Raw genomic sequence first — 144,179 nt, forward strand, 5'->3', positions numbered from 1 at the left:
CAGGATTAATTCCTTGAATGCATGAGCGCTGAGAGGCAGCTCGAGCTAAAGCCGGGGTAATAATAATAATAAGAACGCGCCTCGGAATAGAATATTTCTAGATAGATGGTGCTATATAAATGCCTATTATTATTATTATTATTATATCAAAATATCAAAAAAAATATTCTTAACAAAATATTGTGAACTTGTTTCATTAGAAAAATCTTCAGTATGTTGTTTATAAGACGATCTAAAGAAATATGCAAGACGTGTTATTTACATCTTATCAATTCAATTTCATCTAAGTCAGCAGACTTCTGCGGTTCGAATAATTTTGACTGAGGCAGTGACCTGTAACCCCGAGTAAATCATTTGCTTATTTCTGTGTTTCAACTTTTATTGTGATCAAGTTTCATTCTCATGAATGTTCTCATATTTATTCAGACTTTTGGATTGACATTTAGATTTATTTATTTTTTAAATTTCCAGTCATATAATACAAACAAAATAACATAACATTAAAAAATCAAATACATCACAAAGCCTGTCAGTCATAATAAATCATAAATATATAGAGAAGGAAAAAAAGAAAAGAAGTGACTTGGTCAACGATACGTAAGAAAAGAGGATGAAGGGGCTTAAAAAGAATGCTTGTGTGAAGGGCTAGTCCTTTGACTTAGTTCCAAAACGTATGCATTTCAAAAGTCTTTATTTCATTTTTAGCAATGCAGCAATTTTTATGTGTAATTTGATGTTGATATTATATGTAAAATCATTCTGATATTATCCATTATTACTTGATTTTGAGGTATCATGCAGGCTTGTAGCAGGATACTTCCAAGTTGGTTTGTTAGTATTTATTTCCATATAAAAAATACAATATATACATGCTCAATTTAACGTAACATACAGATCATATGGAGGATGGTCTATTTCAACAGTATAATAAAATACCACCAAAGTCTATCATGAGATTTCATATTACATAGATTACGAATCGGTGGTACTAAACTGTGTTATGAAAAACAATCAAAATCTGTGTAATGTATACATGCGACTCATCTTCTAGATGATGCAGAGCCCTTGGAAGTTTATAGCAGATGATGATGATGATGAACTTTATCGTTGGGACTTGGCGCAATTGAATTGTAAGATCAAGCCAAAATTTGACACCTTGTAATGTACTGTAACTACACCTTTGGGACTCAGCCTATTTAACTATAAAATTAGATCAAATTGCAAAACTTCTTTTGCTTGATTAGCTGTTATTCAGAGTGAGATAATTATTTCTCTTCATAAAGCCAGAGAAGGAGTATGAAGAACAGCAAACTTTGGTGTAGTTTGGTTGACAAGGACATTTTTTTGTTGAATACTACAAAAAGTGTTTTATTCTGCTCAATACATTATATTTTACTGACTGGCTCTCATTAAATGTGGCACCAGACCACATGAAAACAATTCATCTTTTATTTTGGTAAAGCTAGAATGGGATTCAGATTTTAATCACTACCCAACTTTTCCATCTTTTGAACCCAAAGGCCTGTATTCTGTGGTTTAACATAGTTCATATGGTATAACTATGGATAGCCAAAAGTGACATAAATCTCTAATGGTAGAGGCTCAGTGAATCAGCTCATTTACTCTCAAATCACTATTAACTGTCTGGGAAGGACAAATATGATACTTGCAATTGCCTTCACTTTTAAAGAATTAGTAAAGAGCAAATTGAGCATAAGATTAAGAACCATAATTTTTGTTTTAAATGTTTGGCTTCTCATAATTTTAGCACAGAGAGAGACCGTAGTCTACGTTAAACCAGACTTAATATGGGCCAAAGTATTGATTGATTGATTTATTCATTCATTCAATCAATCAATCATTCTTTCATTCATCCATCCATTCATCAATCCATCAAATTATTCACCCATTTATTTATGTATTTATTTAGTTTTCATTTTATCATTTTTTCTAGGGAGGAAAGGCAGACAGGTGTTGAAGAAAGTTTTTTTTTGTGTTTTCATGGGAAACATTGATAGCTCACTGTGGTCAATAGTTACTGTATCATGTATGGTCCACCAGTTGAGTATGTGGGTGAGGGTGTGTGAGTATGTTTGTGTGTGTATGTGTGGGGGCAGACTTTGACTCAATGGAATCCAAAATACATTAAAAGTTGAATTAAACCTATTTTAACTGGGGGTATTAATGGTATACCCAATGGAATTAACCAAATTCCAAAGAGAGAATCAATCTTATTGGAAAGAGAGTAACAGTTTTTAAAAACAATTTTCATCAAACTTGGTTATAAAAATGGAGTTATTGAAGTTTGACAATCTCCCAACACTTTCTGTAGGGACCCTCAAATTTGTTCAACTTGCTTCAAAATTGCTGATTTGTGGATAATTCTCCATATGTTTTGTACCCAATACATGATGTGACAAACACTACATTTAAAAGTGGAATATTGATATTACCTCGCCATTTCAATCTCATTTCACTTTAAATAACTAAGTATGCCCACTTCCATGTCTGCCTTGAGCATCATTCAGACATACATGTATTGAAAAGTCATATTTAAACTACTAATTATAGATTAAGCAAATTTGCCTCATATTGCAATTAGGGCAACGTTGATTGTTGATCTTGCTATTCGAGCAAGCTCTTCATTGTTCAGAATTCAACCATCCTTAATTGCAGGCAGAGCATGCACAATGTTGCATTTGTGACTTAAGTTGGCGATTCATTTGGGTTATGCCAATCAAGGGAGCATTTTCAAAGCTCTGACAAATCAGCACTTTGGTAGATCATAATGCTTTGACAAGTTGATCAATGCTCTGAGCCTCTGATATCACATCACGGCATGTATGTTGTGCAAGTTTTTGTAACGCAGCTGTTATAGTATTTTGTCATTAGCTGGTGTCTGGGCCCCGTCTTACGAAGAGTTGCGATTGATCCAATCAAATCAAATCCAATCAATCACAATAAGGAAAGCCAGTAAAGTCAACCTAAAATGCATGTTTGTTTAAAAACAAATCTTGATATGAATGTATATCCATAAATTCATTGATTTCTTGACAATTTGGGGGTGTTCTCCTCTGTTTACAAAGGACATTTTACAAATTTCCTGGAGAAAAAATTATTACATTGATGGATTTCCATAGTTACCATTGATTGGATCAAACGTAACTCTTTGTAAGATGTGGCCCTGGTCTATCAGCAGAAGTGAATGAGAGAGAGAGAGAAAGATTGAAATTTACATTCAGTCAAATCTTAAAGGACAGGGAGGGTAATTTTGATCATGTCAAATGAACCTGGGCCATGTCTTACAAAGAGTTGCGATCGATCCAATCCACCACAACTAAGGAAAGCTAGCAACGCCAATATCTACAATGCATTTTAAAAGTGTTCTATAGATGTGTTGTATATACTTGTATTCATTGTTGTCTTGCCAATTCAGTGTGGCCCACATCGTTTAACAAAATACACGGTACAACTGTCCTGTAGGAAAAATGGTGACATTGATAGATTTTGATATATAGTTGAGGAAAATTGGATCAATTACAACTCTTTATAAGACAGGACCTTAGTTTCCCTCAGTATGTGTTTGATCAGCACCCTTGAACATCAAAAAATCTAAAATTTATGAGAAAATATCATGATTATTGAGGTACGTCATGAGCCTTAGTCATCCAGTTCCAGACGTATATTAGAAAATCTTTGACAATTATCTTCGGATGACAGTCTACATCATGATATATCATTATGCTACATGTATATCACATTGGTTATTCATTAATGACATTATGTGTTGCATATTAAAAAAACCCACTTGAAAAGTTTTCCAAGATTACATTTAAAGAGATGATATGAAACAGAAATAAATGCTCAAAAACTATCTATTAGGTGAGAATAAGGTTTAGTGAAAACTGGCCATTTTGTTATTAGTGTCAAAAAGTATCTTTACACCTGTATAATTTTAATTCAATGAAGAAACAAACACGACCATGTCATAGATGTAGCATGGTAATAGGGAGTTTTCATAACAGCAATGGGGATGGATTCAAGAACGCAACTGGAAATGCCATCAAATGACAAAGGACAGCTTGGAGGTCCTTGTCGAAAATTGGTGAACCAGAACAGCAGTTTTGTCTTAAGTTTAAGAGCTAACGAAAAATTCCAGGGCCCCGTCTTACAAAGAGTTACGATTGATCCGATCAATTGTAACTGGAAATCCAACAATGTCAATTTTTTTCTTAGAGATTTGCTTGATGTCCTTTGTAAACAAAAAGAAGCATAATGAATTGCCAAGAAAACAGATAATTGTATGGATGCATGTATATGTACATCATTTCTAGTAATTTTTTAAAACAAACATGTATTTTAGATGTTGACGTTGCTGGCCGTCCATGGTTGCGATAAATCAGATCGATCGCAACTCTTTTTTAAGACGGGCCCCTGATATGTCCTTTGGCCATAGTCTAGGACGAAACTGCTGTTTTGGTTCCCCAATTTTCGACGTAGACTTCTTGCTTGTGGTTTGTTTAAAGAACATTTGACATACAACTTTTGTGTTCTTAAATACGTCGAGCGTCGTGTATGGAAGTGAGAAATTCCTACTGAAGGTCAGTTTCACGTTGCCGAATTTAGAGATAGCAGGAAAGATTCATCTCTTGATTGCATTTGAATTTCACAAGACTAACATCTGCCTTCATGATCAGTAATCGTCATAAATTGCTCATATTTTGAAGTCTGAAATTAAGGAAAGTTGTTGAATTTGATTTTCTAAAACTTTCACCTTTAAATTGTCCCATCCCCCTTTTTTCGTTATTGAAGTACATGTATTATGTCTTTCATCTGATAAATGGTTGGCCAACTCTCGGTCAACTTGATGTAAATCGGTATATTATAAATGTGATGTAATGATATCAACGCCTCCATCTGCGGAGCATTTCTGAAACGGTACGACGGAATAACGGTTTCATCAGGAGGTATATCAACACGTTCCAGAAACTGTTACTGATGGTCAGTACGAGAATAAGGTTTCTAGCGATACAAGGGATTCGAATTCCAGTCAAGGCGCTTACGATGCTTGAAGAGACCGCAGCACCCCACGTGATATAAAATGCACCCGTCACGGCAAGAACTGTCCTGACGTCTTTGTTTCTATACGAAACTGTTTCATCGCTCATTGATTGATTTGGTTCTTGATGGGGGTGCTTCCGAATGACTTGAGTCGCTATCAGCCGCCGGTGTCTTCTGGCGACGCGCATCATCGCAATATTGCAAAATGCCGTCACAATTGCTGACGTAACAATCGGTATGAAATATACGATGTGGATCGGATTCGATGCTATGTCTGCCGACGCAAAAATGACGTCATCGATTCCAGTCAGTGCCTTGTGGAGCAAACTTGAAGAGGAAGTTATCGTTCCTATGAGGATTCCGGATACTAGAAGTAACTTCATCCGACCGTGTGTCATTATCGCATTGTATCGCAATGGTCTTGTGACGGCGATATATCGATCGATACTAATACAGGAAAGGATCATGACCGATTGATTGAAGAGCGTGGAGCAGACAGACACTCCGATGATATCGAAAGAACGCAGCGTGGTAATAGGTATCCCTGAAAACCTGATTGAATGGAAAGTACAACAAAATAAACCGACAGAGAAGTCAACGATCGCTACGACTTGGAAACTGATCCGCGTATTCTCGCTGAAGCATTGCTTTGTGAACTTGAGAGCAAGAAGGTTTATGATGTTAGATATTGTTGTTACGATGCCACATAAGACAAAGAAAGAAGATGTTAAAAGAGATGGCGTACACGAGTCATCAGAAACATTCAAGGTACAGCTTAAACAGGACTGGGTCGTAAGTGCCATATCTCTCCGATCATCATAATCTCTGATCAGGAAAGCAAAGTTTTGTCTTAAAATTCCCCCAACTGGACGATCTGGGGGAGGGTTTCAGGATTTGTCGGACCAATTGTCCGACAAGCTTGGTTTATCCAGCAGTTACCATAGTAACAATCCTGATCAGCCAATCATATTTATAGGAAGTTGTCGGACGAATGTTGATGAAACACTCCCCTGTTGGCCTCTATATTTTAAAAAATAATGTTCTTGGTTAAAATCTTGTAAAGTCAGGCGCGGTATATTAAAACAATTTTGGGCGGGCTTCACCGTTGCAGATGTCAAAATAGTAGAAAGTAGATTCGATTGCTGTTTCCCCTTATAAGTGGCGATCCATTCCGAGAAAGATCTCCTCAAGAATCGTAGGGGTTCAGTCCCATTTGGAGGAGATAGTGCTTATTTCGAATTGACAAATTCACATCCCGAGTAAGATCCCTTTAAAAATCGTAGAACTTCATTCATACATGTAGATAAATGAATTTGTAGAAGATTGAGTTTGTTTCGAATTCACTAAGACATTTGCATTTAGCGGAAAAGAACTCGTCACTTTCAATTGTTACCAGAATTGCTGTCATTTCATTCGTTTCGTTATCATGGGTTTTAAAGGTGCTATCCTTGAAATATTTCAAAGTCTCCTATGAGTAAACTACAACTGTTTTCTCCTGTTCATTAATTCTTTTTGTAGGCCTGTTATGTTGAAGCATGTAGTCATCCAGAACAACCACAACTGAACTGAGCTTCAACTGAATATTTGTATTCACCATGTTCACGAGTGTTATGAACTGAGAACGAAAATGATAGCTGTTAATACTGGGAGTTCGTACGTGTGAGGGCGTGTGTTTGTTTTCGCAAGTGGGGGGGGGGGGGGAGCAAGAGGTGTGTGTGTACCCACAGGAGCAATTTTATGTAGTTCGTCATCTTCACCTTTGAATATTCACAGACAGACCTCTAGGAATTCGGTTTGATAAGTATATGTAATCATTTCCCTGATAAGGAAGGGTGGAGATACGAATTTGCATTTATAGATCTATGGGACGTTTCACAAAGAGTTAGCTTTGCCATTACTTTAATTACCATGGCAACAGGATTCAGCGACCAATCACACTCAAGGTTTCCATGGTAGTCACTAAATGGCTAAGGTACAGTGAAAAAGCTACCGAGGTATGCTTTTGTGAATGCAGGCCCTCGATCGTGATGTATGGGCAGATAAACAGATCCACCGTAAGTGTTTTTCATTTGACGTATTCGAACAAACCAAGGATAGATGGGAACACCCCCTGAGTCAAACAAGAACATGAACGCAAATATGAACAAAACGGTAGGGCCTATATTCGTCGAATTATGATCTGGGAAGAGGGGGCAAATTGTTTGCATTTGTTCACGCTCACACTCTATTCTCTTGCAGTATACAAACTGTGAGATGTTAGGGAAATTGATTAACGCGAATTGGTGTTTTTTATAAACATTTTAGAGGCAATCGCTGGAATATTTAGATGAGACCCATACACGGAACGAACAAGTTTTATTTTGATGCATTCACTTTAGACTCTCAAATTGAAGACAAAACTTTGAAAATATTGTATCCTACAGGCACAGTTCCTCGTTCTATTTTATTATTTTCTACGTAAGAAAGTGTTGAAGTTGAACTTGTGTGCGCGCTAGAGTGCGTGTGTGTGAGGGTGTGTGTTTGTGCGCGCGTGTGCACTCTTTCTAGACAAATGCTTATTGAATTATAACAATAATAAAAAAGGTGAGCATTGATTTGGAGGTTACATTATATCCTTAAGAATTGTTAATAAAATATTTTTGCGTTCATAAAGTTCTATAAACATGTACATATATGTACTTAATGATGCGTGAGGGCCTCTCGTGATCCCTTTAAATACATATTTTAATGCTACCCTTCAAGTTTCAGAAATTGTGAATTTCCTTGATTGAAAAAGGGTCGAATTTCCGTTAATGAGGCAAGAATCCCCCGTTGAAGTAGGTTATGCCTTTATTTATGGCTGGATTATCTGTTCATTGGTTTTTGTCATTCATGGCTTGCATCTTCTCTCTCTTCTTTTTTTAAATACTTTTTTGTCGAAAAAATGAGACTTTGATAGCTGGAGATAGATTTTTAGATAAATTTATATTTTTTGATGTCGGTGTTGTGGTGTTAATTTTCAGTAGAACTCAAACATTTTAGCATAAAATTCAATAAGTCTTTTGGGGATATTTTCAGCCATTTCAGGGCTTCTTACATTTTCTATGATAGGATGATAAGATGATTTTTTCATTTCTTAGACAGTTGGTTCCGGGTTATGCAACACATTGTTCAATAAACAAACTGCTTATCAACCAATATAGATGTAAATAAAAATGTATTGGATCCCAAACTACACTACAAGATTGTGATTACTAGCCCGTAGGGTAGATAAATATTTGAAATATTTTTGAATATTGCCAAAAAATCTTCATTTTGTTATGAATAACATATCTTTAATCCCACTGTAGTTTTATAGAGCGCCACATGTTTCACAAAAAACATAAATATCGTTCCAATGTTTTCACATCTACTTGAGATGGAAATGGGCATTAGCCATGAGTGTATTCATAATTCATTTTATCGAAATTTTATTTTTGAATGCTGTTGTATCGTTAGAACTCTCTCCAACCAACATTTGATACGTCAATGACGTATTTATGATACATACATGCCGAGAAAATTATGGCAACTTACATTCCACCTTGCCCTTAAAAGATGTTATTGTTGTTTTTCCTCTATTTTTTGCTATTTTACATCGTTCTCTAAATTCAACTGTAGAAATAAGTGATACCTCAATTTGAAACAACTACTTACCTAGCAGTGACCTAGAGACTAGGGTACATACTAACTATATATGGTGTTAAAACTTTTCTTGGGTGTGGGTTGTACGAACTCCCTAGATGGAGCCCCTATGAGATTTTGCTCTCGGGCTATATCTCTATCCTGCTATCCACCTTTTTATTTCAACTCTTCCTGTACGTTTACATGAGTTGTATTTGATAATAATAATAACAATGATAGTAATTGGCTTTTAGATAGCGCTTTACCAATCTACGACTGCTCAAAGAGCTTCACGATTATTATTACCCGGTCACCATGGTCACGGGATTCATAGCCTTTTCGCAGCCTAGTAAGGCTCCGTCCCACTGCACTTACGGATCGATGCAGAGAGGATGTTAAACGGAAAAGAATCTTGCCCTCCGTTGGAAACGTTATGCATCCGTTGTGTACTCTTTGCATAAATCATGTTTCATACGCTTTATATCCATCGAGCATCCGTCCACTGTGCATTGTTCGCCAATTCTGTCCATTGTCTGGAGCGGCTGGAAGTGGAGCCACCGCGAAATATGCGTGTCCGCTGTATCCGTTATGAGCACGTTTTGTGTTCTTCTGCCAGTGGGACTAGGCCTGTAGGCGATGTCTTGCTAACCCAACCACAATGATGGCTGTCTCCTACTGATACCGAATTAGAACCTGGATGAGAGTGGCAAAGTAGGGATTAACGCCTTGCCAAATAGAGATAGTCCATGGCGGAAGGGGGGGGGGGGGGGGTGGCTTCCTAGCATAAATGCACGATACGTGTGTGCCGCTGTCAAGAACCCCATTTTCAGCCTAATTTAGAAAGTCATAGAAATTCCTATTCCCCCCGTTCCAGAGACCCTCAAATGTGAGGTTTCTAATTCCAGTGCATGCCCATCATGAAGTATGGCGAGCTCGATCGACGCGGAGACCTCTATTTTTTATGTGGTCACTTCCAGGGCAATATATGTTTAGCAATCGTTGGGGCCGTTCCGGAGACCCCCATTTTTTAGACGAATATTTAATTCCAGAGCCACCTATTTTATATATATATATATATTTTACTTTGGTGTGGCACATAGGTATCATGTTATAATTCAAGTAGCCCCCTCCGGTGGTGGAATTCGAACACACGACCCTGTGATTAAAAGGCGAGAGTCAGTAACGCTACACAACGGAGCTTCCACACCGTAAACCACTTCCACGATTGTTCATACCGCCATGCAAACAATAAAACATCACCAACCTCTTTTTATTTCATTTTGTAGCTTTCGAATAAGCATCACTAGCCACCAAGCATGCGCGTTTGTGGTGCAGAGCCCGCCAATCCACGCTTATGCTAAAACGACATGAACTAAATGTTACTTAAATCACGCATGAATGAGAGGCTACAGGCGAAAATATGTATAGAAAATGTAATTATCTTAGCAATTACAATTGCAAATTGCAGTTTTCTATCTCTACAATTCGGGAAGTTTATTTTCCCCTCTTTTATTATTTTATAAAAGTGAAAGACCACGGTAAATATCTAATGTGTGTTTCATAAAGCTGTTCGTGATTTAAGAGTGATTTTAAGAACGACTGGAGAACCTTTCTTAAGAGCTAAATAATCACCAATGAACATTATTTTGAAAACGAAAAATCAAAATCAAAATTTCCCCTTTCAAAATACAAATCTAAAAAAGAAAAAATCTCATAAAATTCATTGTGCCCAATTGATCGTGGGACCGGCAGTCAGTGTGCAGAGCCAGATCGACGTAGCTCTATCCCTTAAATGTTGAGCGTGTAACGGGGTAGCAGCAATTCCCATCCTTTTACGTCTTTTGGTCTGACGCAGCCGGGGTTTGAACCCCCGACCTCCCGGTTGTGAGACTGATGCTCTACCAACTGAGCAAACACACGGGTTGGTGTTTCGTGAATGGTATCATTTACCACAAGAAAGGGACACCAGTTGTTCTTAAAACACCTCTTAAAGGACAAGTCTACCCCAACAAAAACTTGATTTGAATAAAAAGAGAAATATTCAACAAGCGTAACACTGAAAATTTCATCAAAATCGGATGTAAAATAAGAAAGTTATGGCAATTTAAAGTTTCGCTTATTTTCAATAAAATAGATATATGAACGAGCCAGTTATATACAAATGAGAGAGTTGATGACATCACTCACTCACTATTTCTTTTGTATTTTATTACATGAAATATGAAATATTTTTATTTTCTCGTCATTGTCATGTGAAATGAAGTTTCATTCCTCCCTGAACACATGGAATTCCATTATTTTAACATTTTGTGCTTCAGGCAAGGAGGTCCTAGTCGTCAAATTCGTAAAAATTGAAATATTGTATAATTCAAACAATAAAAACCAAAAGAAATAGTGAGTGAGTGACATCATCGACTCTCTCATTTGGATGTAATTGGCTCGTTCATATAACTATTTTGTTAAAAATAAGCGAAAATTTGAAATGTCATAACTTTCTTATTTTACATCCGATTTTAATGAATTTTTCTGCATTGTGCTTGTCTGATTTTTTTCTATTGAGTCAAATCAACATTTTTATGAGGTGGACTTGACCTTTAACTTATGAACAGCTCTGTGAAATGACCTCATGTTCTAAAATAAACTAATCAACCATTATCTAATTCATATATGTGATAAAATAAGAATAGAGAGGTTGTTTTGTTATTACTCACCAATTTTATTATTTTTTTGAAAATATGCCTCAAGTAAATTTCATTTGATACGAAGAAATATATATTTCATGTCACGCAATGTAATCCAATACAACACACTGTGATATCAAAAGGTAGTTTTAAGAGGTAACATAAAATGATGAAACAATGCATTAATATACATCATGACCAAAAAGCGGCACAAAGGATTTAACATGCTTAACAAATGAAGTTGATTATTTTATTGACAGGGAATGTTAAAAATATATCTAAATGTATACAATATATGCATGCATATATAGAGTTAATCAAAGGCTAATTAAAAATTTTCCCAAATGAGAACACTTTGATCAATAACCTGATTGTAGTCAAATAAAGTAGTAAAACCGATGATAAAACTAAGATATAATACACTTTTCAGTTTCAAAGCTGCATTCCAATCCTACCAACAATAAAGCTCAAGCCATCTTGAAAAATCGTCATAGTAGCGTTCTTTTTCCATTTATTTTTTTAAGGAATCACAAACTAATTTTTGAAAATTGTTTTCATTGCCTTTCCATACGTCACGTGAAATTCCAAGTTAAGAAAAATATACATTGACATTCACCATATGTACAAACTAAAAAAGTTTCTAAATACACGTTATTTACAGGTATTGCAGCACCATAAAGACGCCAAGATTGCTGTCTTGAAATTTTTGATAAAAAATTATCAAAGATGTTTCGTTTTAGCAATGGGATTTTACTCTGATGAGCGCATGTCGGAAGCCTTCTGTGTATCCGTGTTCATATTACGACGTTACCGGAGAGATTATTTAGCGGACAGAAAACAAATTTGACAAATAAAGTTTGGCTCTTGTTGCGTGCAGGGGCCGCTTCACCAATCTTCGACAAAGACCTCCCAGGTAATACATGTCATTTGACGGCGTTTTCAATACATTAACTGTGCTCTTGAATTAATCATGCATCGCGGAGCAAAAACTCTCTTTCCTGGACGCAGTCTATAAGTATTTACAATCTTGTATCCTCATCATCCATGGATTGGGTTCCCTTGTCACTCTTTGTACTAACTGTAGCCTCTTCATAACTTGGGGGTACTCTGTTGTTAGCCTGAGAAAGTGAGGTATATAAACACAAACGTCATTATTCACAACTGTTTGGGTCACATTAAAACAAGATAATAATGTCATCTGATTAAGTGATGAACATATTTTGATAAGTAGAGGGAAGGCTTAATACTTTAACAATGATGATAGTAATAATACAATAATGATAAAAATAGTAAAGACAATAATAACAAATAAAATAATGATGTTGATGATGATGATTATAGCAGAAATGACGATAATGATACACATTTATATAGCGCTGAACTCATTGCAAATGCGTTTTAAAGGTTAAGTCCATCCCAACAAAAGGTTGATTTGAATAAAAAGAGGAAAATCCAACGCGCGTAACACTCAAAATGTAATCAAACTCGGATGTAATATCAAAAAGTTGTGACATTCTAAAGTTTCGCTTAATTTCATAAAAGAGTTATATACACATCCTGGTCGGTATGCAAATTAGGAGACAGTTGACCTCTTCCGCTCACTATTTCTTTTGTATTTTGTGATATGAAATAATCTAATTTTTCCTCATTGTCAAGTGAAGCAACGATTTATTCCTCCCTGAACATGTGAAATTAGCATTATGGTTCAGTCAAGTTGTTCCTTATTTTCAAATCTGTAAAAAAAGAAATATTGTATGATTCAAACAATAAAAACAAAAGAAGTGACTGAGGGACATCATCGACTGTCTCATTTGCATGTCACTGAGTTTTCTATATCACTGATTTGTGAAAAAAAATCGAAACTTTAAAATGCAACAACTTGTAATGAAATTTTCAGCGTTATGCTAGTTTGGATTTTCTCTATTTATTCAAATCAACATTTTCTGGGGTTACATGGTTTAGCCAAATACTAATTCATGCATGATTATAGCTCACAAAAATTGTGATGACTAGTTTCTTTTTACCTTCAATGGTTCATTCTTCGTGTTGCCTTTCGGATTAGATTCATCTTCGGTTACAGCAAAGCCAGACTAAAGAGAAAACGAGATACACATTTTTAAATGTATCGTTACTAGTACTCACTTGGTGAATCCGTGGGGATGGGGGAAAATATACTAAAAATCATTGTTATCTGATCCAAACATGAATGTAAATACATGTATATACCTGTAAAAATATGAATCACAAAAAGCGAACAAAAGTCATAAAAGTTGATAAAAATTGGGTTTTTCACTGTGCTGCTCCTATTCCAAGGATAAATCGGAAAGTATAGTAACAAAATCAAATTAATTATGAGGTACATTGATGGAATGAACAGCACCAATCGGAAAAAATATCTATATATAGGCCTATAAAACTTATATGATGACACATTCCATTTACGTTCAATTGAAATGGAAAGCAGATGACATATGTCGGGTATATATTAATTTTTGTATATATATATTAAATACAAATTAAGATTGATTTACTTCCCGTCAAAATACGAACGATCATTATTAGGTAAAATATTTTTTAAAGATAATTTTTAATCAAACATAATAGTAAAATAGAAAACATAATATCCAGTAATCAAAAATATTAAGAGACTAAATTTGAAACGTAGCAAATTTATTAAGAACGAATCTGACTAAGCTAAGATATAAAAACGAAGTGGCCAAACGGAGGAGGTTTGCATGAAAATAAAATGATTTTTAAAGAGACAAGCCATTGTCACTAAGTTTCAACGTAAAGAATATGATACCCTATATGGGTTTTACAATTCGCATCAATGTACAGGGATGCCAGTTTTCAGGCAAAAGCCTGAATTCAGGCCCTGGCAATTTATTTTCCGGCCATAGTTTTAGCATTTTTGTGTACAAAATATTGTATTCTAGGTGATTTTCGGACCCTCTGATCAATTCCAACTGGCATCCTTATATTAAACATATTTAATCTTACCTCGACACCCTTTTGGTCTTTGACCTCGCACGCTTCACCGTCCACAAGATCAATCTGAATAAAGAAAGAAATATGATCAACGAGTAAAACAAAAATTCTCGAACTATCAACCAAGAATAGTATCAGTCTTGTTTCCTACTGATTGGAAGATTACAAGAGGCATTAATAGGAAAAGAAATCTTTCGACTGATCTACTCAGTCAGTCGGCAAGCCCCTGAGTTAATGAGCAAATGGGCAAGATTTATCTAAGTCCTCTCGTGGCTGAATTCATGTCCCTGCAAAATCTCCTGAATTGTGAGACTTTCTTTCTCAAAGAAATTTAACCACTTTCTCCTGGAGCAAAATTAATTATTTTTGTACCATTGGAAAGAGTAAATATTACTCTTTCATATTGGTTATTTCTTTTGAATAAAAGATTTTGATAAATAAGTGAATTTTTTACCAGAAAAGATGCATCAAACAGAATTTTCTTCCTCTGTTTTCACTTGCAAATTGTGCAACATTTTGTGTTTTAGGTACCAACATTATTTATATCATCAGAAAGCTCAAACTCTATACTTTCTTACAATGTCACTCTTGATATGTGGCATCTCTTAGATGGGTCAGCAGCCAGCTTTTTCCATCAAGATGCAAGACGAGATTTCTAAAATTTCTGAGTAACATAAAATCCAGAGTTCTGATTGGCTGAATAATGTTTTCACAACAACAGGCGCGGGTTATTTGAAGAGATTACCACATGGTGAGTGTGACCTTGCAGAGGCCCAGTGTGGGGAACATTGGAATTTGCGTGGGTGTGTTGTCTCTGACCAATCAGAGTGCAGTATTCTTGTTTTTGAGCTGCTAAATATACTTGGCCCATGAAAAGGTGGCTGCTGACCCATCTAAGATACATCTTCTTATACAAATTATATCATATTAAAGCGTAGATCTTCAGCTTTATCATGATCTAAAAATCATTTGTGCTAAAACAGAAATCAAGTGTGAAAAAACCAACATTTGTTGCATGAAAAAAATCATTTTGTTTCACGTTTTATATCAAAAGTTTTCCCTATACAGTGCGTATCAAAAAAAAGTTTTACACTTTGAAAAACCCCTGGGAATTAAAAAATATACAGCATGTGGGTAATTTTTTCACATATGATCTTGGGTTTGGGTCTCATCTATCCAATGAAATTAAAAGTTTTGACAGAATGTTACACTTGAGTGAGCACTGTCCATTTTTGTAAAGCTCGCAGAAATCTGTTTGCGCAGAAATGCTTGTTTTCACGCTGTGTCAAGGGGAAAGGGCGAAATCAAACTTATCCTGCACAACATTTCTCATACTATTCCTTTGCTCTTTTAGTCAATTGAAATAAAACGGATACATTCAAGCATTTAGTAATAATTTTGCTACCCAAATTGAAATTTCAACACTTAGTAAGCACAAACTTTAACCTTTTGTCCCAGCTGGATCTGAAGACACAACTGAATCTGAACAAAAGTTCATATCAGACATCTCCAGCATTTTCACTAAAATTTTATCATTTAAAGTGGGTTTACATTTCATTTTTCATTTGATAGTTGTATCTCCACACTTTTCCGAAGCTTGGCAATGATAAAGAAAATGGAAATCAAGCCTAAGCCATTTCATGTAAATCACAGCTCAGTGTAAAGCAAATATCGTCACGATGGCCTCAGTGTGTGGGGAAAGTGGGGCGGGGCGCAATCCACTCTTCAAAGTGTTTTGGGCAAGGAAAAAAGTTAAAAAAGGTAAAATATATCTTCAAATCAATGTTACGAGCTAAATTCCACTTTTTCTTCATGACTAAGGTCTACCTTTATTCGTATAACTATTTCAAAGTTCTGCGCAAATCATTTTTCACTAACTTTTCAAAAGTGAGTGGTGCTCACTCAAGTGGAAATATTTTTCGACAGTTATATCGTCATTTGCTTAAATGGATCTGTACCAATATTAAAATGTGGAAAAATGTTCAGAATATTACAAATATATAATTTTACAGGATTTTTTCTAAGTGTAAACTTTTTTTTGATACGCACTGTATTACAATATTTTTTAAAAATTCTAAACACATGACCTGAAAGAATGATTCTTCTTCTTTACAGAGATACCAAAAACAGGAAATTTTGTTAATATTTAGAGCAGCAATGGCAGAATAAAAAGAGGTGTTTTGGTTCGCACCAAGCTCATTAATAATGCAAAAACCCTATAGTCATGAATATCACTTGGATAAAAGAGGCTACTTTTTCAGGGCTTGCCGACTGACTGTACTGCTTAAAGGGTGGCCGCGTCACTCGTTCTCCTGCTCATGTCCATGAAATGATTTCATCCTATACACCCCAGCAGGCAACAAATCTGACGGCATTTGGTCGTACTATTATATATACATGTATATATACATGTATATATATATATATACATATATACATATATATATATATATATATATATACATATATATATATATCTATATATATATTATAAAGGAAGCAAACTAAACATCTCGAGATCACTTCATTTCATTTAATTTCATTTCAATGTAAATCTTTAAATTATAATAAAATTCGTACTCACTTCGTCTGGTTGATAATGCTGCCCTACCCTACATCTGAGTGAATCCTTCCAGGAAGACGGAAGGCAACAGAAGAACCAATCAGCGATGGGATTGATCAGGGCGGGATTTAACTTCCGTGGATCCGTAGCCCCTTGAACAAAAAAAAAATCATTATCCAGGTATTACACAAATAAAAATGTCGTTGAATAGTGACAAGTCTAATACTGGGATTTAAGTTGTTTTTAATTTTACGGATTTACTTGTAATTCTCGAAGATTAAATTTATGATATCATGGCATTGTATTTAAATCCACAAGGTTCAAATCCAAATCTAACATTCGGCTGTTATCATTCACAGCCGACCTGGATTTATTTCAAATCTTTCAGATTTAAAGTGTAAAAAAGAAGTAACTGATAGATATGAGAAATTAAAAGAGTTCAGTTTTAATTAGAGATTGCAAAGTAAGGTAAGAGAAACAACACTGAAATGGCTTGGGTAGATCCATCCCATGATAAAATTATACATGTGATTTAAATTTGCATAAATGTGCTTTGTATATAAAGAAATAGTTATATTTTTTTACATTCAATTTATTATTATGTACTTTAAAGGGGAAGTTCACCCTGAAGAAGACTTTGTTGTAAAAATAGCAGAAAAAATAGTAAAAAATATTGGTGAAGGTTTGAGGAAAATCCGTTAAAGAGTAATAAAGTTATTAGAGTTCAAAGTTTTGGATTTGTGACGTCATAAACGAGCAGCTGCCCCATGTGTTATGTAATATAAAACGCATGAATTTCAAATTTTATATGGTTCCTGATGACTTGATTTTGTTTTCTATTCATGATCGGGTGTGAAATGATTTGTCTATTGATATACAAAAGGTACAGTAAAAACCATTTTCAATTTTCTGAGAAAATGACATTTAATTGATTTTTTACCATTCGCTATGTAGGAATGCTGCTCGCATATGACGTCACAAATCAAATAATTGAAATTCTAATAACTTTTTTATTATTTGATGAATTTTTCTCAAACCTTCGGCAATATTTTTTCTGCTATTTTTACAATAAACTTTTTGTCAGGGTGAACTAGCCCTTTAATTCATAATTCTATGAGGAAACTATGTCAAGTCATCATGCACGACCCAAATTTATTATTTATAGATTAAATATAACCTGACAAAATTTGAATGCTCACATGTGACATCACAAATATTTTGATTTGTGACATGATTTTTTTTGTAGAAATTATAAACAGATATTCTTCCATGGAATTTCAGACACAATTTACAACGCTATCATTTATACTCCATCAATGTTGAGACTTAAAAATAACTAAATTCAATGAAAATAGCTCACTGAAGAGAAATTATTTGGGGAATATCAGGGGGTCGTTTCATAAAGCTGTTGTAAATTAATAGCGACTTTAAGAACGACTGGTGAATCTTTCTTACTCACTTACCAATAAACGTTTCTTTCTACCTCCATGGTTTGATCATATGGTGAATATCGTTAACGACAGGAAAGGATCACCAGTCGTTTTTAAAGTCAATCTCAACCTAAAAACAGCGTCATGAAGCGGTCCACACGAGTAAGGGAAAAATACCCCTCCCCTTAGTTGCTCACGTTGGATTTATGAGTTTTTGCACTAATTTCTTCATATGGTAAATTGAGAATAGATATAGAAAGAAAACAAGTAAATACCTGTGAGGAAGCTAAATATTAATCCAAGAACAATAGCGATCATCCAGCCGTAGAAACCAATCCAGATGTAAGATAACTTGTAGATCCCAAGGGGCTCTGGGGGCGGCCTGTTATTAAAAAAACCCATTTAATTTGAAAAAAAATAATATTCTTGAAACATCAATTGACATTAAATCGTAAGAGCTTTAAACGGTTATACATCAATAAATGTACCATTGCGCGATGGAGGTACCACAAAATCGATAGGAAATCTTCAGGCGGGAAAGGTTTCCATGTTGCACATGCCGATGCGCAGGACTACCGAAACTGTTTGCCCTCTGCGCGCTCTCGGGCTCAATGGCGGAAGCCAGTTCGTAGTTCCTTTCTGCGCATGATCAAAAGATTCTACGCATGATCAGAGGAAGGTCATTTGTACCAAAGTGACATGGTGGTTTAAAATCTAATAAGATAAGCACCAACTTTGATGTCTTGATTATTAATATATTCTTTTTAATCGTGGTTTTCATTTACATCCACAAAAAACAACAATGCGTCCACGAACGACTGGTATTTCGAAGCTTGCCAAGTACATTTTGCAACATGCCGTGATATGCATTCAAAGTGAAATGCAACAAATACCTTCATGAAGTGTTCATTTGTGTGCTATTCTAGTCACTTGGTCTATTCAATTTCTTCATCCTGCTATGGAAGGCAAGCTTACGTAATATCTTGCTTTAAAATCTGCCTATCATAATGAAAAAAATGAAAGTTCATTTGACCAAAATTGTCCATGAAGTAACTACGAACTGGTCTATTCATTGCCTATTATTCCCCACCCCCCTTTACCTATACTAGAGAAGCTAGTTCTCGGATAACATCTACACATCATTTACTAGTATCATTGGTGTGTTATGGAAATCGACACTCAAAGAAAATATCCTAAATACAATTATTACTATTATTATCTATTATTATTACCAGAATCACTTTAGCTGCGAAGAGTTACTAACTTCTATTTTGTCTAAAAAGTACAATAATAATAATAATTTTACACTACGAAGAGACACGTTATATGCCCATCTCGTCTCGACGATACCCAAATTTTCTACGTTCGTTTAATTCGATGTTTGTTGTTTATATGCTATTAATCATTTGATTAATCTGATTTCGATATATTTTATATTTGTACTTTTTTATATACAGATTTTTTTTTTTTTTTTTGGGGGGGGGGGGTGGGGTGCCCGGATAAATATGAATTTGAAAGTTTCTTACATTGGCGGAGCGACGGGGACTCCCGGGGTGGTCATTTGCAAAGAGGTGGCGTCCATTGTGGTCATCATTAAAGTCGTTATTGTGCTGGTATTCATAGTAGGAGGAGCAGGTGGAGCAGGACAGCCGGAGATATCGAGAGGGAGGAAGCCAGGGTTTCGAGGATAAAGGACACCATCAACGTACGTTCCGATGCCAACCCAAAGAGACCACGCGAGACTGACAAGGACTCCGACAAGGGCGCCCTAAGGAGAACAACAACAGAATAATATTATTTGTTTAATTATTTCTTCATAGAAGATTGTCTTAGTTATTTAATTTTTTGTGTTGTGTCAGCTGCGACTGAGCTAGGACAAGCATCACATGTATCTTCTAATGGAGGACAAACCAGAGACGTGAATTAGGCCTTCATGATCACCTGAAAATTGGAAAGGAGATTTTTTAAACGAATTTGCGTTCTGTAGCAATGATATTGATGAAAATCCTTACCTTGCTGTTTGCCCATGGAAAGAACATCCCTAGTGTTGCTAGCCCAAGGGCAGGTCCACCTACCATGCCACCAATGCTCAACGTCAACTGTATGTAATGAAAAAAGTGGAAGAGTGTGTTAATACTGACACAAGGGCAACTACTCTCAACTCCCTGGTAACGTTAATCGTAAGCTTGATTTTCACGATTGATTGTACAAATTGTACATTGTAGTCAATGCAATCAATCGTTAAACACTGCATAATGATTACTAACCCTTGTGTTACTGCTCCCCATTGAGGTATCTAAAGGACCACACCCCGAGGTGTTAACATTATACCTTAGAGACTGATCATACTGTCTCCACCAAGTGTTAAAGTAACGACCAAAGCCGTTGTTACGTTTTGTTTCACTTAAGCATCATTCCCAGTCCAATAGATCGTTCGACTTACCTGAAGAACACTCCCAAGTTTGGAAGCAACATAAGTCAGCAGAACACATATCGCACCATACGTAAACACTGAGGAGAAACGGAGAAAAAAAGAATACGAAGTAGACTTTTCACACTTGCAAAGTTGTGTTTTTAGTTCAGTAATATAGACTAGCTCCGTTAGCCCAACCGATAGATGTAGACTATTGTAACTGTACCGACTCTCACTTCGTACTGTTGTGTTTGGAAAAAAATAACATAAAGCAAGTGTTATACACTGCAAAAACTCCGATGTTGATTTAACACCAGCCCGGAATCTATATATATCCACACCAGAGAAGCATTTTAACAACACCAGTTTGGAATCAAACCAATGCTGTTTAATATATTGTATAAACAGTGGCGGATCCAGAGGGGGCGCCCCGGGCGCGCGCCCCCCCCTATTTTCGCCGGATTTTTTTTTTTTTTGGGGGGGGATGGTTATATTTACTGGATTGGTACAATGTAGTCAATTTCAAGGGCTAGATCTAGTCAAAACTATATTTTAACTTACGCTCATGGCCTTTGTGTTCGCACAAATGCACCTCTGTCATACTGTATTGCAATATGTAAATTCCGGAATTCCAAGGCGCGCAAGTCGATTGGTTGGAAAGTTGCACCACTTGTAATTGGGAGTTGCAGTGCAGTGACCAGTGTGAAGATGTTGGATTGGATATCATTTTTTCCCGAAATTTTGTGTTTTTTGTAACATGCGTTTGTCCGTCTTTATGGCAAATACATGTAAATTGTAAGTAACAGATCGCGAGAGAAAGTGTCAACGATGCGAATGTCTATCCCCGAGATTATTCTTCACTGAAAGATGAAGCCCTATATATCGGGCGCCACGTGCGCAGCATTATCATTCTGCCTTGGTCATGTACGTTTTCACTGAAATGTATAGGTCAGACATATTTGTATTTAATGTAAACTAACTTTTACACTTTCTGGTAGATTCAGAGGCATATTATCCAGGGCGCCCCAACTAAGTTTCGCCGAAGCAATCATTCCAACGAATTATCAAGGAGCAAAATTGTATATTCTCAATCACCAGTCGACCCCACTCCGCGTTTGCTGTGTATAGGCAGCTATATGTCAGCGTAAGGAGCGAAGATTTTATGTGACGGGGGGGGGGGGGGGTGTGGGGGGAGAATAAAAATACTTTCGTGCTGGGGAAAAACGTCCCGAGGACACATTGTGTGTTGTTAAAAAGTAGAAATTGTGACATTAACCCCCCCCCCTTACCCAATTTTTAATGTTTGATAATCTATAGGTTTGCTGATTACAATATATCTTTAAAAAAAAATTGCCAGCAAAATCGAAAAAAAAATAGTTTTAAAAATCTAGGGGGGGGGACGACCTCCCCCGAAATATTTGAAGGAGAACACGTCCCCCCAACAGAAGGCAATCAATACAGTTTACAACATTTACTTTGTTGGTTGGAAAGCTAGTATACATTGATTCAACATGTAGAAAAAACATCAAATTAGAAGCCTATATGAATTCATGGTCTAAACAAGTTGTAATTTCATAAATGAAAAGCTTACAAAATGCCTTCTGAACTCTGTATACCGAAGACGAGCCTCGGTTTATTTTACATTTTCTGCCACTGATAGTTATAACTTATACAATTATGGACTGGATATCAAAGCTCCTTACATGTATTTTCTAGCATTTTATCATTGACCTTATTTGATTATTTGTGGTATAGTTTTAACAAGTGCTTCGTAAAAATTGATTATCTTATGTTAAAATAAATATAAATACAATTTCATCCTGGCTGGTCATAAGTTAAGATGGCAACGCGATGAGAGACTTTGAACGTAAACAATAAAAATGATGAGAATCCCCTTAAGAAGCATTATATTACTTTGAGGTTGTGCAGAATGACTGGATTATTGAAGATGATTTGAAAATAATACGAGGGAAAAGGTTGATTACCAGAAGATGATGTCGTTTTTTTCTGTAGTTTGTAACAATTTACTGTGCATTTTGGGGAAAAAAGAACCAAATTTTATGCATGTTGCCATACGACTAAACAATTCTCGTTTGAAACACACAATGTAAATACACAAATGACAATAAACAGAATGGATTATTCGGAACTTATCGATTACAAGTCTCAGTTTCGTATCATTTAAATTTGACGTTTCAATCACACGATGCAAGCAAGAAGAGCCTTTGCCAAATGTATGTTTTGAATGACCGCTTATACGGTGTGTGACTGGAAACCAGCTCCTAAATGAGTCAGTATGTGTCTTTTATTCATGAAGTTACAGTGATTTAAGTGTGCATTTTTCTTCTAAAGGTGCTCTCAAAATACGACTTTTGGACATGATTTTTTGAAAAAGTCCTTGCCGTGGGAGGGGGTATCCCCCCTCCCACACCCTCCCCCCGCTCGGTCGCTTCGCTCCCTCGCCGTCGGCGCCCCCCTATTTCAAAATCCTGGATCCGGCTCTGATAAACACCTATCCCAAACGAAACTGGTGTTGTTTAGCACTTCTCTGGTGTGGAAATATATAGATTCTTGGCTGGTGTTAAATCAACACCGGAGTTTTTGCAGTGTTTTATGCAGCCTACACAAAAATATAATTAGCTAAGGATTCACTTTGTCGATTTAAAAGTAGTTTCCCAATGTAAGAGTTACTAACTTTGTTCAAGCTTGGATGATTAACATACTACTTCCTCCTAATTCTGACAAACGAGTATGATCGCATGGATGAAGAAAGATGGATAAAAATATTTCTGAATGAATAATTACATTATTTACATGAATTATCATTATTTCGGTTCGGTGCTATTCATGAAGTTATTGTGCAAAATATCATATAAAGAGTAGCGAACACTAGCGCTACATCAATAGTCATAAAGTGCCGATCATTAACACATTTACACACACAAACGCACACCCACATCCTCACGTGTGCACCCACACAGACGCACGCACACACACATATACTACACATACAACACATACACCCCCCCACACGCACCCTCACACATACTTACACACAATTTTGCTGACTATCGCGTAGATGGAATCATTCTTTTTGACACTTGGGAAAATTTTCGTCACAACATCCTCGGTTGTGACAGCAGTGAGAGCGTTCAGACCAGACGACACTGTACTATAATTATAAGATTGGAAAGGGAGAAATGGATGACATTCGTCACGGAGCCTCTTGACAAATGCTACAAGAACATAATAATCGCATCTGGCCCCAGTAAAAAGTTTTGCGATGAATTTCAAATATAAAAGAATCAATCTGATTGGTTCTTAGTAAGCGAATTGAACACTTTTAATGTATTTATTGATACAGTATTTAGTATTTACATGAATATTTAAAGTGGAATGTTTACTTACGACATTTTGCAAATCGAAACTACGGCATGTATCAAGGTTTGAAAAAACTTTTCTTACCTCATGGCAGCGCTGAATATTGCAGCAGTGAATAAACCAGATAGACCCGGTGTGCTCCCGAAAAGATCTACGACTATGAATGGCATTAGCTAAAGATGAAAAAAGGGAAAAGAACAATATATCACTGATTAATAAAAACAAGAATATTACATCATGCAATGCTGAGTAAAGAAACAGTAAATATGCCAGGCAGATCAGTTGTTCTTGCAGACGTATCTACAACTTTTAAAAGTCCTCAGATGACAAAAACTGACATATCAAAATGATACCACATTTAAGTTGTCTATGCATGCTGCAAACGTGCCTAAATACATAGACTAATCGTATGCGGTGCGTACTGCTGCTGAAACAGCTCGATCCAGCGATCACTACTGCCAAAACACACTATTTTAGTTTACTTTTAAACCCTGGCTATTGGAATACATTACAGACATCGACGATAACCAAAATCAACATGATGGGCCTAAATACATACGTGTCAAAAAGATTCAGGGCAATAGAACATTGACCTCTGGAAATTCTAAAATGAGATTACGCACACGCAAGAGGAAAAAAGGTGGAACTTTGAGCGCACTTGGCCTTTTGGAGTACTTCTTATAGTGTTTTCGGTGGCATCAAAAGAGCGCGTTCTTGCTCAATCCATTGAAAAAATATATCGATGATTACAATACTTCAAATACCTTTCGCCCTTTTCTTTACCTGGTCTCCGCTGGTAACTCTTCCGGTAATGAAGGGATCACAGGTAGCGTATCGGGCGTACATCACAAGGCCTGAAAGAATGGCGCAGGATAGGACGATGATCATACCAAGTACCGCAAGCCACAATGCTCTGGAAATTGGGCAGGACATAAGAATACACTTACATAATAATAATACAGTCAACAACAACAATAAAATTAACAAAACAAACATGTAAAACATAAAAAGTAAAAAAAAAAAAAATTAACCAATACCTACGTTGTTAAAGTCGTCTGGTAGGCCTACATATTTTGACCATAGGCATGTATACTTATTTCACTGGTAGGTATTCGTCTCATTTTTTATTTATATTTTTTTAATTCATATTACGAATCTTAATTATTTACATGAGTTTTTATGATGACGTACAATGAAGCAAAATGCTAAAATGCATACACAAACAGTAAACACACACAAAAAACACATATATACACACAAATCTTTTTAAAAGTTATGCGGTATATTCAAGTGGATTTACATATATTTATGTGTTTGTGTATATCCATATTATATTATTATAGTAACCAACTTTCTCATGGGCACATACCCACTCCAAGGAATGCTCAAGGCGCTTGACAATTCAATACGAATTAAACATAATAAACAATAAATTAGAAAATGAATATTAAATCATAAATTAATACAAAGAAAGATGAGATATGAATTGTGTGGGGAAGTCAGTTCTAGAGACGGGGTGCAGCAGCAAAGAATACAGACACACAAAGTTCATATTGGTTTACTTGTAGTCAGTCAAATAGAACAAATTAAAAACCAAAAAATAAAAATAAAAGAACTTGAATAGCTGTTCATTTTGAGTTTATATGTAAATGAAATGTTGATATTTAATCAATGAAAAATGACAATGAAAAGGATAAGGACAGAGATTTAGCGAGGGATAGCAAGAGAGCATGACAAAAAAAGATTAAATCCTTTGTGCTTAGACAGTAGTGTACTTACATGGAAGCAGTTTTAACTTTTCCACAGGCCAGATATCTCATGATTTGGGGTTGTGAAGCACCGTAGATGGCGCCCCAAGTGAATCCTCCTCCCACGATGATACTCCAAAACGAATGCCGGATAGTCGGGTCCGGATCAAACCTGAATACCGAAAGCGGAAAATAAGAATATGGGTCGTGGTAGCATAATTATGATCATTATGAAAACCATAAGTAGGATGATTATGCCAATGGGGGGGGGGGTGAAGACGATGATGATAATATATACAGGAAATGAAGACGCTGATCATAATGTTAATGGCGATGATGAAGATAAGGAAAAGAAAATAAATATATATATATATAAAAAACACGCTGGTAATGGTAATGATGATGATGATGATGATGTCCATGGTGTTGGTGGGTTTGCTGATGATGAAAATGATGACGTCACTAGTGAAGTGATAGAGGTGATGATGGCGATGATCTTACATAATTTTGTACCTTGTAGGAAGTGGATGGGGCAAAAAATTATGTTACATATAATGTACATGATATACCTAAACCAATACGACCGGATTTCGTTGACATTGAGTTTGATATAATACATTCTTGGGGCAAAAAAACAGATACATGTTACTTTTGAACAAGCGACTCACCTAACAAACATGAAACATCTAAATAACAAGTTATAATAAATGTAAAATCATTGTTTTTATATATGTCCCTTCAATATTTAAAAGATGGAGAAAGACCAACGAATTTTTGAAGATCTTCCAGCATCTCAAAGCATATGCCTTAGACTTTAAATAATTGTCACCATCTTTGATGGTGTTGGCTCGTGAATCTGACAGTATCCTGGTATCACTTACTCCCAGAAGTTGATCCTCCCTCCTCTCCAGCAGGTGTCCCAGACAGCACCCATACCACCACCCTCATTGGAGCCCTGGATGATGACAGCTAGGAGACCGGACAACATCACCAACGACTGGAAGACATCAGTCCATAATACAGCATTCATTCCACCCTGGGTAGAAAGAAAAAGGGTGAATACAGTAAAAAAATATATCAGGCTTTGAGAAAGTATAGTGTAATTATTTATCCGAGGTTGGTCTGGCAATTACTATTTTAAATATAGTAGTTTTGCCAGTCCAAGCGAGGATTAATAATTTCCACTATGTTTTCGTATGAAACGCCTGATATGTTTGTTTTATATCTACTTTTAATAATTTATAACCAAATTCTATGCGCTGAGCTTCCAACGTCCGATTACTTGCGTTGAATTACCTACTTTTCTCCGAGCCACCGCGCTCAACGGAACGCAGATTAGTGCCTGTGCCGACACATCAAGGGACTTGCCCGGTAGAGAGTTCTCGCTGGCCGATGCGCCCGAGAGTTAAGGTAAATATCCAGTTTTCTGAATTAATGACGTCAGAATATTGGTAAAGCGAAAAATATACCGTGGTCTGACGTCACGCAACATCATAGTTGAAATATATTTGGTCACATGATGCTATTTGAACCAATCACTATACAGGATTCAATCTATGTAGGATATAGAAATAAACATTGCCACAAAGGCAATTACTGGTACTTATACCCGATTGCTATTGCTGCTACTATATTACTACTACTACTACTACTACTACTACTACTACTACTACTACTACTACTACTACTACTACTACTACTACTACTACTACTACTACTACAACTACTACTACTACTACAACTACTACTACTACTACAACTACTAAACACCAACAACAACAACAACTACTACTACTACTACATATACTACTCCTTATACTACTTATACTACTACTTCTACTACTATTATTTTCATATTGATGACAAAAATAGTGATAGTTATGACGATGGCGATGATAAAGATAATAATATTCTACAACAACAACAACAACAACAACAACAACTACTACTACTACTACCACCACCACCACCACCACTGTTACTACTACTTCTAATGATGATATTAACAAAATTCTAATTATAATAATAACAAACCTTTCTTTAAGAGTATCTTATAATAAACTTATCTTATTGGCCATCATACTTACTGGTCATTTATTGGTTATATAGTGAAAGACTACCTGATAAAAAGTAATATAGCACTCAATTCAGGTTTTTCTAAATGCTGCATATCAATTAACCCAGCTGTAGTATGCAGCCAATACACCTTTTAGCAGTTTGAAAGAACTCCAATGTCTTTTGGAATCACTTTATACTTTATTTCAACAAGGCATAGTACTATTAGCCCTACTTACTATAGTGGTGTAAAACGTACAAACGACTCCAGTTGCGATGGCACATCCCCATAGATTGACACCAGATACTAGATGCGAGAAAGGAGGGGGGGGGGAGAGAGATAGAGAAGGGGTGGGGAGAGATGGACGGATGTGAAGGGGAGGAGGAGGGGGTGAGTTAATATCGAATATATGAATAATTGGGACTTATCATTAAAGTGAATCCGAAAACAATACAGAATGCAACATGTTGTCATCTTACTTTGAACAGAACATCCAAATTGAAACACGTTTCATTTATTTATTTATTTATATATTTTCCATGCATGCACCTGAATTCAAGGGACCGGTTTCATGCAGCGTCAATCGTAACTTCAGAGCAAAGTTATTTCTATAAAAAGCAAATTCCATACGTCTATATTTTGTCAAATCGTCGTATATTGTCCACTTCGGCTTTCCATAGGAATGGTGCCAATCTCGAGTTATGGTGTTAAAACGGTCGCTAATTCCGGGCGCTAATTATTCGAAAACAGGTTTATTCCATCATTCTCAAGGATAAGACTGAGAAGCCTAATTACCCTTTCGTTTATCTTAGAGGCTCTGCAGAGTTTGTTTTCTTGAAAATTTTGGTGTGCATCTCTTTGTTTACAAAAAAATCGTGCGAATTTCCTGTAGAACAAGTTATGACACTGATGGATTTCCACAATTGATGGGATCAATCATAACTCTTTGTAAGACGATGCCCTGGGGTCCGTTTCATAAAGATCTACAACTATTGTAACTGCCATTATATGGCAATTACCATGGTAACATGGCTCAGCAGCCAATCAAAATCAAGGTTACCGTCTTGGTAGTTACCATCGTGGCAAAGTTACAACAGTTGTAACTCTTTATGAAACAGGCCCCAAGTGGTAATAAACCTCCTTAACATGCCAAAATGAAAACCCAAACAGTAGATTTTCTCTTGTATAAGTTAAGTTCATTCTTGGTTTGAATAACAGAAGATCAAATGTTCTGCAAAACCTATACCGCGAGTTTTTTGTCCTTGGTATGCTAAGGGTTAACCAACTATAAATATTTGTACTGCAAGGAAAGGGAATATAAGAATAAGCTGAGCACTGTATCTCAACCCATTAAATTAAACATTGTAGTATACGCGATGTTTCAAACAAATAACATTGTCTAACAATAAGTTAACTGGAGCATGTTGCCACGTAGACATGCAAGGCCACGATATGACAATGCAAATGATCAAGAGCACATTTAGGTGAAAGGTTGATTTTTACCAATCCTTTTTATCATGATGCTCATGGTGATCATATTCATGATATTTGACTTAGAATATATGCATTAGTCCAGGGGTGGACCAAGAAATTTTCCAAATTGTAAGGGGGGGGGGACATTTTACTCATGCAGGAAAGTTAGACAAGCCAAAAAGCCCCTCGCTTTCAGGGGGGGGGTCGAGTTTACAACGAAATATTTAGATTACAATTTTAATTGCGCATCTCAAAGAGGGGGGGGGGGGGGGTTCGGATGTGCCTCTGGATCCGCCAGTGCATTAGTCTACGCAGAACTTGGACCAATTGAACGAATACAAATAACTGATTTAGAATTATTGATGTGTTGAAGATGTGTCCTTCGGTAAACAGAACAAGAGGAATAAGAGTTGTATTTCTTGGTATACATTAGTTCAGTTATTAAAGGGGAAGTTCACCCTTCCTCTTTAGAGAAAAAAAGATTTGTTGTAAAAAATGGCAGAAAAATATGAAAAATTATCGGTGTAGGTTTGAGAAAAATCTTGTAAAGATTAAAAAAGTTATTAGAATTTCAAATTTTGGATTTGTGACGTCATAAATGAGCAGCCGCCCCAAATGTTACGCAATATGAAATTAATCAATTTCATTATTATAGTGGTTCCTGATGACTTATTTTTCATATAATGACATTCTAATAACTTTGTAATTCTTTGATGGATTTTTCTCAAACCTTCGGCAATCTATTTTATTATTTTTGTTGTTATTTTTACAGTAAACTTTTTGTCAGGGTGAAATTCTCCTACAAAATTCGAAGGTTTCAAATATTTACCTTGATTGAGTGCCAAGGCAGGGGCGTAAATTACCACGGCGATGTAGAAAATCTGTGTAAGAGAGAGAGAGAGGGGGAGAGAGGGAGGGAGAGAGGAGGGGGTGGGAGAGAGGGAGATGGGGGTACATATTTGGATTGTAATACATTAAAAAAATCAAATAAATGCAAAGAAAGAGAAAGTGCCGTGGCCTAAGGCGCCCTACTTGACAAATAATAGTCTATGGCTTGATCTTTGTCCATGTTACTCAACAGTGCTCTTTAATAAAATAAATGAACATATTTTTGGTACCACGTATCCACGCGTTTAAATATACGTATCAAAATATAAGAAAGATATTTGATATCATGGTCCAACGAATTAATATGACTATCATAAATCAAATCTCGACGAATCGAGGTATTGTGAATCGATACAAGAAGCAATACTTTTGGTGTAGTTGTGTGGGTAAATCACCCACCCACACACACATCCTTATACATACATACATACATACATACATACACACACATATACATATATATATACACAACAAAAAAAGTAAGTCCCCCCTAAATCAAATTGCTTTAACTTTTGAACCGAATTAGTTTGAGATATGATATTTCATAGGTGGTTTTCTGCACTCATTAAGCAACTCCTGGGGAAAAATGAGATCGATCGGTGGAGTCATGCATGAGTGATTAAAGATTGAATTAAAAATGACCATTTTTAAAAGTCACAAGAGTCGTTTTTCAGTTTGTTCAAATACAAAGTAGGGAAAAAGTTGTTTTCAGGTGAATTTTTTGGTGTTATGCTGTTTTACTATCCATCATTCAACCACTTCAGACCAGATTTTGATATCGTATGTTCATGGTTGAGTGAGCACAATGTATTGCAGGGGCTGCGGAAGCGGGGGGGGGGGGGGGGGCTTCAGCCCCAACTTTTTTCCAAAAGCATGTACAAAAATGTAAAAATGACCATACAGTTTTGATTTTTTTGCATGATCAGCACCCCCCCCCCTCATATTTGGCTCAGTCTCCCCCTCCCACTTTGAAAACCGTTCCGCGGCCCCTGAATTGTGACGTATCATCATAGGGGTTTATGGTAGTATCCTCTACAACTTGTTAGATCATGTTAAAATTTGAAAATGTTAGTGGCTCCCCCGAATATAGGCCCCTCCCCCATTTTAGAATTCTGGATCCACCACTGATTTGTCCATACATTCAACTGATCCTGAGAAATTGTTAGGAAAAGAATACATTTATGCAGTATAAAGAGTATTCATTCCTAAGTTTTCGATTGTGCTCGCTCAACCATGAAAATGTTTAAAATTCGGAAAGTGTGTGGTGATAGAAATGATGGATGATAAAAACAACAGCAATTAAAGTCACATTTGAAACCGAATTTGCCCCCAATAATCACTTTATTATCCTTTAAAATGTGTCTGTGACATTGAAAATACCAATTTTCCCACTTTGATGCGTGCTCACTCATCCATAAATAAATAAATCGATTTCATTTTTGCACAGAATTCTGCCCATAGGTTGATAAACATTACTGCCAAACGACATTGCTAAAGACAGCCTTGAAAAAAAGTTCCACCATATTGAAATATGGGGTTACTTATTCTTAAACATATGCACCCATAATGTGCACAAGTCTAGGAGAGAAGAAGTCAAAATTTTGAAATGAGGGTTTGTTTCATAGACGGTTTTTGTTACTTCTGCCAACAGTTATTTCATGAAACTTCGCACATGGCTTCAGAGTAACACTATCCAAAAGGTGCGCACACCAAAGTAACAATTCGATACGGCACAGAGTGGGGCCAAGGCCTTGAACTTTCTTCTCATTTGCATAATTTTCGAGTATTGTGTGTTCACTGATGCATTAAACATCGGGATTTTCACAAATATCAAATCAAATGAACTATGCAAGGAGGTTTGTGACAGATATCCATAGTTACAAATTGCATTTTTTCCAATAACGTAAAAAAGAGCTAATCACATCCCACATGTTCATTCAAGCGTGAATGTTTAATTAAACGCCTTTGAATCATTGAAGCATGTTAATTGGTCATAAACACAACGAAAAAGTTGAGAAAAGATCATTTCAGTTATCAAAATGAAACAATACTTGCCTATGATATTTGAAAATCGTATTTTTTGTTTTCAATAAATGTTCATTGAACCGTGAAACGATGAATATTGTTGAAGAAACTCTTCCCAAAAGTAACTGTCATCATATTCTATCATTTTTATTGATAGAAACGTGTAAAATATCCAATTATAGCAAATTTTGACTTGTGTTTATTCAACCGTGAAATTTAGCCAAAAAAATTGTGTCGTCCTTTAGAAAGTACCTTTAATAAGCCTTCTGACTATTTTTCATGATGAGAATGTGGAATAAGTTCCAATAAAATGGAATCAAAGTCATGATATTTGGCTTGTGACTTTTCAAAAGTGACATTTTTGCCTTCTGACGGTGCTCACTGAAGCATGACGTAAAATACGTCCATAACATTTACTCATAGGGTAGCTTATAAAATTACCTACACGCTCATGTAAAAATATATTAAAAACTCGCATTGGTTTGGAAATTATTGATGTTTGTTTAAGGGGGGACTTACTTTTTTTGTTGTGTATATATATATATATATATATATATATAGTGGAATATTTGAATATTTGAGCATTCTTTGACTATTCTTCATTTAGTTTGATTACTAATACTATAGATATGTATATATACATGTATATATATGAAGAGAACAATTGTAGGCGTAGCTTAAATCGAGGTTTTACAGCATAATTAAATACAACAGCTGCCAAAGCAGTTGTACATGTCTAATTTGTCATCTATATAATATATACATATCTGTTTGTGTTTATGTGTGTGTGTGTGTATATATATATATATATACAAATAATATGTGTGTGTGAGGGAGAGGGTGTATGTTTGTGTGTATGTAATGTATGTGAAAAGGATTACAATTAAACAAGGAAACAACAGTCAAAACTGACTACTTTGAAATATTTGAAACCATATAAATTTTTAGATAGAAACAGCTTTGTCAATTCTTTTTGTAGATAATTTTAAAGAAATTGGTGTACGATGATGTTTATATACTATTTATATTGAATTATAGGGTACACCAGGGGATCCAGGATTTTCCAAACGGTGGGCCAAATTTCCCTGAGGAAAAATGTGGTAAGAAAAAAAGAAGGTTTTTAACCGCACCCCCCCCTGGATCCGCCAGTAGTGTAGACAGACGGGATATTATAATCTGTCTTTATATTCTGTCTTAGTAATGCTTCATAAAATGATCAATAAAAACACAGACGTGTGCTTACCATTGAGACAAAAGTTAAGGCCGTCCCGATGAGGCGAATACCTCTGTTGAATCGAAGTTCAAAATACTAAAAAACAAAAACACAAGCAATATATATAAACAATGGAATCCAATTGTGTTATTGTCAATAAAAAAACCCATTCGGCTGATAACTATATGACTAATTTGTGAGAATTTTGAATGTCGAAATGAAAGTTGAAATAGTAATTATGGTATTTTGTAATAGTCATACATACCACACTGGTTGAGCAGTTTGATAACTACATTGCCTACACCTGCTAAACTGTTCTTATTTTGATTATGACGATAACGATTGCAATTATCATTAATATTATTATTATTAATAGTTTTTATTGGTATTATTTACACCATCAATAAGCCCATAGCAATGCATGAAGGTATATATATTTCATAATCATTTTTTCTTAAGAAACTAATCATAGATGACTTACATCTTTGCATCAATTTCAACTAATGTGGGAATCAAATTATTTTATTAAGTCCATCAAAGGGCACATAAACGTATGAATCTTGTTTGGTACAAGCATTGACGGAAATCTGTCCCCAAAGATAGGGGGACCAGGGGTCGGAAACTTTGACAAGCAAAAAAAAAAAAAAAGGATATCACCCAGAATGTAACATCATTTTAACCAAACAATATTGACAAGCTAAAAAAGAAGAAGAAAAAAGTTTTCACCCCAAAAGTAAGTTCATTTAGTCCAAAATAATGTATTATTTCGATTGTGAATGATGTATTGTCTCCATCATAAAAGAGCAAAAAAGAGTAGGGGGACATTTGATATTATATCCCCTACTATTTGGTATGGGTGACGCGTCCCCCTGGCCCCCCTGGGATTTCCGCCCATGGGTACAAGTCTAATCCAAAGATGAGGTAGGCTTCCCACCGTAAGCTACTTTGGCAAATAAAACTCTTGTTTGAAATTTAACCTGAAAACCTTATTTTGAGTTGAACCCATATTTCATGCACAGATACACATTTTCAATCAAAGAGTTAAGTCTGGTCTGATGAAGACGCATTCATGATCTTTCACCCACAAAGCCATGAAAACATTTGGTGGTAGCGTGTGCATGTTTATACATGTGCTTCTTTTTCATGCATGGGTTAACATTGAGAACATGTAAATAAAGATGTTTAATGAAGATCTCACTTTTTCACGATGATCTATTAAATCACCCTTACCGCAGATTGAGAAAGGATACGAAAATCTATTTGTACGGCGCTCCTTCTGATTGCCATTCAAAGAAAGAAAGAAAAAAAAAATGCATTTCAAAATAAGACTGGAAACTCCTGTATTTTGAATTTCATTACGCTATAACATATTTGATTATGGGCTTCAGCAAATATTTGTGACATTTCACCCAGAAACCTATATCTTTACAACCTTACATTCCATGTACAAACATCATGACATAGATAGACTACTTAAGTGAGAAGTCACCCTGACGAAAGGTTCGCTGTAAAAAATACCAGAACAAACTAAAAAAAATATATTGATGAAGTCTTGAGGGAATCCATTAAAAATTGAGAAAGTTGTTTGAAGATTGTTGAAGTTTTTAGATTTTGATTTGTGACGTCATAAACAAGCAGCTGCCCATTTTGTTACGTAATACAAAATGTATAAATTTCAATTGTTTCATGGTTCATGGTGACAAAAAAAAAACCTTTCAAGAGCGGGTATGAAATGATTTTCTGTTGATATACTGAAGGTACAACATCCATTTTCATTTTTCTTTAGAAAAAGACATTTCACTGATATTTTTTAATACATGATACATTTATGACGTCACAAATAAAAATATTAGAATTCGAATAACTTCTAAATCTGAGATGTATACTCCTTACCCTGCCGGAAAGAACAGTGTCCCACAGTGTGAAACACGGTGTGAAATCATCTTCACTCTGTTAAATTGGAGCGTTTTAACATTGTGAATCACATCTTCACATTGTGAACGAGTAAATTCGCACTGTGAAATCAAACATCACTATGTGAACACTCTGTGGTAAACCACACTGCGGAGGTATCCACCATGTGAAATCATCTTGTTGTGTTTTAGGCGCGTATCGTCCAGCAATGAATTTTTGCATCAACACAATTTGTGGTAATTATTTTTTGTTATATTTCTGCTGTATTCATATCGATTCAGTAAATGGAAAATGTGGCGCTGCATTATTCGCGCAATTTTGAGAGAATCACACCAGAATGAAATGACAAATGCCCTTAATTAGTCTATAGTAAGTCTAATATTATCAATGAAACAAGTTAAAACAGAAATTATACAAATCATTTTCATTAACCGACATAGCTGAGTCATGTGAGTAGAAATTATCTGGATCTGCAATTCTTCGATGCCAAAGTCAGATCATTTGAATTCGCCTCAGTGTGATTTATCCTACTCTTGATTTTCTTTTTTTTTGTGCAATTTGGTCCAATCATCATCACTTGTTTTGTTATTGACCAATCGTAATGGCGTAACTGCTCGACTTTTTCCTCCGATAGGTTGTCAGGTCTGACAACTTTCCTTGATTATGATTGGCTGAGAGGCACTGTTACCATAGTAATTGTCTGATAAAACAGTTTTTGCCCAAATTATGTGTGTTCTTGTAATTGAGATTTTACACATGCGTATACCAATCGATTTGATTGTTTAACGTATGTGACCGACTTTTAATGCCACTTTCCGAATGACGTGTCCAGGGTTAGAATCTGGAACCTCTGCATCAATTTGTAACTTCCCCACATCATCTTGGATTACAGGCGCACGCCACAACGTCCAGGTTATGTGGTTATAAAATTCAATTCAATTCAGTTTATTTTTTCTCAGTATCAAAAACAATATAAATAGTACAAACATGAAATAAATCAGACATAGACATACATAAAGTATTATACTGAAAGGGTAGTAGCAAAAAAGAAGTTAACCTTATGTACGGCCGACCCAAATAAAATAATATATTATTTGAACAATTAAAGTACAAAAGGGGAATTATTTAACTAACCCAAACAAACAAAATAATAATTACGTAAAAATGAATAAGTAGTGATGATTTTGTATTTACAATTTTTCTTAAAACAGAGCAACAATCCTTACGTTCCTTTGATAAAGTATTCCAAATTAATGGTCCCCTATAAAAAAAATTGAGTTTTTAAATAATTTTGTTCTTACTGCAGGTATATGAAAATCCTTATTGCCCCTGGTTGTATAATTATGTACATTATAATATAAAACAAAATAATCACATATTGACTGAGGTAAAAGATACTTATAACACTAATACATAGAAATTGCAGTCTAAGAATGATAAAAGTCATAAAATTTCAAAATCCTCTGAGACTTAAAAATTTGTTCTGTATGAGCATAAAAAGACGAATGGTTAACCATTCTTATCGCATGTTTTTGAAGTTTAAAAATTGAAATCAAGTTGGTATAGTATATATATTTTTGTGGATGGTTAATAGACTGCGTGGGACTAAACCACAGTGCAAGAAAATGGAAGTAGACAAAAGGACAAAGTGGTATGTTTACCAGAAGGGATAGACCATTATCTACGTGATTTCGGCCTTAACGAGGGAATTAAATCGGGATCGAATTGTCCAACACTGAGTGTGATTTCTACTTGAATGTGTGTTATATAGTCTGTCAACTTTTGCCCATATTTGTACCAATAGAGAAAAAAAATATTAAAAGAGATACAGTACAATGTTTTGAGAGGGAAAATATTTGTTTCCTACTTAGTAACATTATAAATGTAGTATAAAACGTTTTAAAGGAGAATGAAACATTTGGAACAAGATAGCTTGTGTGAAGAAAAACAAAACAAAACAAAGAAACAGATCAACGAAAGTTTGAGAAAAATCGGACAAATAATGAGAAAGTTATGAGCATTTGAATATGCGATCACTAATGCTATGGAGATCCTCAAATTGACAATGCGACAAAGATGTCACTTGTGAACAACTATCCCCATTACTTTAGTATATATTTCACTTAAATTGCCTCTTTTATCACATCTATCAGTAGATCATGTGTTATTGCTAGAGGAGGGCATGTAATACAGAGTTTTAAAGGATACATCATGGATAAAGAGTTTGTATCACAATAAGAACAAGCAAAAAGATAAATTTTGAGGGTACTTTATAGTCCATCAAAGGGAAAGTTGTTCACATGTGACATCACACATCTTTGTCGCATTTGCCAATGGGAGGATTTCCATAGCATTAATGATTGCAATATTTAAATTTCATAACTTTCTCATTATTTTTCAATTTTTTCTCAAACTTTCCTTGCTCTTATTCTTTGATTTTTTTTGTTTCGACCCACGCCTACTTGGTTTCATTCCCCTCTAAGTATACGTAGTGAATTAATGTGTTATCAGTCAAGTGGTTCTATATTAGAAGAATTTTACGAATGATGCATTATGGGTAATGAACTTGCTTGAGCTGTCCATTACTTAATTTGAGAGCAATCGTTTAATTTATGTTATCGAATACTTTGACACGTATTTTGCCGAAATAATCTGATTGCAGGTTAAAAAAATAAAGTCTATGTAAACGTACATTGAACTACTTTGATTTGACATTGGCATCTGCCAAAGAGTTGTCACACACAATGGCCAATATAATGACAGTTAAAGATAACTTTGTTGACATTCTGTTTTGAAGATATTCTCATTTATGGGCTTTTGCAGATAAAGGTTACGACTAACAACACAGTTCCAAAACATATACAACCGCCATTAGAGCAAAACAAACGGTTTATTTATTTATTTATTGTTTTTCTGCGCCCTCTGCTCTTCTATTTTACATTCTTCACCATTATTCATAATGATCATGATTATACAACCATTTAAGGTCTTCTTACATTTAGCATTTAGACAAGGATACAATACCCGCATTTAAAACAAAAATAAAATGTGTTTTTTCGTGAAGGACCGCACATTCTTAATGAGATACCACCTTTTTTGCAGGGGTTAAGTGGATGTGGGTCTGTAAGTGTGCATGGTGTATTGCGTACAGTGGCTCAGTGGTAGAGCGCATAATTCGTGAGTGGGAGGTCGTGGGTTCGTTCCTCAGCCGAGACATACCATAAAGACCGGGATGGCACCTTGTGTCTTCTTTTTGATGATTGGTGTTTTTAGGGAGAACAGTTCATAAGAGCTGGGGTGCCTATCTTTGAGTTAGGTAAGAAATTAGTGACATTTGTTGGCTAATAATAAGTTGTGGCTCCTAGAAGTGGGTACTTGTGAATGCGGTGTGTTTAACATACCTCATTGGCACTAGTAAGTCGCAGCCTCACAAACACGGGCATGGTTAGACTTGTGATGCATCCTGCCACGATGAAAGCACCGGCAAACAACCAGTACCTGACACCATACGCATAGACCTCGGCAGGGACCCCGAGGATCGTGATAGCTGAAACGAAGCTGGCCACCAAGGAGAAAGCAACGGGTATTGGATTAGCGTTCCGATCAGCGAGTAGGTATTCCGTTGCTGTCTTCTGCTTGCCGCCAGAGCAAGCATAATAGATCCCGATCAGGGCTGAGATTAAGAGCATCGCAGCCAGGACCACATAGTCCCAAACTCCGAATCTGATATCCTCCATTTCTGGACTTAGGTCTGTATATCTAAGCTGTGCAAGGCGCTGACAGTCACTGCAATTTCACCTCTCTTCATAAACTATCACTATCTATTCTCCCAGATCTCGACGTGAAGCAAGCTTTTGTAGTTGCAGGATTATTTCTTTAATAGCGGACCCTTGTAATACTATAGCTTCTGTTTGCGTTCGGATGCCAACGCAAACAGACCTGCAATAGATGAGTCTTTTAGAGCTTCTAGGCGATCGATGCTGAGAGGCCGCTCACCATCCAGGTCTTTCTCACCACTAGCACACAAGCCCAACACATAGTAGTCTGTCGACTGTGAAAGTCAAACTTATAACATTTCTGGTGACGTCGAATCTATTGTTTAAGAAGATCCATACATGAAAGGAATACATACATGCATGGCTAAACATTGTGCTTTTGACGAGAACCTCCCACCAGATATTGTAATAACGGAGACAAACAAACACAAATATGATATTTTCATGTGGATATGCGAACACAATTAGGTCCCAACTGAATGCGCAATCTACTGTCAGGTCGTTGAAGTGGCCTCTGATTAACACTGCACCGCATAGGGATTCTCTGTTTTCGTATCCAGAATTAAGGTAATATAATATCTAATGCCTCATCAATACTACACTGTAAAAAATGAAGTGCTAATTTAGCACTAACAGTGCTTGCATAGTGACTGCACTACGAGTGTTGATTTTCTAGTTCAAATTTAAACTAGAAAATCAGCACTCGTACTATTGCAATCACAATACAAGCTTTGTAAGTGCTTAATTAGCACTTCATGTTTACAGTGTTCCACGTTAAATAAATCGAACTGCTGCATAGTGTACAAATTGATGATAATAATAATAATAATAGCCAATTTTTATAAAGCGCTTTTCCCAGAATGGCCCAAAGCGCGTTACAGCATATTATTACCCCGGTCATTGGATTCATTTCAATCAAGCACGAAAAGTGCACAATTTCCACTCCCTGGGGAGCATTACTTGCGTTCATCGCAGCCACATTATGGCGCTGGCAAAATCAAACATACAATATCTTTCTCATCCTACCGGGTATCCATTTAGCACCTGGGTCGAGAGTGGCAAAGTGTGGATTAACGCCTTGCCAAAGGACGCTAGACCGCGGTGGGATTCGAACACACGACCCTCTGTTTACAAGGCGAGAGTCAGAACCACGCATCGACTCCTAATTATATTGGTGGTAATGACGATGAAATAATGTTAGTGCACCAAGTCTTGCTGTTTTTAACTGCATTTTGGCACACAGGCCTAGAAAATATACAATGTCTTTCCTTTTGTATTTATATTGACAATTCGTACCATTCAACACTTTCGCTATTAAGAGTTCACTTAAAGCACGACGAAGTTCCAGTCTAATCCATCAATTGCTCGCTATATACTTAACACCCAAACCCGATTATCTTCCTTTTGTCAAGAGCAAACCACAGGCAACAAACCCCTCATTATTGTCCTTAGTATTTGCCGAAAGTATAACGAGCAAGGTCTCATACGGATGAAATAGGAGTTCACGCCAAAAACAATTTGTAATTTCACCCTGAAGTTTGTGTTTTTACGGAATGGTTGAAGACATTTTGCTCCGAAGAAGTTTTCGTTCTTTTTGCCTCACCTGTAAATATCTTGGGAATAGGAATTGGGTGAATCAATATCGTTCTGCCTTCCTGTTGAAAATAGGCGCTTTAGATTTTATTTTCCTCATTTCCAACAAAATAAACAGTTCAATAAATTAAACAATGCATACAATATACAATTACATCTATAAATCATAACTTTGAAACTACTTATTTGTACTCATTGCAATGCAAATACACACACACCCACATATATATATCATCCTAATAAATTTTTCAATCGCTATTCTAACGCACATTGCGATGGAGAAATCTTGACAGATAGCACACATATCCCAGTAGGCTTCTACACTTCTAAGCTTATTCCGGGCTGAAGAAAAAAATGTATCGATGAAATAGCAATGTTAAGCTGGAAATGGAGAGGTCCACTAAGAAAGTAGGCTTGTATATCGTTGACCCCTCGGGTAATTATAGTTTTAAGTAATTGATTATTATGTACAATAATATGAGGTGTCTAAAACCTTCAGCGTCAGAAAGAGGTTTTCATCTAATGAATTTTTTAATTGCTATTTTAACACACCTTGCGATGGAGGAAATATTTACAGGTATGAACCATATCTTCACATTGGCATACATCCCAGTCAGTAGGCTTATACACTTACAAAGGTATTCCAGGCTAAAAAATTAAATGATTTGGCCGGGTAAAGTAAAATCTGACAAACAAAACACCTAGAATTAAAAAAAAAATCGGATTAAGATAGACAAATCACGAAATTTCTGACGAGAATACAGAAATGAAATAAAACAAAATAAAATTAACATGATGAAAAAACAACAACATAAAGTAGAATAGAATAAAATAAAATAAAAAGAAATATAATTTCTTTGCAATATTTCGGTAAACAGTTCTATTCATCTGATGCATAACGTACACGTCCATGTATATATTACGTCATCAGCAACCTGAATAAGTAACCTTATTTTGTTACAACAGAGACATTCCATACCAACCTGTATGAAAATTTGAAGATTTCAGGTAGCAAACTGAGAAAAAGAAAAATGCGCACATGACATTTAACCCATTCATGACGGCGTGCATAACTGTTTAACATAATATTACTGAAAAAGTACAGAGCAATAACTCCATTATCCGTTATCAGACTTTGACGAAATTTTCAGCATTTTGTTCGGTGAATTTTACTCTAAAGTGCGTATCAAAAACAAGTTTACACTTTGAAAAAGCTCTGAAAATTACAAAAAATATACGACATGTGGGTATTTTTTTCAACTATAATCTTTGGTTTTGGTCTCATCTATCCAATGAAAGTAAAAGTTTTGACCGAATGTTACACTTGAGTGGGTGCTGTTCATTTTTGTGAAGCTCACAGAAATCTGTTTGCGCAGAAATGCTCGTTTTCACGCTGTGTCAAGGGGGAAAAAGGTGAAATCAAACTTACCCTACGAAACATTTCTCATACATTTCCCTTACACTTTTAGACAACTGAAATAAAACAGATACATTTAAGCATTTTGTAACCATTTCGCCACCCGAATTAAATTTCAACACTTAGTAAACAAAACCTTTACCCTTTTTGTGCCAGCTGGATCTGAGAACATAGCTCAATCTAAACAAAAAAATTATATCAGACATCGAGTATATTTCACTAAGTTTTAATCATTTAAAGTGGGTTTACGTTTCATTTTTCATTTAATACTTGTTTCTCTACACTTTTCCTAAGCTTGACAATGATTTACATAATTAAAATCCGAGCCTGAGCCATTTCATGTAAATCACAGCTCACTGTAAAGCAAATAACGTCACGATGGCCTCGGTGTGTGGAGAAAGTGGGGCGCAATGCACTCTTCTAACGGGAAGCAAGTTAAAATACGTAAAAGATATTTTCAAATCAATTTCACAAGCTAACTTCTACTTCTACTTTTATTCGTATAACTATTTCAAAGTTCTGCTCAAATCATTTTTCAAAAGTAAGTGGTGCTCACTCAAGCGGAAATATTTTTCAATAGTAATATCGTCATTTGCTTAAATGGATCTGTACCAATTTTAAAATGTGAAAAAAAATCTTCAGGATGTTACATATGTATAGTTTTACAGGATTTTTTTCTAAGTGTAAACTTTTTTATGATACGTACTGTATGTCTAAATCTTTTCAGCCGAGGTACAGATTTAAACAAAATACAAGTCCAAACTCTTGAAAGAGTGTTCTCTCTTGAATGGAAATATAATAGGAAGAAAAAAAAATTGCTGACTGCCTGAGGTGTCCGAGAGAGCGAGAGTGACACAAATAGAACAGGAGATTCCATATACCGATTTAATGCAAATACCTGACAAACCCAAGTTAGTATGTTAAGGCGCTTATAAGCAATTTTAAAGCACTTTTTAAAGAGGTTTTAAGACACGATTATCAGATTGTAATAAGAATTAAAATGCAGCGCCTTTTATCTATGCTCTCTTCCGAATCACACACACAACAATATAAAGAATTGAATAAGTCCAATGATGTTGAATAAGTCCAATTATGCCCCAAACTCACAATCTTAGAAAGATGTCTGACTCCAAAATAGTATTTAATAATAAGATTATTACGCAGTGTGTTCTTGTCGTGTTAATCACCATTTAGGCAATGGGTATTTATTATAGTGTTTGCTTCAAATGATTGTTCTTTCTATTTTCACCTTTTCTCATGGACACTCAGTTCCCCTTTTCTCATGGACTACTACACCACTTTGGTTTTGGTCTAACACCAAATAGGTTTTTATACAACATCAATTAGAATCAAAACAGCATAGATTCGATTCCAAACTGGTGTTGTTTCAATACTTCTCTGGTGTGGACATTCCGGGCTGGTGTTAAATCTACACCGGAATTTTGCAGTGTAGGCCTATTTTAGAATGAAATCTTATTACCGTGGTAAAATGTGTGGGTGGGTGTAATGCGGGATGCACTAGTTCCCCTGGCAGGCAGGTTTCCGCTCGCCCTTACTTTCTTCTGTGTGTTTCATTCGTGACATCCGCCACAAATGTTCGGATTAACGAACCCTTTTACGTTTTCGGATTAACGAACATCGGGGTATAGGCAATTTCCGTGTTTCGGAATTACGAACCTTTGGAATAAAGAACATTCGGAATTACGAACCTTCGGAATTATGAAGTGTCACCGTGGGATTTACACACCTCAATCAATTTGTTTATTATGCTTTTCCTTTCCGTTTTCTCTTAAATCACGGTAGTTTGCCATGAACATGATGATTGCGAAACATTCCTGCACGTAAGCTTTTATCACTGATCAAAGCTCTATGATTACGAGCCGATTTTCATATTATTTCGCCATTTTCATGTAGTCATAATTCCATTTACCAACAAATGAAAAATTTGCAGGTGATCGAACATTCAGTTTTCGAGAAAAAAAGAAGCAATGAGTATTTTTATTTGAGGGATGGGAGAGGGCTACATTAGTTCCTCTGCAGGGATGGGGTAAAGCCTATCCGATCCGGTAATACATGTTAGAATGATTAGGCCTATATTGCTTTGCGATTTTAATATTATAAATTTGGAATACAATTAAGACAGTCATTTCGTTTTTATTGATTGATTCTGTGTAAAACGATTCGAATGAAAAAAAAGGAAATAACGTTTTATCGTTTATCCTTGGTATGTCGATCAATACACCTTATTGGACATGATTTGATTTTGTTTTCGTCAGGTATATTTTGATAACATGAAATCAATAAGAGCACCACAGCAGCAACACAAAATTCATTTACACACACACACACACACACACACACACAAAAGATCAGCGATTCGTATGAATGACACAATACATTTGGCCATTGAGGATGTATCTTTTTATCTTCTTAAATGCCAGTTGACGCCTCATTAAATTTTGGGTAATTCCCAAAGTGAAAATTTTTGCAAAGTCTGATCCATAATTTCAGTAAAAATAAATGTCTCTGTTCTTAGAGCAGAAACGACCCAGCCACCTTAATCACGACGCCTCAAGTCCTCAATACTCACATCTGGCCAGCATAATACATTATTCTAACAGTCTAAGGCCCGGTCCCAGTGACATTTAGGATGGATTGCGCATAAATTGCGGATAAAATTTGATTACAGACGCTAAACATCCGCAATATTCGTAAAGTATGCTGTTTTAAGACGGTCATTTTTCGCACATGTCCGTAATCATCCGCAAAGGCACATTTTTCCGTTCCCACGAGTTTTGGGCTGCCCAAAACTCCTGGGAGCGGAAATCATCCGGTTTATATGTGCAATGCATACGCAATGCATATTCAATGTATGCGCTGAATTTTCGCAGTTATCCTGTGATATCCGCAACGGACATGGGATTGCGGATAAGTAGCGGACTGGGATAGAATGCGAAACGAATGCATACCGTGTCTAATACGACTTTATACCAAGCTGTAATAATTTATAAAGAATGCTTACAGACTGTTCACGAATAGTGTGTTTGTATTACGACTGTTTCGCGAACAATTTGCGAGTACACAGCAAACATTCATCGTAAACCCAAATTACTATATAAATGTAACAGAAAATGAATTTTGACCGTCATTTTAAGAACAGTTGTATAGAATATAGGATGTTGCCATGGATCATCACGGACATTTGATAGTTGCAGCCATCCAACAACATAACAATCTTCTCTTCCAAGTTCAACGTTTGATCCAAATACGTGAAGCGAAGGAGAAATCAAAGAGCTGTCTGGGGAGACCTTGGATTGGCAGAAGACTAGATCTGGGCATGTGCGATAGATTGATGGTGGAGCTGCGTAACGAAGATCCACGTGCCTTCCAGAACTTTATGAGAATGCCCCCAGACATGTTTGACGAACTCGTGAACCGGCTCACTCCTCGACTGCTCAAGACACAGACCAACTTCGGAGCGAACTTAGAGCCTGGACTCACAGTGGCCTTAACCATACGCCATCTTGCCTCTGGTTCAAAATACAGGGACATGCAGTACGGTTGGAGGGTCCCTCACAACACAATCAGCAAAGTTGTCAGAGGAGTATGTACAGCCATATCAGAAGAGCACCTTGATGAACAGATGACTTGCCCTACCAACGATGAAGAATGGCGTGAAATTGCCAATGACTGGTTGCAGAGGTGGAACTTTCCTAACACAATCGGCGCGATTGATGGCAAGCATGTGGCATGCAAAGCTCACCCAAACTCAGGCTCGGAATATTACAACTACAAGGGCCTTTTTCGTATCATTTTAGTTGCCCTGGTCAGTTCTGACTACAAGGTTATTTGGGCTGATGTATCAGGAAACGGTTCCGCATCAGATGCTCAAATATACAACCAAAATGAGCTGAAGCAAGGTCTCGAGAACAGCGACATTATGGGTTGGCCAACTCCAGGTCCCTTACCCAATGACACCCAAGATGTCCCATACTTCATTGTGGGTGACGATGCTTTCTCTCAGAGAACATACCTAATGAAGCCATACAGTGCAAAGGCCCTGACCAGGGAAGAGCGTATCTATAACTACAGGCTGTCGAGGGCCAGGAGAGTCGTCGAGAACACATTTGGTATCATGGTGAATAGATTCCAAGTCCTTCTCACCACCATGCAGCACCATGCCGACACAGTCAAGCTGATACTGAAGACTTGCATTCTGCTCCACAACCTAATGCGCACCCGCTACCCAGTCCTACAGAACAGGCTTGTGGACCGGCAGCTGAAGAATGGACAAATAGTTCCTGGAGAATGGCGAAGGGGCCAAAACCTTGTTGACACAGTGGAGGTTCAAGCAAGATCACATTCGCAATGCGACCGTTGTTTCCGCACCACGTGCGCATTGCATTCTCTATGCATACGTAATCCTTCCGCAATAATCGTTTGGCATCCTATTTTTGTCCGCAATACATGTGTTATACTTCCGCATTACTTTCGTTACATTTCCGCAATGTCTGCAATACATTCCACAATTTTACAAGCAATATCCCTCGTATAATAGCATTCGCAAGGTAATTCGTTTTTATTCGTGATATTTCTGCTTTTAATCGTAATTTGTTCGCTGTACATCTTTTATGCATCCGCAATTTTAAAGTGGATTTTTTTTTTGCCAAATTTAATGCGGATGACAATGAATGACCGAAATTTGTATTCGCAATTCATGCGTAATTCAACGTTCCCCAGTGGGACCGGGCCTTGGAGTGTAATATTGCGATAATGATAATACGCTAATTATTCACATCTGAATACACTCATATCGCATAACTATGTCACCAAGTTGCAAAACAAGGACTTTCCTCTTAAAGATATCCCAGTTTCTCTGTACTAAAAAAATAATAATTAGCCAATTCATTCTGTGTGTTATCTCAAAATTCTTATTTCAAGATTTATTATTTACAACACACAGTCAATGGGTGACCAAAGTGTGGGTAATGCCCAATGAATACGTATTTCATCGGTCACATTTTCATAAACAATATTTTGCTCTCGCACCCGATAGCAATGAACATACAAAATATCTGTTATATAAATATCATGTTATCTTCATATTTCTTTATTTCTTTACTTTTTCATTCTATTATCTTTTCCTTTTTATTGTCTTATTTTGTATTAATTTTTTTGTAACGAAGACATAATCTCTCCTGGAAGCTTTCTGAAACATGTGAAATGAAATCATTAAATTTATAAAATTGGGTACGAAAGGCGCATCTTTTGATGAATTTCCATGAGAGGGCGCCATATTTTTCTGTCTAATATTTAAATAAAGTTTTCACAACGAATCAACGGATGGAATACAGATGTACCGGTACTGGTCACTATACTACACTTTTGGTATACTTCAGCGTTAGATGATACAACATGTTAATTCTAATTTGGGAACCTTTATATTAGAACTTGGTGCAAAATTCAAATACGTAATGTTTAATTTCATTTCATTAAAAGACTTTATGGGAAAATCAAATTTGAAATTTTTAAATTAAATCCATGCCTGACAATAAATGATTTCAATCCAAATAGAAATCAAGATAAAAAAAATGTTTCGTAAAAGTATGACACCCGACCTCTCCCGTTTTAAATATTTTAGTAGCTAACTACTTTCAAACATGTTTTCAAACGCCTTCATTTGCCTTTAGTATATCAGACAAAGAATGTCAACTGTGACCAGAGGCTTCGATCCTGGGGGGGCGGGGGATCGCCCCACCAATGAAAATTATTCCGGATGTGCATAAAAAAAACAAGATTGTAATGTTCAGCAAGCGAGATTGAGATACACAACTCGTCCTTTATTACGTACTCAAAATGTCCGCTTTTCGAGTTGGAATACAAAAATTTTCAGCTCGCGCTTCGCGCTCGCATTAATTTGTTGGTGAAATACGTGTCTGTGTCTCAAGAGTCATATGTATATATATATATATATATATATATATATATATATATATATATACAGTGTCGAAAATCTGTCTATCTGACGGTCAATCGGATTGGGTTCGGCCTAGCCACTAACTCTGTGGTCTAGAGGTTAAGGCACTGGCGTTCAAAGCTGGGGGCCCGGGTTCGATTCCCGGCCGAGACATTTTTTTCGGCATCACCAATTTTTATAAAGGGTAGATAGCTCGGGGGAACTTTGATTTAAGCTACGCCTACCATTGTTCTCTTCATCCATTTCTTTACAATATATATATATATATATATATATATGTGAGTGGGTGTTTTGTACGATCGAGCGCCTTTGGAACGTAAATGATTTTGCCCCCCCAATCTGAAAAAATGGATCGACGCCCCTGACTGTGACGATACTAACAATCTTTAGATTTAGCAATATTATATAGTATACAAATGTATAGTCGTTCACGGGCCCTTCGCAGAAAGAGTTGCGTTAAAACCAGTGGCGTACCTAGGATCTAGGATTTTCCACACGGGGGGGGGGGCAAAAACGTCCGCCAAAAAAATTGACAAGCCCCCCCAAAAAGTTTTCAAGCTCGCCAGGGGGCCAATAAAGGTCTTCAAGCTCGTCAGAGAGGGGGGGGGGGGCAAAACGTCTTTCAAGCTCGTCAGGGGGGGGGGGCAGACTACCCCCTGCCCCCCCCCCCGTAGGTACGCTTGTGGTTTAAACGCGAGTCAAAATATCAAGGGCAAGTCCCAAATACGGTTGCCTCATTTGGCTGAAAATCTGGTTGCGCCTAGATTTTTTTTAGTTGCGTTTTTGAGTTTGATCGCAACTCTTTCTACAACGGGCCCCTGAACCCCCTGAGCACAATATATTGAGCATGACTGGGCCCTCAGCACATTCTTACATTACCTACCCTTTACATTTAATTGTCATATCCTGAACCCTAAAAATGCTCAAAGGAGAGTGTAAAAAATAATGTTTTGGGGATTCTCTTGATCAGGAATTTCCATGGCAACTAACGATCGCTTGACCTATGGAGGTCACCGCTTGCACAATACTCCAAAGTGAAAGTTTTGTACAGCATAAACATATGGCAGACCACTTCCTCCTGGGTTTTTACACATTCGTCACATGATGTACAGCTTTCCATCGTATATCATGAATAGAAACTGGCATAGTTTCGTTAACGAACACTGTTTTATTACAGTTAAACTTTACGTAATGGACATCGCAGATTGAGATCATGAATATGTATCTGATATTTGTCAGCGTGAATTTTCTGATAATTTCCACTTGTTCAGGTGAGTAAAGTATCACAATTTAATTATCTAACTGATATATCCCATTAACCAATTTCATTCGTATAAGTAATTTGCACATTCTATACAACGAATGCAAACATTGTATCGTTTGAATCGATGATTAGAGATAAAGCCAGACGATCGATCTAACATGCACAACCCAACCACCCACCCCCCCCAAAAAAAAATCAACCCTACTCTGCCGCCAAACGTTTTGAGCTGCACAACATGGGTTATATTTATGGCTTCCAGTTTTAGAAGTCGGAAGGGTGAGAAGCGAGCCAGCATAAGTTTTATTTCTTCTAGTGAAAATCAAATTTTGAGACAAATTTCCACACAATGGCCTTTCTACTCATTTCTATTCCTTTTCTTTTTGGAAGGGGGGGGGTGGGGCGGTCCTCCAGAACAATAAAAAAGGTGGTGTATATAGAGTGAAAGATAAGGTACAAGTTTAACGAAGAGAAATGAACAGGAATGTACGGGGAGCATGAATGAGGGGGGGGGGGGGGGGGGCGGGGAGGAAAGAAATAAATAGATAGAGAAGGGGCGGGGGGCGAGAAGTGAGGATAATGATAATGATAGAGGATAATAATAGAAGAAATCGAAAATGAAGAAATAATGGATATCATGGTATTTTTATTTCACTGGAGAAAAAGAAACGAATAAGAAATTGGTAAGATATGACACTATTTTTAACCATTAGGTCATCAACATTGAATTTCCATTTTAAAACGACCAAAAAGATCACTCATTTGTGATTCTTAATAAATTTTGCCCCGTAGACCCCCCAACTGGAGCGAATGATACGGGGAAATTGTGCTCTATCGAATAAACATCCCTGTCAGAGACATACTTAATCGTGATCTTAACTGAAACACAACCCGAAAGTGGTTTCCTTTCAAAACGAATTTGTTTTCATTAAGCATTTTAATATCATGGATACGTGCACTTCAAGTGACAATCAATCTTTGACGATGAGCGTAAGTACATGCCATATACAGTGCGTACCAAAAAAAGGTTTACATTTAGAAAAAATCGTGTAAAATTCTACATTTGTAATATCCTGATGAATTTTCCCCATTTTCACATTGGTACAGAATCCATTTAAGCTAATGACGATATAATTGTCGAAAAATATTTACGCTTGAGTGAGCACCACTTACTTTTGAAAAGTTGGTGAATTTTTTTTTGCGCAGAATTTTGTAATAGTTATGCGAATAAAAGTAGACCTTAATCATGAAGAACACGTGGAATTTAGCTATTAAAATTGATTTGAAGATATATTTTACCTTTTCAACTTGTTTCCTTGACCAAAACACTTCGAAGAGTGCATTGCGCCCCACCCCACTCCCCCCACACACCGAGGGCCATCGTGACGACATTTGCTTTACACTGAACTGTGATTTACATGAAATGGCTCAGGCTTGATTTTCATTTTGTTGATCATTGTCAAGCTTTGGAAAAGTGTGGAGAAACAAGTATTAAATGAAAAATGAAATGTAAACCCACTTTAAATGATAAAAATTTAGTGAAAAAATTGTTGGAGATGTCTGATATAAACTTTTGTTCAGATTCGGTTATGTCCTCAGATCCAGCTGGCACAAAAAGGGTAAAGGTTGTGCTTACTATGTGTTGACATTCCAATTTGGGTGGCAAAACTGTTACAAAATGTTTGAATGTATCCGTTTTATTTCAAATGACTAAAAGTGCAAGGGAAATGTTTCGCAGGGTAAGTTTGATTTCACCCTTTCTCCTGGACACAGCGTGAAAACAAGCATTTCTGCGCAAACAGATTTCTGCGAGCTTTGCAAAAATTGACAGTGCTCACTCAAGTGTAACATTCTGTCAAAACGTTTACTTTCATTGGATAGATGAGACCCAAACCCAAGATTATAATGTGAACAAATTACCCACATGTTGCATATTTTTAAATTCCCAGGGCGTTTTCAAAGTGTAAAATTTTTTGATACGCACTGTATAAACACACCAGTTTTCCCCCCAGATAAGCGAAAGCTGACTTGCTTGACAATTTTTTCTCTCCATTTTTTCAGGTTTTATTGAAAACAAATTATTATTTATATCAATGTTTAATTCAGTTACCGATGGACAGGTGCCAGACGGAGTGGTCTATACCGATTTGCAAAGGACGGTGCAAAAAGGGGATGAGGTTGTTCTACGATGCCAGTTCTATGGAGCGCCAATCGCGGTTTACTGGAAGAAGGGAGACGACCCAACGACCTCTCCCAACCTGATCATATGGGTGGAAGGGAGATCCCCATCCGGGTCATGCGTCAATGACAAGTCATGTGACATCGGTGCTGATTATTCTCTTACGATCAAGAGTGTTGAGGTTCGAGACCGTGGAAGGTATATATGCCGGGTTTCAAACTACTTAGGGATCCTTATCCACAACTTCACCGACATTGTAGTAATTGGTAAGTATGGTGTTATACATTCAATGAATGAATGACGGAAAGCTGTTTTTAAAACAAGAAAAACAATAACAAAACGATTATCTAAAGACTATATTTAGCACTACATGCCTCGAAGCATTCGGGATTCATCATCAGCCTAAAAAGGACAATTATTATTGCATGGCTTTACCTCCATGTTTCTAGCATACTTAATATCACATGCGGATTTTTAACTTATAACTCCATCATTGCCATTCTCCTTGTTTAAATAAATAAAAAGTGACACAAATAAAGTTGACAAGAAATTCAAATTTCTTTATCATGTACTCCCCTTTTCAAAGCACGTCCAGAGAATCCCTATCCTGTGATCGATAACTGTATCGAGAGGGCGCCTTCCAACCCTGACAAACCTTGTTACATTACAACCAAATATCCCACTGAAATCAAATGCTCTGTAAACGGTTACTTCCCTGCCGTGGACCTGTTCTTCCTTCGCGACCTTCAACACGTCGCTCTTGCCCGAAGCGAAGAAGTGGTCAACGATGACGGGACGAAGAACAAATCGATCGTCATCGATGCCGTCATCGGTGAATGGACGTATGTATGTGTCGTATCAAGCATCCCAGGCACTTCTGGACAAAGGACAACGCAAATTGTTGTTCGTTTGGAAGATTACTCGACGATGCTACCACTTACCACTGTTTCTTCGAAGGAAAGGGGAAAGCACCACATTATCACAATTGGTAGGGTATGATTAAGAATTTATATCCTGTTATAAAATATTTTTCTGAAAAAGGATCAGTAGTATAATAGTTTCAATCAAAATAATTTCATTTTTCGCGTTAAAAGTAGTAGACTTTGAGAAAAGAATAATAAATCTCCTGTATGTACGCAAAATCGTAAAGCTGTATTTAGGTAAAATCACAGTTAGTTGATAGACCTCGTATATATGGCCAACACTAGAGTAAATAAGGCCACCCCTCCAGACATTTTTTCATAGTGTGATCTTGAACCTTTGACAGATAGAAGATAGAGATAGGAAAAAAGACCAAACGAGAACCAATTGTCCCATAAATACACATGGTGCAAAATATTCTGAACTAAACGTAATGTCAACTTTCTTCTTTTTTCAGTTGCACCAGTATCATCACTTTTATCCCTGGTTGTGCTTTTGATTGTAATATTCAAGTGCTTACATTGGCGCAAAACTTTGATAATAAGATGTAAGTATTCACTTTTTTGACACAGAAATTTATATTGTTATAACCATTAGTTAATGGGGGGGGGGGGGTCAGTTTAACCCCTGTCGAGATGCTGCTACTCCTCCATTACCGAAACACAGGCAAGACATCGCTCCGTGGCTTATTTCCTTCCACTTTTATTAATCTTTTGTAACCACTAATGATAATTGTAATGTAGGAAGATCCGAAAATTAAAAGCGGGTTAACATCTGATTTTTAATGCCTTGTCGATAATTTCTGCATTTTCAGGAATTTATGTAAGGACCAGTAAAATTTTGCCCACAAATTGCAAAAAACAGATCTCTAGATCTTATCTCTGTTAATCAATTCGAACAATGGTTTACCATTATTTTTGGAAAGCATATTCTGGAACACATTCTGTCATAAAAAAGAACAATGCATCAGAAAAACTTACAGTGAAAAACGTGAATAACAAATTGACAATAAATGTTTATAAAGTATTTATGCAAATTTCTCATTTCTTCGTAAGTAATATCGCTTTTGACCAACATTTTGCAAAAGACGAAAAAATAATGTAATGCATTATTCATTTATTTCCCTGATAGATGACGTTGAAAAGGGAGACGAAGATCCACTCCCGATAATCCAAGGTAACATCTTTATTTTGTCGGACTATAAACTCAATATTATTAGAATTTCAGCACCTACATTACAAACACCAAATACGTGATTGGTTAATCATTATTAATACCATTAGTATTCGTATTATCATTAATATCATAGCAATAACATCATCATGCCTATTGTTGTTGATATCATGTATATTTTTAAAATTGATATTCAAATGTTTTAGAAATTAGTCTAATTCAAGTTTGATATTTTGTTTAAGAAAACGTTTGCCACGATAAGGGGGTGTTGCAAGAAAACATTTGCAATCAGTTGCAAATCCCAGTTGTAGATCTAAAGTCATGGATCAGTTTAACTAAGCCAGTCGATTAATACTTGTTGATGCAAGAAGCAGCCCATCAATCGATTGTATATTTACAAAGGAATGCATGGCTTTCAAATGATTTTGGGACCTGAAAGTGACGATCAGTTGCAGAGTTTCTTGCAACACTCCATAAGTTATACTCTGTGCAACAACTATATTTACTGAACTAAAAAAGATCGATGTATTATATCCCCTCACCAAAGGAAAGATATCCTTCTATGAGCTGTGGATACTGATTTTCAGTGATGATGCGGACGATCAGCATGACAAGATGAGTAAGCTACGTCAGACGCTCCGAAATTTAGACGTATCTGATGTTGCCGACGACCTGGATGGACCGCAGACGTATGATGTCTTTTGCAAGTGGAAGGATGGTCACAGGCGGGATACACAAGCTATGGATCTAAGGGGAGCCCTGTCATCTGTGGGATTGGATAGCGAGTGGCGAGGTTTATACGGTAAGCAACCTTGAGAGCGTTTCATGAATTGAATTGAATTTATTAGAACGTCACTCGCATTCGCCAATATTTTGTTCAAAACAAGAAGTACAAAATAATAAAAAAAAATATATAATTCAAGGAATATAGGCAAAATAGTATTTCGTCAAAAAGAGAAGCAACTTATGTCTAATTATAAATAGTAAATGCATCATGGCATAAATAATAGAAGGGAGTGATAAGCATGCAGGTGACATGCACATATAGACCTACATACACATATATACTCATACACATAAACATACACACCTGTACATAAATACACACACATATACACACAGTACACATAAATACATAAACATATATACACCCATATACACAATCAACATAGGAATCAACATGAAAACTAATAGTCAATGAAAACGCCTTTCAATACAATCTACAAAAATATTTACATCTGACAGGCTCAGAACAAAATTCGTCACTGAAAATCGTTTAGTATTTATTTCATGCAAGTATTCATCGGGCGGATTTAACATGTTTAATTTTTTTTTTCATCAAGTATTATTACTTTCAAAGATCACCAAAAGACATCATCTTAAGACATACCTATTTAAATTGTAACTGATTTGAAATGTATTTAGTTGTATTCCATTGATGATTATTGGAAAGATGATTCATCCCTTCCCATCCACCGGCTGTTCATGTGGGACCCGGTGTCATCAGATTGCTAGAGCTCTTGTGAGTTATGTACTGACTGGGTTTACCCCTTAAATTGACAGTGAACGGGGCAGATAGAGGGCACTGGGTTCCGCATGATGATGGACTGATGGATGGGTTGGGGTGAATGAAGCAGATGTGAAATTATAATTCTTACATTGTACTTGTTCATGGTTCTTTTGTAGTGTTTATATAAATTTCTATAAAATCTAATTTTTCAATTGTAAAGGCGCTGTCACACCTTGGCGTTTTAGACAGCGTATGCCCGACGTATAAAAATTTCTCTAAAACGTCGGCATACGCTGAACTTTGTTTTTTTTTTTTCAACTCTGGGCGTATACTTAGCGGGTTTATAACGAGTTGGACGTATACATAACGTATTAGTAACTTATATCGAACGCTTCGTTTACTTATAAGTAACGTATTCCAACGAATGCTTAGCGTATTGCTGGCGTACACAACTTATGCCCTACGATAGCCTAACTTACGCATAGCGCGCGGCAGCGTATCGCTGACGAACACGTGTCGTAGCCTATAAAAAGGCTGCCGCTCGACTATTCAAGGCGCTGTCACACCTTGGCGTTTTAGACAGCGTATGCCCGACGTATGAGGAATTTGGCGAATACGCTGGCTTACGTCGAATACGTTACGGGTAAGTTTTTTATACGTTAAGAGCACGCTAAAACACGCTGGTATACGTCGTCATACGGCGAGGTCGTCAAAAAATTTTGTGCAAGCGCAAAATTTTTGGACGTATGCCAGCGTATGGCTCATACGTCCCGCATACGCGGGTCATAAGTTGTAGGCAAGTTACGCGATCGTTCATATACGTTGACACAGGTTACTCGTAAGTTACTCATAAGTCGATGTACGTCGAGATAATGTCCAGCGTACCCTAAAACTTACTTCTAACCTATGAGTAACGTGCTTTGAACGTATGTGTAACTTAACTCCAACGTAAATTGACGTATGAAGACGTGCTCCGGACGACCACAAAACTTACTGAACGTGTTTATAACTTACAGCTACCGTATAATGGCGTATTGACAACGTTTATCATGTTTATTGGAATTGGTATATAAAGGTGGGGTTCACAGGAGTTTTCTTCGGCATGGCGGTGGTGTTGATACGGTGATGCATCGTGCGGTTATGATTTAAATAGTCGAGCGGCAGCCTTTTTATAGGCTACGACACGTGTTCGTCAGCGATACGCTGCCGCGCGCTATGCGTAAGTTAGGCTATCGTAGGGCATAAGTTGTGTACGCCAGCAATACGCAAGGCATTCTTTGGAATACGTTACTTATAAGTTAACGAAGCGTTCGATATAAGTTACTAATACGTTATGTATACGTCCAACTCGTTATGAATACGCTAATTATACGCCAAGAGTTGAAAAAAAAATCAAAGTTCAGCGTATGCCGACGTTTTAGAGAAATTTTGATACGTCGGGCATACGCTGTCTAAAACGCCAAGGTTTGACACCACCTTCAAATCATAACCGCACGATACATCACCGTATAAACACCACCGCCATGCCGAAGAAAACTCCTGTGAACCCCACCTTTATATACCAATTCCTATAAACGTTGTCAATACGCCATTATACGGTAGCTGTAAGTTATAAACACGTTCAGTAAGTTTTGTGGTCGTCCGAGCACGTCTTCATACGTCAATATACGTTGAAGTTAAGTTACACATACGTTCAAAGTACGTTACTCATAGGTTAGAAGTTTTAGGGTACGCTGGACATTATCTCGACGTACATCGACTTATGAGTAACTTACGAGTAACGTGTATCAACGATCCCGTACCTTGCCTACAACTTATGACCCGCGTATGCGGGACGTATGAGCCATACGCTGGCATACGTCGAAAAATTTTGTGCTTGCACAAAATTTTCGACGACCTCGCCGTATGACGACGTATACCAGCGTGTTTTAGCGTACTCTTAACGTATGCAAAACTTACCCGTAACGTATTTGACGTACGCCAGCGTATTCGCCAAATTCCTCATACGTCGGGCATACGCTGTCTAAAACGCCAAGGTGTGACAGCGCCTTAAAAGAGAACTGTTGCTCGGCTAGCGCCATGAGCGTCTACTGACGGTGTGCGCGCTCTACAAATATACACTATTATTATTATTATTATTACTTTTGAGGCTATCCCTTAAAATGTTTTTTTTTAATCGACAATATATATATATATTTTCGCAGTTCAAGTTTTCCATTTGTATGGTACGTTGGCAGTTTAGACCGTCCAACGCAGGGGCGGATCCAGGATTTTTCGAAAGGGAGGGGGGGGGGGCACATTTTCACGAGAAATATTTTGACAAGCAAACTAAAAAAAAAACTAAAAAGGGTTACAACCAAAATTTAAGGGGAGTTCGTCCACAAAAAATTGACAAGCAAAAAAAAAGGTCTTTACTTTCCAAGGGGGAGTACACTTCTGTTTGAACGGCATTTCTACATTCTACATCTACAATACAAATGTTTATTGTGCCTCTTAAAAGGGGGGCCACGGACGGGCCTGTGACCCCTGGATCCGCCAGTGTCCAAAGGATGCCTTTAAACAGGAATGATATACTATTTTTTTCTTCCATAGCTGCAAGACGGCAAATGGATGTGGGTCTTTCTGAAGATGAATTTAACCATATACTATGGCAAATTGGAGACCCAGATAGGGTGAACAATTTGCTAGGTGAACTCATTCCTGGCAAACGAATAAGTACTGCAGGAAAGATGAAGGACATTATCGCAAGAGCAGTTGCAGTGCTGATTGAATGGGAGGGATCTATTCAAAGGAATTCAAAGGTCTTGATGAGCCTGGCTCTGGAGAAAGTAGAATGCAACCCTGTTGACAGAAAGTTTTTTATTGGTACAATTTTCTTAATTTCAATGAACCTTTATTTACTAGCTTGAAAAAAGAATTATTATCAATGTTAAATTTGTTCGAACAATGAGGCCTATAACTGTGTCATTTATCGGCATTAATGGGAGAATAGATTGTGTTTTATTGACCCAGCAATGTTGAATGGTCCCTTTGGTAGGTTTTCACATTTTATAATGTAAGCATACAGGAAATACAATTACCTTATAGCACTTTTTTGCGGGAGGGGGGGGGGGTATAGAGGACTTATTACAAATCTACCCAGTCTAATGAAATTATGATTTACGTAACTATATTTAATGAGATCTCAAAAATTGAATATTTGGGCGAAATATTGACAGGAGTCGCGATGCTTCGATTTTCTATTTAATTTTATATTTTCAATATTTTTTTAGTATGAAAATTTTCCGAAAGAATAAGAAAAAATAGAAATAATTATAGAAACCCACATTTCAAATAAGCCTAACGTTCCTTATAAAAAAATGTAGACGTTCAGGAAGATGGAAGTTTTTACTAAACAAATCCTATATCAAAAACTCTTGTTTAAGCAATATCATTGAATTACTTACGCGCAACTTGTTCGTTTTCAGTGCCTGATGCTTTGCTAGAAGAAATCGGAAAAATGGAAATTCGTGGATTTGTTCAGCGACTGACTGACAGGCATTTAAAAACGCTGGCAAATTCGTACTTTGGAACGATTGTCAAGGAGGATCTTGATGAATATCTCCATGCAAGTGAGATGACCCCCCTTTTCGACACCCAGGGGCTGATTCTTGATTGGATCAGCAATGAGGAATGTAGCAACTTCGATAAGAGGCGCAGACTGAATGTTGCAATATCCGCTGCTGGCCGTCAGGATGTTGAAGGTATAACTAGTAAAATAATCCGTAGAGGTGTTGTGGCTCAGTGGGTAAGTCTCCGGACTTTGAGCCACAATATGCAGGGTGCGAACCCCACCATGGCACTCGCGTCCTTTGGCAAGGCGTTTACATTTGTAATCTCCATCCAAGTGGATTCAATGGGTACTGGGTGGAAAGGAAGCGACACTCCTTGAAATTGAGAAATATGATTAAATGCAAAAACTGCGAGTCTCACGCACGTCGGATTACGTTGGCTTTCTGAACTACATGCAACAGTCTCTAAATCGTCAAAATTAAGAATGGGAAGGGATTCGATGAAACCAGGGAGTTTTCTCTTCCATGATTCACGGCACATCGAACATAAAAAATGTATTTCCAAAGCCCTTCATGATAATGAACAACAAGGAGGTCTCAAGTGTCGAAAATTGGCGAATAAAAACAGCAGTTCTGTCCAGGGCTGTGGGCAAACGATATATTTTCAATATTCTCGTCAGCTCCAAAACTAGGGACAAAACTGCTGTTCTGGGACCCGTTTCATGAAGGACTTGCAACTGTTGAAACTTTGCCATTGTGGCAACTACCATGAAAACCTTGGATTTGATTGGCTGCTGAGCCCTGTTGCTGAGCCCTGTTGCCATGGTAGTTGCAGTTATGGCAGTTACAGTGGTAAGTTCTTTATGAAACGGGTCCATGGTTTGATCATTTTTGTCAAGGACCTCCTAGATGTACATTGTAATTTGACGGGCATTCGTAATACATTTATTATGTTCTTCACTGCTTCATGCGCCGTGGAACCAAAAATTTTCTACGACCAAATTTTGAGACGATCGTTACGATTCTGCAGCTTTTCATTATTTTTATTGCCAAAAGGAAAATTGCCATTTCATCATCTTTAATATGCAACATCTCCAATCTGCCAATTGTCCTACCTTTATTTGTGATTTCCTGGGCGTTATCATTATTGGCTTGCTCTATCTGCGCATAGACTACCGTTCTGCAAAGAACATAGTTTCAGACAGTGTGTTCACATAGTGGACTATATGGCCCGTATTTCGGTAAAGATAAGAAACATGCAATTTAAATATATTTTGATGACATATCTAGCTTCCCATAATTTGAGCTCAAAGTTTAACTATGGTCTAAGTTAAACCCGACTTCGGAATACGAGATAATGACTTTGTGAATCACAAAGAAAAAAGGGCATGGGAACGCACTATAAAACCATTAAAAGCATAAAAATACTTAAAAATATAATTTTTTTTTAAACATTATTTTTTCTGTGAGCTCTGCGCGCGAATTCAGCATTATACATTTTCTGTATTTGTGCCTCCCAACCAAAAACATGAATCTGTGCCTCTGTGCAGCGATAGTGAGAATGAATATCTATCAAACTTAAAGAATAATTATTTTCAGGTCTCTTTGGAGCTACCATCCTCTACACTCAAGACGTGACAGGCATTAAGAATGTTCAACAGATTCCAAATGCACTTATACATGGTAAGTACTGATATTGATATCAAATAATCATTGGTGTATGTATTGCAAAAACACTTATAACAAAAACGTTGACACCCAAAGTAGAATTCCATAAATACAACCATGGACCTACTAGAGATTTCGTTAAGTTTACAGGAGTGTGCATGGACAATTCGACAGTTTGCATATAATAACTACTGATAGCAAATTTTGCCCCTATTGCCAATTTTCTTCGTGCCACCAGGAGGACTACAAATTTTAGATTGATAAGAAAATATTGATAGATGTATTATCAAAGATCCTATCGGGTTAAAGTTAATTCAGGTTTTGATTATTTGTTGTTTGACTTTTTTATTCATGGTTAAACCATAACATACAGTTCGATTTATTTCATTTTAATAATTTTCATTTCCAACAAATTCCATATTTTTCTCTTCCAATAAAAAAATATACAAGCAATGGAAGTTATAGTCACGTTTGTAATATAAGCAGGTTGGAATGGAGGAAGATGCTATAAAAGCCGAGCTTTGAGGGTGCAGCGTCCTGATGGAAATCTTCTTGTAATTAGTATAGGCCAAAAGAATAAATAAAACACACAAAATAGCACACTAGTTGTCAGCAATCGGCATACAGCTATTTTCCAGCGAAGCCGTAATTAAAGAAACAATACAGAATTACAAAATTCTTATAAACCTAAACATTAAAATGAAAACAAAAACAAAATATCTGATGAGTATTGAATTCGGAGTATTGGATCAAGTCCGAAGTACAAAGTCCATTCCACTTCTACAATATTATTTTCTAGATTTTGGTGGCATATCAGAGGAGGAGATTCGTCGAATAGCGTCCTATCTCTCACCTACCGAGATGGGTAAGCTAAACATTGGGGAAGGTCCGGATCTGGTAAAACGAGTGAAGGATTGGGTTAAGAGTTTGCTGAAGAAAGAGAATACGTCAGGAGGCTGCAGGAAAATGGTCCATGATGCTCTGAAAAAGGTCGAATGTCAAGGTAATAATAACTTGTAAAAAAAGTTTCGGCGGCATTGTCAATCATTTATTTAGGAGTGACATGTTCCAATGAACCAGTGGATCCCCAAATGCTCAAATTACATAAGGCGATTGTTTAAGTTGAGGCAAATATGCATCTTGAGATTTCCATTTAATATTGCCCTTTTTGAAATCTATTACATTGAGAAATGACGATTCATTTGTCATCAATGTAGGTGCGCGCATATGTGAGCGAAAGAGACACAGGGGGAGAGAGATGAATAGATAGCGAGAGAGATAGAAAGAGAGAGAGAGAGAGGGAGGGGAGAGAGAGAAAGGGGGAGGGTGTCGGGGATTTCATTCTGTTTCTATTTTTCTACAATATGGCGTTGATGTCGAAAAGGAAAAGAGAAAAAGTGATGGACATCATAGTTTACTCGACAGCGAGTGAGACAGATAGACAATGTTTATCTTGCCGCTGTATGCCTACCAGAACTAGGCTGATGTCGAAAACATGGAAAATGGGAAAAGAAATGTAGAACATTATGGTTAGACCTATCATAGTTAACATGGTTAAGAAGAAAATGTGGACAACTATACCTACGATCATATTAGTCATTCCAGTACAGTGCTACCATTAAAATGATTTATATTAAAGGTCAAGTCTACCCCAGAAAAATGTTGATTTGAATAGACTTAAAGGAGAATGAAACCATTGGAACAAGATAGCTTGTGTGAAAACAGAAAAATCAAAGAAACAGATCAACAAAAGTTAGAGAAAAATCGTACAAATAATGAGAAAATTATGAGCATTTGAATATTGCGATCACTAATGCTATGGAGATAACAAATTGGCAATGCGATAAAGATGTGTGATGTTACTTGTGAACAACTCACCCCATTACTTTAGTATATATTTCACTTGAATTGCCTCTTTTATCACATCTATCCATAGATCATGTGTTCTTTCTACATGAGGGCATGTATTACATATTTTTTAAGAATACATCATGGATAAAGAGTTTGTATCATCATTAGAAAAAGCAAAAAGAGACATTTTGAGGGTATTTTATAGTCCACCAAAGGGAAAGTTATTCATCAGTGACATCACACATCCTTGTCGCATTGCCAATGGGAAGATCTCCATAGCATTAGTGATCGCAATATTCAAATGCTCATAACTTTCTCATTATTTGTCCGATTTTTCTCAAACTTTCTTTATTCTTATTCTTTGATTTTTCCGTTTCTAGACAACATGCACAAGTCTATTTGTTCCAAAGGTTTCATTCCCCTTTAAATAGAGAAAAATCAAACGAGCATATTGCTGAAAGTTAGATCAAAATCGGACGTAATGACATTTTTGTTATGACATTTTAAAGCGTCGCTTATTCTTCACAAAACAGTTGTATGCACAACTCAGTGACATGCAAATGAGAGAGTCGATGATGTACTTCATCACTATTTCTTTTGTTTTTTATTGTTTGAATTGTACAATATTTCAATTTATTAACATTAAGGACGAACGTAATTGAACAATAAAATAAACAATGGTAATGCCACATGTTCAAAGAGGAATGAAGCTTTATATCACAGGACAATGAGTTGAAAATATTTCACATTTCATATAATACAATACTGAAATACTGAGTGAGAATCAGAATCAGAAATACTGAGTAAGTGATCTCATCAGTCCCTTCATTTGCATAGCGACCAGGATGTGCATGTAACTGTTATGGAAAATTAAGCAAAACTTTAAAGTATCAAAGCTATCTTATTTTACATCCGATTTTGATGAACCTTTTCAGTGTTATGCTTGTTTTTTCTCTTTTTATTCAAATCAACCTTTTTAGGGTTGGACTTGTGCCTTAACAAGTAAGGAGTGGTAAGTGCGTGAAACGGCTATATTTCACACAGTAAACACAACTGTAAATGATAACTTTGTAAGGAAGAAAGTAGGAAGAAACTCAGTTATAATTTTTTTTTTCAGTTTAGGATAACGTGTGGTGGCACGTGGCATATCTTTTGATAATAAACTACATTCTGATCGTTTCGCACCTCCGCTATTATGTGGAGGTGCCGTGGCCGAGTGGTCTAAGGAACCTGGCTATATATATATATATATAGAAAGTCCGGGGTTCGATCCCCGGCCACGACACCTATGCTCTTTTATCCTGCATTCAAATAAGTGGAAATGCTTTACGCATTATTTGTAATAGGGTGTGCACTTGTAAATAAAACACACACTATTATTTTCAACAGGGTTGGTGCCATTTCCACTTAAAGACAAGACATGTTTGGTTGAACTTCTTGAGCTTGCATTTCGACTTCTCATGACCGACATTCGCCCATTCACCCAAGCTCTTGGTGTATCTGGACAGAGATTCTTGAAATACAGGAACAGCTTCACCTCGAAACAACTCTCCAATGGCACCCTTGGTCTTTTGGAGAAGATAAGCCACAAGGTGAAAAACAAGAGAAGTGACATGTGCAGTGTACTTGCCAAAGCCGGTTATAACAATCTCGCCGTGCTGACGAAATACGGTAAGATGTCAACATTTATTGATTGTAAAAAAAAAACGATCAGCTCTCTCCCTTGATTCTTTTGCTAGGTAAACAAGAAATAAACATTATGTACGTTCTTTAAAAAAAATGTCCTTGAGTGAATGAAAATTTTAGAAATTGTCCCTTTAAGCGCAATGATAAATGTACCCCCAAAGCGCGTTACGCTGCATATCACACTGGCTGGGTAATAGTTGCAAATACCTTTTCATTCTTTCGTTGATGAATGAGATACCCACAGTTGTATGTTTTGCAATTTCTTTAGTTAACCGATTTTTTTTCAGTTTGGATTTAAACCTTGATATTTTTCTGGATCCTGCCTATCCAATTTTGCTTTTTACGCAGATCCTATATTTTACCTTTTAATGTGGTTTTTAATGTCTTCATCAAATCGTTGAATAATTTAGATGAATGGTTATGTCATGCCTCTTCTATATTACCTTGAACATTTATTTTTGTATCATGTTTGCTTGTAAAATAGGCCATATGAAATAAAGTTACCTTCAAATTTAAATAATAATCAAGCGATACGATTGAACATTCTTGCAAAGATGTTTTCTTCAAAATACCAAGGTAGAAAGAAAATGTGTGACCCAGATGCCAATATTCTTTGACGCATGGGCCCAATGTACAAACCACCTGGGATCCTAAGGCATCTGCAACCAGGAAGCATATGAGATCCATATGCAATAGACAATGAAGGCCATTAGAACATATGGGGACCACATTCTTTAAAACATGAACAACATATTTATGGGCAAACCACCGGAAACGTAGGGACTGTTTCATTAAAGTTGTCAGCACTGACAAGTTGTTTTTCTCCGACAGTTTGCATAGTAAATTCAGAGTATTGTGCCTCTCAGCCAATCAAAACCGAGGATTTCACTGAAATAGTCAGCACAACTTTCATCAAGTAGAATCAACATAACTAAAATTGCTTGTAATGTGCTCAACAATAATATATCTCTCCAGGTCTCAAGTTTAAATATATATATTTTTCAAACAGGACATTCGATTTCTTTATCCGACATGTTCGCCTTGGGGTATGGGCCAGTACCAACATCCCAAGAGCGAGATGAATTAAGGCAAAAGCTTGGAGTGGCCTTCGACCATGATGATATCGTTGCTCTGCTCAAGGATTGGAGATCTATGTTCCATCTCGAGTCTTTCAATCACCGGATTGCACTGGCTGATGCGGTTCTTCCTGTTCTTGGAAGAGATAAGGCTCTTGCTGTTTTGTCAGGTAAATATGAACAGAATACCTTGAATGAAGTTTTGCACGTTCCGTTTACCGTCTCATGTAGAGCCTTCGAAACGTAGGAATGGTGAACGGAACAGCTAAAGCGGGAGGTCAAAAGGTTCCATCAGGATGTAGGATGTAGTTATGACGTATGATGACTGATGTAAGATTGTATATACTAGCAAATGCTTGCAACTCTTACTTGTGTAATTCTTCTGGATTGTTCAGTTAAATTGTAAATTTGTTGATTTTTTGGCTTATTTACAAGACAACTATTGCTGTGTTGGTGTCCTGATGCCATTTGACAGTGTGTGCGCTTTACAAATCTACACTATGTTCTTTGTCGAACCGATTTTTTCATTAGGAGCGTATCGAAAGAATGGAAGCCAAAGTGAAAACGTCGTCACGAGCTTACAACACGGGATTGTTTTCCGGGAGACTTGTCGTCTTGCTGAAATTCTCAAGGTCTCTATCTCCCGCGAAGACGATGACCCACTGACAATCATCCTCACCGCCCTAGAGGACCAACTAAAGAATGGACAGCTTACTGATGATGTGTGTGAGAAGATCAGTGAAGTGGGATTTCAAGGATTATCAAACAAGATTCAGAGAGGTGGGTAGTAAAGAATATTACACAAGGCACGTGAGAGGGTTACATTTGCAGAAATCATAAGAAAACCAAAGGAACATGAGAGGGGGGATTCCACACAGCAAAAACTCTGGTGTTGATTTAAAACCAGCCCGGAATCTATCTATGTCCACACCAGAGAAGTGTTAAACAACACCAGTTTCGTCTGGTTGGTCTAACACCATATAGGTTAAAACAACATCGGCTTGATTCCAAACCGGTGTTGTTTCAATACTTCTCTGGTGTGGACATATACAGATTCCGGGCTGGTGTTAAATCAACACCGGAGCTTTTGTAGTGCATTCTAACAGGTTGTCAAAAACAACAATGTGTAAAAGGTTTTATTAGTTCTTAAGAAGGGGGGGGGGTGGTGAAGTTGGTTTACTTCCGGAGCTCCACATTCGCGTTCATATGAACTTAAAAAAAAGGTTGGTTGTGTTTTCTCTCGTGTTCTCGTCCGGGCGATCTAATAATCCTAAGCCATGTTAAATAGGGTCACATATGTATTGGTATTGTGTGTTATACGTACAGAGAAAGCAGGTGGAAATGCCTGAATAGGGTGCAATTTCACAAGAGGGTAGAATTCCAAAAATACACACTATGGCCCGTATTCTGAACTCGGGTTTAAATTAAGCCCTGGTTTAAAGTTGTGGTTTAACTATGGAGAGTCAATTGGGGCACAAATTTATTAACTTACATGACACCCAAATTGTTCATAATTGTCTAGGAATGATAACTTAATCATTTTTCTTCCTAATGAAAGCAAAAGGAAACAAAACAGTAAACATACGAAATAGACAATATAAACAGAATTATGGAAGATTTGGCTCCCATAATTCAGAATACGGGCCTAATAGTCGAGAGTAGTTTCGGAAGCCAGTGAGGCACAGCAATGTATGCATAGTTGAGTGGCCTTCTAAACTTACAGAGCCTCTCTGGGTTCCCAGGTTTTTAAAAACCTGATGCCACAACTACTTCGACTCAAATCGACAGATGGTATGCCAGTGAGAGTTGCATAATAGCCATGGTCGGTTTTGGGTTGGTGTTGCAGGTGATATTAAGGAAATGAAATGTTTCATAAGCACATAATAATTATACATGATCTAAAAGAGTATCTTCTCCCAAATAGTTTTATACCATATTTATGTGGTATGCATTCACGCTTGGATAATCAGTAGGTATTATTTAGTGATGTAAATTTTAATTTGCGCCAAAGTAAGACATTACTGCAATGAATGAATCCAGATCTCAATGATGTCATAATCCTACATGAGCCAGTAAACATATTTGCAAATCGCTTTTCAGTAAAATTAGAGCGAGAATTGATGCTAAAAAAATGTTTATTAATCAATCATGATATAAATCATTGAAAAGGTGCTTTGAAATGGATTTTAATACAACATCTTCAGGAAGCATACATAATAATTATGTGTTTAGGATTATTCTTTCCTTAAATGTGGGATCTAAGGGGGGGGGGGAATAAACCTTTCCCTTCGGCTGCCAAGTAAGAAAAAATAATAATAACCTACATTGTAGAGCCAACTACAAATTACCTTTAAATGTTTATAGTAATCCCTGTCTCTAATGTCTCTATTTTGAGCTTGTCAAATTTCTCTGTTTAAAAAAAGGGCCTTCATTTTGGCGTGAGACCCCCTCCTTTTTTCTAGCTTTCCAAATTTCTCGGTCAAACCCCCTCCTTGGGTCAAAGCTAGATCAGCCCCTGTGCACTCTGTGTAATGGGGGTTAGAAACGTTACATAAATGGATCTGAGTCAGAATATAAGCATTAATTGCATTGAACAACTAGTATACAAATGGAACAGAGATTCTATATGATGAATTATTCTCAATTGCTATAAAATTCAAGGAACTTGTCAGGAAAGTGACAATGAAAGTACCCGGATTCAATGGAGGGATAGCATCCAAAACGATATATCGGCACGTATAGCGAATGTTCTCGGTGGAAGAAGGACCTCCCCGATATCAACCGTCTTTGACTCATGGGAAGAAAGGATGAGGAAAAACTCGCTTACGGAAGATAAACGTGGAGAGCTAAGTGATCGACTCCTGCGAGCTGGATATGAAGAATTCGCCCACGAGATCATGACCGGTAAGAAAATGAGTATCTTTTAAAAAAAGTAACATCCACCAACCGAGACATTTCTCATGTTTGTTCATCATAAATCTTTTTAATTTACAGGTTTGATCTTGCAGGGACTGGTGGGTATAGATCAAACAAGAAGTGGGAAATTATGAAAACCAATATTTTTTTGGTTTTAAATCATATTTTATTTCTTCCTAATATCACATGTAAACATAGATATAACATGACATCATAAACATCGTTGTTTCAAGATTACGCATAAACCTTTTAACATGGTAAGAAAAGGAATATATATGAATTTCAAATGTAAACTTAGAATCAATCTGCTCACATTTTTTAACAACTTATAATCACGAAGGGATTGATACAGAACAGAATCCGGGTACAACAACAACAGCAAAATTCTCTATTAGCTGAATTACGGAAATACACTTATAATCTGTATATAAAACTCTATAAAGTTTTTTCCTCCCTCGTTTACCATACTCTTCAATCAAACTGATTAATGAGGAAGTTATATTGATAATAAAAAACATACACACAAATGGTTTAACAAAGACGTCGATCAGCGATCGAATAGCGCCATGCTTGAATTGGTCTTGTCGTACCCATTTGAAGCGGTGCAAAGTATGAAAGGCAGAAAGACGAAATAGGCAATTGATGATTAAACCCTTTTTTAAATTGACTATTAGCTCTTTATGCGCCTTGAGCACTGTACAGCGTGGATTTGGCGCTTTATAAGTCACATTATTATTAGTATAATAATATAGGGTATTCATATTGCGCACATATCCACTTTGTTATTTTCATTTCATTTCATTTCATTTATTTCCATATCCATGATATCACAAAGTATATAATATAACTCATACATACAAATTACACAATTGATGTTACTGAACGATAAAGCATATAATAATGAACAGATTTGGATATGGGGGGAACATGCAAAAAAAGCAAAGCTTGTTACAAGGCAAGTTCCCTAAAATAACAGTATGTAATAATCATAAGTTATCCTTAAACAGGAAATAAATCAATAAGAACGGACATTCTTGCTATAGGTACAGTTTAAAAAAAAGGAAAAGGGAAACAATATATATATTACTACTTATATAGCAATAGAATATTAATAATAGAATAATAATAATATAATAGAATAATAATAGTGCACCTGATACTAAGAACAGAAGGAGGAAGAGAGAGAAAGACAGACAGACAGACGAGATATACATGAGAGCGGACAAGTAGAACAGACATGACATAACATGAAGACAAAAACACAACAATGCAATTACATATGATCACATATAGGGCTAGTAAGATAACACAAGAAATAAGAGGTCAGCTTACAGATTATCTATTGACAGTAGCAACAGCATTTGAGATGACAGTGTTGTCATGTAAGCTTGCGCATTTGTGAGTAGTTTAATATCTTTGAAGTAAGAACTTTTTCAATTTACATTTAAATGAGAGAACACTAAGAGATTTTTTAATTTCGTTCGGTAGCGAGTTCCACAGTTTGGGTCCTGTATAAACAAATGTCTTTTGAGCAAAAAGAGTACGCTTTAATGGCAAGTGAATGCAGCTAGCCTGTCGGGTAGGATATGAATGGATCGAGTTATTCGAAACAAACATAGGAGAAAATATGGACGGAAGGTTTTTCGTATGTAAATTATACATGAAGAGGCCTAGTTGTAACTGATATAACTCATATATCTTTAAGAGTTTGTTTCCTCGAAATAAGTCACTTGTGTGAGATCGGGGTTCAGCATTAAATATTATTCTAAGTATCTTTTTTTGAAGTAAATATAATCTGTTAAGTAACGAAGAGCAGGCATTGCCCCAAGCAAGTATCCCGTAGTTGATGTAAGGTGAAATTAGTGTGAAATAGAGCATTGGTAAATTGGTTTGTGGAAGGACATGTTTAAGTTGCATAATAACACCTATGTTACGGGCAGTTGTTTTACATACATTATCAATGTGTATATTCCAGGAAAGTTTGTTATCTATTGTGACTCCAAGAAATTTGGTCGATGTAACCTCTTCAATAACAATACCATCAAATATAACAGGTTTGGGAAAATTATTCAGGGTATTACTAAAGAGCATACTTTTTGTCTTTTGCAGATTTAAGGATAGCTTATTGGCTTTTATCCACTCTGAAACATGAGAAAGTTCTTCATTTACTTTGTCGATCAATTCAGTTGGATCAGGATGGGAATAAAAAATATTAGAGTCGTCGGCGAAGAGGATGAATTCCAAGAAATTAGAAGAGTTTCGAATGTCATTGATATATATGAGGAAAAGAAGTGGACCTAATAAGCTCCCTTGCGGAACACCGCAAGAGACAACTTTACTACAAGAAGATACACCATTGACAAAAACAAATTGTTGACGATTAGTTAAATAACTACTAAGCCACTCTAAAGGTCTTCCTCGAATTCCATAGTGTGACAATTTACGTAATAATATATTATGGTTTATAGTATCGAAGGCCTTGGACAGATCTAAAAAAATGCCTACAGTATGGTGAGAAGCGTCAATTGCCCTTAACAGTAAATCTTTTCAAAATGAATGAATCTTTGTTCATTTTTCTTCAAATATTCATCATGTTCACTCCACAATATTTATTTCACATTTTTGCACGTAACAACCACTTTTATGACTTGTTCTCTCATCTACACATTCTCTCCAATCACTCTATTTAATGACTATTGGCAATTCAATGTATGTTTGCAAGTCTATAACAATAAAAGAAACAAATGGAAACAGCATTTCAATTAATACAACCATTTAATAGGAAAAACAGATCAAATAAATATATCATACAAATCTATTTCAATTGTACGGATAAGTTCATCCTGCTGATACAAGGATTAATTTATCTTCATTTTAAAACTACATTAGGATAAATTTATCTTAATTTCAAGGCCACATGAGGATAAATTTATCTTAATTTCAAGGCTACATGAGGATAAATTTATCCTAATTTCAAGGCTACATGAGGATAAATTTATCTTAATTTCAAACCTACATGAGGATAAATTTATCCTAATTTCAAACCTACATGAGGATAAATTTATCCTAATATCAAGGCTACATGAGGATAAATTTATCCTAATTTCAAACCTACATGAGGATAAATTTATCTTAATATCAAGGCTACATTAGGATTAATTTATCCTAATTTAAAACCTACATGAGGATAAATTTATCCTAATTTAAAACCTACATGAGGATAAATTTATCTTAATTTCAAGGCTACACGAGGATAAATTTATCCTAATTTCAAGGCTACATGAGGATAAATTTATCTTAATTTCAAACCTACACGAGGATAAATTTATCCTAATTTCAAACCTACATGAGGATAAATTTATCCTAATTTAAAACCTACATGAGGATAAATTTATCCTAATTTAAAACCTACATAAATTTATCCTCGTGTAGCCTTGAAATTAAGATAAATTTATCCTAACTTCAAGGCTACATGAGGATAAATTTATCTTAATATCAAGGCTGATTGAGGATAAATTTATCCTAATTACAAGGATACAGGAGGATAAATTTATCCTAATTACAAGGATACACGAGGATAAATTTATCCTAATTACAAGGCTACATGAGGATAAATTTATCTTAATTTCAAACCTACATGAGAATAAATTTATCTTAATTTCAAGGCTACACGAGGATAAATTTATCCTAACTTCAAGGCCACATGAGGATAAATTTATCCTAATTTCAAGGCTACATGAGGATAAATTTATCTTAATTTCAAGGCCACATGAGGATAAATTTATCTTAATTTCAAGGCTACACGAGGATAAATTTATCCTAACTTCAAGGCTACACGAGGATAAATTTATCTTAATTTCAAGACTACATGAGGATAAATTTATCCTAATTTCAAGACTACATGAGGATAAATTTATCCTAATTTCAAGACTACATGAGGATAAATTCATCTTAAAACCTACATGAGGATAAATTTATCTTAATTTCAAGGCTACACGAGGATAAATTTATCCTAACTTCAAGGCTACACGAGGATAAATTTATCTTAATTTCAAGACTACATGAGGATAAATTTATCCCAATTTCAAGACTACATGAGGATAAATTTATCCTAATTTCACGACTACATGAGGATAAATTCATCTTAAAACCTACATGAGGATAAATTTATCTTAATTTCAAGGCTACACGAGGATAAATTTATCCTAACTTCAAGGCTACACGAGGATAAATTTATCCTAACTTCAAGGCTACATGAGGATAAATTTATCCTAATTTCAAGGCTACATGAGGATAAATTTATCTTAATTTCAAGGCCACATGAGGATAAATTTATCTTAATTTCAAGGCTACACGAGGATAAATTTATCCTAACTTCAAGGCTACACGAGGATAAATTTATCTTAATTTCAAGACTACATGAGGATAAATTTATCCTAATTTCAAGACTACATGAGGATAAATTTATCCTAATTTCACGACTACATGAGGATAAATTCATCTTAAAACCTACATGAGGATAAATTTATCTTAATTTCAAGGCTACACGAGGATAAATTTATCCTAACTTCAAGGCCACATGAGGATAAATTTATCTTAATTTCAAACCTACATGAGGATAAATTTATCTTAATTTCAAGGCTACATGAGGATAAATTCATCTTAAAACCTACATGAGGATAAATTTATCTTAATTTCAAGGCTACATGAGGATAAATTTATCTTAATTTCAAGGCTACATGAGGATAAATTTATCCTAATTTCAAACCTACATGAGGATAAATTTATCTTAATATCAAGGCTACATGAGGATAAATTTATCTTAATATCAAGGCTACATGAGGATAAATTTATCCTAATTTAAAACCTACATGAGGATAAATTTATCTTAATTTCAAGGCTACACGAGGATAAATTTATCCTAACTTCAAGGCTACACGAGGATAAATTTATCTTAATATCAAGGCTGCATGAGGATAAATTTATCCTAATTACAAGGATACACGAGGATAAATTTATCCTAATTACAAGGATACACGAGGATAAATTTATCCTAATTACAAGGATACACGAGGATAAATTTATCCTAATTTCAAGGCTACATGAGGATAAATTTATCCTAATTTCAAGGCCACATGAGGATAAATTTATCCTAATTTCAAGGCTACATGAGGATAAATTTATCTTAATTTCAAGGCTACATGAGGATAAATTTATCTTAATTTCAAACCTACACGAGGATAAATTTATCTTAATTTCAAGGCTGCATGAGGATAAATTTATCCTAATTTCAAGGTTACATGAGGATAAATTCATCTTAATTTCAAGGCTACATGAGGATAAATTTATCCTAATTTCAAGGTTACATGAGGATAAATTTATCTTAATTTCAAGACTACATGAGGATAAATTTATCTTAATTTCAAGGCTGTATGAGGATAAATTTATCCTAATTACAAGGATACACGAGGATAAATTTATCTTAATTCAAGACTACATGAGGATAAATTTATCTTAATTTCAAGGCTGTATGAGGATAAATTTATCCTAATTACAAGGATACACGAGGATAAATTTATCCTAATTACAAGGATACACGAGGATAAATTTATCCTAATTACAAGGATACACGAGGATAAATTTATCCTAATTTCAAGGCTACATGAGGATAAATTTATCCTAATCTAAAACCTACATGAGGATAAATTTATCCTTATTTCAAGGCCACATGAGGATAAATTTATCCTAATTTCAAGGCTACATGAGGATAAATTTATCTTAATTTCAAGGCTACATGAGGATAAATTTATCTTAATTTCAAACCTACACGAGGATAAATTTATCTTAATTTCAAGGCTGCATGAGGATAAATTTATCCTAATTTCAAGGTTACATGAGGATAAATTCATCTTAATTTCAAGGCTACATGAGGATAAATTTATCTTAATTTCAAGGCTGGATGAGGATAAATTTATCCTAATTTCAAGGTTACATGAGGATAAATTTATCTTAATTTCAAGACTACATGAGGATAAATTTATCTTAATTTCAAGGCTGTATGAGGATAAATTTATCCTAATTACAAGGATACACGAGGATAAATTTATCCTAATTACAAGGATACACGAGGATAAATTTATCCTAATTTCAAGGCTACTCAAGGATAAATTCATCTTAATTTCAAAGCTACACCATCACATCACCCCAACATGGTCTAAATTCATTGACACTAAATGACCTTTGAACCTGGTCATGTGACCTGAAACTCAGTCAGGATGCTCAGTTATACTTGATTGCCCTTATATCCAAGTTTCATGAACTGGGTCTACACACTTTGTAAGTTATGATGACATTTCAACGAGTGGAACGCCTCTGGCAGTCTCGCCTGCATCGCAATTCGATATAGCAGCAGTTCTTCCTTTGAAAACAGCTAATGAATAGTTATTCACAGAAGAAAACACCAAAATTAAATAAAAACACTATGTCCATTGACCCAAAATGACATTTGACCATGATCATGTGACATAAGACATGTGCAAAACAATCATTCATACTTGATTACCCTTCTGTCGATGTTTCATGAGCTAGATACATAAATTTCCTAAGTTATGATGCCAATTCAACACATACTCCCAACACGGCCAGAGTTCATTAACCTTTGAATGACCTTTGATCTTGGCCATGTTCCTGGAACACACACAAAGTTTCATGAATTAGATCCATAGACTTTTAACCCTAAATAGACTGGGCTATTTCGACGCCTAAGAAGACGGGGGGAGGCTCATCCAGCCCCCCTTATGATCTCAGCCGCCGAACGCGCGATCGGAATGCAAATTAGCACGCGCATTACCCATGGCATTATCTACAAAACTATAATATCAAATTCTGGCAAAAATCTCACTGCTCATTAATTATGCTAATTCAAAATCATAAGTTTGCTCTAATTAATAAAATAATTCCCCTAAAATTCTAATTTTTCTTTCATAGACTCTAGATAGGCATCTGATCAAATTTATTTTTCAAAAATTTCAACATCACATTTATTTTCTTATGTATTTTTTTATATATGTCTTATATATATACACATATATATATATATTCTATTGTTTTCTAAATTTCTTATGTATTTTTTGTTTTTTCGACTTTTTATTTTTTATTGTTTTGTCAATGGAAATTATCGGGAACTTTATTTTGACCATAAACAAGATAAAATTAATTGATTTTAAGCAGTAAAAGGAAAAATAATGATACATTTTATGAATTTTGGGCTAAAAACATTATTTGCATTGGACTTGTACACAAATTCACGTTTTAGGTAATTTTGGGCAAGCATGCACTTACGAAATCTTGCGTAATTTCAGAACCGCGTTCCCGGGGGTCACAATTTTGGTCTCAAAAGTTGCACGAGACTTAAAAGTAAAAAGTCAGTGAACGACGTGGTCAAAAAATTTCGAGGGATTTATCGCGAAAAATGTCGAGGGGGTGAATCAGCCCCCCCCCCCGTCTGCTTAGGATGATGGCAATTCCTCCTATACCCCCAATATGGCCAGTTTGTTGACCCTAAGTGACCTTTGACCTTGGTCATGTGACCTGAAACTCACACATAATATTCAGGGATACACGGTTGCTCTTATGTCCAAGTTTCATTAACTAGATCTATAAAGTTTTAAAGTTATGATGATAATTCCTCAAATAACCCCAACATGGCCATAGTTTGACCCTAAGTGACCTTTGACCTTAATCATGTGACCTGAAACTCAAGGAAGATCTTCAGTGATACACTATTACCCTTATGTCTAAGTTTTATGACCTAGGTCAAGTTATGACAACATTTCAAAAACTGGACCTTGGTTAAAATTTCGATATTGATTCCCCAAACATGGTCTAATTTCATTGACCCTTAACCCTAAATAGACTGGGCTATTTCAACGCCTAAGAAGACTGGGGGGGGGGGGGCTGATTCAGCCCCCCTTATGATCTCGGCCGTCGATCGCGCGATTGCGACGAAAATTGGCACACGCGTTACCCATGGCATTATCTACAAAACTATAACATCAAATTCTGCAAAAATCTCATTGCTCATTAATTATGCTAATTTATGCGTAAAATCATAAGTTTGCTCTAATTAAATAAATAATGCCCCTGCTAATTTTTGTTTCACATACCGTACTCTAAATAGGCATCTGATCGACTTGATTTTAAAAAAATTTCAAAATCACATTTATTTTCTTATGTATTCTATTGTTTTCTAAATTTCTTATGTATTTCTTTGTTTTTCCACTTTTTGTTTTTTATTGGTTTTTCAATGTAAATTGTCGGAGACTTTATTTTGACCATAAACAAGATAAAATTAATTGATTTTAAGCAGTAAAAGGAAAAATAATGATACATTTATGAATTTTGGCTAAGAACTCTATTTGCATTGGATTTGTACACAAATTCACGTTTTTGAGTAATTTTGGGTCTGCATGCACTTACGAAATCTTGCGTAATTTTAGAACCGCATACCCGGGGGTCACAATTTTGGTCTCAAAAGTTGCGCGAGACTTGAAATTAAAAAGTCAGCAAGGGACGCGGTCAAAAAATTTCGCGCGGCGGATTTATCGCGAAAAATGTCTAGGGGGGGGCTGAATCAGCCCCCCCAGTCTTTTTAGGGTTAAAGGTAAATGCTAGTTTTGGTAACGATATCAAAATGAGTTCGTACAGAATCCAATGAAATGACCACCAAAGTGTCTGTTTGTATAAATAAAACGCATGTGCCAAAGAATTCTGGAAGAAATTGTGTAATTGCTGAGAAATCAGCAAATAAGCACAGGAATTGGGTAGGGCGTCGGGCCCGACGCCCTAAGCAATAATTATACATTGTCCCACGTGGGCTTATCTGTGTTGGGGATCTTCGGTGTGAACATTTTTCAGCATAGATTTCAAGATTTCACAAAGTTCAGTTAATGTAACTGTACCAGATCTAGATCCTCGATGATATACTGACAATTAAGCCTTGTTTTACAGAATTCTCATGAAATCAGTGTTTACTGCAACTACTGGAATTTCTCTTTAACCCTATCTAGGCTGGGGTATTTTGGGAGTTCATATGGCCGGGGGAGGGGGGGGCCTCCCAGGCCCCCCCTTGAGATCTCGGCCGTCGACCGCACGCAGGTTGTCTAGGATATAATCTACAAAATTGTATAGCAATTTATTTCATGTGAATTGTTATTACGTAATCATGCTAATTTATGCGTAATTAGTATGCGAAATCATACTTTTTCCTCGAACTCCATAAATAAAGCTCAAAATGTTCTAATTTTTGGCATAGAAACTCTTTGTGATGTTCTTAGCAAATGTACATGAAAAGAATTTGATATCAGATCAATTTCTTATGTATTATGTTTTTTGCAATTTATGTATTTCTTTGTTTTTTGGACCCTTTGTTTTTCATTGTTTTTTCAATGAAATTCATTGGGGACTCTTCTAAGATCATAAACAGCATAAAATACATACATTTAGGCCAGCAAAACTAAAATTAATCCTACATTTATGATTTTTGGTTGAAAACACAATATACATTAACTTTGTACACGAAATCATGTTTTTGAGCAATTTTTGGTCTGACATGCACTTACATAACGTTGCGTAATTTCAGAACCGTGAACCCGGATGACGCAAAATTGGTCTAAAAAGTTGCGCAAGACTTAAAAGTAAAAAGTCAGCGAGCAGCACTGTCAAAAACTTTTGTGCAGTGAAAATATCGCGCGACTCGTCGAGGGGGGGCCTCCGAGGGCCCCCCCCCCCCCCCCCCGGCCTAGATAGGGTTAAAGGACAAGTCCACCCCAATAAAAACTTGATTTGAATAAAAAGAGAAAAATTCAACAAGCAAAATACTGAAAACTTCATCAAAATCGGATGTAAAATAAGAAAATTATGGCATTTTAAGGTTTCGCTTCATTTCACAAAACAGTTATATGCACATCTCGGTCGGTATGCAAATGAGGAACTGATGACATCACTCACTCACTATTTCTTTTGTATTTTATTACCCGGTATATGAAATATTTTTATTTTCTCGTCATCGTCATGTGAAATAAGGTTTCATTAATCCCTGAACACGTGGAATTCCATTATTTCAACATTTTGTGCTTCAGGAAAGGAGGAGGTCCTAATCGTCAAATTTGTAAAAATTGAAATATTGTATAATTCAAACAATAAAAACAAAAGAAATAGTGAGTGACATAATCGACTCTCTCATTTGGAGAGAACTGGCTCGTTCATATTTTGTTAAAAATAAGCGAAATTTTGAAATGTCATAACTTTCTTATTTTACATCCGATTTTGATGAAATTTTCAGCATTGTGCTTGTCTGATTTTTCTCAATTGATTCAAGTCAACATTTTTCTGAGGTGGACTTGACCTTTAATGACCTTTGACTTTGGTCATGTGACCTGAAACTCAAGCAGGATGTTCAGTCATATTTGATCACCCTTATGTCCAAGTTTCATAAACTAGGCCCATATACTTTTTAAGTTATGATGACATTTCAAAAACTTAACCTTGGTTAAGATTTCAATGTTGACGCCGCCGCCGCTGTCGGAAAAGTGGTGCCTATAGTCTTGCTCTGCTATTTCAGATGGTTCCAGTTGATGTATAATTTCTTTCTCACATAGTCTGACTTTAAATTTTTGTTTGAGAGATAACTGGCATGTGCCATAACAGAAAATTGTTCTTTGTGCCTGTTCAGTATACGTAAATGCTGCATAATGAGTTCCATGGTAAGGAGCTTACCTCATGAGCACTGGGAGGGTAAACTTTCCATTGGCAGTGGAACTTAACCTTAAAAAGACGGGGGGGGGGGGGGCTGATTCCGCCCCCCTCCCTCGACATTTTTCACGATAAATCCGCCGCACAAAATTTTTTGACTGCGTGGCTCACTGACTTTTTACTTTCAAGTTTCGCGCAACTTTTGAGACCAAAATTGTGACCCCCGCGTGTACGGTTCCGAAATTACGCAACATTTCGTAAGTGCATGCAGACCCAAAATTACTCAAAAAACATGAATTTTTTTGTACAAATCCAATGCAAATAGTGTTTTAAGCCAAATTCATAAATATATCATTATTTTTCCTTTTACTGTTTAAAATGAATCAATTTCATCTTTTTTATGGTCAAAATAACGTCCCCGAAAATTTCCATTGAAAAAACAATAAAAAACAAAAAGTCGAAAAACAAAGAAATACATAAGAAAATAAATGTGATGTTGACATTTTTTTTAAATAAATTTGATCAGATGCCTATCTCGAGTATGTGAAACCAAAATTTGGATTTCAGGGGCATTATTTTATTAATTAGAGCAAACTTATGCTTTTACGCATAAATTAGCATAATTAATGAGACATGAGGTTTTTTGGCAGAATTTGATGTTATAGTTTTGTAGATAATGCCATGGGTAATGCGTGTGCCAATTTTCGTCGCGATCGCGCGATTGACCGCCGAGATCATAAGGGGGGCTGAATCAGCCCTCCCCCCCAGTCTTCTTAGGCATAGAAATAGCCCAGTCTATTTAGGGTTAAATCATTACCTACTTCAGGTACCAACTCTCTATCAATCATTGTGCATTTATCTCTTCTTAATGTAGATACATGTAGGTGATCACACTCATGTGAAGATAAACCCTAGAAATTATCACCATATCCAATGTGGAAAAATATAGGTACATTGTAATATCACAAAAATACATAATTCAAGTGGCTTCCATATAGACATACAGCTTTTGAGTCCTGGACAAACAAACTCATTCCAAATTGGTATGAATACAGTGTATGTTCATACAGACCTAACATGCAAAGTATTCTTCACGTGACGCTGGATATCCTATGGTAATTTGTTTGTTTTAGTGAGACTGTAGGGGAAAGATATTACTTCTTGAAGAGAGACTTCTCCCGTGTACGGCTGACCCTTCTGTCCTCGAACTGATGTGGTAGGCAATATCCACGTGGACGTTTCTGATCCTGAGTACTAATGCAGCTTCACACTGTCTCCAGTCATTTCTAACACTTTGCTCACTCGCGGCCACTTATTACTGAACTCTGCTAAGTAGACTGCAACCATATCTCCCAGTTTTAATAATGGATGTTGAGGCCTTTTCTGCTTAGTACCTAGATGGACCTGAAATATTACAATGAGAAAAGTCTAAATATTTATTACAAAGGCAATACAAGTTAACAGTGGTATAGTGCACATGAACATATTATGGGATACAAGTGATTAATTCTGAGTGTTTGGAATCCCAGCTATGGGTTAACTTTCTTCAGCAAGAAATTGAACCACATTATGCTGCAATCAACCCAAATTAAGGAAAGTGGGTACTGGCAGGATTAATTTGGCTACTTTTACACATTTACTTACCGCTTGAATAGGTTGTTGTTCATAATTTGAGAACTCCGAAGTTGGATCAAAGCAGAGATGAAAGCGTTGGTATGTTTTGCCGTGTTATGCATGTTGAAACCCGGGTGAATAGCTGGTCAATGTCCTCGTGTGTGTGGCCCTTCATTAAAAATCCTACCTTTACCTGCATTGAAAATGATAAGAAAAAGAATATAACAAGTAAAATTAAGGCAGATTATTTTAAAACACTTTCTTGGGATACACATTGTTCTGCGAAATGATAAATTAAATATCTGTTCAGAGCTTAACCCTATCCAGCCGGGGGGGGGGGGGGGGGGGGTGGAGGAGGGCTGTTTTTGCCCTCTCAACATCTTTCATGATAAATCTGTTACTAGAAAATATTGTGCTGCGATGTTTCATGACTTATTTCCTTTAATAAGCCTCATGCAACTTTTAAGACCAAATTACGATGTTACGTAAACATTAAGTGTATGTAAAAACAAAATTTGCTTAAAAATGTGATTTCATGTACAAATCAAATGCAAATTCTGCATGCAGCTAACATTAATAAATGCATCACGATTTTTATTTTTACTGATTAAAAGCAATAGAATTCATGTTAGTTATGACTGAAAAAAATTGCAGATGATTTCCAATGAAAAACAATGAAAAACAGTAGTTTTAAAAATTTCCATTTTTAAAACATTTCGTAATAATCCTGTCTAGACTGCCCAGATCAAAATTTAGCAGTTTCGTGAGTATTTTTTAAAGATTCACAGCCAACTTATGATTAAATGTATTAATTACGGTAACATATTTAATTGATTAAACATAAATTTGAATTAAGTTTAGTACAAATGACAATCGAATTGTGGAGATTACTTCTTGGGTGTGTGCATGCAAATTTTTGTCGCGATCAAGCGGAATGAACATCCGAGGTTTGAAGGGGGAAAGCAAAAACAGGTCTTTCTCCCCGGGCTATGCCATTCTAAATTAGCCCAGGCAAAATAGGGTTAAGATAATAAACATAATTAAATGGAACATTGTCAAAGAATAGCAGCCCAATATTGAGAAAAATATTGTCCTGAAATTCATATGTCATATTTTCAGTGATACTTGATAACTATTTGTTTTTCTATAATTCATGGAATAAGAATGTACACTTTTTTTGTATTGAAAATGCAAAAACTTAATCCTAAAGAGGGATTGGCTTTCCCAGACAATCTTACATTATATCTGTAACATGAAAAGCTGGTGCTGACTCATTCTAAGAAAGTTTTTTTTCAAGTCTCGCTAAACTTTTGAAACCAAATTTGCAACCCCTTAGTCAGCGCACAACATTTGTAAAGTGTGCATCAGGCCCAAAACTGCTCCAAAACAAGATTTCCTCTACAGATCCAATGCAAATTGTGATGTAATGCCAAATTAATAAATATATCACCATTTCTACATTTTCTGATTACCAGTAAAAGTAAGTGATAATATTTTCTTTATATTCTGAATAAATTGCAGATGATGTCCATCGAAGATGCAAAACAAAAAGTTGAAAAAAAACAAAGACTTTACATAATAACTTAAAAAAAGACATCAGAAAAAAATTTAATATCAATTTTTAGCTCATTACTCTTTGCCTGTTAATATATCCTTTGCTGTTTACAGTACCAATTTTCTAGCTACGACAATGACTGGAAAGAAAGGAAAGTTGCTTTCGCTGTGACTGTATGATTTTTTTTCCGTTTAACCTGCACAATACTGATACATAGATCACATGGTTCTCTATGCAATGTTGCTTCCAAACTGTATTTGTTTTCAAAATTAGAAAAGATAATCATTCTCTACTTATTAAAACAAAAAAGCTTCATGAAATTTCTGATAGAAATAGGAATTGCAAATTCTAGAATACATTCTGTTAGATTACATGATGGACATCCAGGATTACATATGGTGTTGAATGTTCTCATCCCTGCAACTTTTGCGTACCACTGAAATGTGAATTTAAATTGCCTCAACATCGTATCTCTGCATATACTTTGAAAATACCACATTTACACAAAAGAAGAGGGAAGAAAGATGGCAAGTGAATAAAGATTGATAATTGTGGAGGCTAGTCTTCCGGGCTGACATCCATGACATATAAATGATACTTATCCTGGAAGACTGCGATGATTAAATCTAAATACATGTACATATACACTATTAAATATTTCATTGAAACTTACTTTTGCTGGAAAAGGTGTGACTCTCTTTCTTGCAGTAAAGTTTGTCTCTCTTCTCTGCCAGTTGTCTTCTCTAGGCAAGATTTCAGTTTGGTGCATATGTCGCATTTCAAAAACCGGTTCACCTGGAATGAATAAAGAGAAAAATTACACAATGTATATTTTCTTAGTTTTTCGAGGAACAGTAGTTAACATCATCATAGTTGGGTGCTATACCATTGTAGCAGCTGCACTGCTAAAGCCAGCAAAGTACAGTATGCTCTATTATTGTAGATCACCTAAAGACCTGTGTTTATGTTGGGGAATACATAGTCAAGTATATCAAATCTACTTGGTCTCAAAATAGCTTCATGAAATGTGATAGAAATAGGAAGTTATTTCAAATTTTTCAATAAAATGCAAAATCTCTGGTTTTATGATTAACCTTATGATTCAGATTTCCCCTCAACATTTTTTTGTGATATATCTGCCATGCGAAATTTTCTGACTGCGCCATTGACGAAATTTTTATTTTAAAGTCTCACACAACTTTTGAGAATAAACTTGCAACCCCTGAATACATGGTTCCAAAATTACCCAATATTTTGTAAGTGCATACAAACCCCAAAACATGAATTTTTGTTCAAATCCAATGCAAATAGCGTTTTTAGCCCAAATTTATAAAAATGTATTACCAACTTTCCTTTCACTGATTAAACATAATAAATATCATGTTGTCTATGGTCAGTGTAATAAAGATTTCCATCAAAAAAATCAATAAAAAACAAAGAAATCAATCAGAATTCTGGAAATGATATATACAAAAATAATAATTGCGATATTCAATAATTTTCAGCAAAATTTAAGGGCCTTATTTAGATAGTTAGAAGAAAGGTTTTTTATTTTATGCATAAATTAGCATAATAAATTGGCAGTAGTTATTTGTTAGCAATGTAATATTTTTGAAAATTAGATTTTACCATTTTTGAGATTGTGCCATGTGTAATGTGAGTGCAGATTTTCATTGTGATCAATGGCCAAGATCATATGGGGGGAGTGGCTGAATCAGCCCCACCCCAGTCTTCTTAGGTATCGAAATAGCCCAGTTATTTATGGTTAAAGGTATAATAGTTAATATTAGTAAATATACAGTGCAAATACTCACGAGAATCACCTACCTTTGGAATGGTAACATGAGACATTTCCATTCTCCATTTGCGGAAGAAGTATTGCTGACTACAAACAGAACCTCCTTGCTCTTCTACTTCCTCCTTCATAATCCGATACACATTTCCATGTATAAGGCATGAAGAAGATGGATTTTGTTGTTGGTTGGCAGTTTCTCTCCAAACTTATCGACAAATTCACTAAGCCACACCATTGACATCATCACAGACAAAGAACAAAGTCCTTTACGATGGTGATTTGATGGACGAGATGTCACCAATCCTGAAGGTTAAATGAATACCGAGGTGGTACATTTAAATCAAAGGAAACTATAAATATGTATCTTCTACAATATTATTATCAATAGAAACATAATCATATTATTTCCTGAGCTAAATTTACACTGGTCACATGTACAACAATCACTATCGCTTTAAAATTGTGATCACTTTAAAATGTAATCAATTAATTCTGATAACCTTTGATCCTTCAATCATATCCTGCCTCCACGTATCTGAACTTGATTATACTTGTACATGTACTTGGTCATTTTTACCCTTTGAAATTCTATTTGGGTGGATTATCTACGTTCTAAATTCCAAGCCAAGCAATGGAAAGACTGAGTTAAGAAATAGGTGACCACATTTCTGGTGGTGAAATGTTGGGTGTACTAAATTTTGATATCCAAGGTCTTATATATGTCCAATTTTAATGCTTTAAAGTCCATTTTTTAGACCAGTATTTGTCGAAAAATTTGATATTAATGCACCTTTCATTGTAAGGAGGATTTTGACTTTCTGTATCCCCACAATCAAGCCTCCTGCAGTTGTCTTATCATATCAGCACTCCTCTTCATTACATGTACATGTATCTTTCTTTCCAGCATGCACATATAACAATAAGTTAAGGACTTGTTTGAGATTAAAACAAGCAGACTCCCCTTCCCCATCTCCTAAATGAGCACAGAGACCCATTTTTCACATTGAATTTGTGCTTGAATAATTGTAATGATTGGGAAAAGACATCTGTGACTATCAAGTGAACCAAAAAATTGTCTTCTATAAGCTTGCTGGGTTTAGCTCCTGCACCAATGATAATAGCAGAACCAGATCCTAAGAGACATGTAAAACTATAATCCCTTATAAATAAATTAAGTGAAAAAAAAAAGAAAGTTTAAAGTACGATGATTTAATTTTACAAGAATGGTACTAGTCATGTTAAAGGACAAGTCCACCCCAATAAAAACTTGATTTGAATAAAAAGAGAAAATCCACAAGCAAACATTGAAAATTTCATCAAAATCGGATGTAAAATAAGAAAGCAATGACACTTTAAAGTTTCGCTTCATTTCACAAAACAGTTATATGCACATCTCGGACAGTATGCAAATGAGGGAACTGATGACATCACTCACTATTTCTTTTGTATTTTATTATATGAAAAATGAAATATTTTGATTTTCTCATCATTGTCATGTGAAATGAAGTTTCATTCCTCCCTGAACACGTGGAATTCCATTATTTTAACATTTTGTGCTTCAGGCAAGGAGGTCCTAATTGTCAAATTCGTAAAAATTTAAATATTGTATAATTCAAACAATAAAAAACAAAAAAATAGTGAGTGACATCATCGACTCTCTCATTTGGATGTAACTGGCTCGTTCATATAACTATTTTGTTGAAAAAAAGCGAAACTTTAAAATGTCATAACTTTCTTCTTTTACATCCGATTTTGATGAAATTTTCAGCATTGTGTTTGTCTGATTTTTCTCTATTGATTCAAATCAACATTTTTCTGATATGGACTTGACCTTTTAAGGATACCTCTTGAAACATTTACCTGCTAACCCTGACTCCATCTTCCATAAGCAGGTCATATTAATCCCAAGGATGAGTCTCCATCCATATTTACAAAGTTGTGATGTTCAATAAGGTACTGCAAAATCCATAGCCTCTGATCTGCTAGAGTCTTGTTCTGAAATCCTCTGCGGGCCTTGCATCTACATGTATTCTTTATATCTTATGAAGACAATAACTTCTGCAGCATTTCATTCTCAGTATTGCCGCTAATTCCAGACAGGCTGCATTTCGCTCTGTAAAATCATCAAAAACATCAGGGCATGAATGTACAAGGATGTTCAGTAATACTTGATTGACCTTATGGCCAAGTTTCATGAACTAGGTCCATATACTTTCTAAGTTATGATGTCATTTCAAAAACTTAACCTCAGGTTAAGATTTGATGTTGACGCCGCCGCCGCAGTCGGAAAAGCGGCGCCTATAGTCTCACTCTGCTATGCAGGTGAGACAAAAACCAAGGACAATGCAGATTTTGTGTATAATTGCACTCAATTCAACACATTCAATGAGAAATGTATAAAAGTAAATGCTCATTTGTGGCAAAGGGCACTAGATCTATATGGTTGTTGCCATGATTTTGAAGATTGGCAGGAGCATTTTCTGTGCATTATTGAACCTTTCTCAGTGTACCTGCTGAATGAGCACAATTGTACAGAAAGTCTGAACAGGCCTTGGCTATTCAGGCAGGATAGTATACATTAAGTTTTTACTATTTTGAATTCCTTTTTTTTATATTTTTTTTTGTTCTGGAGTACCATTATTGCTGCGGGTGTACAGCTGCGTATAAAGTGTTAAAGGTCAAGTCCACCTCAGAAAAATGTTGATTTGAATCAATAGAGAAATATCAGACAAGCACTATGCTGAAAATTTCATCACAATCGGTTGTAAAATAAGAAAGTTATGACATTTCAAAGTTTTGCTTATTTTTAACAAAATAGTTATATGAACGAGCCAGTTACATCAAAATGAGAGAGTCGATGATGTCACTCACTCACTATTTCTTTTGTTTTTTATTGTTTGAATTATACAATATTTCGATTTGTACAAATTTAACGATAAGGACCTCCTTGCCTGAAGCACAAAATGTTAAAATAACGGAATTCCACGTGTTCAGGGAGGAATGAAACTTCATTTCACATGACAATGACAAGAAAATTAAATATTTCATATTCATATAATAAAATACAAAAGAAATAGTGAGTGACGTCATCAGTTCCTCATTTTCATACCGACCGAGATGTGCAAGTTTTTGTGAAATAAAGCGAAAGTTTAAAATGCCGTAACTTTCTTATTTTACATCCAATTTTGATGAAATTTTCAGTGTTATGCTTGTTCAATTTTTCTCTTTTTATTCAAATCAAGTTTTTGTTGGGGTGGACTTGTCCTTTAACCAATATAGGCTATATTGCATGATCAACCAGTCTTAAACATATGATTTCAATTGTTTTGAGTAGATATGAAGGATTTTGTTTTGATGATATAACGTTGATAAAATCTTTCTAATTTGAGTAAAAATATATTACTGCCACATGTCAATCATCTGTACATGTTTCAATGTAAGTTATTTAAAATCAATGATTTTTTAAAAATCATAGTGCAAGTGGAGTAGGGGGCGAGTGTTCATCACTTTATAGGCTATAATGCAATATTATCCTGATTTTAATGACATGATTTCAATTGTTTGGAGAGTAGATATGAAGGATTTATTCATGTCTTGATGATATGAAGTTGATAAAATCTTTCAATTTTGATTACCGGTAAAAAGAAAATAGCCACAAATAAAAAAACTGTCAATCATTTGTACACGTTTCAATGGAAGTGATTTAAATCATGATTTAAATCAAAGTGATTTAAATTAGCCAACCCTGACCCTTTCACAATCAATAATAGCAGAAAACATTAACAAAAGAAAAATGTGCATACATTTATGATTTTTGGTTGAGAAACAGAGATTGCATTGTATACAGAATATTTTGAAGCAATTGAAGGTCTTACATGTATGTGCTTTCAAAATGTGTTATTTCTCAACCGCATCCCCAGGCATCACAAAAGATGTGCAATATTTAAAAGAAAAAGTCAGGGAGCAGCGCAGTAAAAAATTGCGCAAAGCTCTGCATAGTGATAAAAATTTGTTGGGGACACCCTCCAAGTCCCCCCCCCCCCCATTAAATGCGAGTTAACCTGAAATGACCTTAAATTGTGATATTGTGACATGGACATAGTTTAAAATTAATTTCCCAAGTGTTGTGACAACAGAAATATGAAAATGCAATGACTACCAAATCAAGATTACTCTTGTCAGTCTAACATTCGGTTAAATCTAGATTGACAGTTACAAATTAAGATTCCAATTGATTTATCAAACGACAAATGCTCTCATTCGTTCCTTAGCCCATAGTAGCTCATTTAATAACTACATGTAGGGTAGCCTCTCATGCAGTTCCAAAACCTGATCTCCCTGCGGGCCCTGCTATTATCGTCACTACCTTACAAGTTACATTGTGATTTGTACAGGTAAAAAAAAAGGGCAAAATGTAACAAAAAAATGATCATTATGTGAAATTTTAACTTAAAAATAGCTTACTTTTGCTCAAGTTCCTTCTACACGTACATGATACAGCTTCAGAGCAATGAGAGGAGTCAGACTCTGTCTCTATGTCAGCAAAACATACCATCTGACGTTTTCTTCCTCAGGGTTGACCTTGAATAGATAAAATACAAATTAAAATCACTTATTAATACTTCAGTAGATCTCAGAACTGTTGAAAGAAGTCTAACAAAATTATTGCCTAAAGCTTCAGATCTACTGTATGGTTTAGTAGGCTTAATCATTCATTCAGAGATCCCTATGATATCAACTAGGTTTTGGTAACCTACATGTATTAACTAAGCATTCTAAAAACCTGCCTTAAACAATTTAAGGATATCATTTGTATTTGCACTGATCTTAACCCCCTTGCCTTCAAACCTCTCAAAGAGCATTTTTCTACTGAACAAAAAAAGCATTATGATGCCATGGCCCTGGGAAGCAGAGGTGCTAGATTTGCCTTGGAGTGATTCATTTATTATTCTCCACAGGCAGCACCCCTGGAATTCTGGAAGGTGCTATAAAATGGAGAAATATAACCAAATATTTTCTAAGAATTAATCATACAAATAATTGTATGAAATCAAGTAATATCCTTAAACTCAATTTAAATTTATGTAGCTTAGTGAAATGGTAATATTTGGGGAAATATCAATTTTGACATTGCTACAAAGTACAAACCCCACAAAAATCACCAGAAATAAATTTTCAGTTGAATATGCCAACAGAAATAGGGGAAACTTAATTCAATTTTTTCAATTCAATTCAATTCATTTATTATTTTTTCAATTCAATTCAATTCCTTTATTATTATTTATTATTAACTTCATTTATTATGAACTTAGCTTCATAATGATATATATATATATATATATTTGACATCTCCCTTCTATGTCGTATTGCAATATATGTTTGAATTGTTTGTGTATTTTTTTTTTAAATATATTCGCCCACTTTATCATTTGTGTTTGTATAATTTATATCATTTGTATGTACAGCCAGTGGAGGCCAAATTTCTATGTATTTTATCATGGAGAGTCAAAAGGGGCCTAAACTTTCGATCCTAGCAGAATCTTCTTCGGAGGCAAAATGACAAACATATAAAGTGGAGCCAATTATCATGGATCAATAATAAATGAATCTGAATCTGAATATATGATTCATGAGTATTGGATGTTTTCAACCTCATTACCAAGAGAAGAACTTTGACTCCCACTGATGTTTACTTTTGACAAAAGAGGGATTAAATTTGGGAGTCTATTGAGGCACACTTACCCTCACACTATTGTACAAGGTGACAAAAAGAGGATTAGAACTCATTCAAATCAGCTTAGAGCAACTTTGACGCAGTAATTAGGCACTTCCTGTCTTGATTGCAGAGAAGTATCAATGAAAGGTTTTATCAAGTTTTAAATTTCCTTGAATACAAAATTAGGAAAATACTCTTGTTTTGCATTTCAGGAAGAACAAATTCCAAAATAATTTAGAGACAAATATCTGTCTAAATAATACTTTCAGAACATCAATATGGGTTTATTTGATACATCTATTTTGTTAATGGGTGTTCAATGGATGGCACATGGTCATTAATACCACATACACAACTTAATGAATCTGGGTTTCTGTCAAATGATACACAAGACTATTCCCTTATTTTTTTTGGAAATATTTCCATTCCTACTTTTCATACACTAATGATGCTAGTAGTAGTAGTAGTTGTATTACAAGTTATCAGGCCAAATCATAAAATAAGGTTACTTCAGCAACTGGTGGGCTTAATCATTGACTTTAAAAAGGTAAATTAATACAATACTCGCACATCAATGATGTGGAGCTCATCCGCCAACTCGCAAAGAAATTTAACGCAATTTTTAACTTCAGCCCAGTTGACAATGTAGTGAATTATATTGGTGCACTAGCATACATGTACCTACAAGCCACAACCCATGCAAAGGACGTATCCTTGCCCCCCTGATGAGCTTGAAGATCTCTTTTTTTTGCCTGTCAATTTTTTTCTGGTACGAAATCCTTTATTTGTAATTGAAGACCTTTTTTTTTTGCTTGTCAAATTTTTTGGCGGACGGTTTTGCCCCCCCTGTGGAAAATCGGGGACATCCCGATAGACCGCGGGTCCGATAGACCGCGGGTCCGATAGTCCGCGGGTCCGATAGACCGCGGGTCCGATTGTCCGCAGTGCGTGTAAATCCATGGGGGGCAAGGGGGAACTGCCTCACCCTTTCCCCTCAAAAAAGAGGGGGAGAGGGGAAAAGGAGAGAATAAAAAGAGAGGAAGATGGGAAATAAGATAATAGAAAAGAGAGTAAGAGGGGGAAAGGAAAGACAAAGAAAAAGGGAGAAGAACACGGGAAAAGAAGAGAAAAAGGAGAGGGAAAAGGAAGGGAAGAAAAGAAAGCTTGGAGAAAGGAAAAGGAGGAAAAAGAAAAAAAGAGGAAGGAAGAGAAGAATATTTAGATAGAGAGGAAGATGGGGAGAAAGATAAGAAAAAAAGAGAGATAGAGGAAGAGGGGAAAAGAAGAGAATAAAGAGAGAGAGTGGAAGGGGGAGGGAGAAAAGAAAAAAAAAGAGAAAAAAGGGAAAGGAAAGAAAAAGAAAGAGGGATAAGTAATGGGGAAAAGAGAAACAAAGAGGAATAGTGAAAAGAAAGAAAAGAAAAGAAAGGAAAAGAAGAAGAAAAAATAGGAAGAGAATAATATTAAAAAGAGAGAAAGATGGGAAGAAAAATAACGAAAAGAGAGATGGAAATGAATGTCGAATGTCCCATTGGGGATTTGAAATCTCATCTTTTTAGGTTGGAATATAAACAAATTCAGTTTAATCATTGAAATATGTATCGTCTTAATGACTTTTCGACCAGTCCATAATATTTAACATTTCTGCTCGCGCTTCGCACTCGTGGTAATTATCTAGTTACATACGCGTCATGTTCAGGTTCACAAACATTGCCCAGAATGAAATTTAATTTTTAGCTTGCATATGGCTTATGAGATTATAACACATTTATGTTGCTTATAAAGTAAATCTAGGAAATGACTGTTAGGACATGGGCGTTTGCCCCCCTCCCCCAACAAAAAAAGAGAGAATCAAGGCTAAGAAAAAATAGAGAGAAAAGGAAAGGGATTAGGAGGAAATATACTATTATTTTCCAAATATTATGTCAAAATCTATCACAACCGTGTATTTTTGCAATAAAAGTGTCAACATATTTGCTTGCTCGCTTCGCTCACTGCCTACTTCTTATCAATTTTATGCGATATGCCATATCGAGCCCCCTCGAAATTGTTGGCTTATTACGGCACTTGGACAAATCAACTTTGAGCGGCCGATCGGGGAAAATATGGGTGAAAAAATGGCCCCTCCCCCTATTGGCGGAAGCTGGGTCCGCCCCTGACTTAGGCTTTCAGGATAAAATACAGGAAAATTCTAAAAAAAAAAATCAGATCGCGCTTCGCGTTCTCATTATTTATTTAGGCCTTGTGAGATACATGTACCTCAATGTGTTTTTCAAGAATAAAATCTCAGATTTTCTTAAACGTCTACCCCCTCCCCCCTTTCATTTATTTCTTTATTTTTGTGCCCTCGGCCCCCTGCACCCATGCTGAATAAATACGCCACTGATAAGGATAATTAGTCTAGATTGCATATTTCCTAGAGGTTATCATTAATAATATTGTAGGGTATACTAAAACAACAGTACAGAAACTACAGCTCCCGTTCACAATATTCTAGTAGGGCCTATACTCTGGTGAGAAGTTAAACCAAATTGAAACCCCCCAAAATCACTCGTGCTTCGCGCTCCCATTGATATTACATCATAGGCGGAAATCCCAGGGGGACGGGGGGGGGGACGTGTCCCACCTACTCAAAATAGTAGGGGCGACACAATATCAAAAGTCCCCCTACTATTAGTTGGTCTTTGATAAAAATAGAAATACATCATTCTTAATCGAAATAAAACATAATTTGGGACGAGATTACCTTACTTTGGCGATGATAACCTTTTTTTTGCTTGTCATGTTTTCCCGCCCCTTGTCCCCATAGGCGGATCCAGGGGGCCGAGCTCCCCCCCCCCTCTTGGCGGAGCAAAAAATGATTAAAAAAAGGAAAGAAAGAAGGAAAAAAAGAGAGGAGAAAAGGAAGAGAAGGACGACGAAGGCATAAAATAAGATGAGGGGAAGAATTGGAAAATCAAAGAATATTTAGTGCAACTATCATATTGCCTATTAGGTGATTTACATATCTTATTCAATATGGAGTTTGAATATCAAGTTTGGAAGTCAATATACAACACATATTTCACCTCGGAAATCGGACTTTCATTACTTTGTGTAATTTACAAATTAGTTTTTAAAAAGTGCTCTATAAAAATGTCAATTTTATGGTTTGAATGTTAAAATTTGCTGCTTGCGCTACGCGCTCGCAAATTTTGATTTATCAGGTACCTATATTTTGGTGTATTCCATAAAGTTTTCAAAATATCCCTTTTCTGGTCTGATTGTTAAGGCGCATCAGCTAGAGCGCTGCACGCTCGCATTTTGATTGGCGAGTTATATAAATGTTTCAATATTGTTTATAACAAACTACTTAAAATCCCCTTTTCAAGACAGATTATCAAAAATTATAGCTCGAAAATTATCGAAAATTATAGCTAAATTATAGCTTATATATAAACTGATGCATCCTATTCATAATCACAAAAGTGAAATGTCCAGTTTTTACGCCATGATGTCATCAGATTTCGTGCCCTCATTAGGCATTAATAAATATGATATCAATTTAATAATTAAATTGTCCCTTTGTTTCATCTTGCGCTTAGCAAGATGAATGGGAAGATAGTCATCATTTTCATATGATGTCCCGGTCCTATGTCAAAACTCAAAGTAATAATAATATCAGCTCTTTTTTAAGTGCGATCCATATCCACCTTACAATTTTTCTACAAACTGCTAGAAATATAAAACTGAAATTGACTCTTTTTTTCAGATCGGACTATCAAAGTTTCATGATTTTCATGATTAAAGTTGTATTTAGAATGCCTAGATTCTAGGTCTAAATATGAAACATGCTCGCGCATGTTTATTCAGATACCAAACTTGTTCTCTAATTTAAATCATTCTCCAGTTTCAGATCACAGTATCAAAAATTTTCTGCTCGTGCTTTGTGCTCGCATTATTAATGTACGAAGACCCCATATTACTCATCCTTTTGATGATTTACAAAACATGAACAGAGTGGCCCACTTTTAGGTCTAAATCTCAATTTTTTTCTGCTCGCGCTTCGCACTCGCATCAATCGTTAAATTACATAGATATCCTGTTCACGATTACAAGAACTGATTGAAATTTTCCATTCTTTCTTTAAAAAGTTCAAAAATGTTCAGCTCGCGCTTCGCGCTCGCATCTTTTGATTGTTAAAATATGTGACGCCTCCATGGCTAAGTGCAAGCAGTCCTTAACAGGTACCAGTTTAAAACGTATAATTTTTTTTTGCTCGCACTTTGCGCTCACATTATTAATACTCATATTTTTTAGGATTTACAAATCATGAATAGAGTGTCTCGTTCAGTAAATATTATAGGACTAAATCTAGAAATTTTCCGCTCGCTTCGCGCTTGTTTTAATTGTTTACTCATATACCTATTCTGCTTGAGTTAAAAAAAAGTGCTTAGAATTTCCTTTCTTTGGGTGAAAATTTCAAAAAGTTTCAGCTCGCGCTTCGCGCTCGCATTATTTGATTGCTAAATGCTATTTTGACAGGCATCTTTTTCATCAGTTCATTTCCCCTCGCGCTTTGCGTTCGTAGTAATTATTAAGTTGCATACATGTCTTTTTCAGGATAACAAACATTGCCCAGAATCAGTTCAAAATTTAGGAAAAAATACATAAAATTTCCCCAAAACTTAGCTCGCGCTTCGCGCTTGCATCATATAAATGAGGATTATGATATTATGTATTAATTTATAAGAATAATGCCAAGAAGTGACTAATGAGGACTACCCCTTCAAAGAAACAAACAAAACTTATCTTCGAGCTCCCGATCGGGGAAAATATGGCTGAAACAAATTTACGCCCCCCCCCCCACCATTGGCGAAGGCTGGAACCGCCCCTATGTCCCCCTACCTTTTTGTATTTATGTATTCATGGATTTTTTTTTCAAGAACACATTAATAAGTGGTCTTTATTATTTTTTTAATGTGATTATAAGATAATTTAATTTAGCCTGGCCGGGAGGGAGTGGGCGCCATTTTTCGAAAAGTACACATGGGCGCCAAACATCAGATCAAATTTGCTCCCCCTCCCCTTGAAATCCTGGATCCGCGCCCGGGTTTTATAACAATAACCCAATTAGGGCAATCGCCCTGACAACTACTTCAAGGAAAATATTATCCCCATATTTTTTACCGCCGGGGACTGTTACCCCCTCCCCCCGGAAATTTACTCTCCAGACAATTACCCCAGATAATTATGAAAATAATAATTGTGAAAATGCCTTAACGTGACGACATGGCGTGGTACTTTATCTTACCATGTCTTAAATTAATCATTGGCGGCCAAAGGCAAAACATTTAGAGGGATCCACCTGAAATTTTGGGATGGACACAGGTACAAAATTGACAAGCAAATCAACCAAAATTTTAGGAGGGACCACCAAAATATTTTGACAAGGAAAAAACAGAAGGTTATCAACAAAAACATTTTAGGGTGGTCTACCTCAATATAGGGGGGGGACGTAGAAAAGAAATTGACGACCAAAAAAAGGTTTCGACTAAAAATTTAGGCGGACCGTCCTCCCACCTCAAATTTAGGGGGAAAGCCCCCCACCCCCTCCCTGCTTCCGCCGCCTAAGTAATTAATCAGCTTTTATTTCGACATAGCGATATATTCTATCTTGTCAAGTCGATATGTCCACATGGCGAGATGTGCAGTGTACAAGTCCCGGCAAGAATCCTGATATATCGCCATGTTGACATATATTTAAGTCGACTTGGCAAGATACAATATCTTGTCATGTTGACATATAACTTTTTATAAGTGGACTGACTTGGCAGGATAACGTATCTCGCCGTGCGGACATAATAAGCGACATGGCAAGATAAAGTACCTCGCCATGTCGTCAAGCTTAGTCTATGGCATTTTAGAGGCTCCGTATGGCGTCTAGAGGGCATATTTCCGGGGGGGGGGGGGGGGAACAGTCCCCGACGATAAAAATATGGAGATATTTTTCTTGAAGTAGATGTCAGGGGCGATTGTCCTGTGGTTCATCGTTATAGAACCCCAGTGACTCGTATCAATAACCTTTTGACCTCTTGATGACATGGATTTCACTATATTGTCCTGATCATTATTTTACATACACCGCGGACTATCGGACCCGCGGTCTATCGGGCTGTAACCGGAAAATCCTAGGTACGTCACTGTATTGGCAACATAAATTGAGGAAACAGAATTGAAATTGATGAATAAATGAAAAAAAACTTTTTGTGATTTGTGAAAAAAAATTGTAAATAAAGCATAAATAATTTTTTAGTCAAAATTTTTGAATTCTGTGTAAAACCTTGGTGAACCCCATGTACATGTAGCTCTCAGATGGAACAAAAAAAATTCAAATTCGGTTTCTTGAGTTTTGAAAAACATGCATGAAAAACATGTAGCATATTTAATGAGTTTCTAATTTTGCATCCCCCACCTAGAGCTATCATATAAAGCAAACAAAATTGAAATTGACAAATGAAGGAGAAATAAGTTTTTTTGTGATTTATTATTAAATTTTGCATAAATATCACATAAACTAGCATTATTTTCTAGTCAACATTTTAAAATTCTGTGTGGAAGTTTGGTGACTCTCATGAAGCTCCACCAGATGTAGGAAAAAATAAAAAGTTGACCAACTAATAAAGCATTTCTTGGTGATAATGAATAAATTTTGAATAAATTACCAATTTTAAGTAATTTTCTAGTCAAAATTCTTTGTTGAAGTTTGTGAACCTCGATCATGCAGCTACATAGAAAAGGCAGAAAATATCATGAAAATGATTTTCTTTCTTGAATTAAGTTGATTATCTCTATTTGAATAGATTTCTTGACCTCATAATAGATGGATTTGGTGTCAAAATCATGATTCTAGGTTACTCAGAAGCTGAGATATAGTAAAAAAACTCTGTTTTGGGCGACCATTTTGAAAAATCCTAGATGGCATCTATATAGGTCACAGTGCACATGGAAACTCTATTATTCTAACCTTTCCTTTAATTTTCAATTTCTTCAAAAAATATCCGGCGAAGATAAAATATGAACTAATTTTTTCCCTGAAGCTAGCGGTGGGTACCAATGGGAGAAACTCATGTTTACAAGAGTCTTCAGGAAATTGGCAGGCTCCAAAAATGAGATACAAATTCATACACATATATCATGCAAACTATAGACTGCAATCACTGCATGTATATGCAAATGTACTTTGTAATTGTATCGATCTTCATGAAAAAGTTTTCAAAGACATACCTGGTGAATTAAAGTTAATATCGGCTTCAGAAATGTAACAATCCGACTTTTTGAAAGGGAAATCTACTTCTGTTGAGTAGCCACCTGTAAGCATGTTTAAAGAACAAAAAATTAAACAACAAATTCAATCATTTTTAGATCAAACCTTTCACCCATCATTCATTTAGAGATAGTCCTCCAACAAATGTTAGCAGAATTTTAAAGAGGTGGAAGAGGTACTATGCTTACCTGTGTATAAAAGTATGCAAATATTCAGGCTATAGGTTCATTCCAGTTAATATAAGGCGATAACTTGATTTACCTGGGATATAGTTAATGTAATTCTAACCATGCATTCACTTTTGCATGCATGTGGTAGGTAATTAAAACCTGTACGTAATGTGTAACTTTCTAAATATGATAAACAAAGGAAAAGCATGTAAAGCTTATCTTCAGCTTGGTTCATCTCCCCAAAGGGAATGCCTCTAGACCCCATTTCATATCATTACAAGATTATCTTCCCCCCAAAATAGTTGTGGTGTTAAGGTCAGATATAATCTTAAAAAATTGTTTGAATGTTATTTGATAAATACGCTAATTTTACATTATCAGATTTTACATTGATTGCTTGACTTTTCCATTGCACAAATCTATTTCATTCATTAAGACACACATAGTCATAGAATTAGAACAAAGAGTAGAGAATAGATCCCTCTAGGCCTAAAACTGTTTCACCGGTATAAAACTCCCAGTTTATAAAAACCCTGTGTAGATCACTCACATGACAGTTTTTATTTTCATTCCTTAAAATATCACTTTTGAAATAAAAATTGGAAAGAGTTCCCTATGCACCCTACACCAAAAATAACAAGTATTTAGACTTCTCGTTCATTCACTTCAGATTTATCTATTGATTTTTTAATGTTATTATCATTTGCTTGGCATCACCTAGCTGTGCCATGCCTGGTACTGCTGGTAGTCTAACAGTGAACTGAATCACTGTGACCTGTAGCTCTCTCCTCCCAATATAAAGCTAGTGTTGCTTACCTTGCTTGGGACTCTAATTCAACTTGTTCCAAATGTAGTCAAAAACTCATCCCACTATGCTAGCGAGAAGTGCTGATAGCGTGAGAGGTATTTTTATGCAATTATGAGCCCATAGACTAGTTCAACAAATCTAGACTCAAAAACCCTTAAAGACTAAATAAACTGATGTCTATGAACAATATCATCGGGGGGGGGGGGGGGCAGTCAAATGTATTGCTGTACATCTGCGTGACCAAATTACATGTATTTCCAGACACCCCCTAAACAAGTTTTACACAGGCATCATTTACACATTTTGGGCCCTAAACAAGTTGTTGCCAGAATGACCCCTAATTTAAAAAACAAAAACAAAATGAATTGAAGTTCAGAGCCAATTTGATTTGATGAATAGCTAGTGTAATTAATGGAAACTAAGTGTAAAAATATATTTTTTAATTTCTCTGTAAGTGGATCGAGCCAACACTCACACTGTCACAGCCACGCGCCACAGGCCCAACACTAAACAGTAATTGGTGGCGGAACAACCAATTTAACAGAGACCAAAGTTTTTAGTATAAACTAAAAATAAAGCCTAGGCTTAGCCTTAGGCGCGCCTTACCTCTCTCTGCACCAACGGGATCTGTTCGAACACAACGTCGTTGCTTGCTGCAATCTTCGAACCCGTAGCTGATGTCAAATCGCCAAAACTCGACTCAATAATCAGACTGGGACTGGGCCTGGCCTGGAGCCGTACTCCGGCTCGTAGTAGACTGGTGGCCTCTTCATTTGTTGCAGCATTTTCCTCTTCTGTAAAATAGAGAGCTTTGAAAAGCTGTCGCGCTTCGTCGCCATCGGAAATTCTTCTTCGTTTAAATTAAGTTCACATTGTAAATGTGTAGGCCTACTTCGAGATGTGTGGTAGAATTACACACGTGCTCAGCGTCAGCTTTGTGTACAAACAACACACATGTGCGATTGATTGCGAAATCAAATTTCTTGCACTGGCCGTAGGCTAGGCATAGCCATAGGGCGGCATAGGGTGTAAAAAACTGTAAATGCTGGACAGGTCCTGTGTGTGTTTTGTGTGCTGGACATAGAGGTCCATGGTGTGTGTGTAAGGGTGCGTTTGTGTATCGTGTCTCGTATTTTTTTCTTTGTTATGTTACTGGTCTGGGGTCCGTTGCAGAAAGAGTCAAAAAATCATTTGCAAGTCAAAAATGCGCGATGTTGATTGGTTGAAAATCAAGTTACGCATGATTTTTAGAGTTGCGTTTGATTGCAACTCTTTCTGCAACGGGCCCATCATGGAGCTATACGATGTACGGTTCCGTTCATGTATTGTATGGGCATACATGTCCGTAATAGATGGGAGCGGGGTGGGGTGTGTGTTAAAGTGTATACCTTTTTAAAAGAAGGGAAAGTTCACCCTGAAGAAAAGTTTGTTATAAAAAGTAGTACTAAAAATTGGTGAAGGTTTGAGGAATTCCGTTTAAGATTCACCTCAAACGAGGAGCACCATAATAAAACAGGCGCGTAGCCAGCTAGGGGGAAGCGATGGGGCGGTCGATCGCCCTCGGCAACAAAAAAAAACGCACCAAAATGAAAGAGGGGAAAGGGAGGAAGAAAGAAAAAGGAAAAGCGAAGAGAGGGAAGATGGGTACAGCCCTAATTTTTTCTATTTTATTATTTTTTTTTGTCAAAAGAATAAAAACCTAAATGAGACGTTCTTTTATAATTCATACAAAATTTTGCTTTCGCGCTCTATCCAAACTATGATACGGTTTTTCCCCTTCCCATTTATGGGATTTGTATATTCGTGCCATAAATCGTAGAGTATACATGAATTTAAAAACAAAAATGATGATTCTTTTTTTAAATTGCGTAATTGACGCAAAATTTCGGCTCTTCTGTTCGGAGCGGGTCAACACTCCTGCCACTCCCAGAGTTCCCAGATATCTTCCACTTTTCAGTGAGTAATTTGTGGCAAAGTATCTGCTCAAAAGGGGCTCGAGGCATTATAAATTCGTGCCGTGCTATATACGATGAAACTTTATTCTGTATTGCTTTTACACCCTTCTATGATCTTGTTTGGTACGATTTATTTGAAATTTTGAATATCACTGAACTTTCTAAATCATACAAAATAAAGCGCTTAATAATGAGTGACTTTATTACACCTTTTTTCTCCCGAAATAAATCACAGATGTTACCATGTATCTCGTGGAAGGGAAATGAAAAGTCCCTCTTCTGGCTTGCATCAGGCCCTTTCACATTTTGAGCTCCCTTTTTCTTCGTAATCCATTTATTATCTAAGAAATATCAAAATAAGAGCAGGTTAAAGTTTCAATTCAGAACTTCAAAACCATTCGCGCCGGAAGGAATATTTATTGGCCTTGCATATCCGTCTTCTACTACTGTGATTTAAAGTCATCTAAGGTGGCTAAAGTTTTTATCATCAAACATGATGCGACCAAGGTGGGCATTTTATGCTATATCTGTTCTTAAAAACGTTTTAGCCGTTCAGCGCTTCGTGCGGTATTATTTCATTCAACGGTTTTAAAAATCTTTTCCCATTTAGGGGACGCTCGTATCTTTCAAATACATTTGTTTTAATCACAGCAAGTGGGGCGAGTTGATAAGGAAACTAGAGATGCAAGAGACGTCTTCTTTTCATACTAAATTAATGAGATATCAAGAACTTTCCCCTCCCTACACCCTCAAGTTCCTTCGAGAGTGCGCTTCGCGTGCACTTACAGCCCCTCCAAAATTAAATCTTGTCTACGCAGTTGATATAAAATACATGACTTTCATTTTTTATTTCTAACTTATATTTGTTTTCTTTTCGTGATCGGGTGTGTATGTGTCAGTCATGGGACACTTTTTATCATTTTATGATGGCGCTATCAGGCCCAACGAGCAATCTAAAAAATTATTTGCCTATTGATACGAAAAAGGTACAGAATAACCCGTTTTTCAGAGAAAATGACAAACAAAAGATATTGTTACTATATACCATGTAAGGTTTGGTGTCCCCCAAATGGCTTACATGGGAAGCACCGACTTTTGGGTGTAGAATCCACATTATCTTTCTAAAGAATTTTTCTGGTAGCCATTACATAGTATTATGCTTAGAAAGAATGATTAGCAATAACATAAAAAATAATGAAAAGTATGGCCATTATTGTATTTCGTAGATGATTTTGGTGACCCCCCCCCCCAAATATAACGTTGTGACATGCATTGCTTCAATTAAATCTTATTTTATGTTATCGCTAAAATTTCTACTTAATTTATGTATTATTTGTGGTTTCTATTTAAACATTAAGTGTCCACTTACATCAAAAACATTGAAAAGTATTTTTTCGGCATTAAGTTCTCAAAAAAGTATTTGATTTGCTAAATGGATTACTGACTTGCATTATGACCACTCTTTCTGAAATGCACAATAAAAATAACGTGCCCTGAAGTTTCTAGAGTACTGCAAATGGAAATTTTGCATTTTAAGGTCTCCCTTTACACGAGAAACACAATTTTTGCTCCCTAAACCAAAGTATTAATATATCTTTTCTGCTCTGATTTAAGTTCTTCATGATATCACAGCCATTTTGAAGGAACTTCCTCAAGGTCTATCATTTTCAACCAAAAGATAATTAACTCATTTTAGTGTCAAAACAGGCGTCAAAAAATTGAATGCCTTACTTAGGGGGAAATACTCATTTCTTAGGTGAAGACAGTCTGATGACAAGATATAAGCTCAGTTAAGTTTGTAGAACCGATCAAAAGGACGAACAAAAATGCTTTGCGAAGGGGCGTGAAAGAATATACTCAGCCCATTTGTGGCGTAAATTTTGACTGAACATGACATGTAAGCTATAATAGCAATTCTTAATTTGAATAGTCATATATTCGTGACCTACCATGCACACAGCGTATATCTCTTCCCGTATTTTGGTGATGAGAGTTGAAGCCTTTCACATTTTTTTCGATGGCTAATATTTTTTTTAATATGATTTAATGATCAAATATGATTTAATATGATTTGCAAGCAATAATTCATCCACGTCTCATCTGAATAACGTAAAGTAGGCCTGCTATGTAAAAGCTATACCAACAGGGGCCGCGGAAGCGGGGGGGGGGGCACTTTTTCCCAAAACTGTGTACACAAATGTAAAAATGACCATAAGATTGTGATTTTTTGCATGGTCAGCCCTCCCACTTTTGGCTCAGCACCCTTCCCACTTTGAAAACCATTCCGCGGCCCCTGACCAAGAGCCTGAGGTCCCCCTATGAAATAAGTTAGCATCCGCGATACAAAATTAATAAAATGCGCTACAAAATTTAATGCGTCAAGGTTATAATATAAAGAATATCAGATAAACGTTTCAGGATAACTCTGGCTCAACCCTCAATTGCTGCTTTCCCTAAACAAACTTGCCAAAACAGCATAAACGAAGCTAATTTAATAAAAAAATACCTTTATAGCTCTTCTATTAATTGCTGATCGGCAATTTCCCTTACCTGTGGATCGGCCCATGCAGGGTCATTAGGGGGAGTGTAATCCCTTCCCTTCGATTGTCTTCACATTTTTCATCCTATTTTTGTAGGGGGGGGGGGTCGATGGAACCCGGACCTCCTGGCCATACGGACTTGCGGATCATATAGGACTGCATGCAGTTTTTTTCTTTGTATATTTCATTTTTTTAATACCTCGTTGTTACTATGTAATGTTTATGTTGTATTATTTTCTTTCTTATGTTTCTTTGTTTTTTATGATGATTTTTAAATGTCAGGATATCATTAAACTTTTCAATTTTTGCTGTTTTGTCAATCGGGCCATGTCTTGGGTGTCGATTTTTGTTCAAGGTTCGTGGTATGACCGTGATCGTAAATATTTTTTCCCGGGGGAGGGGTATAAAAACGTACACATTTTTTAAAACAAACTCGAAAGAGAGGGAGTGAATGAGCTTGCCATGGGGCATGGACCTATCCATGGAGGAGTATTATATTGTTACTGGGGTGCTGAGCATTGTCACATCACCCCCATTAATCCTCCGTCATGTCCGTGGAGTGGTCCATGCTAGTCTGCAGGCACAGACCCTGATTGGAACTTTGATCAACAAGTGTGTCCCCACGCAAAGACTGGCACATACAAAACTTGCTGTTCCAATACAGGGCGAGACAGCCTTCAGTACACAAGGCATGAGTAGGCTGCACATTCAGACCCTTATCTCAAGTGAAGGGTTTGCCCAGCAGACTAGGTCCATGCCATGGGGCGCTCTGGCATTGTCTAAAAGAAATCGAAGGTATGCTATAGGCCGATAGCCTATAACTGTTACCCAAACTCGTAGTTTAGTTGATATTATATCAATTCATTTTTCACATTATGATTTCGGGATATACTCAAGTCATTAGCAAAGGAATATCGCTATACATGTATATACCGTATATATTTTTTGCAATATCAGAAATAATTTGACATACTGTAATTACTTAAGGGTCTCGGTTCGTAGAATAGCTGCAACCCTAGCAGTAGCATTGCAATTGCAAAACAAAAGCCACAGTCAGGGAATGGAGATTAAAAGTTTATTGAGACCAGCAGAATAATAGCCCTTCTCGCTCTAACAATAGGGGTGTCACACAAGATCACGACTAGCTGCGCTGCACGTACACCGGTATTTGCCTTTTCACATCGTGACATTACAAACCGCTCTCGATAACCAGGTCTTTGTTTAAGCCAAAATAGCTCTACTCGACATTGTTTTTGTTTTGGATCACGTTTTGGCTACTGTTTGAGTGTTTCTCTCTTCAGAAGTTCTCTTACGCGTTATTATTGACATTTTTAATTACGAGTTAAAACTAGGAGTTTCATCTTCTTCAGTTGGTAGTGGTACGTAGTGCCGTACTCGTTCACTGTACGTGGTTACTCGCTCCCGCCCGGGACCCGGGCGCGGCCATCCCAGCTGCAGAGCCAGCCAAGCAGTTCGAGTGAAAGCGACGAGTACACCATATGGGACAATGAACTCGGAGTCTACACTTTGTTTCTACAAGTCAACGGGCAACTTGATCAATCGAAGAGGACTGGGGAAGTGTACAACAGGCCTGTCGTTTCCGTCCGGCGAAACAAAGAGATCATGGAGGTGAGTTATTGTACATTTTAATGATAATGTGTGATGATAATGTGAGACACAAAATCGCCTATATTAATATTATGCATTGTCTTAGTTTAGAAAATCGCTTTGCAGAATACATCTCACACTACCGTTGTTGAAATTTTGTGCTCGTTCAACTGCATTTTTTTTTTTTGGGGGGGGTGGGGTATACAAACATCTGGCCATGGAGTAGCCACAAGAGCCCATCTTAAGGTTAACACTAATAACAGTGAATGTGATGTAAATAAAATTGATTACCATCAGTACAGATCATGAAAAACTTTTGCATTTCAAAATTTGACACAAAAACTAATTGCTGTATAGAGTTAAAGTATTTTTTTTCTTAAATGTCATTACAGAACCCAGAAGTACCACAACTGAATTGGGAAGGACAGTGAGAAGTCTCTGGAGGACAGGAGATGTGTGTGCATTTGAGTTTTGTCAGATGTGTATCAATCAGATTATTTACGTCTGGGACCGACCTTTTACATCACAATCTGAAAGACGTGACCAGGGCTCGAAACTCTGCATCAATTTGTAACTTCCCCACAGCTTGGATTACAGGTGCAAGCCACAACGCCCAGGACAGGAGAGCTGTCACATATTATTTTACAAATTTGTTATCCCAGGTACTGAACTAGCTGCATTCATGTTGTTTACATAATTTTGAACATGCACCACAGGCCACAAGTTAAACGACAAGTCCATCCCTACAGGGAGGAATTAAGTTGTTTGTATAAAACAAGAAAAATCCAACAAGCATAACATTGAAAATTTCATCAAACTTGGATGTAAGATAAAAAAAGTTACGACATTTGAAAGTTTAGCTTAATTTCACAAAAACAGTTATATGCACATCCTGGCGGGTATGCAAATGAGGAGACCATGATGTCATCCACTCACTATTTCTTTTGTATTTTATTATATGAAATATTCTAATTTTCTCATTGTCAAGTGATACAACGATTAATTCCTCCCTGAACATGTGGAATTAGCACTGTTTATGGTTCAGTCAAGTTGGTCCTTATTGTCAAATCTAAAAAAAAGAAATATTGTATAATAATAATGGATGGACATCATCGACTGACTCACCTAGTCGTGCATATCACTGTTTTGTAAAAAATAAGCAAAACTTTAAATGTCATAGATTTCTTATTTTCCTTCCGATTTTTATGAAATTTTCAGCACTATGCTAGTTTGATTTTTCTCTATTGATTCAAGTCAGCATTTTTGTGGGTTAGACTTGACCTTTAATAAAAAACTTACTCTTGTCTACAAATCCAATGCAAATTTAATCATAAATGTCAGTTGCCACCCAATAACATAACCAATTGTCAAATATTTTAAGGTGAATTGTGTAATTGCTGTGGCTTTGAAATTAAGATAATTTATCCTTGTGTAGCCTTGAAATTTTAATGAGATTAATTTATCTTCTTGCCGCTTTGAAATTAAGATCAATTTATCCTTGTGTAGCTTTGAAATTTAGATAAATTTATCGTGTAGCTAATTTATCCTCCTATAGCTTTGAAATTAAGATAAATTTATCCTCTTGCAGTTTTGAAATTAAGATAAATTAATCCTCGTGTAGCCTTGGAATTAAGATAAATTTATCCTCATATTGCCTTGAAATTAAGATAAATTTATCCTTTGTAGCCTTGAAAAGAGGATAAATTTATCCTCCTGTAGCCTTGTAATTAGGATAAATTTATCCTCGTGTAGCCTTGAAATTAGGATAAATTTATCCTTGCGTAGCCTTGAAATTAGGATAAATTTATCCTCGTGTATCCTTGAATTAGGATAAATTTATCCTCGTGTATCCTTGTAATTAGGATAAATTTATCCTCGTGTATCCTTGTAATTAGGATAAATTTATCCTCATGCAGCCTTGAAATTAAGATAAATTAATCCTCGTGTATCCTTGTAATTAGGATAAATTTATCCTCGTTTAGCCTTGAAATTAGGATAAATTTATCCTTGTGTAGCCTTGAAATTAGGATAAATTTATCCTCGTGTATCCTTGTAATTAGGATAAATTTATCCTCGTGTATCCTTGTAATTAGGATAAATTTATCCTCATGTAGCCTTGAAATTAAGATAAATTTATCCTCATGTAGGTTTTAAATTAAGATAAATTTATCCTCATGTAGGTTTTAAGATGTATTTATCCTCATGTAGTCTTGAAATAAGGATAAATTTATCCTCATGTTGCCTTGAAATTAGGATAAATTTATCCTCATGTCGTCTTGAAATTAAGATAAATTTATCCTCGTGAAGCCTTGAAATTAAGATAAATTTATCCTCATGTAGGTTTGAAATTAAGATAAATTTATCCTCATGTAGCCTTGAAATTAGGATAAATTTATCCTCATGAAGCCTTGAAATTAAGATAAATTTATCCTCATGTAGCCTTGAAATTAGGATAAATTTATCCTCATGTGGCCTTGAAATAAGGATAAATTTATCCTCATGTAGGTTTTAAATTAGGATAAATTTATCCTCATGTAGCCTTGAAATTAGGATAAATTTATCCTCGTGTATCCTTGTAATTAGGATAAATGTATCCTCGTGTATCCTTGCAATTAGGATAAATTTATCCTCGTGTATCCTTGTAATTAGGATAAATTTATCCTCATGCAGCCTTGATATTAAGATAAATTTATCCTCGTGTAGCCTTGAAGTTAGGATAAATTTATCCTCGTGTAGCCTTGAAATTAAGATAAATTTATCTTCATGTAGGTCTTAAATTAGGATAAATTTATCTTCATGTAGGTTTTAAATTAGGATAAATTAATCCTCATGTAGCCTTGATATTAAGATAAATTTATCCTCATGTAGGTTTGAAATGAGGATAAATTTATCCACATGTAGCCTTGATATTAAGATAAATTTATCCTCATGTAGCCTTGGAATTAGGATAAATTTATCCTCGTGTATCCTTGTAATTAGGATAAATTTATCCTCATGTAGCCTTGAAATTAGGATAAATTTATCCTCGTGTATCCTTGTAATTAGGATAAATTTATCCTCGTGTATCCTTGCAATTAGGATAAATTTATCCTCGTGTATCCTTGTAATTAGGATAAATTTATCCTCATGTAGCCTTGATATTAGGATAAATTTATCCTCATGTAGGTTTGAAATTAGGATAAATTTATCCTCATGTAGGTTTGAAATTAGGATAAATTTATCCTCATGTAGGTTTGAAATTAAGATAAATTTATCCTCATGTAGTCTTGAAATTAAGATAAATTTATCCTCGTGTAGCCTTGAAGTTAGGATAAATTTATCCTCGTGTATCCTTGTAATTAGGATAAATTTATCCTCGTGTATCCTTGTAATTAGGATAAATTTATCCTCATTCAGCCTTGAAATTAGGATAAATTTATCCTCATGTAGGTTTGAAATTAAGATAAATTTATCCTCATGTAGTCTTGAAATTAAGATAAATTTATCCTCGTGTAGCCTTGAAGTTAGGATAAATTTATCCTCGTGTAGCCTTGAAATTAAGATAAATTTATCCTCATGTAGGTTTTAAATTAGGATGAATTAATCCTCATGTAGCCTTGATATTAAGATAAATTTATCCTCATGTAGGTTTGAAATTAGGATAAATTTATCCTCATGTAGCCTTGATATTGGGATAAATTTATCCTCATGTAGGTTGAAATTAGGATAAATTTATCCTCATGAAGCCTTGAAATTAAGATAAATTTATCCTCATGTAGCCTTGAAATTAAGATAAATTTATCCTCATGTGGCCTTGAAATTAAGATAAATTTATCCTAATGTAGTTTTAAAATGAAGATAAATTAATCCTTGTATCAGCAGGATGAACTTATCCGTACAATTGAAATAGATTTGTATGATATATTTATTTGATCTGTTTTTCCTATTAAATGGTTGTATTAATTGAAATGCTGTTTCCGTTTGTTTCTTTTATTGTTATAGACTTGCAAACATACATTGAATTGCCAATAGTCATTAAATAGAGTGATTGGAGAGAATGTCTAGATGAGAGAACAAGTCATAAAAGTGGTTGTTACGTGCAAAAATGTGAAATAAATATTGTGGAGTGAACATGATGAATATTTTAAGAAAAATGAACAAAGATTCATTCATTTTGAAAAGATTTACTGTTCCTTGCAATTTTATCAGTAAATGCTAAGAGAGCATGAGATGTGCTATGTTTCTCACGGAACCCAAATTGTTCTTTATTCAGAATATTATGTTTATTTAAAAAAGTAGTTATACGAGTATATACGATTTTTTCAAGGATCTTTGATAGTGAAGTTAATAATGAAATTGGCCTATAATTAGTTACTAAGTCATTGTCACCTTTTTTGAAGACTGGTATGACTTTAGCAACTTTCATGTCTTTGGGTACTTGACCATTAGAAAGGGACAAATTGAAAATATAAACTAAGGGGTCAACGATTTGGTGTATGACATTTTTCAAAAGGTAATTATTTATCCCATCACACCCGGGACTTTTATGGGAATTCAGTTTACTTACTATAGTGATAATTTCATGAGCACTAGTAGGCTTGAAAAAAAAGCAGTTGGGGTTAGGATTTGTTAGGAAATCATGAAACTGTTTAGATGAGTTAGGAATCGTTCGGGCAAGATTTTCACCAATACAAGAAAAATAAGAATTGAAAGATTCCGCCATAGCGTGGGGATCGTCAATAGTTTTACCATCAATATTTAATTGAGATATTTGAGTGGTCTTTTTAAATCTATTAAGTGCTTTATTTATTACTTTCCAGGTATTTTTCATATCGTTTTTATATAAAGCTAACTGATGTGCGTAGAACTGCTTCTTCGCCACACGTAATAAAGTTGTTAAAGTATTCTTATATTTGACATATTTCTGCTTTAGGTCAGGTTTAGAATCAGATTGATCGCATATATATCTGTAGTATAAATTATTTTTCCTGTTAATCGATCGCAATAACGATTTATTAATCCACGGAGATATCGGATTTTTTTTACGATTAAATTTCTTTGGTTTGACCCGAGGGATGGTATTGTCGACACAGGAGGTAAAAGTTGTCATGAAAGAACCATAAGAGGCGTTCGTATCTTCACTATAGTATATGGTGGACCAATCAGTATGAGTTAAATTATTTTGTAGGGTGATGATGTTTTCATCGGTGAATTTATACTTGTTAGGTTGATTAGAGCATTTTTGAGAAATTGGTTCAAATGGTAAATTAACAAAGATTGGATAATGATCAGAAATATCAGTAACTATAAGTCCAGTTCGAAGCAAGGGATGGAAATTCATAAAAATATTGTCAATAAGGGTTGCAGAAGTATCCGCTATTCTAGTGGGTTTGGTTATAACAGGAAGAAGCGATGAAGACAAGAATACATCTAAGAAGTCTTGAGTTGCCCTTTCGTTGGTACATGTAAGAAGGTTAATATTAAAGTCTCCCATAATTAGACAATCTTTATTAGTTATAGAAGGTTTTGACAAAATATTTTGAATTTGTGAATTGAAATTATTACAATTGGATTGAGGGGGTCTATATATAACACCAACTATCATGTTCTTACGTCTGGGGATGTGAACTTCAACAAACAGAGTTTCGATTGTGTTATCGATATAAGATATGTCTTCTAGAATGGAGAAATGAAAGCAGTGGTATTAAAAGCGCAACACCGCCACCCCTTTTCAATAATCTATTTTTTGTGACAATATTATAATCGGGGAGTGAGTATAAGTAATTAGGTGTTTCACTAAACCAGGTTTCGCTCAAACCAATAATAGAGGTCTTAGGGAGATTTACGTTTTCAAGGAAGGAACGAAACTTGTCAAAATTGCTGTGAGCACTTCTAATATTTAAGTGGAGAAAAAACATGTCATTTTTCCTCTGTGAGTCTATGTAATTTTTGAAATGATTTTCTGTTAAATAAGAAGACGAAGGGATTTGGGTGGCAGAGTCATTAATATCATAGATGTGATTGACTTCTTGCACATAATTGCCAATTTCTCTAATGATATGGTCTTCAAAAAGAGCATTATTCCTATCAGAGGGGGGATGGGTACTTAGCAAGCTTTCTGAGAAACTGTCATCATCTACTGTCATGAAAGGGAAGCTATAAGAGTCGTTCATTTAAAGAAGGGGGGAAATACCGTCATAGTTATAGAGGAAAAATGAAAAATACAAACGTTATTGCTGAGTGCTGACATCCCGTAATTGCCTTGATGTAATAACAATTGCCCAGTGATGACACATAACATAACGACATACACGTAGGTAAGAAATGGAAGATAAAGATGTAAAAAAGACAACATGCAAAGATACAGAATACGCTTAGAACAGGTGCAAAAAATGAGTGTACTAAAAAAAAAAGTTGATCCATAGCGAACGTTAACAACATACATTAATGCCAGAGCTTCAACTATGCGAGGGAAAAATGAATACCATCGACAACTGTTAGGGAGAAATGCGTGAAGGAAACGGTGACCGGGGACCCATAGGAGCCTAAGGTAAAGTGGCATGCAATCAGGTGGGTGTTTGCGAGGGGTGAGGGAATGGAGAGGATGGAGGGGAAGGAAGGAGGGGGAAGGTGTAGAAAGGGTCAGCTTGAAAAAGACCTGAAAGGTTATAAGACAAGAAACCCTTTCAACAGCCATCCTATTTATATAAAAACATTAAATTAGAAGAACACGGAATGCATCGTACCCAATTTGCACGAATGCATTTCCCCATAATTATATATGAAGACATGCAATTATAAGTCCTGTGCCAGCCCTAGCAACATGAGACAATAGATTCCCGTTTGGGCAAGTTTGCAAGGCATTAAAATAGTGTGAAAAGCAAAATAGAGGGTATCAACAGCTAGTGGTGATATTGTTATGTAAATAGTAGCCTACATGTATATTGGAATAGTAAATTAACATGAATAAGTTTAAGACTGCCACAGGTGAAGCATGATTATAAATTGTAGAGAACAAATACAATAGTATTATAAGACGCATTTGGTAAACAAGAATGTAGCGTTGTAGAGACGAAAAAAGGGGGTTATAGAATAGAATAATGCATGTACTCAAGTTCGTGAACCTTTGAAAGGAAAATGAAACCCTTGAAACAAGATACACTGTGCGAAAACAGAAATCTAAGAAATAGATCACGAAAGCCTGAGAAAAAAAACGAACAAACAATAAGAGAGCTACGAGCACCCGAAGTTTAGATCACTACCGTAATGCAGATCCCCAAGTTGGCAATGCGACAAAAGTGCATGATGCCATATGCAAACAGCTTTCCCATTACTTTTCTACATGTTTCACTTAAAATAGCTCTTTCATCACATAAGATCATGAATTCCCTCCACAGGAGAGCATGTAACAAACATTTTTAAAGAATTTAGTATGGATAAAGAGTCTGTATCACCATAAGAAAGAGTGAAAAAGGCAATTGGGGGGTATTTTATACTCCATCACAGGGAAAGCCGCTCACATGCGACACCACACATCCGTGTCGCACCGCCAACCAGAGGACCACCATAGCATCAGTGACCGCAATATTCAAACGCTCACAACCCTCTCACTACACGTCCGGTCCCCCCAAACCTCCTCTGATCCTAATCATCCACCCCCCCCCCACAAGCCCTCCCATTCCAAAAGTCCCACTCTTCTTCAGAGCGGGGTCATTCTGCTTGTAAATTAAAGAAAATAAAAACGCGATAAAGTGAAGGATCATGTATAAACCGGTAAGCAAGGCATTGAATTGATGCTGCAGCCAGGAGGGTTACAGTATATCAATACATACTACATAATTTATTATGTATACAATACATTAAATAATGGATGAACATCAAAATAGGATTGCCACAGATGAAGCTAACATAGCTTACCGTGAACGATATAGATTGCATACAAGAGAAGCAAAATTTGGGTTACATAATCCAATTTAGAGATAACAAAAATGAAGCAGATGTGGTATTTTACAGTCATTCAAACGCGAGGGAAATGTCAATCCATGTTGAGGATTTGAAAAAAAAGCAATCATGATCCTCAGTGTAACCGTTCATACTAATTCATACAATGATTGTGTCGGCCATAAAAAAAAAAAAAAAAAAAAAAATGGCGCGATAAAAGTGGTTTGAACGAGCAGGAATGCGAATGGAAAAAAAGGGAACAGACGGATAAACACATCATGCTTTAAGCATGATTACATAATACCTTACTACTTTTGAAAAGTGTAAGATCCTTAAATTAACATCCGAATAGTTGATCTATAGCAGCATTTAAATAGGTTAGTGTAAAGTTGAAAGAGATTGAGTAAATAAACAGGCTGCTTTAATCGGTATACTGATTCAAAACATGCAATATAACGTGTATACCAAATCCATTCACGGATAACATACATGAAGCACAAAAACATCCATTATTTGGGTTAAAAAAAAAGGACAAACCAATCGCTCGTTCAATCATTGCGAATGGGTCACACCAACTGGTGTTTGAGACACAGAAATTTCTGCATTACGCGGTATGCTTGAATGCATGCAACATAATACCAGTATCCATTCTTGGAAAACACACATTCATGAACTGTAGTCAATAAAATATGTCAAATGAAATACTGTCATAAAACTGACTTTGCATTGATCAGCGGCAGGGGGCAAAATTGCCCAAAAATACTAAACATTTCAGGAAATAAGAAGAGGAAGATGAAGAAGAAGGGAGAAAAAAAAAAACAAAACAAAACAAAACATGACAACCAATGAACGTGTAATTCACATGTGCAAAATGACAAACCAGTCGCTCAAACAATCATTGCGAATAGGTCACATCATCTGATTAATCATATAATTTTCTCCACCATTCAAAAAAGAGATCGAGAGAGTAAGGAAAGATTATTCTGAGTTGTTCGTTGCATATTATGAGGCACTACTTATGTCATTTTGTATTTACAATCAGTTACAGATCTCACTTTTGAATAGTGATTTCAAAAGTCATATTCCTGGGTATGCGTAGCACCATGCCATAGCTAGCAAAAAATATCAATTTAAAGGTACCAAGTTAATGATATCAATGTTCTCCATTACTGAAAATGCAAAATGCAAAATGAGACGCTTCTATATTACCCGGATAAGCTCAAGGCGCTTCTATATTACCCGGATAAGCTAGGCGTTCAGAGTTCTCACGGCTTCTGTAGGAATTACTTCCTACCGGTACCCATTTACCTCACCTGGGTTGAGTGCAGCACATTGTGGATCAGGAAATTACGCCATGGCTGGGATTCGAACCCACGACCCCCTGTTTCAACGTCCGCAGACGAATCCACTGGGCCACAACGCTCCATACTCCATCATTATTTTAATTATTATACGTGGGCAGTGATAACGTTGTTTTGACCCGATCATTAACAACATTAATAACAACAGCTACACTAATAATAAAGATAATAACAATAATTTGCATTTAGACATAAGTAAGCAATTGAACAGCTGTTCACATGGGGATTACTATTATGATTATTTTCCCTCTGAAACAAATTCAATTCAATTCAATTCAAATTTATTTTCATTCTTCAAAATGATACAAATAAGTACAAAATAGATTGATTCAATTTAAATAAACAATAGCATGAACAAAATTCAATATTGGAAGAGAAAAAAAAAATACATATTTGAAAGTAATCTAAATATAAATTAACATACATGTCAAATTAAATCAATATAATCAATATCATTAGATATAATTGAATCAACGCAATTATATATCATAAGAAGAATGGAGGGGTCCACTGAAAAGCAAAGCTTGTATAATGTGGACCCCTCAAAAAATAGATACAAGGAATATAGAAATATACGTAAAGTAATACATGAAGATAACGAAAAGGCAAGTAATAATAGTAAATTACACGAAACAACACAACACATTAACATGAGGTGGATAATAGTACGATAACAACTGCCTAGAATATAGAAAGAAAATAGAGATAGGGAGAGGGATGCAAAGCTAATTTGCTGCCTATAATTATATTATGTCTACACATACATACACATCAATACACGCACACACACACACACATATATATATACATATATACACACACATACACACAAATACATACACGCATACATATACACATTACACATAAACATACACACACACACCCCACCATACACACATATACAAATACACCATTACACACGCACACACACACACACACACATACAATAAAAAAAGGTACAATATAATGTATAGACAAGATATAACTTTCAAATTTTATGTCTAACTGGAAAAAAAAATAATAATAAGGCTTTATGTTCTGTATAAACATAGATTAGCAAAAAATGATACAAAATTTTAGTTTAAACAGTGAATATAATTCATTAGGAAATAAGGAGCATAAATTTTAATTTGTTTTTAAAGGACAGTAAAGAACGGGCATCTTTAATCTCATCGCCAAGGGAGTTCCAAAATCTTGGACCTGTATATAAATAAGTATTTTGTGCTAGATGCGTTCTGAGGAGGGGCAAGTGATATTCATTTGACTGCCTGGTGGGATAGTTATGGAGGGATTGGTTTTGGTGAAACATAGAGTCAAATATGCGTGGCAACGAATTATTTTTGTATCTATACATGAATTGACCTAATTGAAATAAATATAATTTTTTTATTTTCATGATTTTATGTTCCAGGAACAATTGATCTGTATGAGAACGAACTGGTGCATTACATATAATTCGGAGTGTTTTCTTTTGTAAAATTAATATTTTGTCCAATAAAGAATTATGGGTATTTCCCCATGCTAATATTCCATAATTAAGGTACGGTAAAATTAAGGAGGAATATAACATGAGTAATGTGACCTGAGGAAAATAGTGTTTTAACTTATTAATTATACCAATATTACGAGATAATATTTTGCTCACATGAAGAACGTGGGGTTTCCAAGAAAGTTTATTATCAACTATAATTCCTAAAAATTTAATTTGGGAAACACATTGTAAAGGTGTATCATCAAAGATAATGTCAGAAGGTAAAGATTCAATAGAATTACTAAATATCATATATTTGGTTTTGTTTAAATTAAGAGATAGTTTATTGGCGCGTATCCATTGAGTCAAATTTAGCAGTTCTAAATTCATGATCTGAACTAGAGTTTGAGGGTTTTTGTGAGCAAAAAATACACTACTCAAAAAAAGTTAAGGACCACTTTTTAAAACGTATATAATTTTTTTATACAAGGTGTTTTATTTCTGGAAATACCTCAGTACAACTGTCCTGAATGTCCTTAGACACGCTGTAATCAATTTCACGCATGGGTGGTTTCAGTTGTTGCACACTGTCGCTCTCATCACTGCACATCCTGAAAAGTGGGTTCACAGGGGTATCAACTATCGACATAAAGAGGAAAAAACGAATGTCTGAGTGTCTTTCAGGCAGCCTAGTATCGCGTATGACCTCCTCCTGCAGCAATAACGGCTTCACAGCGCTGTCTCATGGAGCTAATGAGGTGATTAATGTCTCTGACGACCAGTGCATCCCATGCAGCCTCCAGAGCCACACCCAGCTGCTGCAGTCCAAGTGGATGGTCTTCGAGCTGCTGGATACTTCTCCCATCATCTCCATCATGTCCCAGACGTGCTCTGTCGGGTTCAAGTCCGGGAACCTCGCTGGCCATTCCATACGCTCAATTCCATGGCCCTCAAGGAACTCGGTCACTACCCTAGCTCGGTGGGGACGGGCATTGGTTTCAGTTGTTGCATGATGTCTCTCACATCATTGCATATCCTGAAAAGCGGGCCCATTGTGAAGTGGTACAAAAGTGGATTCAAAAGCATTTTCTGTCTTTAGTCTTTACAATCAACAAATTGCTGACAACAGTAATGCCAGGATACAGGTGTCCTGAATATCCTCAAACACAATGAAATCAATTTCAAACATGCAGTTCTTTCACGATGTTTCTCACATCATTGCAGTGGGCCCGTATAAAAGTGGCTTCCAAAGCAATTACTGTCTTTAGAATCAACAAATTGCCTACAACAGCAATGCCAAGACACCACCTAAGTGAAACAGATGTAGCCAGAGCCCTAGGGATGCTCGAAGCTGGCCTCAGTCAGCGAAGAGTAGCCAGAGTGATGGGCGTGTCACGCAGTGTCATTAGCAGAGCAAGTGAAAGACACCGAGAGACAGGGCTATACTCTGAGAGACCCCGTAGTGGCCGACCAGTTTCAACAACCCCTAGAGATGATCGCTACTTGACGAATCTCAGTCTCCGCAACCGCTTTCACAGTGCACGCCGCCTCAATAATGACTTCACTGCAGCAACTGGAGTGATTGTTTACACTCAAACAATCCGTAACCGACTTCACAGAGCAAATTTGAATGCCAGACGGCCAGCTCAGTGTGTCCTACTCACCCCTGCTCACAGAAGAATTCATCTCAACTGGGCTCGGCAGCATGTCAGATGGACCAGACAGCAATGGCGTAGAGTTCTGTTCACAGATGAGAGCAGATTTTCCCTTGACCACAACAATGGACGTTTGAGAGTCTGGAGGCGACCAGGAGAGAGCTTTGCTGACCCCTGTATTGCAGAACATGACCGTTATGGGGGAGGCATCACCTATGACAACCGTACTCGTCTCTACGTGGTCCCAGGGAGAGCAATGAGGTACAGGGATGAAGTCCTCGAACCTATTGTGGTGCCATTTGCTGAAAATGTGGGTGAAAACTTCATTTTGATGGATGACAATGCCCGTCCCCACCGAGCTAGGGTGGTGACCGAGTTCCTTGAGGGCCATGGAATTGAGCGTATGGAATGGCCAGCGAGGTTCCCGGACTTGAACCCGACAGAGCACGTCTGGGACATGATGGGGATGATGGGGAGAAGTATCCAGCAGCTCGAAGCCCATCCACTTGGACTGCAGCAGCTGGGTGTGGCTCTGGAGGCTGCATGGGATGCACTGGTCGTCAGAGACATTAATCACCTCATTAGCTCCATGAGACAGCGCTGTGAAGCCGTTATTGCTGCAGGAGGAGGTCATACGCGATACTAGGCTGCCTGAAAGACACTCAGACATTCGTTTTTTCCTCTTCATGTCGATAGTTGATACCCCTGTGAACCCACTTTTCAGGATGTGCAGTGATGAGAGCGACAGTGTGCAACAACTGAAACCACCCATGCGTGAAATTGATTACAGTGTGTTTAAGGACATTCAGGACAGTTGTACTGAGGTATTTCCAGAAATAAAACACCTTGTATAAAAAAATATATACGTTTTAAAAAGTGGTCCTTAACTTTTTTTGAGTAGTGTACATTGGAATCATCTGCAAAAAGAATGAAAGAAAGAATGTCAGATGATCTATGAAAATCGTTAATGTAAATAATGAATAAAAGAGGCCCTAATATACTACCTTGTGGGACACCACAATTAATGTCATGTTGATCAGAGATGTGATTATTTAAATAAACATATTGTTTTCTATTTTTAAGGTAATTCCTGAACCACTCCAAGGCAATTCCACGTATTCCATAATGAGAAATCATTTGCGTCACCAAAATTCTGGAATTTTAATATCACGTGCGCTCTCAGCAATGTTTTGACCAACCTATTGAGTTGGTTAACATATGCTCCTGCACTGTTGATGTCACTTTCTTAACCCATCGCTTGGGATAGTTTCGTATATAAACCAGCCACATATATTTTTCTAAGAATGGAACTTGCAGAAATTCAAAATGTCATAACAATTTATTCTTTGCCAGCTACATTTGAACAAGCTGGACCATTGTATATAACTTGTTTTTACCAAAATGTGAATTTGGATATTATGTAGATCCTGAAGTTTTTTTTTAATAGAGCAGACTTTCTTTTCTACATCTGAAAACGATTTGCAATTCAAATAGGTTTTCTATGACAATTACTTTTCCAAAAGTCCCTCCCCTAAACAATAATAATTGAATGGAATAATGAATAAGGTAATGAGCAAAAATTAATAAATCGACTCACAAATCAGTAAACTGAAAACCTGAAGTTAATATCTATATATGTAATTATTATTTTTTAACGAATAAATGAATATAAAAAATGTTATCATAGTCAGATGAGATTTCACACCCTATTTGAGACTTTTGAAATAAGTTCTTCCCTGTATACTGTCTCTATAATTTGTATTTTTTTATTTTCAAATCTTTCTTTTTCATTAAAGGATTTGTTCCGAGGCCACAGGACAAAAACTGAAGAAACGGAGAGTGCATTACGGTCTTTTTTCGCTACGAGGAACCAATCACCATGTCTATAAACATTTCCTGAAATATTGGACGTATGATCATTTTGGTCGAGCTGTCGGCACATTGAAGTCTCCATGATTATTCACTTCGGGGCATGTTGCATAAGGAGTTGCGTTCAAATGCATGCCAAAATATCAATCGCAAGTCCCAAATGTGAGCTGTTGGTTGGTTGGAAATTAAGTTGGGAATGATATTTAGAATTTCGTTTGATTGCAACTCTATCTTGCTCGGTGAAAAAAGGGAATGCTGGTTTGCGTGCCAGGTGTGTGTTTCATGAAGCTGTAACTGAGTTAAGAGCGAGTTTAAGAACGACTGGTGATTCTTCTTGGGATAAATGGTATATACCATTAATTGTTCATTGGTGAATATTTAGCGCGTAGGCATTGTATTTGTTTTCTTTCAAATCATACTGATCATTAAAGGATTTGTTCCGAGGCCACAAAAAGTGTGTAAGAAAGGATCACCAGTCGTTCTTAGAGTCGCTCTTATCTCACGAACAACTTTATCAGACGGTCCCTGGCCTTATCTGCCATGGTGCTGTTTCATACAGATCTTTGTGAGCTGACTGAGCTCCTACGACTTCTTGCATGACTGCTGACCCTTTCTTGTGCTAAATGATCCATATGTACGTGATGTAGCTGACATAGCAGCCGCACCTAAGAACATGTACCAGTCTTGTGTAATGTCGCGCGTAACTTTGCGAAATGTTGTTTCATATAGCTGTTCGTAAGCTAAGTATGATTTTTACAATAGCCTGGTATCCATTTCCTTGGTGCTAAGTCTTCATCATTTTAATTTCCATCTACTAGAATCATGTCATTATGAATTCGATAATTCTAGGTAAAAAATTCTCTTTTTAACAAACGTCTGAATAGAATATTTATTTTGCGTTCTAAATTTTATTAGAACAAGTTTGTTAAAGTAATGTTCTACATGTCTTGTGTTAAACCGTGTCATGTAACTTGCAAACTGCTTTACAACCTGGGCCCTTGTCACCTTATTGGTGTATTTCGTAAAGATAAATTCCAGTATTGGTAATGATCTCAAAATGACTTATAACAGAATCTAATATAATGACCACACAAGTGTCTGTATGAATAAAAAATATGTGCCAAAGGATTCTGGAAGAAATTGTGTAATTTCTGAGAAATAAGCAAAATAAGCGTGGATTCGGTCACTTCCGTCGGGTCTTTATTCCAACAATAATTATACACTGACCCACGTGTGCCTATCTGTGTTGGTGATCTTTAGCGTGAACATTTTTTAGCGTAGATTTCAAGATTTCACAAAGTTCACTGTACCAGATCTAGGTCCTCGATGATATACTGACAATTAAGCCTGATTTTACAGACTTTCTCATGGAATCAATGTTTACTGCAACTACTGGTATTTCTCTTTAAGTTAAATGTGGTCAGTGTTGTAGTCAAGGCTCAAACCTCCAAGGCCAAGGCCAAGGCTTTAATACCCAAGGCCAAGGCTTCAATAACCAAGGCTGATGCCAAGGCATGGAAACCCAAGGCCAAGGCCAAGGCCTGAAAACCTCAAGGCCAAGGCCAAGGCCAAGGCATTTCAATTGTACAATATATGGAAAAAAATTTAGAAAACAATGCTTAGGCGGCATACATGACACACAGGACCAAATGTATAAAAGGTGTGAGCGAGCAAAATTTTTGACCCTTGTACATTTAAAACGAAAATAATTTCATGATAGATCCTGTAGATTTAGACATAAAACATTTAATTATTGTTCTAGGCGATTCACATTGCAATAATTATTATTACCAAGGTGATCTGATCCTGGCATGCCCATTCTCAACATATGTCTTTCTCCTCTACCTGGTACAGGGGAGGCAGAATGTATTTTTTTTTTGGGGGGGGAGGTCAAAGCCAAAAATGCACTTACAATATAAGTCAAAATGAGAATTTTGGTGCAGTTCAGCAAAGCTTTTTTAAGGGATTTATAATTGATAAGACAGGTATTTTGATTTAGGCTTTAATTTCCCGCTATAGAAAGCATAGCGAGCAAGTGGTTTTGAAAAAAAATCAACTTTGAAGTTGTAAAACTCGATTTTGGGTCAATTATGGTGCTAATCACTGTTAAAAGGGCATCCTTGCGAGATGCTGTAATAAGATGTAATAAGAAATGAAATTTAAATATTTCGAGCTGTTTTCGTAATCATGAAAAAGGTGTGCAACTTACTAAACAAATTAATGCGAGCACAAAACACAAGCTGAAATTTTTACTGACCAGAAAAGGAAGCTGTTCTGGACTGCATTTAGTGACTCATAAATAGGATACATAACTCACCAATCAAACAATGCGAGCGCAAAGCGCGAGCTCAAAAATTTGTAATATTCCGACCTAAATACTCGACATTCTAAGCATTTTTTTGGGGTGTAAATTGAATGCGAACCTTACTTAACAATAATTTATGCAAGCACAATCCAAAATTTGTTGATTTTGAAACCTAAAATTTTGCTCTGTATGCCATGCTTGGCCCCTCAAAATTGTTGGCTCATCATGCCATTGATGCCATTGCCCATTTGGAAATGACGAAATTGAAGTTTGTGTTCAAGTTTACCGAATCTTTTCAGAATATCATTAAGACTTAAAACATTCTTGTTGGTCAAAGAAAATAATACAAGGAAAACCTAATGGAATAGAAATCAACCTTGTTATCATTCTTTAGTAAGTAAGCTATTTTTAAAGTATGAAAATTGTTGTCAAAATTGCAGTCAGATCTGTCAGAATTATTCCTGTCATAAAATCACTATAATCAGTGGCGTACCGTGGGTCACGGCATTGGGGGCACCAGCAAAAACCTGGAACTGCCTAGTGAGCTCGCGAAGCACGCCCAGATGCCAGGTATACTGACCTAATAGATATATTTTTATAAGGACAGTGCCAATGTACGGACATGTATCTCACTAGTCAAATAATGCGAGCGCAAAGCGCGAGCTTAAAATTTTTGATATTCAAACATAAAAAGGGACATTACAATCAATCTTTTGTAATCATGATACGTACCTGTCTCGCTAAATAATGCGAGCGCAAAGCGCGAACTGAAATTTTTGTAAATATTGACACCAAACAGGAAGATTTTAAGGACTATATTTTAGGAATCTTTTATCTATTAAGATTATACACATCTCACCATAGTCATTTAATGGGAGTGCCAATAAGCACTTGCTGATTTTGTTAGAATTACATCTAAACATGCACATAAAGCACTTGTAATCATGATTAACATACCCATCTCACTAATCAAATCTTGCGAGCGCGAAGCGCGAGCTGAAAATTTAGGAAATTCAGACCTGAAGAGGGGCATTTTGAGGCTTGTTTGTAGGAATTCAAGAAGACCTTACGTAGTTCACTAACCAAATGATGCGAGCGCAAAGCGCGAGCTGGAAATTTTTGATATTCAGATCAGAAAAAGGGACATTTTAAGGACTCATTCTAGGAATTGATGGAGAGCAGACATCTTTCAACAATCCACTACTGCGAACGTAAGCACAGACAGGAAATGTTTTATATTAAGACCTTAAAATGGGACAATCACTTAAAGTATTCATGAAAAAAAGCATACTATTGTACATGTAAAAGAATAACTCGAAGTGCGAGGAAATATATTTGGTAGTTTGGTGTATATTGACTTGAAAACGGGAGGTTTTAGTATAGCAGGATTATATATCTCGGTAAACAGACAATGGGAGCACCAGGAACAATGAAGACATATATGCCCTGACCCAATTATGTTTCATTTATATGAAAAAAAATGTTTCTTATGTAATGTAACATAACATAATTATAACATTATAATGAACATTAATGTTTTCTTTCCCACTACGTTTCTCTTCCTTTCTCCCTCTTTTCCTCCTTTTTTTAGTCAGCCGATTTGGGGGGGGGGGGGGCACATGCCCCCATGCCCCCCTGTAGTTACGCCACTGACTATAATCCTACATGTAATCATAATTATTATCATTATTATTGCTATTGTCATTATCCTTATTAGTCATGATTACATCATATTACCAATAAACAATATCAATTTTCATCACTTCTCTTTGTTACATAATTATGTGATGATAATTGCAACTGATGGCACTGCTAAGTACACTTACTGCTTCTGCTGCTGCTGACTGGTAGTATTTAGTGTCATTAGATGTACAGAACAATTGAAACATTTGTAATTACTTTTATAAAACAAATGAAAGTACAAAATACAAAATGCCTTGAAAGAGCCTTGAAAATGCCTTGAAAATGCCTTGAAATTTCAAGGCTCAAAATCCTCAAGGCCAAGGCCAAGGCCCTCTCAAGGCCAAGGCTTGAATGTTCAAGGCCAAGGCTTTGAAAAAATAGGTTTTAAGGCGCCTTAAGGCCAAGGCCGAGCATCAAGGCACTACAACACTCAATGTGGTGTGAATGGTTTTAACACTCTTGAAGTGGTTTAGCTGGGAAGCTAGGTTCTTGATGCTGGAGCTGATATCGGCAGAATGGACGATAAGTAACAACATTTACGTAATGGTGGCAGATTTCTAAGTGGCATCGAGTGGGAATGATGATGATGATATTGAGTTCTTGTAAAGGGCCGGTATCCGCCTCAGCTGGGCGCTCATGGCGCTTGCTAAAAATAGGAAATATATCTCACAAATTTCAATGTCTTCAAACAGTACTTAGGATCTTGATTCAGTTCAAGTACTGTCCTAGAAATGCTACAATTGAGTTATTCTTGCGATAATGTAGACTCATAGGTAAATGCCGAAAAATAACTCCATTATGCTGTAGTGAGATGAAGAGAAAGCCTCTATATGAAAACGTGATGTACACTTAAGCCATCCCTCTGATTTCCACTCAGATTTTGCTAAAAACGCGTAAAAACCCGTTGTTTCGTTTTTTAATATTGGGTCAATATCAAAAAGTGAAGCAGATCTAGAAATCTGGATTTTCAGCTTTATTATATTAATCATATCAAATATATAGAATTTAAGATTCCGTCATTTTAGATCAATATTTTTCAAGTTTCCCCCCAATTTTGTGTGAGAGAGGGCTACAAATCAAGGACTTCACACATCTTTTGCTCTGATAACTTCGCGCCAAATCAAGCTAAGTAAGAAAGTGAAACATCATCTGAAAGTTCAGATCACTGTGATTACAATTATATAACATCCATTTTAATTAGTTAAAAAAAGTACAATCTTTTTTTAATCCAATCTCTTTGTTCGTTTCAAAATGTTGAGATTTTGCCCGGTCAGAGTAAACCCGTACCCGTGGTTGCCAAGGACAACCCATGCATAATATGCGTGTGTGTGTAACAGTTGCAGCTCGGTGATCGAACCTTATGCTGCAACCCGAGCTTTGGGGAGCTTTGTCGAATTTTATTGGTGAGTTGCATTTTTTTATTCAGAGGAACTAAAATTAGATATTTTACCATCTTAACAGTAGTATACCTTAAGAATCACACAGGGGATCATTTTGAATAATTCCAAATAGAAATTAAGTTTTATTGAAAAATTTGAAGGCATGTCTAATCGCTCCCTGTGTCAAATTCTACACGAAGACGTTGTGTGTTAGTATTAGGTATTAGGAACGTTCCATTTTGTCTACGGTAGATAGTAAGTTGTCTTATAAACCGGCCTTATGACTATGACTGGGTGTGTATGCACGTTCAGGTCCATGGCCAGGGCTTGGGCCCCGGGCCGGGTATCGAAGCAGAGCGCTGGGTATGGATATGAATACCACACATGTTTACATAATAAACACACTTCTCCAGTCATAATAAATAATCGAGATGGCGATTCAGAGAATTGATACTATCTATATACATACACTCTACTATTTACAATGTAAAATAACATGCATTTGCGTGCAGCGAACGTTAACGTTAATTGAGGCGCGCAGTAATTTCTCTCCGGACTGCGTACTTTTATACCCCTCATATCCTAATGGATCAGTCCGAGCCTTTTTTTTATTCTGTGACGATTTATGTGTCTACAAATTGTGTACAGACGTTTTCATATGTTTACATATGTTTACTTAGACATTTTTATATCAGTAGTTTGAATTTTCTGACATTTTCGAAATTTTGTGGGCCTTGCAAGTTGTCCGCAACAAGGGATACAATTACGTTATTTGCACAATATCAGAAGAGAATATCACTTTTCATATGAAGGAAAAAGGGTGCTGGATTCAAAGTAACCTTACTTAAACGTTTAGACGATCATATTGATAATTTAAGTATCACTATAACAATGAAAAAAAGTGGAATTGCTGTAAAAAATAATATAGAAAATGAATATGAATGGGATTTGTTTGTTTCCTATTATGGATTGTATAAAATATATATCGGTTGTTTTAATTATACATACGTGAATATAGTTTAAAAAATATATATAGCAAAGTTGGATTATGATACTGATCTTTACAAAGTAAGAGGTCCGGCTATCGGAAACTGTGTAGTATAAGTTTGATGTAAGAATACTTAACATGTTTAAAGGTACAATCTTTACGGGTGCATGCTTGTATACACTTGTAATTACTTGAAACCGGGGACGCAGTGTGACACCCCACTAACACACCGGGGACGCGTTTCCACCAAACATGGGCGGTACGTCTCCGTATGAAGCATCCCCATCGAAAGTAGATTGCGCCAGAGTATTATTGAAAATGTAAAAAAATGCATTGACCTACAAGTGTTGCCCTCATTTTGTCTGCGACTAGTATGTGTGTGTATGTGAGAGTGGGCGTGTGTGTGTTATGGTGTATTTGTGGGGGGATTTACACTCCCCGCTCCGCCGCAATTACAAGTGCATGTAATGGTGTAGGGTATGTATATATATATATATATAACAAAATATGGTGAAGATAATGCTTTCAATGCCAATATAGTTTTTATTCTTTACTCGAATTTTCGACGGACCTCCGTCTTCTTCAGGAGTATATAATGTGTGGATTATATACTCCTGAAGAAGACGGAGGTCCTTCGAAAATTCGAATAAAGAATAAAAACTATATTGGCATTGAAAGCATTATATTCACCATATTTTGTTACCATTAGAGTAGCCAATACGTGAAACTTTAAGATATATATACAGTTGAGGTCAGAAGTTTACATACACCCAGGAAATTCAAAGAAAAGCTGACATTTGTCAAATGTCATAGAATTTACAGCATCTTATAAAATATTTGTGCTATCATGACAAATTTGATATAAAACTAATGAGTATGTCATGCCCCTTCATCACATTGCTTTGTCACCGGGAGCTGAAAAATTTCCCCCCAAAATCCTCATATTTTGATGAATTTTGATGAATTAAAAATAAAAACTTGACAAAAATATTTCATATTTGTGCTAGTTACTTCTCAAAACAAACATTTCAGATTACACATTTTTGTTCAGTGGTAATGTATCATGATAGAAAATGTAATAGAAATCATAGATTTGACATTTATATATTTTTATGAAACGATGTTAGAAAATATAAAAACTAACAATAGAATACAATGGCATTAATATTACTTTTTTTCTTCAATGAAAATTCCACCTGAAATATACTTTGATCTCAAATGTATTCCAATCATGTGGAAAAGCTCAATATGCTCTTTCATTTGATACCAAATTCTTCAATATTTATATTTCTGGAGATATAGTAAATTTTACGATATTTGGCAAATGAACGAATTTCACTGAATTCCATGGGTGTATGTAAACTTTCGGCCTCAACTGTATATATATATATATATATATATATATATATATATATATATATATATATATATATATATATATATATATATTCTAATATTAAGCATCGTTATTGGTTATAGTAGAATACCACACAAAATCGTAGATTTCAAAAGAAAACGGAGCGTAGCTCTCAAAAATGAATGACAAAGTATTCTTCGTTAGTGTCCTTCGTCTGACAAAAAGAGAAATAAAAAATCGTTTCTTGAACAGTTTAGATTTAGATTTATTCATTTTCCGTTCAAAAAGCACAACAAAATGAAACAATACATAGTCAAATTTAAAGTACAACATCAATCGAAATAAGGTATAAACAATGAGAAGTAATTCAAACTTAAGTAACTTTGACTGTAATAACTACATAAAACAGAACGGAGGGGCTTGCCAAGAAAAGCGAAGCTTGTATGGGAGGCAAAACCCCGTAACTTAGTTTCAATACGTATATTACAAAACTATAGTATAAAGGAGAGACGGAAGACAGTTTAAAAGGAGGCTATACAAAATATCGAAGGTAACAACGAAAGAGTGAACCCAATTGGTACGGTATGAAAACATTTTCTTATCTGTTTAGAAGAGACGATGAAGACAAAATTCAGGACCTCGTCGTGTCAACATCCTTTAGACATGTTAGAAGTGATGAGTAGATGGCAAGATCTCGAAACTCGTCGCGTCAGATGGCAATGTATTTGAAAATTTTTAACTAACCACCACACGTGGTGGCGCACGAGGCGAATTTATGTGGGCAGGCATCTTGCCATCTAATCAATTCTTAATAAAGTCAATAATTGATGATATCCCAGATCTCATCATCTGATCTCTTGTAAAGGACGTGGACATGGCGAGACCCGAGATCTTGTCATCTGACCATCTCTTTTAAACGAAGTCACCGTGATCTGACATTCTAAAATATTAAGCGAAAAGATCAGAGATATTGTCATATCATTTCGTATAAAGGATGTTGACATGAGTATGATGAATAGATATTTTATCTTGTCAAATCGTTTTGCACGATGTTGACATGACAGTATCAATGATCTAATTATCTGGTACCTTTGCGACTCCATACCGTGCCATTGGGCAGGTCTACAGATGAAGAAAGAATAATAACGCTTATAATTGTCATTAAAATTTCTTCCGGATTTGATTGGAATGTTGAATCCAAGCTAAAGAATATCACATCGTACATGATCACGTCAAATGATACAAACAACAGTGCAAACTTCAAGTGGTAGTGGTTTATTAAAGTAAGAATAATGCATTTAGGATTAAACTGATATCAACCTGATTATACAAGAAAGCAAATGCAAACTGGAACTTGATCATACTATAAGACTTTAAAAGTTACATTAATGACAATACAGGGGTTTTGAAACTTTGTGCATATAAACAGCAATTTCACATCAACCAAAAAGAGGAAAATCAAAACTTGATATTGTTACTGATAGCCCTAAAGGTATTTTATAACGCATGAACACACACACACTCACAAAAATATATGTCTACCTAAAGGTCAAGTCCACGTCAGAAAAGTGTTGTTTTGAATCAACAAAGAAAAATCAGACAAGAGTAATACTGAAAAGTTCGTCAAAATCTGATGTAAAATAAGAAAGTTATGATATTTTGAAATTTCGCTAATTTTTTACAAAATAGTTATATGCACAATTTTGTCACATGCATATGAGACAATCGATGATGTCCCTCACTCAGTATTTCTTTTATTTTTTATTATTTGAATTATACCATATTTCAATTTTTACAGATTTGACAATAAGGACCAACTTGACTGAACCATATAATGTCAAGCAATGGTAACTCCACATCTTCAATGAGAAATAAAACTTTGTTTCCCAGGACACTGAGGAGAAAATCAAAATATTTAATATGTCAAATAATAAAATACAAAAGAAAAAGTGAGTGAGTGGTGTCATCAGTTCCCTAATTTGTATATAGAACAGGATGTGCATATAACTATTACGTGAAATTAACCGAAACCTAAAAAATATAACTTTCTTATTTTACATCCGATTTTGATTTTCAGATTTTGTTTTATACCATCTTGTAGTTTATGTGGTAAGGAATGTTCGTGCCAAATTTCGGCGCGATCGCGCGAGCGGCGGCCGAGATCAGTAGGGGGGGGGGGGGGAGGGGGTCATGCCATCCAGTCCCCAATAAATCTCAAATAGCCCAGCCTTTTTTGTTGGCCAAATCTCTGTAGTCCATTGGTCATCCCTTCTTAGCCACAGTCTATCATGAACTTCCCATAAATAAACTTATATAAACTGTACTTAATCACGTTACTTTGTACATGAAGAGTGGGAGCAGCATTTTTGCTGTTCCTACGAAACAAATGTGTAGTGCATGTAGTCATAATACTTTCTACTAATTTGTTTATTGCTCCTATACATTATATATCCCAACACTCTTAACATGGGGTTTTGCACTACATATATTTATATACGCACATACTTATATCCCCTTGATGAATATTCATGAGTATTATAGAAAAACGATTGGTCAATTTGTGATCATGTGACAAAGATTCAAATACAAAATAAACACATCGCTGCAAATATCTCCGTATTTTTTTTAAAATGTAATTCCATGGGGAGAACTGTGCATGCTCATGCTCGATATGTTTTCTCAACGTTGATCTGCGCATGCTCCATGGCTTGACCCGATCCAGTTGAATATAGATCCACACCGTTTATCCGTAATAAAATAAAAACAAATAAAATATAAGTTCTCGCACAATCTGAAAAGCCAATGTGGAATTTGTGAAGATTATCATGCAAAAATATAATTCCATGACAGTCATTCATACAGGATACTTACATTGTGAATAAGCAAACCTAACAACTATAGAGTCTACAAGAAGTAGTTGTAAGTTAGCCTGCACCTTTACAATTTACATCTTGAGTGAAACTGCAGCGCAGCGTACCTCTCGCTGATACGAGTCGGGTAGGATCTATGTGCATCCTACCTAAGAACTGGTTAGCATTAGCTCGACAGGCCTAGGCCTATAAGTCCAGCAACCTTAAAATTTGTATAAAGTGATTACGCATCAGCAAAAACTAGGCCTGTGAGTTCATCAGGGATATAAATCAAATATATCATGCGTTTGTTTAGACAGGGGAGTGGGGTGCTGTGTATGTTATTCTCTGTAGGCAGCACCCTCTGAAATTAAGTGAGGTGTGCCAAAATAGAGATATGATCTCGATTTTTTTAGTGAAACCTTTCTTTTTTTGTTGCTTGTCGAATTTCTCTAGAATAAAATGACTTTAATTGGTAGTAAAATCCCTCTTTCTTTTTGCTTGCCGAATTTAAAACAGCACCCCCTGTAAAATAGAAAAAATAATTCCAGGGCCTGCAATTGACATTGTACACATAATTTCGAACAACCGGGCCATTTCAAAGTAATATTTTATGAATATGGTGCATATATCTGCTTGAAAACTGGATCTTAAAAATCATATGCTTTATTATATTATTGTGTCAATCGAGTTGCAGTACATCACAGAAAAACAAAGTTGTCACATGAATTAATCATGATTACAATTAATTGTGGAGGGGGGGGGGTCCTTGAATTCTTTAAACCATTTCACCATCACTTTCAAGTGTAAGTGTGTGCGGGGGTATGTATTTATTTATTTCCACATTTCAATAACAAAACTATATACAAGAGTAATCATTTGTTCTTACCATAACATAAAAGTAAGGAAATGACATAATGAATAACATATGTTATTATAACAATCTAATTGAAATATAAACCTGACACATTTCCTTTTGTACTTATTAAAACAAATAAGTATATATATACACATATATATCTTTATAAATATATATATATATATATATCTATCTTAAAGTTGCACGTATTGGCTTTTGTAAAGTAACAAAATATGCTGAAAATAATGATGCTTTAATTGCCAATAAAGTTTATATATATATATATATATATATATATATATGTGTGTATATATATATGTATATATATATATATATATATATATATATATATATATATATATATATATATATATATATATACATACATACATATATAATTCATTTTGAAATGAAGTATTACAATGTATGTATGTATTACAATGACCCAACCAAAAGGAATTACACAGGGGACCAGTATTAGTATTTTAGCTTTCATCTATCAGGACTTCATTAGACAAAGAAGGGTCTCCTTTTTTTAACTCACCTTCGAAAAATGATCGGTCTAAAGGCTTGAATCTGGCTCTTTCGAGAGCTAAACTCAGTTGGACAACTTGGTTTTCTTCATGTTCTTTGTCACACCATTGCCTCAAAAAAATCGCAGGATCATTTTTTCCATCTCTTTCATTTCCATGCCATTCCAACTGATCCTCGGGGGTGCTGCGTAGAAGTTCACGAAAAAAAGTTCGAATGTCTTCTTCACCACCAACGTTCCCTAAAATACGATTCAACGGTTTGTCAGGGACATACGTTGTGTCATATCTCGTACCTGAAAAATAAAGCCATTTTCATATCTATATGACTCTATTCATGTACTCTATCCACCATAAATATTCATATATTCACCTAGATTGACGAAATAAAGGTTTACGTTTATAACAACAAGTTGCCTTATTGCAGAACAAGTATGGATTCCAATAATTAAAATTATCTGGTGGTATTTTAATCGAATAATATAAGGTGTTTGCCTATTTGATTATATGTCATTTTGATTTATTTTCTGTGAATACTTAATGTCCATCCATTTACTTATTTTTAAAAAAATCTTTAGTGTGTGTATAGATTATTATTGTATTCAGGATCCTGTAAAAACAAATGTCATAGACAGTAGGACACTAGGCCATATCACATTGCATAATGTTTATACATTCTTCTCTACTAAACATCTTGATTGGATACCGTTCTATTTTTTTTCTTCAAATACCCTCGGTAACTATTAAAGGAGCAACTTATATAAGCTGTATCTAGACGAGATCTCACCACACAAGTTTTTCCATAATCGCTCAAGTCCATGTCCAGTTAATGCATCTTTCAGCACCGTAGCTTCATCATCGTATGTATTTGTATCCTTCCATTCGCAAAGCAAATTGTAGGCATTGTCTGCAGATAGTTCGTCTTCTGCCCGACATATCTTCAGGTAAATGAAGGCCTGCCGTAGTTTTTCCGAGTATTCAGTTTCCATGTGATGTATCAAGTGCCATAATTCATAAAAAGAAACTTTCCCTGCCGAGAGTGTTGAACATTAACATAATGATAATAATAATGATGATAATGAATAATAATATTTAATGATGATGATGATGATATTATTAAATGATAATTAATAATGATGATGATAGTGATAATAGTAATAATAACAATGATAATAATAATAATTGTAAGAGTGATAGCAATATTAATATTTTGTTATAATGATGGCGATGATGTTGATGATAATACCAATATTATAACAGAAAATACGATTGGTTTATTGCTTTATGAAAAATTCTTCCTGCTAGAAAGAACACAAAGCCACCACACTGTAAGGCACACAGTGTGCAAACATAGTGTGCAAACATTATGTTTCAGAGTGTATTCACATAATCATTCCGCACGTATGTGGTACACACTGTATTTACACTGATTCATCTGATAAAGTGAATTAACAACAACGGGAATACAGCTCATGAATTGTCGGCCAATGTATTAAGAACGACCTGAGAACCCGCGATATACCATTTACTAGCAAGAAATATGGACATCACTGTAAAAACTGTGGTGTTAAACCTGACACCAGTTGGTGTTAATAGAGGACCACACCCTGAGGTGTTAAAATTACACCCTAAAGATTGAATCTAACACCAAAGAGTGTAAATGTAACAACTAAAGGTGTTGTAATAACACCTATGGGTGTACACTAACACCACTAATTTAAGACCGGTGTAAAACAACTGGTGTGGTCCTCTATGTACACCGGTTAACACCACAGTTTTTGCTGTGTGTAATTATCACCGCTTAATAGGTGTGAAAATTCTATGCATGTAGGTTTTTGTTACAGCGAGAAAAACAGAGACAGAGAGAGGGAGTGACAGATAGATGAGCGAAGAGAAGGAGAGATGATAATGTGCAATTAAATTATTTTGTTTGAAACAGCTCAAATATGGGATAGACTTACCTTTGATATCTTGCATCGGACGCAAAGGCACTGTTTCCGAGCCCCCTGTCCCTGAAATAATAATGATAACAATAGTATTAATATACTAGGACTATTAAAAAATAATAGAAATTATATAAACATGTGACCAGCAACCCCAAAAACTAACAATACATGTAAGTCTCCAGGGAAGGGTCTCTGAAAATACCCAAAATTAAAAATAAAGACCTGGGGTGGTATTCTGAGGTCATTTTATCTTTAAAATATTTTATTTTATCTCTTAAAATGAAATCGGTATTCTGAGATGACATTTTATCTCTTGCGTATAAATTGCCACACCTCCTTGTGGAATGGATTTCCATTGGTTGAGTGACACGAAAGAGCTATAAAAGCGCGTTTCTGATTGGATATTGATTAAAAAGTAGGTGTGTCTTATAGAGATAAAATGAAGATAAAATGGTTCTCAAAATACCAATTTGGAGAAATTTTAAGGGCATTTTATCTCACTGATTTTAACGGAGATAAAATATTTTATTTTATCTGAGATAAAATGGATCTCAGAATACCACCCCTGGAATGTTACGAATGAGAAAATTAGCCTTTCTTCTTCATACTGTAAAAAATTGAAATTGCAGCTTAATAAAATACCAGATACAAGATACAGAGTAACTTTGACACCATGTTTTGGCGGACTACTTGGAAGTTTCATAGTGGAATACATCACAGGCCTCAGTAAACCCGTTTTTTAAATATTAATCCTTGTTTTCTCTTAAGTTGTCTTTTAAAGCTCACTTTGAATTTCTTCCGCATTCAATAAATTGCTTGTATGTATTTATATTAAACACTCCCGAAAACTTTCATATAATTGTGAAATTTAGGATGTGCTCTCTCTTAAGCTCCTCAAGTTGAAAAAAAGGTCTAAAAATTCATTTTGGGTGACTTAGTGTTGGTTTTGGATGGTCTTATTATTAAGATCACACTAGACAGATTATTAATATCATTGTACACATTAAAAACCCACATCTTTATTATTTTGGTCAATAGAGCGACGGTTTTGAATTTTGTCCTGTACACTTTTCAATAAAGAGACGTTCATCATTTTTATACAGTGACCAAGAGGTTTTTACTTCCCAATTATTCCTTTCTCCTTATCCCGTTCACTAATCATCCCATATTTCTTCTTTCAGGAGAGACCGTTGATCTGATAATGGAGGTCAAAAATACATCCATAAATTAATCACAAATAATTTAGCTTAGACATGAATGTGTGAGTTTGAACAATCGTGATAGCTTGCTCTATCTGTTGACTTCTATACACCCGAGTAGTCCTTGAAAATAGATATTTGTTTTTATTTATTGATTGATTTACCATTTGTTTATTTATTTAGTCTTTATTCAAGAGGGTTGTACCATTAATTAAAGTAAAGAAAACGACCTGCACCTCATTCCAACTGTTGCGCATACGTCATGATTGTTTAGTGTAGCTGATCGGATTTTTTTTTGAGCCGTCCTAACAGTTCCTCCACAATCACAACGATTGCCATGACGAACATCAAGATCTGGTAAGATCTAAAATGGTCAATATGATTATCAAAGGCTTTGACAGCAGGATCTAGCTATAAAGATTTCTCCCTTAAGGTCAACGACCTTAAAAAAGACCCGTTTTTAATCTGATAATAGCTCTATGGTTTAATTCATTCTCTTTTTGCATATTACTGAATTATACACAAATTATTCAAATTTAGATTATATAATCAGGTGATGATATGCATACCATGATTCGATTCCCTCCTCTTCCTATACCACCAGATGAAGATGCAAACAAGAACCGCTACCAGAATCAGAATAAGCGATACAACTAATACACACAGAGATAAAGAAACAAAAACAAATGTAATGTTGAGAATCACTTAATGTCAAGTATGTAATACGACTTACATTTCATCCATTGGATTTGAAAGAAACATTAAACAGTTAAATACATAAATGTTTTCCTGATAAATTCTTTATTGTAAACATGCGCTATTAAAACAAAAACAGCTTTTGAATCGTAAGGAAATATACATTTATAAAATGGTATTATGCATACTTATTCCATTCCATAATTAATTGCTATCACAATTTGTTTTGTATTTATTTTCTTCTGTTTTTGACCCTTTTCCTGACTGGTTTTAGATGGAAATCGTCGGTTACACTACTGCGACGCTAAACAACATGAATTGCCGGTGATAACAGAAAGTATATAAACTAATCAAATATTTATGTTTTATGATAGATGGTTCCCTTTCGAAATTTTGTATAATACACACGAGGGGAACAACCTCTACCACATACAAGGAAATCACAGTAGAAAAAAAGGAACTGACCCACCCCACCACAGCACACACGACGCCCACCCGCAAAAACACTTGTACACACAATGTATCATATTCATCATAACACAAGAACATAGTACAGGCCTATATTAACACAGGTCTCACAAAGATACAATGCTTACCAACTTTGGCTGCTACATGTCTTTGGCGAGGTGGACTTGTTTGATTAGTTTGTGCTGTCGTCATGGTAACTGTTGTCTCAATAGGATATACTGTTACACTAACTGTCCTTGGGTCTTGCGATCCAGGGATACTGGACGCCACGCACACATATGGGTTTTCACTCGGCTTGGCGACGATGGAAACCGATTTGTTTTTAGTGCCGTCCTTGTTTTTCTGTTCACCGATTTGCGAGTATGTTTCGTTCGTCCTAATAGATTCGTGGATGAAGAACAGATCAATGTCGGGAAAGTACTTCGATGCGGTGCAGGTGATGGTGACAGTGTCAAAAGCCGACAGGTTGCAAGATTGCGGAGCATTGTTGACGCCTGGGCATTCCTCAATACGTGGATACGGTTCAGAAGGAGGCGCTACAAAATAAGAGGACAAGGAAATGAGAGAGGGTAAAGATATCTTTTATTTTATATTATTTTATTCAGAGAGAAAAATGAAATATTTACATGTCTGGGGTTGCAAAACAAGATTTAGGAAAACCCATACAAGTTGGCATCCCAGATATATATAACGAAGTACAAAACATATCGATGACATTAACCAAGTAATACAAATACATAATATTAAAGGCAGATAAAAGATCATAGTTTAAGTAAAATTTCAGGGATGCAAAAAATAATTCTTCAAAATACTAAGATTGCTTGAAATAATAATCTTTGCAGAAGTCAAATGAAGAAATTATAAAAATCAGTTCATCCACAGGTGGAATTTGATCACTGCCCTGTCATTTCGTTTCTTTATGACGTTTTAAGGCGAAAACATGTAGGACCTTTATCATGTCAGAATTATTGAAGCCGGTACGACCCACTTAAATGACAAATCCACCCTAACAAAGAGTTGATTTGAATCAAAAAGAGCAAAATCCCATATTAAAGCCTAACACTGATAATGCCATAAAACTCGGATGTAAAATTGGGTTGTGACATGAATATTGATCACCTTTATTTCAATATGAACGATACTAAATCTAATAAGAGTACTCTTGGGTAAGGACGTATTATTTACAAAATTAATTGTGACCGTTCATGTAGACACGAATGAATCAGCACCATCAAATTACTAGTACACAGGCCTTAGATCTACATGTATATCTAGATCCAATTCTTAAACACTTTTCAGATTTCCATTAATGACAAGACAAAATGCTATATAGGATAGGCTAGCCTAATCAGTGTCATGACTCATGGTTAACTTAGAACTGGATAATTCCGAACTTAACGTTTGCTTACGTACGTTAGGCCAAAGAGTTTGGTAGTCTCTTATTCCGAAGACTCAAGTCATTAATATTCATATCATGTAGACATGGGGTCCGGAAGTGCGGTGGGGAAAATAATTGCGCGTCCGTGGCATGTGCCCCCTTTTCCCTCCCTAGATACGCCACTGTGTATATTAGACATAATCTGTTCTCTTTTATGGTAATGGTTACAACGTATCAATATCAGCATTGATAAAATATGCACGACTTACAAAATACACGGATATCCGTAAAGTTGTGGATGAAGTCTGTCTCGTAGCCCGATACTCCGCAGATGTATCGACCTTGCTCCGCAATGCTGACTTCTTTGATGACCAAAGAACGATTCTCATTCATCTCCATGATCTCACATATGCTTTTATTATCACATTCACCAGTGACGTTATAACTTTGGACCCATGATACAAGGTTTGGTGCGGTTCTTGGGTCATCACCTTTCTTCCAGTAGACAGCCAATGGTGAGCCTCGAAACCGACATGTCAGGACAACTCTGTCGCCCATCCGTACCGTTTTCTGTCCATCAGTGTACACGGTATCGTCCGGTACATCCGAAGTTAATGTACCTATTTTATGGGAGCAATTACAAAGCTTTTATTGTAGAATTGATACTGTAACTGATATCAACTCTGACTGTATATTTACAGCAATTAAAATTTCGGTGGGATGTGACCATACCATAATGGCCCTAACTAATAAGCGGATTTTTGGACGCACACATAGTTCTCGGACTGTCGGACCAAAGACCAAAATTATCGTCATTTCATGTTGAGAAAGGGGATAATAATAATAATATAATAACGTTTTATTTACCCAGGGTAGCCACTTCAGTTAGGAAACTGCTCTACCAGCGGGCCCTGCATAACATAACATGTTTTACTATACCCTTCTCCAATCTAAATGCTGAGCGCCTAGCAAGAAGGCAGAAGGTCCCATTTTTATAAGTCTTTCTTAGAGGGCGCTTTTTCCCTAGCGCAGAGAGCAATTTGTGTTGCTGAAATTTCTCTTCTTTCGTAGATGACTAAGAATAATGATTCTTTCAAGTACTAGTAAGTCTCATGGCATGTGAATCTGTGATTATTATGAACTGACTTTTGTGCAATATTGAACTATGGCTGTTGGTGTATTTTCAAATTTCATGAAACTCTGGATGCTTTTCATTTGTGTTGTTACCACGTATACCTGTTTGCAGTGTGTTAAACCGAAGAGTATTATCTCCTCTAACGACTTTGAACTTGGAAGATGGTCGTTTGGTCAAACTGAGGATAAAATGACCACTCTAATCGTCCAACGGACAATAGACTCACCTCGGCACCTCACGTACTCAGTGAATGATCTTTATAGGTTACGTAACAAACAAAAGGTGCCGTTGCCATCACAAACGAAGTTGGTTGCTAAGCAGTACGGGATTACGAGAACTCGAGGATGCAGAGGGGCTCTCGTAAACTGCGGAAAATACCCGTGCGCGTATATTGTCGAAACGATGGACTAAGAGATCCCTCCCAAAAGAGATCATCTATCGATCGATCGAACTTGATATCCATCTCACCCTTACATGTGACAAATGAGAAAGAGAAGAAACATAAAAACTATGAGTTTCCCCGTATTTTCATGTCTAATCTCAGGTCTCTATCGAACAAGTTTTATGAATTTGAAACTTTGATCAAAATAAACAAACTGGAAGTGTGCACCATTACCGAGACATGGCTCACAGCGGATACAGCAAACTCTTTCAATGTGGATGGATTCTTACATCTCTCAAAATGCCGTACTAATCGCAAAGGAGGGGGTGTCTCTTTGTATATTAGTGACGGCATGCAGCCGAGAACTGTTTCCATGCCCGTCCCAGAAGACTTAGAGGTTGTGTGGTGTAAAATTCGCCCTTTTCGGCTTCCAAGAGATGTTTCTGAAGTGTATCTCGCTGCTGTATATTCACTCCCCAACAATGAAAAAGAGCAAGAGCTCGTTGATCACATCATCAGCACTATTGACGAGTTGACATCTCATCATCCAGATGCTGGTTTTGCTATCATGGGCGATTTCAACCGACTTAATACTGATGTGATCTGCTCCAACACGAGTCTTGTTCAGGTTGTTAATTCACCAACGAGGGATGAAGCTATACTCGACAAGATACTGACGAATATGACGAAGTTCTACGATTCACCAGTGATTACCTCACCTGTTGGCATGAGCGACCATAATTCCATCATTTGGACACCATCGTCAACAAGTGAATATAGGCCAAACAAAATGTCCACACGTGTTGTCAGACCGATGCGTGACTCCGATCTGAGATCTTTTGGCCAGTGGATATCGTCGAATGACTGGTCAAGTGTTACAGACGCCTTGACAACATCAGGAAAATGTGAGGCCTTTTATTCATCTCTCTTTTCAGCCATGGATGCTTACATGCCATCAAAGACGGTGAAGATTCATGTCAGGGATAAACCTTGGGTTACACCCGACATCAAATCCCTCTTAACAAGACGTCAGCACCTTTTTGCTAGTGGCCCGGAGAAAGACTGGAAAGCCTGCAGAAACAGAGTCATAAGATCCATCAAAGCAGCAAAGGCTCGTTTCTACCATGATCGTATTGCACAACTTAAGACCGATGACCCTGCTTCTTGGTATAGGCATATCAAGGTCATGACCTCCCAACAAAAGTCTAGTCAAAAATTCAAGCTCCAGGGACCAATCAGCTGGAAACTGTAAAGGTAGCTAACGCCATCAACAGGCACTTTTCCCAAGTTGCTGCTGACATTCCTCAATTACTGGATCTTTCGAAAATACCAACCTTCCTCCCATCACAAACGGCGCCCCTGTTTTCCAACCGTGAGAAGTGTATCGTGAACTTAAACATACAATGTATCAAACCAGGAAAGTCGTCAGGTCCAGATGGCATTCCTGCAAGATTGATCAAGATGTTTGCCTGTGAACTCAGTTCTCCATTATGCAGCATCTTGAACAGTTCGTATGCGGATTGTGTAGTGCCTGCTAGATGGAAACAGGCAATAGTAGTGCCAGTTCCTAAAGAACAACCTGCCAGAATCGACAAGCTGAGACCCATAGCTCTCACCGACCACTTCGCGAAGGTTGCAGAATTGTTCATCACGAAGTGGCTAATGACTGATATATCACCAGTCCTTGATGTGAAACAGTTTGGAAGTAGGCCAGGTAGATCAACAACCCACTGTCTTGTTGACATATTGAACTTCCTAGCCAAACATACCGATAAGTTATCAACTTCTGTAACACTAGTCACAACCGACTCTTCAAAGGCTTTTGACCGAGTAGACCATTCTATTGTCATTTCGAAGCTAACGGATCTGTGCTGTCGTCCATGTATCATCCCAAGGATCATAGACTTCCTCACTGGTCGTACCCAGTGCGTCCGCTACCAAGGTGTCATGTCAGACATTACTCCTATGAGCGCAGGTGTACCACAAGGTACACGGCTTGGCCCGGTGCTCTTCCTAGTTCTTATCAACGATGCTCTAGCATCATCCAAAATGGAGTTATGGAAATATGTAGATGATATGACACTAGGTGAAGTGAAAACGAGGGGTGCAGCCAGTGAGGTACAAGACACTCTTGATGAATGTATGGTGTAATACAAATAAAATTAACTTGAATGCCAGTAAATGTCAAGTGATGAGAGTGGACTTTGGGAAAAATCCACTCCCACCACTAATTGTTGAAATAGGCAACCAGACCCTGAACGAAGTACATGTGATGAAAATACTTGGTATCCCTGTCCAATCAGACCTGAAATGGAATGACCACATTAGTTCAATGATAGCTAAGGCTAACAGGCAAATTTACATGTTGAGGCAGCTCAGACCTTTTAAACTCCAACAGGGTGATCTACTGACCATTTATACTGGTAACGTGAGGCCTTTGGTGGAGTATGCTGTGCCAGTTTGGCACCCAGGCCTGACTACCCAACATCGAGCACAAATCGAAAGAATACAGAAACGATCTCTCCGAATCATTCTTGGCCCAATGTACATAACCTATGAGAATGCCCTACAAATCACAAACCTGAAATCACTCGAATTGAGACGACGGGACCTGTGTATCAAATTTGCCAAGTCAAAATAAAACTCACCCACCTTCAGATCCTGGTTGCCTAATCCTAGACTAAACACAAAATCACTCCGAAGAATTGCCGCCTACGATCAGATTAAATGCAGAACACAAAGGTACAAACTAAGTCCAATCCCATATCTAATTAGCTTATTGAATGAATCCTAGATAAAGAAGACGATATGTTATGATCTGTATTATGACCTCTTCCTAAATCTTTTTTTTTCTTTTCATAACTCCGCTCTTTCTATCTCTCTCTCTCTCTATTTCTTCCTTTTCTATCTCCTCATCCATCTCTTTATCTTTCTCTCTCTCTTTCCCTCCTCGATCATTCTCTCAATTTCTTTCTCTATCTCACCATGCAATGTGACTTATTATTATTATTATTAAATTCGAATAATCAGCGACTATCTGTAATGTTTCAGTAGAACGAAATAAGTATACAAAACTCTCTGTATATAGATTTTTTTTCTAATTATTTACCCATTGTTACCCCCTTCCATTTCTCCTATTACTCTGAATACGTCACTAATTCAAAATCTCGATATCCTCACGTCAAATTTATCCAATCCAATTAACTTACATCATAAATCCTTCCAATCCGCTTTCTCGTATACATGTACTATATCTTAAGCAAAATTTAAAACCTCTGCAGTTACTTATATTTGAAAATATTCTGTTGATTCATATTAACCCCCAAAGTATTAATGATAGTAGATTTTTTTATGCTTTGTGTATTTTTATAATTCTATTTTGATACTGTTATGTTTAATGCTGTTTTTTATGTAAAAGTTCTGTACAATTCAGCTCTTGCTGCGAACAGTCTTTGAATAAAATACCATTGTTATTATTATTATAATGACTCGGCAGAGGATCGTACCCACGACCTCCCGTTCATGAGGCGGACGCTCTACCGCTGAGCCACCATAAACGAGCACAGAAAATCTGTTCCCTTAAAAAAATCAACTATTTACATCCTACCTTTAGTCCGATAAAGATGTGATTTGAAAGTCCGACTAGAGGAAAAACAACTACTTCATCTACGAATGTACCAATTTGTATAATTTAAATGAGGCTAGAGATTTCGTTTCCATAAACATGATAAATGCATGGTAAAAATGTATATCCACGTTAAAGGTCAGGGGCGACCGCACAGAAGCGTTGTTAGCGTATTACAGAAAGCTAATATTAGGGCAGGTCACACCTTTCACGCGTGACCAACGCTTTGACGCATTGTTTCCACTAACAGAGCACTAAAAGTAGGCCTACCGGTATCGATAAACTCACAGAAGCTTAGCCGAATTCATAATAATCTAACAATAAAAGGCTTAGCAGAAGCTAACAGTGGCGCTAATGTTAATACAAATGCCAAGGGCACCAATAGTGACGATGTTAGTGAATAATTTCTCTCTTTAAAACTTGTCTCTCTTTCTAAAACTAAGTAACTTAAAATATACCTCGACCGAAGGGGTATTCTGGGCCCAACAATATATGAATAAATTGAGTAAAATTAGATAAGCAAATTGCTGAAAATTTCATCAAAACCTGATAAAGATAACAAAATTCTTGAATATTTTTTTGCAACTGATATTACTGAGCAGCATGTGGCCATGAATATGCAATACATGGAACGATAATGCCATATGCTCTAGCTCTTTTCCCTTTTTCTGATTTTATTGAAAATTTGAAATGAACTCGTAATTTTTCCTCAAATGTATGTATGTCGCCCGAGTAACAAAATGATAATCTTTGAAGCAATATTCTTTGTGGAAAAAATTTAAATAAACCTAATTTTGTATGATACAACAGACCCTCATTGCATATTCCTGGAGACACGAATATAAATTTCACCGAAATATAGGGCCTAATGCAAAATTTTAAGAAACCATATTTTTTCTACTCATTTCCAATTTTTATCAATTCACTTTTAATACTGTTCGAATTATTTATTTCAGCCTGGAGTACCCCTTTAGGAATAGGTATATAGCGAGGATGCTGATTAGTGCCAAGATATATGATTCCTTTTCAAAGATTTTTTTCTTCCAAGATATTTTATTTAGGTGTTTGAAGACATTTTATGAATAGACCGTACATTAGAAAGAACATTAGCTAATAAAATTTATCGCATGATAACCATCATTGGCAAATACTCTATCATGAGCATGATGAGTGAAGTCTGTGAAGAGCATTTTCAAACAAAAGAAACTGATGAAAACTGGGATTGCATTTTTATTTACAGAATCTCCATCGTAATATCATGATTTTTATTTTTTTTTATTTTTTGGAAGCTTATTCGATATTTTTAAAATTAGATTAGTAAATATATATTTACTACCTGCTGCCATTTTATGTTTGAAATGTAATAATTCAATTTTGTAGGCCTATATGATAATGAATTACATTCCTTTACCCTTTCCTAGACAAGATTTTAAACTTGTAAGATGTGTAAATAATCATAACTAAATCTAGATCACTACGCACAAATTATTGATTTTGTCTAACTCTAATCACCTAACAACAGCTTTCTCTGCCTTCTGTGGGGGGTAATTCTACCCATGTTGTTAGGAGCTGATTTGTTAATGGATAATACTATACAGATTGTGATGTCAAACGTTGATCTCAGATATAAATAATGCATTATAACAATCGCGTGAAATGTTTAACAGCGTTTCTATGCGGCCGATACAGGTCCATTACACAAAATATTAATTCAATTTAAATTTAGAAAAATCAAACACACTCTATAAATTTCGTCACAATCCGTTGTAAAACAAAGTTTTTTTGTTGTTGTTGAAAGTTTAGATTTTCACAAAACATTTATATGTAGAACTCAGTTACAAGCATGCAAATCAGTGAGCAAATGATGACCCTCACCTGCTATTTCTTTTGTGTTTTATTGTTTGAATTAAATCATATTTTAATTTTAACAGATCTGACAATACGGATAAACTTGCCTAACCCATGAAATGCTACAACAACGGAAGTACATCACGTTCAGAGAGTAATAAAATTATGTTTCACGTGACAAAGCGGAGGGGAGAAAATTATAATATTTCACATTTCATATACTAAAAGCAAAAAATTGGGTGACGTCATTAGTGCCCTCATATGCATATCGAACATGATTTGCGGTGAGATCAAGTGAAACATAAAATATTAGTGATATCTTTCTTATTTTACACCAAATGTCCAGTGTTATGCTTGTTGTGTTTCTCCTTGTTATTAAAATAAAAAAAAAAACGAAAAAACGATATTACCATTAAAAAATATTGGCCTATATTTCGGAAATTTCCACGTTTCAGAAAGTTTACACAAATTGGGAAAAATACGCTTTATTTACCTTGAAAAAAACAGGAGAATACAAATGCGACTCCTATCACAGTCAAAAGTGAAACGTTTCTCAGAGCCATTTCGAAATGTTCATGAGATATCAGATTGGATGAGAAATGATATGTTATTGTACACAGGTAGTACAAGGCACTCGATTCAATGCCACGATAAATGTGGCTACGCTGTACAAGCAACGTGGACTTTCAACCTCTGAAATCAATGTTCCATAAAGCACAATTGTGATAAAATATCATACAAAAATCAATTTGCATCATAAAGCAGTGCATATCTGAGTGAGCACACATTGTAAAATAATGTTTCTGTCAAGCCATTTTCTCCCGCTGTTTCGCGTTCAATGGATCACAACCCATGAATCACCTTCAAAGTTTGAGTATACAACCTTTCCCAAAAAAAGGTTCTACAAATAATGAGTTCTCTAAATGAGTATACTATTGATTTACGAGCTCAATGTACGCGACCATATCGAGCAAGAGGCTGGTGCAACAAAGATGAACACTAGCTATGAGGCTTGATTTAAATTGAAGATAAACTTCTCCGGTGTACACGATCCATGAATTAATTATTGAATAAAAGGGGAAGAGGCAAGTTGTTATGTGACTCAACCTATGATCTACAACGAAAAGGAAGAAATTAAGATCTACAATTAGGAGGGGGGGGGGGGGGGGGGGGCGATACACTAGACATGAAAATAGCAAATGCTCAGGTATGTAAAACAAAATCTTTTGTACCGGCGTCTCCTAATGTGGGCAAACCAATCTTTATTAGAATTAGAATATATATATATATATATATATATAGGCCTATATATATATGCATATGTTTTGTGAAAGAAATGGATGAAGAGAACAATGGTAGGCGTAGCTTAAATCAAGGTTCCCCAGAGCTATCTACCCTTTTGGAAAAATTGGTGATGCCGAAAAAA

General features: G+C 36.0%; 5 protein-coding genes and 2 long non-coding RNA genes across 9 annotated transcripts; 3 read left to right on the forward strand and 4 right to left on the reverse strand.

The window, feature by feature from the left end:
- Window positions 1-4,691: 4,691 nt before the first annotated feature.
- Window positions 4,692-6,709, reverse strand: LOC121420769 (probable G-protein coupled receptor 21). The gene has a single exon (XM_041615410.1). The coding sequence runs from the start codon at window positions 5,862-5,864 to the stop codon at window positions 4,905-4,907; it is 960 nt and encodes a 319-aa protein (XP_041471344.1). The 5' UTR covers window positions 5,865-6,709; the 3' UTR covers window positions 4,692-4,904.
- A 5,221-nt stretch (window positions 6,710-11,930) lies between these two features.
- Window positions 11,931-39,876, reverse strand: LOC121420218 (sodium-coupled monocarboxylate transporter 1-like). The gene is made up of 17 exons (XM_041614777.1): window positions 38,878-39,876; window positions 33,593-33,658; window positions 30,266-30,317; window positions 28,202-28,269; window positions 26,789-26,943; window positions 25,939-26,079; window positions 24,943-25,072; window positions 24,244-24,332; window positions 23,832-23,950; window positions 20,809-20,876; window positions 20,378-20,464; window positions 19,892-20,133; window positions 18,641-18,747; window positions 16,957-17,087; window positions 14,385-14,438; window positions 13,409-13,474; window positions 11,931-12,502 (listed from the first exon to the last, which is right to left on the reverse strand). The coding sequence occupies exons 1-17, from the start codon at window positions 39,211-39,213 to the stop codon at window positions 12,404-12,406; spliced, it is 2,010 nt and encodes a 669-aa protein (XP_041470711.1). The 5' UTR covers window positions 39,214-39,876; the 3' UTR covers window positions 11,931-12,403.
- Window positions 39,877-45,614: 5,738 nt separating this feature from the next.
- Window positions 45,615-49,277, forward strand: LOC121419567 (putative nuclease HARBI1). The gene is made up of 2 exons (XM_041614020.1): window positions 45,615-46,680; window positions 49,210-49,277. Exons 1-2 carry the CDS (start codon window positions 45,615-45,617, stop codon window positions 49,275-49,277), a joined length of 1,134 nt encoding a protein of 377 aa, XP_041469954.1.
- LOC121419568 lies at window positions 49,205-68,165 on the forward strand. The gene is made up of 15 exons (XM_041614021.1): window positions 49,205-49,510; window positions 51,607-51,945; window positions 52,266-52,667; window positions 53,058-53,147; window positions 53,732-53,776; window positions 54,321-54,575; window positions 57,876-58,148; window positions 58,751-59,026; window positions 60,434-60,517; window positions 61,302-61,505; window positions 63,743-64,024; window positions 65,049-65,285; window positions 65,647-65,895; window positions 67,777-68,019; window positions 68,110-68,165. The coding sequence occupies exons 1-15, from the start codon at window positions 49,453-49,455 to the stop codon at window positions 68,163-68,165; spliced, it is 3,093 nt and encodes a 1,030-aa protein (XP_041469955.1). The 5' UTR covers window positions 49,205-49,452.
- Window positions 68,166-79,522: 11,357 nt separating this feature from the next.
- LOC121420219 lies at window positions 79,523-98,943 on the reverse strand. 3 transcript variants are annotated; one of them, XR_005970726.1, is made up of 8 exons: window positions 98,354-98,943; window positions 96,730-96,813; window positions 88,212-88,328; window positions 85,608-85,860; window positions 83,780-84,050; window positions 82,626-82,747; window positions 80,428-80,590; window positions 79,523-80,187 (listed from the first exon to the last, which is right to left on the reverse strand). It is a non-coding gene; the product is annotated as an uncharacterized LOC121420219 (long non-coding RNA). The 3 variants fall into 3 exon arrangements; XR_005970727.1 differs by lacking the exon at window positions 80,428-80,590; XR_005970728.1 differs by lacking the exon at window positions 85,608-85,860 and having other exon boundaries at window positions 79,526-80,187; window positions 98,354-98,942.
- A 4,448-nt stretch (window positions 98,944-103,391) lies between these two features.
- On the forward strand, window positions 103,392-104,481 carry LOC121420770. Its single transcript, XR_005970828.1, has 2 exons — window positions 103,392-103,871; window positions 104,243-104,481. It is a non-coding gene; the product is annotated as an uncharacterized LOC121420770 (long non-coding RNA).
- Window positions 104,482-128,018: 23,537 nt separating this feature from the next.
- LOC121420220 lies at window positions 128,019-136,526 on the reverse strand. The gene is made up of 7 exons (XM_041614779.1): window positions 136,033-136,526; window positions 134,514-134,921; window positions 133,791-133,874; window positions 132,038-132,088; window positions 130,864-131,106; window positions 130,090-130,372; window positions 128,019-128,585 (listed from the first exon to the last, which is right to left on the reverse strand). Exons 1-7 carry the CDS (start codon window positions 136,319-136,321, stop codon window positions 128,582-128,584), a joined length of 1,362 nt encoding a protein of 453 aa, XP_041470713.1. The 5' UTR covers window positions 136,322-136,526; the 3' UTR covers window positions 128,019-128,581.
- Between the last annotated feature and the right edge of the window lie 7,653 nt (window positions 136,527-144,179).

The sequence above is a fragment of the Lytechinus variegatus genome, chromosome 8, assembly GCF_018143015.1.
Source record: "Lytechinus variegatus isolate NC3 chromosome 8, Lvar_3.0, whole genome shotgun sequence".
NCBI classification, from domain to species: Eukaryota; Metazoa; Echinodermata; class Echinoidea; order Temnopleuroida; family Toxopneustidae; genus Lytechinus; species Lytechinus variegatus.

What these genes read in the sequence shown, in the direction of transcription:
- LOC121420769 (XM_041615410.1), bottom strand. Translation starts at nt 5,864, where the DNA reads ATGGCACTTACGACCCAGTCCTGTTTAAGCTGTACCTTGAATGTTTCT.
- LOC121420220 (XM_041614779.1), bottom strand. Translation starts at nt 136,321, where the DNA reads ATGGGCGACAGAGTTGTCCTGACATGTCGGTTTCGAGGCTCACCATTG. An exon ending in TACGGATATCCGTGTATTTT is followed by an intron (nt 134,922 to 136,032) that starts GTAAGTCGTGCA and finishes CTTATTTTGTAG; the next exon opens with CGCCTCCTTCTGAACCGTAT. An exon ending in GAGGAGGGAATCGAATCATG is followed by an intron (nt 132,089 to 133,790) that starts GTATGCATATCA and finishes TTATTATTTCAG; the next exon opens with GGACAGGGGGCTCGGAAACA.
- LOC121419568 (XM_041614021.1), top strand. Translation starts at nt 49,453, where the DNA reads ATGAATATGTATCTGATATTTGTCAGCGTGAATTTTCTGATAATTTCC. An exon ending in CGAGTGGCGAGGTTTATACG is followed by an intron (nt 54,576 to 57,875) that starts GTAAGCAACCTT and finishes TTTCTTCCATAG; the next exon opens with CTGCAAGACGGCAAATGGAT. An exon ending in ATCAAACAAGATTCAGAGAG is followed by an intron (nt 65,896 to 67,776) that starts GTGGGTAGTAAA and finishes ATAAAATTCAAG; the next exon opens with GAACTTGTCAGGAAAGTGAC.
- LOC121419567 (XM_041614020.1), top strand. Translation starts at nt 45,615, where the DNA reads ATGGTGGAGCTGCGTAACGAAGATCCACGTGCCTTCCAGAACTTTATG. An exon ending in ATTGCATTCTCTATGCATAC is followed by an intron (nt 46,681 to 49,209) that starts GTAATCCTTCCG and finishes TCTCTTGATCAG; the next exon opens with GAATTTCCATGGCAACTAAC.
- LOC121420218 (XM_041614777.1), bottom strand. Translation starts at nt 39,213, where the DNA reads ATGGAGGATATCAGATTCGGAGTTTGGGACTATGTGGTCCTGGCTGCG. An exon ending in GTCCCCGTCGCTCCGCCAAT is followed by an intron (nt 18,748 to 19,891) that starts GTAAGAAACTTT and finishes TTTTAATAACAG; the next exon opens with GCCGCCCCCAGAGCCCCTTG. An exon ending in AAGACCAAAAGGGTGTCGAG is followed by an intron (nt 13,475 to 14,384) that starts GTAAGATTAAAT and finishes TTTTCTCTTTAG; the next exon opens with TCTGGCTTTGCTGTAACCGA.